Source organism: Trifolium pratense, linkage group LG3, assembly GCF_020283565.1.
Source record: "Trifolium pratense cultivar HEN17-A07 linkage group LG3, ARS_RC_1.1, whole genome shotgun sequence".
Lineage (NCBI taxonomy): Eukaryota > Viridiplantae > Streptophyta > Magnoliopsida > Fabales > Fabaceae > Trifolium > Trifolium pratense.
The window spans coordinates 2774355-2911855 of record NC_060061.1 but is presented as its reverse complement, the minus strand read 5'-3'; the positions used below and the strand labels follow the sequence as shown (position 1 = coordinate 2911855).

At 34.8% G+C, this 137501-nt stretch overlaps 21 protein-coding genes and 2 pseudogenes across 36 annotated transcripts; 14 read left to right on the top strand and 9 right to left on the bottom strand.

The window, feature by feature from the left end:
• The first annotated feature begins 1680 nt into the window (after positions 1-1680).
• On the top strand, positions 1681-4470 carry LOC123913445 (histone H1-II-like). The gene is made up of 3 exons (XM_045964193.1): positions 1681-2790; positions 3744-3803; positions 3898-4470. Exons 1-3 carry the CDS (start codon positions 1918-1920, stop codon positions 4234-4236), a joined length of 1272 nt encoding a protein of 423 aa, XP_045820149.1. The 5' UTR covers positions 1681-1917; the 3' UTR covers positions 4237-4470.
• A 17820-nt stretch (positions 4471-22290) lies between these two features.
• On the top strand, positions 22291-31049 carry LOC123916597 (probable serine/threonine-protein kinase SIS8). 5 transcript variants are annotated; one of them, XM_045968091.1, is made up of 13 exons: positions 22291-23968; positions 25944-26381; positions 26601-26704; positions 26838-28078; positions 28212-28252; positions 28594-28662; positions 28840-28940; positions 29456-29534; positions 29618-29716; positions 29833-29901; positions 30014-30063; positions 30152-30328; positions 30568-31049. In XM_045968091.1, exons 1-13 carry the CDS (start codon positions 23498-23500, stop codon positions 30704-30706), a joined length of 3078 nt encoding a protein of 1025 aa, XP_045824047.1. In that variant the 5' UTR covers positions 22291-23497; the 3' UTR covers positions 30707-31049. The 5 variants fall into 5 exon arrangements, 4 of the variants coding, with proteins under 4 accessions (XP_045824047.1, XP_045824048.1, XP_045824049.1 ...); XM_045968092.1 differs by having other exon boundaries at positions 22546-23968; positions 30495-31049; XM_045968094.1 differs by having other exon boundaries at positions 23832-23968; positions 25919-26381.
• A 332-nt stretch (positions 31050-31381) lies between these two features.
• On the top strand, positions 31382-32732 carry LOC123916601 (peptidyl-prolyl cis-trans isomerase FKBP17-2, chloroplastic-like). The gene is made up of 3 exons (XM_045968104.1): positions 31382-31996; positions 32140-32184; positions 32290-32732. The coding sequence occupies exons 1-3, from the start codon at positions 31626-31628 to the stop codon at positions 32642-32644; spliced, it is 771 nt and encodes a 256-aa protein (XP_045824060.1). The 5' UTR covers positions 31382-31625; the 3' UTR covers positions 32645-32732.
• A 1713-nt stretch (positions 32733-34445) lies between these two features.
• LOC123916600 (uncharacterized protein C594.04c) lies at positions 34446-37435 on the top strand. 2 transcript variants are annotated; one of them, XM_045968103.1, is made up of 10 exons: positions 34446-34817; positions 34901-34970; positions 35084-35151; positions 35268-35329; positions 35412-35493; positions 35605-35838; positions 35927-36055; positions 36143-36204; positions 36283-36399; positions 37102-37435. In XM_045968103.1, coding segments are annotated over exons 1-10 (876 nt in total). In that variant the 5' UTR covers positions 34446-34766; the 3' UTR covers positions 37103-37435. The 2 variants fall into 2 exon arrangements, with proteins under 2 accessions (XP_045824059.1, XP_045824058.1); XM_045968102.1 differs by having other exon boundaries at positions 37096-37435.
• LOC123916598 (pentatricopeptide repeat-containing protein At1g64100-like) lies at positions 37192-41893 on the bottom strand. Of its 6 annotated transcripts, none has more exons than XM_045968099.1 (5): positions 41323-41893; positions 40101-41205; positions 39392-39647; positions 39099-39197; positions 38456-38988 (listed from the first exon to the last, which is right to left on the bottom strand). In XM_045968099.1, the coding sequence occupies exons 1-3, from the start codon at positions 41738-41740 to the stop codon at positions 39617-39619; spliced, it is 1554 nt and encodes a 517-aa protein (XP_045824055.1). In that variant the 5' UTR covers positions 41741-41893; the 3' UTR covers positions 38456-38988; positions 39099-39197; positions 39392-39616. The 6 variants fall into 6 exon arrangements, with proteins under 6 accessions (XP_045824052.1, XP_045824054.1, XP_045824053.1 ...); XM_045968101.1 differs by having other exon boundaries at positions 38457-38988; positions 40101-41556; positions 41721-41772; XM_045968098.1 differs by having other exon boundaries at positions 38443-38988; positions 39392-39631; positions 40101-41893.
• Positions 41894-44173: 2280 nt separating this feature from the next.
• Positions 44174-52234, bottom strand: LOC123913932 (golgin candidate 2). Of its 3 annotated transcripts, none has more exons than XM_045964861.1 (11): positions 52082-52234; positions 51945-52047; positions 50715-51818; positions 50336-50446; positions 50129-50188; positions 49152-49209; positions 47791-47843; positions 47508-47597; positions 45620-45745; positions 45257-45304; positions 44174-45180 (listed from the first exon to the last, which is right to left on the bottom strand). In XM_045964861.1, exons 2-11 carry the CDS (start codon positions 51996-51998, stop codon positions 44803-44805), a joined length of 2082 nt encoding a protein of 693 aa, XP_045820817.1. In that variant the 5' UTR covers positions 51999-52047; positions 52082-52234; the 3' UTR covers positions 44174-44802. The 3 variants fall into 3 exon arrangements, with proteins under 3 accessions (XP_045820817.1, XP_045820816.1, XP_045820818.1); XM_045964860.1 differs by having other exon boundaries at positions 51945-52041; XM_045964862.1 differs by having other exon boundaries at positions 44174-45177; positions 51945-52041; positions 52082-52233.
• Positions 52235-53791: 1557 nt separating this feature from the next.
• On the bottom strand, positions 53792-56996 carry LOC123918060 (ras-related protein RABA6b-like). Its single transcript, XM_045969997.1, has 2 exons — positions 56633-56996; positions 53792-54398 (listed from the first exon to the last, which is right to left on the bottom strand). Exons 1-2 carry the CDS (start codon positions 56836-56838, stop codon positions 53960-53962), a joined length of 645 nt encoding a protein of 214 aa, XP_045825953.1. The 5' UTR covers positions 56839-56996; the 3' UTR covers positions 53792-53959.
• A 1876-nt stretch (positions 56997-58872) lies between these two features.
• LOC123916309 (signal peptide peptidase-like 1) lies at positions 58873-61856 on the bottom strand. The gene is made up of 3 exons (XM_045967744.1): positions 61632-61856; positions 60299-60380; positions 58873-60222 (listed from the first exon to the last, which is right to left on the bottom strand). Exons 1-3 carry the CDS (start codon positions 61854-61856, stop codon positions 60164-60166), a joined length of 366 nt encoding a protein of 121 aa, XP_045823700.1. The 3' UTR covers positions 58873-60163.
• Positions 61857-62651: 795 nt separating this feature from the next.
• Positions 62652-63314, bottom strand: LOC123916308 (probable calcium-binding protein CML27). Its single transcript, XM_045967743.1, has one exon. It carries the CDS (start codon positions 63312-63314, stop codon positions 62832-62834), a length of 483 nt encoding a protein of 160 aa, XP_045823699.1. The 3' UTR covers positions 62652-62831.
• A 3909-nt stretch (positions 63315-67223) lies between these two features.
• Positions 67224-70101, top strand: LOC123913893 (annotated as a pseudogene).
• Positions 69713-72391, top strand: LOC123913894 (annotated as a pseudogene).
• A 3608-nt stretch (positions 72392-75999) lies between these two features.
• On the bottom strand, positions 76000-79460 carry LOC123913791 (WUSCHEL-related homeobox 1). 2 transcript variants are annotated; one of them, XM_045964641.1, is made up of 4 exons: positions 78514-79460; positions 78042-78395; positions 77711-77799; positions 76000-76791 (listed from the first exon to the last, which is right to left on the bottom strand). In XM_045964641.1, exons 1-4 carry the CDS (start codon positions 78704-78706, stop codon positions 76225-76227), a joined length of 1203 nt encoding a protein of 400 aa, XP_045820597.1. In that variant the 5' UTR covers positions 78707-79460; the 3' UTR covers positions 76000-76224. The 2 variants fall into 2 exon arrangements, with proteins under 2 accessions (XP_045820597.1, XP_045820598.1); XM_045964642.1 differs by having other exon boundaries at positions 78042-78386; positions 78514-79307.
• Positions 79461-83950: 4490 nt separating this feature from the next.
• LOC123913790 (tubulin beta chain-like) lies at positions 83951-86491 on the top strand. The gene is made up of 3 exons (XM_045964639.1): positions 83951-84868; positions 84977-85246; positions 85337-86491. The coding sequence occupies exons 1-3, from the start codon at positions 84472-84474 to the stop codon at positions 86017-86019; spliced, it is 1350 nt and encodes a 449-aa protein (XP_045820595.1). The 5' UTR covers positions 83951-84471; the 3' UTR covers positions 86020-86491.
• Positions 84118-89982, bottom strand: LOC123913792 (ADP,ATP carrier protein ER-ANT1). 3 transcript variants are annotated; one of them, XM_045964644.1, is made up of 4 exons: positions 89650-89982; positions 87698-88356; positions 87281-87519; positions 84118-86432 (listed from the first exon to the last, which is right to left on the bottom strand). In XM_045964644.1, exons 1-4 carry the CDS (start codon positions 89858-89860, stop codon positions 86408-86410), a joined length of 1134 nt encoding a protein of 377 aa, XP_045820600.1. In that variant the 5' UTR covers positions 89861-89982; the 3' UTR covers positions 84118-86407. The 3 variants fall into 3 exon arrangements, with proteins under 3 accessions (XP_045820600.1, XP_045820599.1, XP_045820601.1); XM_045964643.1 differs by lacking the exon at positions 84118-86432 and having other exon boundaries at positions 86802-87519; positions 89650-89978; XM_045964645.1 differs by lacking the exon at positions 84118-86432 and having other exon boundaries at positions 86802-87519; positions 87698-88364; positions 89650-89787.
• A 1898-nt stretch (positions 89983-91880) lies between these two features.
• Positions 91881-98484, top strand: LOC123917684 (translocon at the outer membrane of chloroplasts 64). The gene is made up of 13 exons (XM_045969472.1): positions 91881-92335; positions 92428-92580; positions 92697-92821; positions 93453-93578; positions 93941-94123; positions 94272-94416; positions 94670-94838; positions 95493-95627; positions 95884-96084; positions 96693-96820; positions 96895-96946; positions 97385-97454; positions 97950-98484. Exons 1-13 carry the CDS (start codon positions 92091-92093, stop codon positions 98030-98032), a joined length of 1815 nt encoding a protein of 604 aa, XP_045825428.1. The 5' UTR covers positions 91881-92090; the 3' UTR covers positions 98033-98484.
• A 742-nt stretch (positions 98485-99226) lies between these two features.
• LOC123917110 (eukaryotic translation initiation factor 3 subunit G-A) lies at positions 99227-100716 on the top strand. Its single transcript, XM_045968739.1, has 2 exons — positions 99227-99803; positions 99991-100716. The coding sequence occupies exons 1-2, from the start codon at positions 99467-99469 to the stop codon at positions 100518-100520; spliced, it is 867 nt and encodes a 288-aa protein (XP_045824695.1). The 5' UTR covers positions 99227-99466; the 3' UTR covers positions 100521-100716.
• A 2354-nt stretch (positions 100717-103070) lies between these two features.
• LOC123913548 (homologous recombination OB-fold protein) lies at positions 103071-106743 on the bottom strand. Its single transcript, XM_045964328.1, has 7 exons — positions 106686-106743; positions 105801-106088; positions 105545-105669; positions 105356-105457; positions 105193-105258; positions 104897-104966; positions 103071-104741 (listed from the first exon to the last, which is right to left on the bottom strand). Exons 1-7 carry the CDS (start codon positions 106741-106743, stop codon positions 104230-104232), a joined length of 1221 nt encoding a protein of 406 aa, XP_045820284.1. The 3' UTR covers positions 103071-104229.
• Positions 106744-107914: 1171 nt separating this feature from the next.
• Positions 107915-108579, top strand: LOC123916793 (protein C2-DOMAIN ABA-RELATED 4). The gene is made up of 2 exons (XM_045968333.1): positions 107915-108133; positions 108232-108579. Exons 1-2 carry the CDS (start codon positions 107927-107929, stop codon positions 108520-108522), a joined length of 498 nt encoding a protein of 165 aa, XP_045824289.1. The 5' UTR covers positions 107915-107926; the 3' UTR covers positions 108523-108579.
• Positions 108580-110002: 1423 nt separating this feature from the next.
• LOC123916186 (probable auxin efflux carrier component 1c) lies at positions 110003-112875 on the top strand. Its single transcript, XM_045967573.1, has 6 exons — positions 110003-111104; positions 111206-111416; positions 111633-111718; positions 111848-112005; positions 112350-112426; positions 112616-112875. The coding sequence occupies exons 1-6, from the start codon at positions 110006-110008 to the stop codon at positions 112680-112682; spliced, it is 1698 nt and encodes a 565-aa protein (XP_045823529.1). The 5' UTR covers positions 110003-110005; the 3' UTR covers positions 112683-112875.
• A 2470-nt stretch (positions 112876-115345) lies between these two features.
• Positions 115346-119871, top strand: LOC123914041 (phosphoethanolamine N-methyltransferase-like). Its single transcript, XM_045965014.1, has 12 exons — positions 115346-115617; positions 115727-115848; positions 116399-116536; positions 116665-116802; positions 117282-117425; positions 117728-117838; positions 117939-118080; positions 118525-118805; positions 119012-119173; positions 119281-119331; positions 119425-119499; positions 119590-119871. The coding sequence occupies exons 1-12, from the start codon at positions 115590-115592 to the stop codon at positions 119686-119688; spliced, it is 1491 nt and encodes a 496-aa protein (XP_045820970.1). The 5' UTR covers positions 115346-115589; the 3' UTR covers positions 119689-119871.
• Positions 119872-121628: 1757 nt separating this feature from the next.
• Positions 121629-125734, top strand: LOC123918051 (protection of telomeres protein 1b-like). The gene is made up of 10 exons (XM_045969986.1): positions 121629-121988; positions 122098-122234; positions 122369-122570; positions 123356-123417; positions 123598-123683; positions 124141-124425; positions 124523-124620; positions 124718-124782; positions 124908-125063; positions 125214-125734. The coding sequence occupies exons 1-10, from the start codon at positions 121871-121873 to the stop codon at positions 125433-125435; spliced, it is 1431 nt and encodes a 476-aa protein (XP_045825942.1). The 5' UTR covers positions 121629-121870; the 3' UTR covers positions 125436-125734.
• A 3043-nt stretch (positions 125735-128777) lies between these two features.
• LOC123913904 (ERAD-associated E3 ubiquitin-protein ligase component HRD3A) lies at positions 128778-133260 on the bottom strand. The gene is made up of 6 exons (XM_045964813.1): positions 132490-133260; positions 131912-132403; positions 131492-131707; positions 130211-130534; positions 129856-130098; positions 128778-129366 (listed from the first exon to the last, which is right to left on the bottom strand). The coding sequence occupies exons 1-6, from the start codon at positions 133021-133023 to the stop codon at positions 129145-129147; spliced, it is 2031 nt and encodes a 676-aa protein (XP_045820769.1). The 5' UTR covers positions 133024-133260; the 3' UTR covers positions 128778-129144.
• Positions 133261-135443: 2183 nt separating this feature from the next.
• On the top strand, positions 135444-136758 carry LOC123917770 (ABC transporter I family member 17). Its single transcript, XM_045969593.1, has 3 exons — positions 135444-135606; positions 135706-136208; positions 136304-136758. Exons 1-3 carry the CDS (start codon positions 135588-135590, stop codon positions 136556-136558), a joined length of 777 nt encoding a protein of 258 aa, XP_045825549.1. The 5' UTR covers positions 135444-135587; the 3' UTR covers positions 136559-136758.
• Positions 136759-137501: the final 743 nt, after the last annotated feature.

Sequence of the window (137501 nt, the reverse complement as noted above, 5' to 3'; positions counted from 1 at the left end):
GAAACGGTTTTGTCAATGAGAGAATGTTCAGATAATGTAAATGGAGAGATGCAAAGAAGACAAAGAGATTTAGTGGTGGTGACCGGTAGGGCCGGTTTTGGGTCAGGGCAAGCAGGACCCGAGCCTAGGGCCTCCAAAAAATTGGGGCCTCAATTTTTTTTTGGGTCCATCATGCTAAAAGCGGTTAAGTATTTATACTGAGATCTTGCTTATAGTAGATGAAGATAGCACAGTTGGTTGGCATCTCTATTTTATTGGAAGAATTAGGATGGAACAGGTTCAACTTCTAGCAGTAGCATGTTGGAATTTTTTTTGTTTGTTTTATTTAAATAGATTAGGTTTCAACTTTCAACAAATGACAATCGATACCACCATAAAAATTGTAAATTAAACAAATTCAAAAATTATTTCCTTTTACAAAGTGATGATTTTTTTTATAAATAAAATCACTTTATTTATATTAAAAAAACTACATTTTGTTATTTTCTTTGAAAAATTTCTTTGAAAAGAAAGAATTAATTTATAAAATTAAATTATAATTTTGATTAAAAAACACTATGTGTCAGTTCAGGGACGGACTTATGTTGATCACTATGTGGGTCTTGGCCCCCACTAAGTTTAAATAATTGTTCATGAATATACATGACCATATAGTGATACCAGATTACTTTATTTAATACATTTAGTTTCATTAACCTTGCATATAGATAAATAAAAAACATAACAACTGGGCTCTGTATCTCTCACCATCTTGATGGTGTTGGTTTTATTGTCGTTAGTATGTTAATAATGTAATAGTATATTATAGTAAAAATTAAAAGCTTAGTATTGCAAAAAGAAAAAAAAATTAAAAGCTTAGAATTAGAAGAGATTAGCAATTTGTACCAACAAAAAAAAAAGAAGGGATTAAAATTATAAAAATAGATTTAAATGTGTCTTTTATGTCATTTTGGTCTTTAAATGTGTTTTTAGGTAATTATTTAGTCTTTAAATGTATTTTTTGTTGGTCAATTTAGTCTATATAATGGTGTAAAAGAATATATACATTGCCCCCACTACTTAAAATGTCTGCGTCCGTCCTTGTGTCAGTTGTGTTTTTGTTGTCATTGAAGAAGAAAAACAAATGCGAGGAAGGGTTTGGGAGAGATAATTGTAGAGAAAAAAATAAGAAAACAATGAGAAAGACAGAGAAGGAAAAAATTTACTACTACTTGGATTTGGATAAATTACTTTTTTTAGTATTTTTGAACAGTGTTATACTTTAGGTGTTGTATTTGTGTTAAATTTTCTTGTATAAATAACTTTTTTCATTACCACGCACGCATATCATCTTTCACATATATAAAGTGGTTAATATTTTGTTTGTCAAGTTATTTTTTTCTTACGAAGTATGGTTCTTGTGTATTAAAACTTGATATATTTTTGACTATTTTGATTAGTTATTGAATTTTAACAAACTAATAATTTGAGAGCAGAAGGAGTACTACAATATGAAGCAATTTTAACAAACCAGTAGAGACTATTTTGATTACAGATTAGTGAAAGGTTATGAAGGAAGTTACGACAAAATGAAGGGGGCTGAATATGCTACACAGACAGACCACAGTACCGAGTACAGTAGAGAGAGTAGCATGCCATGCATGATGAAATGAATGAGAAAGAAAGGATGTTGTTTAAGACAACCTTTGTGATTGTTTAAGACCTTTGACCCCACACAACTTGATTCACACTCACTCAACAACATACGGGTCCCCCACACAGACAGATAGACACGCACTTTACTCTCTTACACATCCATCCATCGCTTTCCTTTCTCTTCCTCCATCCCGTTACTCTCTCTAATCCATCCATCCATCCACTACTGGAGTGGAGTGAGTGATAAATTCCCCAATTCTCTCGAATCTACCATATCCATCCATGGATTCCTCTTCAACTTGTTCTTCCTTTGATCTTCTTCCACCAGCGCCTCCTCCTCAATTCACCAGCCTCCTCCAACAACAACAACCACATCATCCTCCTTATGCTGAGATGATATACAAAGCAATAGAAGCACTGAAAGAGAAAGATGGATCAAGCAAAAGAGCAATTGGAAAGTACATAGAACATGTCTACAAACAAGTTCTTCCACCACAACAACAACATGCTACCTTGTTGACACAACACCTCAACCACTTGAAATATGCAGGTCTTCTCATCATGATCAAAAAATCATACAAACTACCTTCCTCACTTCCACCACCTCCAACTCTCATCACCAGATCTACTGCTCAATCACATCTCCCTTTCACTCCCTTAATAACAACCCAACAAAGACCCCGTGGTCGTCCCCCTAAGCCCAAACCCCAACAACAACAACAACAAAATAATGTCCTCTTCGTTTCTCTCGACACTACTACTACTACTACTGCTACTGTACCTCCTCCTACAACAACAACAACTACCGTGGATCCAGTCAGAAGAAGAGGCCGCGGACGTCCTCCTGGGACCTTCAGATCTAAGACGCTCAAGAGTCCCGGTCGTCCTCCTAAGCCTAAATCTGTCTCTAATGCTGGCTTCAAACGACGTCCGGGCCGCCCTCCTAAGATTCAATCTCAACAACCAACTGTCATTCCTTTTGCTGCTTCTATTCTTCCAGACCACCACCAACCCACACTATCATCTGCTAGATCTACCAGGCCCAGAGGCAGGCCCAACAAGTATGCAGATGATGATGCACCGGTTGTTGCCCCTGCGACTAAGGCCGTAGCTAGGCCCAACAATTCCTCCCGAAGGCCCGTTGGACGCCCAAAGGTCATATAACTTCCAATTTAAGTTACTAGTGTAAATAAATTTGTTTTGCTGTTAAACATTCTTTCACTTGATTTGACTTCGCTTATTTTGGTACTATAGTTAGTTTGGAACAGGTTTTGAACATTTATTCAAGTGATTAGTAAATGATTCATTATTTAAAGTAAGACTATTTAAATAAACTTATCCACATTGACTTTTGGAAACATTTGTCTTAATTACAAATGGAGGAGGAGGAGGAGGATAAACAAATACTCCAGCAGATACGGCATGTTTGTTTCATACATAGTACAGTAAACAACCAATTCTGAAAATTTAATCTGTTCAATTTTAGTATACTATTACTAAGCTAGCTGACTGACAGGGTAAAGAATACTAAATTGCACTCTTTTCTATCAACTACTCCATCAGTCCATAATTATAACCACCCTTTGACAAAAAACATTGTTCTTAAATATAAGTTCTCTGTCAAATTCGTAGCTGCATTCATTTTTTTCTTTTTGCAAATATACACATTATTTATACTACCAATTTTTCTTAATATATGTGAAATATGCTATGTGTGTGCGTTTATAATTAGGCCCAAAGGAGCAAACAAAATAAAATTGCTGTACATATATTTGTATGATTTTTGAACTAGGAAGGACAAATGCAACATTCAGACCTGAGTTACTTGGACTGTGCCATTTTATTAAAGAAACTTGTTTTAATAAACTTTCTCACTATATAACTTTCCTCTCTAAGAGTTAATAAAAGAAACAATTGTCCGGAAAATATACCTTCAAACATTTGTCATTTTTTCATACAAACTTGCCTCTTTTGGTTCTTTAAGCATGGACACGCCGTGTTAACATTCTCCATTTATGAAACTTTTTCTAATTTGCATATTCCATTGCACCATTTTAATGAAACTTTTTCTAATTTGCATATTCCATTGCACCATTTTAATGAAACAGGGATCAAAAGCTGCAAAAAAGCTTAATGATGAAGATCTAAGAAAGAAACTTGAACACTTTGTAAGTTGAAATTAACAATCTACTATTTGATTGCTCGTTATATCTTTCAAATTAAAAAATGATATATTTCATGCATCTATTCTTTAATTTACAGCAATCGAAGATTAAGGAATCTCTTGATGTGCTTAAGCCATATTTTGATAAAGAAAGTCCAGTCACTGCAGTTGCAGCAATCCAAGAGTTGGAAATGCTGGCAACTTTGGACCTTAAAGCACCATTAAGAGATGAAACACAGCAACAGCAACCACAGCCATTTTCGGAACAGGAACAGCCACAGCCGGAACAGCCACAGCCTGAACAACAGCTACCACCTCAGCAACTGCATCCCCAGCTAGTGACGCAGGCACAGATTTATGAACAGCAATATCTCCAGATGCCATTTCAGCCACAGGTGCAGCAACTTTTTCAGCCACATACTTTAGCACCGAGCTAGGAAGATTTACACGGGCCTCAATTTACTTGTAAAAAATCTGTAAAGCTAGTACTAGTAGAAAGTAGAAGCACTGATTTTATAATAACCTAATGACTGTGTTCCTTTGGATTTGTTTTATGCTCCTTTAGATTAATTGACCCCGGTAATAATATTTAGAGACTAGAGTACTGATGATGATTATGTTATTATTCAAGTTATATTAATTTAGTATTAGACCGATGCTTTCATTGGATATTTTATCCTTGCAATAAACTCTGGTAATAATTTTATGATTCTCGCCCATGGAAAAGTTATTTTAATGTTGTTATCCAAATGTTATGGACCTCTTAGATGGATGCCACATGTATAAAATACAATTGGTGAATATGTGCATGGAAGAAAACTTATTATACATCAACACAGTTTCAATGACATTAGATTTCATAGTAAGAGTGACAGACATGTTTCAGATGTTTCTTATGAGACAGTAATAGCAGCTGAGATGGAAAATTGTATTGCCTCTTTTATTTGATTCCTCTGGTTATTGAAAACAATTCTGATAGAAAGTATGTAAGTGCATTTTTTGCTAGGAAGAGGAGTTAGCTATAAATTCATTTTTTTTTTTTGACAAAGTTCATGCCACGACGATCTGTTTTGTTGATGCATTCTTGTTGAAGTTGAAAAAGAGACAAACTATAAGTCACTTTGGTACATGACACACGTATTAATTAAAAAATGTAGTTAATTTTATATATGAAAAATAAATTGTGGATTACTTTATAATATTGTTCTATGAGAAAAGTGAATTACAAAAGCAGAGAAATGATACAATAATAAATAGTTAGTGTATGATAGGAAAAACAAAATTTATATATTTTTTATAGAAAGACCTATACCGTGGGATAGAGCTAGTAGTAATTATTTTTTAAATTAATTTAGAGGTTAGAAATTTTACTTTTAAGGTAAATAAGTGGGACGACCGGAGTTCGAACTCCGGTCTTCCATATATATAATGCAATGGTCTGCTAACTAAATTAAACTCACGGGATGAGCTAGTGGTAATTTTATCAAAGTATATTATTATTATAAATGGCACAACTAACTACCAAAAATTCGTAAAAATAAAAACTCAACCCAAAAATAACAGAGATGGTGCAACTATAAAGTAAAAAAAGTGACATTCATTTGGGCACATAAGAGACAAAATGAGTACTCCCTCCATTTCGATTATAAATCACTTTAAGAAAAAAAAAATTGTTTAAAATTATAGGGAAGAGATTCTCTCCCGTGATTCTTTTTTTAAGTGAAATCTCCCCCCTTTATGTTTTTCATCATTTATAATTTTAATTATTACAAAATTAAATCAATGGATGGATGGACACAATTGAGGATATCCAGTGAAAAGTGCACTAGAGACAACCCTCACCCAAAATTATAAGTCGCTTTTTATAATACCAATAAAAAATACTATTATTTTTTCTCCTATACCTCATTAATTTTTCTTCTTTAAATTCTTTAATTTATCTATTTTATATCATTAGTGAAAGATAATTTTATAAAATAACTTCTCTTCTTAATTTCTATAAAATGGTCAAAACAACTTGTAATTTAAAATGGAGGTAGTATCATTCAATTGATTCACTCTTTGTCTATTACTCCATGCCGTTTTAAATAATTGACTTTTAGCTGTATTTGTCTTACAATAGATTAAAAAAAAAAAGAAGAGTAATATGTACTTATAAGACACATTTAAGCACTCAAATGAGGGATACATGATACTTCACTGTAGTCTGTAGATGCTTTGAAGAAATAAAATTGTACGAAAAATTATGTTTAATTACACTGTATGGCCTCACCATTTTATACGTGATTTTGCTCATTTTAGACAAATAAAAAAATGTAGGTTTTTTTTAAAGCATAAAAATATAGTTAATTTTACAAAAAAGTTATTCATTAATATATAGCGTGCAAAAGTGAAAAGAAAATATTCAGAAGAAAAAAAAGTAGTAATAAATAATAAGTCATACGATAGAAAAAACAATACTACCATAAATTGAAACTTTACATCATCCAATGAATTTTTTTTTTTTTACGAAATATTCTTATAGCTAGCATATAGTAATTTCAATATAAAATAAAACCAAAGGGTTTATGCCAAAAAGTGAAGTTGATGCTAGTGAAGCACTTGAGTTGTTGTGCACCAGCTCAACTTAAGACCGGTTTATTTTGAAACTTGTAATTGCAGAAAAGAAATTACTATTCCAACACTATTTTTATATTAAAATCCAATTACTAAATCAAACAACATAATCTAATAATTTATTTTCAACTGTCAAATATTATTGGTATTAGTCTTTCATAGAGTATGACAAAGACTAAATTAATAAAGCTAGAAATCAAATGAGTAGTAAGTTATCAAAATATAAAAAATTAATTGATTAATTGATAAAATGAATAATACTCCCTCCATTATTAATTATAATCAAAAGTTAACTTTTTAGATTATTCAATAACGGATGAACCTAGTTTATAATATGAACCAAATACATTAATTATTTAATGAATTTAAAAAATAAATTTTTGTTTATAATTAAAAATGAATGGAGTATACTATAGCCCCATGCAGAGTAAAAGATGAATTTGCTAATTTAGTCACAAAAAAGCATTTATGACATCAATGAAAAAGTTGGCTTAAGGACAAGCAGCAGCGACGTCCATTATCTATCCTTGGCCACTAACTCCTCTGGGACCTTGACCTATTCAAACTCATTTATTTTGCTATTTATTGCCTTTTTGTATTTAATATAGCATCATTAATGTGTTATCTACTGGATTTTTGTTCTTTATTTAAATTTAAATTCAATGTTTTTGTGTCTGACTTTTTCCTTTTTTTTAATGTAAAATGGAAACATAATTGTGTGAACGGAGGAGTCTTTGTGAGTTGTTGCAAATAAGTTTGACTTTGTTCTATTTTTTCTTTTTCATTTATTGTAATTTACTGTATATGAGAGATAAATATAAGAACAAATGAGTGGAATTTACCTAGGAAAATATTAACGTGTGTCTTAAGGGTACATGTTAAAGATATAAATGTGGAAATATTTTTTTAAAAATTGTATATTCAACTTGTTAAACATTTACTAATGTTTTTCATCATTAAATATTATATTTATGTGTCTTATCATGTGTCTTTAGATCACATGTTAACATAATTCATTTACTAATTCAACGCTTTAACTTTGTTGCATATTTAAACTCGACCTCAATTTGAAATCTTTATTTAAATAGATGAGGCACATAACATCTCTAAGCACTCTTGTTTAGGAGATGATCGTATCCGAACTCAAGTCTTTGCATTAATATGTTACAACTCAAGTTAACATGTTAGTAGATTCTTGATCTTAACTGTTGATCAGAACAGGTAGAAGGCCAGCTGGAAGTCCGTTGAGCAGGTGGTAGGTAGTAATCCGAGCAGATGGTCCACGGAGGGGGGGGTTGTACCTGCAGGTGCTCCGATGCCAAAGTCAGACAAGGAATAGAGAGCAAAAGAGATACTAGAGAGAAGTTAGAGAGAGAGAGAGTAATTGTGATAATGAATAGTGTTCTACCTTGCTCTCCCAAGAGGGAGAGTATTTATAGCCCCCAGCTCTGGGCCAAAGGTCCTCTTAGTGGGCCGGACTAGCCAAGGCCCATTAAGAGGGACTGCCAAGATGTTACCCTTAGATAGTGGGTAGAGTAGTAATTTTACCCTATCTTGGTGGAGAGGTTGTGCCATGCTGACATGGAGGTGGTTGGGCAAGCCATGTGGACTTTGTGAGGGTCTAGGTGGACTAGCATTAGTCTAGTCCAGAACAGGAGCCCCCCAAGTCGTTGCTCCTAGGCATAGGAGTGATGACTTTAGATGTGTGCCCAAGTGCAGAAGGAAATCTCCTTGCAACCTCTCTTGAACAAAAGTGGACGAGGAAGCTGCTCGTCGAAGCCTTGCTCGTAGCAAGCATCTGCAATGTTTTGCTCGAAGTAGTTTTTCGAGGATATTTAGTATTCTGCTCGTATCTACTACGAGGAGATAACTACGAGAGGGATTTGTTGCTCGTATTTATGACGAGGAGATAATTTCAATGTTTTGAAAACCGGACCGGACCGGCCGGTCCGACCGGTTCGACCACGAACCGGTGCCCTCGGCGGTCCGGTCGACTAGCAAGAACCGCTAGTCAGTGAAACCGGTCAAAAACCGGTGTGAACCGGTATGAACCGGTGTGAACCGGTGTGAACCGGTGAACCGGTGAACCGGAAAACCGGCCGGTTTTTCTCTCACTTAAAAAAAAAAAAAAAAAAACTGATTTTTTAATTAAAAAAAACGATGGATTGAAATTGAAAGGTTAAAAAATCAAAAATCTTTCCTTTCCAACCATAGACTCAAACACGTGAAAAAATTATATGAACGGTTCAATATAAACGGTTCAATAACGGTTGAACCGATCCGACCGGTTGACCCTTGAACCAGTTGTCACAACGGTTCGACCTCCGGTCCGGTTCTTAAAACATTGGATAATTTATAAGAAGGAATTGTTGCTCGTTGCTATGACGAAGAAGTTAGCAACGAGGAGGTTTTCTGTAAAGCGCAGCCTTTTGCTTGAGGACTTGCTCGAGTGAAATTCGAGCATCCTTTTTCATTGGGGATGTGAAAGGGTGCATTTACTGCTTTGATTTTTACGAGGGAGTGTAAGGACCATTGGATCAAAGCGTCTCTTCACTTTCCTGGCTTGGTCTATATAATAGAGGAGAGTGAATTTCATTTTTACTTTTCACTCTCTCTCTTCCATTGTGAATCTCTCTGAAGTTTCAACTTACTAGTCAAATCGCTCTTCAGATTTTCTTCATATTCAAGGTATTTCTTTCAAATTTTGTCCTTTAGATCCATTTTTTGTTGTTCTTGCCCAGTTTTGGGCATTTTTACATGAAGATTGTATGAATTTATGAACATTAAGATGAATGTGCCGGGCACCATATGAATTTAGTGCCGAGGAGCTTTCCTCCCCTTTAAAATTTTAGGTTAGACGACTAGCGACGGGGAGCCTATCTCCCCGTTTCAAACTTTAGATAGTTTATTTGAGTGACGGGGAGCCTATCTCCCCGTTTCAAACTTTAGGTAGTTTGAATATGCCGGAGAGCTTGTCTCCCCTTTTTCAACTTAGAACATTTTTTCATGAACTTTGTTGTTTAAATTTCAACCGGGGAGCTTACTTCCCCGTCTTTAATTTAGAAGTTTTGAGGAAATTTCGTTATACAACCTTAGTGCCGGGGAGCTTACCTCCCCGTTTTTGCCTGCCTTACCCTCCTCGGTTTGCTTTTGATTGCCATTTGAAAAGGGCTTTGGTCGGGGACAGCGTCCTCGTCCTATCTTGCGCCCTTTCACTTGAATTGCGGTGAAAGGGTGGATTTGGTCATCGAATTCACTTTGTTTTTACTGCATTTCAGGTTTTAAAATGTCAGAATCCGAGGAGGTTGTGGAAAGCCAGGGTGCGGAGAAGTATACGCTGGTCGACTGTATAACTGATCCTGCATTGGATTGGGTTGCTCCTGAGCCCCGGGGAATAGCTTCGGCGCTTACTCCCAAGGATCCTAGATTATATACCACGGTCGAGCAGAAGAGAGCGAACGAGCCCCAACACTGGTCGATCCGTTTACCCGGGGAGGATGAACGGGTGTGCTCGTCTTTTGCCGGGCATGATTTCGCTATGTATGAGTTCGTCTTCAAGGAGATGGGGCTTAGGCTGCCGTTCAGCCCTTTTGCGGCCAGTGTTCTTAAAGCCTTGCAAGTGGCTCCGTCACAGCTGCACCCGAACTCTTGGTCATTTATAATGGCGTTCGAGCACCTCTGCGTATATAAAGGTGTTCGTCCCAGCCTTCCCCTCTTTTTTAGGATCTTCAAGATTCAGCGCAAACCGACGAAGGAAGTAGGACGAGCACCTCGTCAAAATTGGGTTTCGTTGAAGCATCACGAGGATGTTAAACTCTTTAAGATGTTTGTGGATTCCGTTAAGGATTTCAAGGAGAGGTACTATGTCGTCCGACCAGAGTCTCCATCTGCCCGGGAGAGTTTACTGGAGCTGGAGGAAGATAGGGACGAGCAAGGTGTTGCTCGTAAGGATGTCGGCGGGCAAGTTATAGTTCGGGCAGTTCCTAAGTTCCCGTTAAGCTGGTCGTACACCCACTTCCAGAAGGAGCCTAAGGAATATACAACCGGGGACGCCGATTTGTCTCCCGAGGACATGGCTGCTTTCGAGGATTTGAAGGCCTTTGTGGCCGGTTTTACTCCCGGGGTCTGGACGACTCGTAAGGGAGTTACAATAAGAGATGAACACGGGGTGCCTAAGGCCTCTCCTCGTCTTATTAATACTAGGACCCTCCTCAAGTGCAGAAATGCCGGGGAGGTCAAATTGTGTTTGGGTATTGTTTCCTTTCTTTTTAACTTAGAAAAATTTCTGTTATTATTGTATGTATTCTTCGTCTTTTACTAACTTGCTCGTCACTTGTTTGCAGACGAAATGGAAACTATTGCCGAGCGCATGTTGAAGGCCAAGCAGGATGAGAAGGCGAGCAGGTCTGGCCGAGGAAAAAAGAAAATTGTTGCCAGAGCTTCCCAGGAGGTGAGGCCGGGGACCCCTTCCGTGCAGGTTATTGGGACCTCGGGGGGTGGTTCGGGCACCCCTACATCAGCTCCCCGGCCTCCTCCAGCGAAAAGGATAAGAGAAGAAGATCCCCCGGTTGAGGAGTCGGGCATGGGTGCATGCAGCAAGTTTCCTGTTCCTCGGTGCTTTACCGTGGACAGATTTTTTGAGAAGTATCCTCCGGAGGTCTTTGAAGCTGAAAGGGCTGCTATTCTCAACCAAGAGCCTGAGGTCCGTAAGGAGCAGCATGCTCGTGACATGGCTGCTGTGGTGCGAATGATCTCGAGCTCCCTAGTCCTCGGTGACGAGCGGGAATCCTTAGTCGAGCAGCTGAACACTGCCCAGGCCAGGCACGAGCGGGCCAAAGGTCGGATCAACCAGCTCAAAATTGTTGTGGACGACCTCAAGGAGAAGCAAAAACGCTGGGGTGACCAGCTGGATGAGCACCGTAAAAGGGGAGAGGAGTTGGATGCTGCTCGGGCTGAAATTGAAAGGCTTAATGCTGCCATAGCGCCGGGCGAGAACGAGCACAAGGCTGCCGAGGGGTTGACCACCCGAGCAGACTTGGTCAAGGTGATTGCTCAGCTGTCCCATGACTTTGTAGAGGGCACTGAGTACGCTTTTGAGAATGCCGTGCAGCAAATCAAGTGCCTTAATCCTGACGTGGAATTGGTGACCCGGGGAATGCATGTGAACGGGCAGGTCAAGGATGGGCAGATTGTTATCCCGGCTGGTCTGGTCGACTCTGATGAAGAGGAGGAAGATGCTGCGGTGGCGTTCGAGGAAGATCATGGAGACGAGCAGGGTGATGGGCACGAGCAGGATGATAGGTGCGAGGAATAGATGTCCCCGGCATTTCCATTGTAATTTATTTTGTCTTTTTGAATTTTGGGGCCTTTGAGCCATGGTTTGTAATATTTGGAACAAGTGGGCTTTTGTCCCCGTCTTTTATTTTTATGACAATTTCGGGCAGGCGCCCGTTTTATTTATCTATGTTTGTTTATAACTGCTCGTCTATACCTGCTTGCATGTATGTTTACATTTTCTGCTCGCGTGTATGTTCCCTCATTTTTTAACTTAGAAAATTTTACGAAATTTTGTTGTTTAAAATTTCAACCGGGGAGGTCTGGTCCCTACTTTAACTTAGCCAAATTTTATGCTAATTTCTTGCTCAAAATCTGAGCCGGGGAGCTTGTCCCCATTTTAAACTTTAACGAAATTTTGCTGTTAAAACTTTCGTGCCGGGGAGTTTACCTCCCCGTTATTGAGGTGCTCGTCTGGGCATGCTGGTATGCTTATTCGAGCAAGTTGGTGTGCTAAGTTTTGCCTGTTTATTTTTATGCCTGTTTTGTATGCTTATCATATTTTTGCATGTAAAAATGCTGCGCTCGTTGTTACTTTGCCGGGGAGGTTTCCCCTGCTTGATACTGAGCATGTTTTATTAAGGGTAGTCTCCTCTGTTTTGACTTAAACAGTTTAGGGAACTGTATAAGCACTTAGAGTTGTTTCTAAGTTACGCGAATACGAGCACGCTAGTGTAACTTTCTTCGCAACCTGAACCTCCCATCGCGAGCTGGGTGCTAGGTCGTGGCGCTGGGACGATGGGCTCGTTTCGAGAGTTATCCTCGTCTAGCAGGAGTTCTATTTCCCTTATGGTGAATTAGTTCCCCTACTATGGTTTTAGATGAGCACGTGCGCCATGGTGCCCTCCGTTGTTTAAGGTGCTCGATTCATTGTGTTCTGAAGTGCGAGCAGCCTTTTTTGGTGTGGCAATAACTTAGCTGTAATATTGTTTCAATTTCTGGGCATTCCAAGGTCGAGGAAGTTTCTTTCCTCGAAGGTCCTCGAGATAGTATGCCCCATTTTCTGTTTTGTCAATGACGCGGTATGGTCCTTCCCAATTGGGTGCAAGTTTGCCGTCCTGGGAGTCTGCATTGCGTCTTAGGACGAGGCTGCCCACCTCGAATTCTCTTTTGATGACTTTGGTGTCATGACGGGCAGCTATTTTCTGCTTCAGGGTGGCCTCTTTTAAGGAAGCTCCCGTTCGGATTTCTTCGACGAGGTCAAGCTCCTCCCGAAGTGCTTCGTCATTTTGCTCTTCGTCTAGAGGTTGCTCAGTCCGACGAGAAGGTTCCCCAATCTCTACGGGGATAACTGCCTCCGTTCCATATACCATTCGGAAGGGGGTCTCTCCGGTTGTGGAGTGTGGGGTTGTTCGATAGGCCCAGAGTACATTGTCAAGCTCTTCGACCCATTTCTTTTTGTTTTGGTCGAGTCTTCTTCGTAACCCTCTCAGGATTACTCTGTTGGCTGCTTCAGCTTGCCCGTTGGTTTGGGGGTGCTCGACCGATGTGAAGTGCTGCTTGGTGCCCAGGGCAACAAGGAATGCTTGAAAATCTTTGTCTGTAAACTGTGTTCCGTTGTCTGTGACTACCACTTGTGGTATTCCGAATCTAGCTAGCACATTTCTTTTGAAGAAGCGCAGGATTCTGAGTGATGTGATGTCGGAGAGGGGTTCGGCTTCCACTCACTTTGTGAAGTAGTCCACTGCTACTATTAAGTAGCGATTTTGATAAAGTCCTTTAGTAAAAGGACCAAGTAAGTCCATACCCCACCAGGCGAAGGGCCAGGGGGAAGACAAAGATTTTAGTTCTCGAGGGGGAGCTAAGTGCATATCCCCATGCCTTTGGCATTTGTCACATTTTTTAACGTGGTCTTTGGCGTCCTGTTGCATAGTAGGCCAATAGTACCCTGCTCGTAGAGCTTTCCTGGCAAGTGACCTTCCTCCCAGGTGTTGGGCGTTAATGCCCTCATGGACTTCGCGCAGGATGTAATCTGCTGTGTCCTCGTCCACACATTTTAGGAGAGGAATGGAGAATCCTCTCCTGTATAATTTTCCATCAAGGATGACATAGGAGCAGGCTCTTCGTCTGACTATAGCTGCTTGTTTCTGGTCGTCAGGGAGAGTTCCGTGCTCGAGGAAGTTGTATACTGAAGTCATCCAGCAGTCTTTGTTGCCAATGACGTTTATGTCCACACCCTTGCTTGGTTTTTCTATGCTTGGACGAGGGAGTATCTCTTGGATGACAGATTTGTTTCCGCCCTTCCTTTTTGTGCTTGCCAGCTTGGACAGGATATCTGCCCTTTTGTTATGCTCGCGGGGAACATGTAATATTTCAACAGAGTTGAACTTGGTGATCTTTTCTTTTACTAGCACTAGGTATTCAGAGAGGTTATCATTCTTGGTCTGGTACTCTCCTAGCACCTGTGAAGCGACTAGTTGTGAATCTGTGTAGATTTTTATCTCCTTGGCCTGCAGGTCCTCGGCCAAACGTAGTCCAGCGAGGAATGCTTCATATTCTGCTTGGTTGTTTGAAGTTGGGAAGGATAGTGCTAGGGACACCTCGATTAGTAAGCCATTCTCATTTTCAAGAATGATACCTGCACCTGCTCCTGTGGCGCTTGATGCTCCATCCACAAAGATTGTCCATTTATCTGCTCCGTCCACTGTAGGGGAGGAGCTCGTCATCTCTGCGACGAAGTCAGCTAGGACTTGGGCTTTTAGAGCTTTTCTGCTCTCGTAACGAATGTCGAATTCTGAAAGTCCGAGGGACCATTTGAGCATCCTGCCCGCCATATCTGGTCGGCCAAGCAAAGACTTGATTGGTTGGTCTGTTCGGACCACAATTGTATGGGCCAAGAAATAATGTCTTAGTCTCCTCGCAGCATAAACTAGTGCAAGGGCTATTTTTTCAATTTGTTGGTACCTTAGTTCAGGACCCTGCAAGGCTTTACTCGTAAAGTATACTGGTTTCTGCCCTTCGTTTGTCTCACGAATAAGAGCTGCACTTACAGCCTCTGAGGCGACGGAAAGGTACAGGTATAATACCTCCTCGTCATTTGGTCGTGAGAGGACAGGTGGCTCTGATAATGCCTTTTTCAGATGTTGGAGAGCTTGCTCGCATTCATCTGTCCATTCGAAGACTGCTTCTTTCTTTAGTAGTTTGAAAAAGGGAAGTGCATGTTGTGCTGATTTGGATACAAATCTGGAAAGCGATGTTAGCATTCCATTAAGAGTTTGTATGGATTTCTTATCGCTCGGAGTGGGGAGCTCGGCAAAAGCTCTGCACTTGTCAGGGTTGGCTTCAATTCCTCGCTCGATTAGGTAAAACCCCAGGAATTTTCCTGCTCGGACCCCGAAGGTGCACTTCTCTGGATTGAATCTCATGTTGTATTTCCTGGCCTGCTCGAACACCTTTCGAAGGTGCACGACATGGTCGAGTTCCTCGGGGGATTTTACGATCATGTCGTCCATGTATACTTCGAGCATGTCTCCTATTTGTCCTCGGAAGACTTTGTTCATCATTCGCTGGTATGTAGCTCCTGCATTTTTGAGACCGAAAGGCATTACGTTGTAGTAATAGTTGCCCGACTCGGTCATGAAAGCTGTTTTTTCTCTATCTGCTACTGCCATTGGAATTTGGTTATAACCTGAATAAGCATCCATAAAAGACAATAATTTAAAGCCAGAAGAATTATCAACAAGTCTATCAATGCAAGGTAAGGGATAAGAGTCTTTAGGGCAAGCCCTGTTAAGATCGGTATAGTCGCAACACATCCTCCACTTTCCATTAGATTTTTTGACGAGTACAACGTTGGACAGCCAGGTTGTATACCTGGCCTCCGAAATAAAATTCGCCTCTAAGAGGTCTTTTACACATTTTTCTGCAGCCTCCGATTTCTCAGGAGACTGCCTACGCCTACGTTGTACAATAGGAAGTGCAGCGGGATCAATAGTCAGCTGGTGACATGCTATGTTGGGGTCCAAGCCGGGCATCTCGGAAGCGTGCCAGGCGAACAGATCAGCATTTTCCTTCAAGCAGGCTTCAAGTTGCTTCCTAGCAAGCTCGGGGAGCCCGGTCCCAATCTTCACTGCCCTGCTCGGGTCTTCTCCGAAGGGCATCAGCTCGAACTCCCCGTCTAGAACTGGACGACGGTGCTCTTGGCTTGCCTCGTCGTCTTCCTTCTTCTCTTTGCGGAGCTTCTTCTCATCTTTGTTTTCCTGTTTGGAAAAGCGGCTGTCGAGGTCGATGAAGCTGATTTCTGGCAAGGGCAGGGAAGTTGTTGCCTTGGACTTCTTGGACTCGGGGAGCTGCCCGATATATTCATTTCCTTTGGAGGAGGCATTGAAGACTCTCCTTGCAGCTTCAATGTCTCCATGCAGTGTCGCAACTTGGCCTTTATGAGTATAATACTTCACCTTGAGGTGGGCAGTTGAAGGGACAGCCATTAAGTCAGCAATAGCTGTCCGGCCCAGGATGCACTGGTAGAGAGAAGGGCAGTCTACTACCAGGAATTTCACTTTGATAGTTTTTGCAGTTTCTTCAGAGCCAACGGTGACTAGCAGGTCTACATAGCCCCATGGCTTAGTTGTTGCTCCATTAAATCCGGAGAGATCAGATCCAAAATAAGGAGTGAGGTAGGTTTCATCTAGTTGCAGAGTCTTGAAAAGTTGGGAATACATGATATCACAGGAGCTTCCTTGGTCGACCAGTACCCTGCGGACGTCCATATTTGCCATGTCCACTCTGATGAGCAGGGGTATCTGGGAGTTTGCAGTTCCACCGGGCAGCTCTTCCATATAGAAGGCTATGGGCTTTGATTGCCCTTTCGGTTTATCCAAAGTTGCACTCAGGTTGGAGGAGCCATCTATCAATTCTTCAAATTTTCTCTTGATGGATCCCACAGTCTGTTTGTCAAAACCTCCACCAGAGATAACCATAGCGTGGGCAAGTGCGTCCCATTTGCTCAGCGTGGGAGCAACATAGGTGTCGTCCAAGTAGTCAGGGACAAAGAAGTCTTCAGTTCTGGAGATGGCAAGGGCAACTGGCTTGTGCCCGGATTTCTCTGGTGCAGCTTCTTCAGTGTTGCTGGTCTCAGCAGCTTCTGCCCGGGGAGCATTGCCCCTCTTCACGTATTGTTTGATTTGCCCATTTCTAATCAAAATTTCAATTGCGTCCTTCAATTGGATGCAGTCGTCAGTCAGATGGCCGTAGCCTTTGTGGTACTTGCAGTATTTGTTCTTGTCTTGGCCAGGCTTTGAGGGTTGTTGTCTTGGAAATTTAATTCCTGCTTTAGTGAACTCAGCTGAGTTGCACTCTTTCCAAATTTCTTCCCGAGTTTTACTAAGGGGAGTATAGTTGCTGAAAGTGCTGGGAGGTCCACGGGGTTCTCTGGGCCTTTTGCCTCTTCGTTTTCCTCCTCCTCGGCTGGACTGTTCAGCATTTGAATGAGAAGCAGGCTGGTTGTTTCCTGCTCGCCCATAGCGGGCAGCATCTGCAGCTTGTTGTTCCTCGTATTGGATGTAGGCTTGAGATTTAAGGAGGAGGTCGCTAAAGGTGCGTGGTTTTTCAATTCCCACGGCTCTTGCAAAGTCACTGTTTGGCCTAAGGCCCCTTTGTAGCAGATATTTCTTCATGTCATCAGTTGTTTCTACCTGGACGGCTTCCTTGTTGAACCTCTCTATGAAACTACGGAGAGATTCATTATCAGCTTGGAAGATTGCGTCCAGGACTGCTTCAGTCTTTGGCTGCTTGCGGGAAGCAGTGAAGTGCCTGCAGAATTGGTCGGTCAGATCGATCCATGAGATAACGGAGCGAGGAGCTAGGCTGTGGTACCAGGCCATAACTCCCTTTCTTAGTGTGGTTGGGAAGATTCTGCATCTAATTGCTCCGCTGACCCTTAAGAAGTTCAGGGTAGCATTGACTGATGCGATGTGTTCATCTGGGTCAGTAAGTCCATCATAAGCTGGGAGAGGGGGTGGTCGCTCACATCCCTTTGGAACGGGTGCTTGAAGGATGTCGTGAGATAAAGGGCAGCGGGGATCCTCCTCGTCACTCTCTTGTGAGTTTAGGGGAGGTGAGCCTTCACGATCAGGAGTTGGGCTCCTAGAGAATTGGTCAGTGTGATGGCTGCGGCTTACTGGTTGCCCTTGTTTGGTCATCAAGCTGAGTCCCTGGGGAGAATGACGACGAGGAGGTGTTCGGTCCACAATTTTTCCTTTTTTCACATTTGGAGAAGATATACCCTCGCGGGGAGGGGAGACATGGTCTCTTTTCCTGCCAGGTTGCTCAATCCTCTCCAGGGCAGGTCGTCGTTGTCTGACAGTTTCCTGACGAGGAGGGGATTGAGAAGTAGGAGTTCTCCTCGGGGGAGAGTTGTTCCTTGAGAGTCGCTGATTCCTTTCCAAGCGATCGAGTCTCAGATTCTGCTCGTCCATTCGGCGATTCTGGCCTTGGAGAGCTTCGGTGGTTTGCTTCAGGGCAGCAATGAGTGTTGCTAGTTCAGCATTGGTAACTGAAGCAGCGGACAAGTCGGTCTCTGCTGATTTGCCCTGCTCGGACTGGGGGCGCTTCCCTGCCTGTTTCTCAATCAGGACGACCAAGTCGCCATCCTCAGAAGTCCAGGAAGTTTCCTGCCCGTCTCTAGGGTCTGACTCGGGGAGGGCCTGGAGGTCAGTGATGAGAACAGGAGACAGGCGGGGAGAAGATGGAGGAGCAGCGTCCTCAACGTCATTGTTGAAATGAGATGAACTGGCCATGATGAAAAAGTGATTGATTGGTTTTGTTCTTTGGTTTTCTTGCTCGAAACAAAGAAGGGGAGAACTCAGGTCCCCACAGTCGGCGCCACTGATCTTAACTGTTGATCAGAACAGGTAGAAGGCCAGCTGGAAGTCCGTTGAGCAGGTGGTAGGTAGTAATCCGAGCAGATGGTCCACGGAGGGGGGGGTTGTACCTGCAGGTGCTCCGATGCCAAAGTCAGACAAGGAATAGAGAGCAAAAGAGATACTAGAGAGAAGTTAGAGAGAGAGAGTAATTGTGATAATGAATAGTGTTCTACCTTGCTCTCCCAAGAGGGAGAGTATTTATAGCCCCCAGCTCTGGGCCAAAGGTCCTCTTAGTGGGCTGGACTAGCCAAGACCCATTAAGAGGGACTGCCAAGATGTTACCCTTAGATAGTGGGTAGAGTAGTAATTTTACCCTATCTTGGTGGGGAGGTTGTGCCATGCTGACATGGAGGTGGTTGGGCAAGTCATGTGGACTTTGTGAGGGTCTAGGTGGACTAGCATTAGTCTAGTTCAGAACAATTCTGAAATGTACTAAAATATATTTTTGCTCACCGACTTAAAATGTTCTGAAATGTAAGCAATCTAGAAACATGAAAATATATTGTTAGTAGACACATACTTGAGTCGTAACATGTTATGACCAAATATTTACAACCCAATTAAGTATATGTATGTTGTTAAAAAAAAACTAAAAAAATATAGTGGGCTTTAAAAATTGCTTTCACTTAAAATGTTAATTGGATGATGTTTTTTCTCCTCTTAATGGAATTTCAAGTTGTTTTTATTTTTTGTACTGTAATGTTATTTTGGTGTTGTAATGTTATTTTAGATAAATAATTTTTATCGGTACTATGATGTTATTTTGGAAATCCAAGTTCTTTTTTTGGATATTTAAAATTGTAAGATACTATAATGTTATTTTGTATAAACAATTCTTATTGGTACTACAATGTTATTTTGGAACTTTAAGTTTTTCTTTTAATGTTTAAAATTGTTTGGTACTAAAATGTTATGTTGTAAACCGCACTAACCGAACCAATTCAAACCGCATGCATTTTTATCTCGCGGTTAGGATAACATTTATGCTCAAAATTGAACCAAACCGCACCGCGAAGTCAGCTAGCTTCACTGTTTTGAGCTCAACCTTGTCATATGAAACGAGAGAGAACGAGATTCGAAAGAAAATAGTATGAGGTTTCAGATTTTGCAGTTTTAATCTGGCATTATAGAAAACGAGAGAAAAAAAAAATCAAGATTAGGTTAAAAATGAAACCATACAATCAGATGAAAAAACTTGAATATTTGGAGTCTTCTTACATTGCATAGATGTGCCACCCATGAATTTAGACATGTTATTTTTTGCTTTTATATATAAATATATAATAATTATAGGAGTATATTGTAGTCATCTTTAGTCATATTAATTTTATCCAACTTTTGTCAAAAAAATAAAAATTCATGCCGATCTACATAGATAACCCCAATTGATTATTCCAATAATATTTTAATTTTATTAATTATCAACACAACATTGTGTTTTTCTCAAAAAAACACAACATTGTACTTTAATTTTTGGTTGTTTTAACTCTTGTGGTTTTGGAGGCATTAGGTGCTTAAACTAGTGTATATTATATAGACTTTTTGTTTAGTGAATTTTGGCACATCTGGTGTCAAAGTCACTCTTTAATATAATTTGCTTTTCCAAAAATATAGTTATTAATATTTCGATAATCATCATATTTTGTTTAACAAACTTACCTATTTTTTCTTCAATAATGTTTTTTTTTTCTCATCATTCTATTTTCTCTTCGTATACTGTATTATATATTACTATCTCTATCATTTAAATAAAGATGAAAACATATGCAAAAACTTATCAACATGTTATTATAATAATATTTAAAGTTTTTTATATTTTTTTAAGGGTATAATTTTTCGAAACACATAAGTTTTTTTTTTTATGCAAAGAAACACATAAGTTAGACTATATCATTTGTTGAAGCTTTAATTATTTGGAGTATTGTAAGAATTAATTTAAGATGGCTTGGTATGCAAAGATGTTGTGGCCAATAGAATAGAATAGAATCAATGGTCAACAAAAAAGAAGCAAAAAATTATGAATATTAAATTAATAAATTATTGCACCTTTTTTCTTTCTTCTTTTTCCCACTCAAGTCATTGATTTATCCTTAGAATAAAAAATAGAAGATGGTAACCAAAAAAAATAAATAGAAGATAAGTTAGTGTTTGTCAAATAATAATAATAATAATAAAAGAAGATAAGTTAGTGCACTTTTTGCTGCCCTTTGCTGGCGGCCTTGTTCTCTGAATCTTATCTCCTCCACCTTCCCCCTTCTCTTCCTCTTTTCCCTCACAAGTATATTTATTTTTTAAAAAATTGAAAATCACATTTTTATAATTAAAAAGGCATAAACAACATGTATTTTATTTAAGCTCAATGCCAACAAAAAAATGATTAAAAACAGTTAAGCTAGTCCCATAAAAAGATAGTAGTAGCTATATACTTATATAGTCCAATATACAATAACATTTTTTTTACCAACTGTAATTTTTGTTAACATTTTCCAACACTTAACGCCCGTTTGATATGATGGAAAAAAAATGGAAGGAAAAAAAAATTCGCAAATCAATGAATAAAAGAAGCAATATGAAATTTTGAAATATATCATTTTATGCAGCATTTGGAGAATGAATCCTCGCAAGTGGAATTTTTTTTTTTTTGAGAAAATAACGTAGTACATAGACCATTGAATTATAAATAAAGGATAATATTTAAAGTTAAAAAAAATGGAAAAAAGTTAACCGATGGTTGAGATGTATAAATTGAGAGAATCCATTCTATAGCACCTGCAACCATCTTGAGAAAAGAAGAAGCAATTATGATACTGTTATTCGCGAGCAAAATCAAAGTCAAATCATTGTACTAATATTCTCTCCGTCCCAAATTATAAGGAAAAAATTCCATTTTTTTCCAAAATTATAAGCGAAAAAAAAAACATTTTTAAGATTTTTTGTTTGTTTATTCTCATAAAATTAAATTAAAATTGCATTTAATTTTATCTCTTTCCCCTTTTATCAATAAACAACCAATAAAAATTGTTTTTACATCTTCCCATGCAATTTATTTTAAGGAAAACTCAAAAAAAAATATTTTTTTTTAATAAGTGTGATTTTGTTTTCCTTATAATTTAAGACGGAGGAAGTACATACTGTTTTTTAAAAAATCATTTTGAAGAAGAAACCAATTTTTCTTTGAATTAAGTACAATATTTATGCCAATAAAAAAAAAGTACAATATTTATGGGTCATGCCAAAAACATTAATTTTAATAAGTAAACTTAAAATATATAAAATTCAGGTTTTATTTAACTAACATGTACTACATGTACAAGACATGTTTTTTTACTGTATATAAATTTATTTCCACAATTAGATTAATATGTGACATTATATCTCATTTGATTCAATATCGTCACTTATTAATCCAAATAAATTATTGTCAGAAAAAAAAAGCCAAACAAATTTGTGTATAATAAAAGATTTGTTTCACTTGTGATCCTATAGATTTGGCATGATATCTCCATGCATATTGTCTGGCAAGTGTAAGTGAGTTAAACCCACATCATTTAGTAAAAAAATAGAGGTTGAACATTTTATAAGTGAGATAACTTAAAAAATTCAATGCCTTAAAATTTTGTGTAAAAATGTGATGTTCAAGTGACTTATATAATTGCGCTGAATCCAATTCTGGAGAGTACCTGCACATGCATTGTTACAATTATTTTTGGGTCTAATGTCCTATTACGATGTTAAATGTACTATTAACAAATTATGATATACTCCAGTATTTTGGGGATACTAGTTTTGAATTGGTTGTGGTTAGTGATATGTAGATGAAAAGTAAGAATTATTAGTGAAATGGTATTGAAAAGAAAGGTAGTGTAGTACTGTATTGTATAGGTTGAGATTGATATTTGGAGAGGAGAGTGGTATGCACATGAAATGAAAGTGAGTTGAGTTTTTAATTGCCACTTCCACTCTAAAGTCCTTTGTCCTCTCTCTCTACTTAGAATCACTAAGGACAAAGATTGGGTTTTCTTGATATAGAAAAAGGTAAACCTCAAAGGGACCATTTTAGTTTTCCCAACTTGTTCATTCATTGGAGAAGTTCACCACAAGCACTCCAACTAATAATCATCTCATTCATTCCTTCCTTCCATTCCATCTTCTCTCAATAGAGAGTTAACTCAACTTCACAAAAAGAAGAACAAACCAACTTGCTTCTTCTTTCTTTGTTGTCCTTGTGGTTGGTTTGCCACCATCATCATCATCATCAATTATTAATAATTTTTTGGGAGTGTGAAAAATGAAATCTTTGATTTGTGTCTGGCTAGGCTGACTCAGTGGGTCATATTTGTTTTTGCGGTGTGGCTGTGGCCCCTACAATCCTCCCACTTGCTTCTTCTTTGCTGTCTTCTTAGCTTCACCTTAGCTGCCTTTAATCTTATGTTGTCTCTCTTAAACATCTCTCTCTCTCTCTTGTTCTTGTCTCTCCCATTTTTGTCACTCTTTCTTCTCTTTCCATTTAAAGATCCATTCTTTCTCCCATATATACTTCCTCACCCATTCTTCTGTTTTTGTTTCCTAAAATTGTGATTTTTTCTCTCTACAAAACCTTGATTCTATTTCTGTGTCTGCTGATTAGGATACTTGCTTCCTTTCAATTCAACAACCATCCTCGTCACCTTGTTGATTCTCAAACGTGTAAAGTTTGTTCTTTTATCTATATTTGATTCCATTGTTTTGGTTTTGGGATTTAGGAGCTTTTTGCCAAAAAGGGATTCTTCATACCAATACTACTGTACTAAGGTTGTTCTGAGACTGAGATTCATGCTTGGTCTTAGAACACTATGGAGAGGTTTACACTTCTTTAGCATTCAGTACTATAATAAGTTGAAAAGAGATGAAGAACATTCTTAAGAAGCTTCATATAATGTCTAATAATCAATCAGAAGATGCACAATCAGAAAGAAGCAACAAGTCAAATGATGGCTCATCTTCATCTCCTACTACCCGAAAGAAGCTTTCAAATTGGTTGCAATCGGTTTCTTCTAATAGGCAGAGTCCTAGCAGTCCTCCATCGCCACACCTGGCAAGAGGAGAAAGAGTAGAGCTATCTGATTCAGTGACTTTTGGTGGTGGTGGTGGTGGTGGTGGTTTGGATATGGTGGTGTGTGATTCAACCAAGCGTGATTCGGGGTCTAGCAGTTCAAGGGATCCTGAAGTGGAAGAAGAATATCAGATTCAGCTTGCTTTAGAGCTGAGTGCAAAGGAGGATCCTGAGGCTGTACAGATTGAAGCTGTTAAGCAGATCAGTTTGGGATCTTGTGACCCTGATAATACACCAGCTGAAGTTGTTGCATATAGATACTGGGTAAGTCAAGTCATTTTATTAGTCCGTTGACTTACACGTTACAAGGTTGAATGAAGTCACATTCTTTTATTGTTGTTATGCTTGTGATGTGATGTTTGCGCTGCAACAAAATACGTAATTATTATTGTGCATACACTATTACAATTAGAGATGTACACGTCTTACAGAATTTGAAAAGAATTATTATGATGTAGAGATGGGGCTTGGTTTGCATAATCTGAATTATGGAGTTGTAATTAAGTGCAAAGATCCTGAGGCTTAAGTTGCAGCTGAGCTGCATTGCACACTTGTCTTATAGGATTGTATGACATGTTTCCTGACGTTAATATGATGTAGAATTATGAAACCTAGTTGACATATTTGGTATGAAAATTTGGGAAAATCTCATCCAAGTTAAGGTTGCATTTAAGTAGTTGGACAAACATGTGCTTCATTTTTACATATTATGTCATTTTTACCCCCGCTCGCGCCAAGCGCTATGGGCTTGAGGCGCGGATATGAATGGTGGAGGGCCCGATCAGAAACCTGATTGCAGGCGGCCCGACGAAGTGGCCCAGCGAATCGTGGATAGGCTCTGATACCATCTTAGAAATGAGTATTGGGCCTAACTCATCCTTACAAAACCGGCTTTTAAGGTGAGGATTGCCTCTAGTATATAAACACTTAGTCAGGCCATATCGCAACCGATGTGGGACTTCTTAACAAAGACCATATCATTCCGTAAGTCTTAATTTTTAAGTAATTTGGTTCCATCTTACAAAATAACAGGAAACTAGAGAGTGTGTGTGTGTGTGTGTGTGAGAGAGAGAGAGAGAGAGAGAGAGAGATAAAAAAGTGTCCATAGGATTGGAGTGGGGTGGATGAAATGCAAGGACCACTTTAGATGCAATTTGTGACAGAAAAGTATGACCTGAGCCAAGGAAAATCATTCAGCACAATTACAAATTTGCATTATTAAGAATGTTATGGTGGATAAGTGGACACACAAAGCATGATATAATTAGGAACAAAAGCATTAGAGACAAAGTTGGGGTAGCACTTATTTGAAAAATTTGGCTGGTTTTTGCATTAGGTGGTTTCGACGGATGGAGAATACCAGTAGAAGTCCCAGTAATGAAGTTAGATCAAATGGAGGACATTCCAATAGTAAGAAATAGAAAGAGATCAAGGAAAGTTATATGGAAAACTTTTTTTTTTATTGAAGAAGCTAAATTAGCCCACCCAAATTGACACAAGAGAGAATCGAACCTGAGACCTTAAGGAGGAGCACACTCTCACAGGTCCCAAGCCTTTATGGTTTATCATCAGATACGGTTTATGCTGTGGCAATATGATGTTGTTTGATCCATGTAGCTGACCTTATCTAGTGTTATAGGATTTTGTTATTTTGCTGTAAATGTTAGGACTCTATACATCTCCTTAAATGTAGTTTTACATCAAGGGTTCGTGCGAGATTTAGTGACTTTGCTTTGATAAAATGACAAGTATAATATTTTTTCAGAAAATGAATCTTAATTATTCATCTTTGAATTAGTCAGAAGACATATTTAACTTCTAATCTTGGTCAAACATATTGTTAGATTATGATGCAATGCAGCTAGCTATGCTTTGTTGGGATGGTTTCCTCAAATTCTATCGTTTTTAGGATTACCCAAAATGATCTTTTAACCTTGTTATAATTTGGTTATGGGAATGGGACTGGTCATCTTGGTTTTTCTCTTCGTGGAAATATAACAACAACAACAATCAAAGTCTTTTTTCACTAGATGATGTTGGCTATATAGATCAAAACGATGCCATAATGTTTTTCATGGATCAACTAGTCTTATATGTGTGGCTAAAACGTTTATTGAACAGTTTCGGCATAAAATGACTTGTTTATGTGACTTGGTTACTTAGTTCTAGTCTGTCCTACTTTATATTATTTTTCTAACTTATCTCATATCGTAGACTTATACATGATGCTTCATCACAGAATTACAATGCTCTTGGCTATGATGACAAGATCTCAGACGGTTTCTATGATCTGTATGGTGTCTTAACCGATTCAACCTCGACAAGAATGCCTTCTCTGGTAGATTTGCAAGGAACACCAACTGCAAATGATGTAAAATGGGAAGCAGTCTTGGTCAATAGGGTTGCCGATTCCAATTTGTTGAAACTTGAGCAAAAGGCCTTGGAGCTTGCAGTGGAATCAAGAGAAGATTTTGAAATAGTTGTAGATAGAAATTTGGTGCACAATCTGGCAATACTAGTGGCTGAATATATGGGTGGATCAGTTGAAGATCCTGAAAGCATGTCAAGAGCATGGAGGAGTCTTAGTTACAGTCTAAAAGCAACCCTTGGTAGCATGGTTTTGCCACTTGGATCATTGACCATTGGATTGGCTCGGCATCGTGCATTGTTATTTAAGGTATTTGCTGTGTCGTATTTTTTTCTTTTCTGATTTGCATTTTTTATTTATCTATAATAATAAATACAAATTTGGTTTAGACAATAAGAGTCTTAGACAATATCATGACATATAGCAATCATGACCACTATATTCTATGAGGTTTTTGTTACACACTTTCAGAAAAACTTCCATGATTCTTGTAATAACATTATATTTCTATTTATTAAATGTATGTAGGTATTAGCTGATAGTTTGGGCATCCCTTGTCGGTTGGTGAAAGGAATGCAATATACAGGTTCAGATGATGTGGCAATGAACTTTGTCAAGATTGACGAGGGCAGGTAAGTCTGTTAAAGTTGTATCTTGGCGGTATAGGCAAGTAGGCAAATTATTTTGTTTATGTATAGTTCTCTTCTCATGGACATTGAAGCAAATTTTTTATGCACATGTCAATAGCTTTACTTGATATTTCAGGGAGTACATTGTTGACCTCATGGCAGCTCCTGGAACTCTTATTCCATCTGATGCAACTGGTTCACATATTGAGTATGATGATTCTTCTTTTATAGCCAGTCCTTCATCAAGAGACCTTGATTCATCTAACATTGCATCGTTCAGCACCGGGGTTGGAAGTTCATCTGAAGAAACTTCAGAGTTTGCGAATTTTGATAAAGGAAATAGATACAAACATTTTGCCTATGCAGAGAAGGAATCGGATGTTAGTAGCCCCCCCACTGGCAAGGAAGAATCAAAGAAACCACTAAACGAATTCAAAAATATCCCTAACGTAGAAAAAATCAAGGCGAGGGAATCTGTTAGCAGACCTAATAATTATCCATATACGCACGGAAGATCTCCTTCTTGGACAGAAGGGATCAGTTCCCCGGCAGCACATCGAATGAAAGTCAAAGATGTTTCCCAATATATGATTGATGCTGCCAAGGAAAACCCTAACTTGGCTCAAAAACTTCATGATGTTTTACTCGAAAGTGGCGTTGTTGCTCCCCCAAACTTGTTTTCTGAAATTTATCATCAGCAGTCAGGTTCCCAAAATGAGGCCAATTCTCCAACTGAAGAAAAAGATGAATATAAACAGGGAAGTGCACAGAAAGAAGATACGGTTAGCGATAATCTAGGTCCTCGATTTTTGCCTCCGTTGCCTCCCCACCGGATGCATCCCAAAGCAACTCCTAGCAATCAGCTGGAGCATTCTAAGCCTGTAGAAGGTTTGGGAATTGGCCTTTCTCTTGATACACGAGAAGCTGCTGGACAGCACATACATTCCGAGGCAGAGGCAACACAAGTAAAGTATGGGAAAAATGTCCCGGTTGCTGCTGCTGCAGCGGCCGCAGCTGCTGTTGTTGCATCTTCAATGGTAGTTGCTGTGGCAAAGTCAAACACTGATTCAAATTTTGAGATTCCTGTAGCGGCAGCTGCTACAGCTACTGCTGCAGCTGTTGTAGCAACCACTGCTGCTGTCAATAAACAGTATGAGCAGGGGAGTCGAAGTGACGGAGATACTGATGGTTCTGGTAATGAGCCAAAAGGTAGCGGTGATGGAAAGTATAATGCTTTAGGAGCGAACTCAGAAGGCGAGCAAAAATCTGATAGATCAGTAGGCAATGATAGCACGAAATCTGATTCTGCACTAGATGATGTTGCCGAGTATGACATTCCATGGGAGGAAATCGCGATGGGTGAGCGTATCGGACTTGGTATGAACTTCTCATTTATATAAGACTTGTATACATACATTATTATATTATATGGTGCTACTTTGTATATGAGCACTTGTCTTTTATCTGATGCTATGTAGAAAAATTAATTGCAACTGTGTTTGGTGTGCAGGATCATATGGAGAAGTGTACCGTGGTGAATGGCATGGAACTGTGAGTTTCTTTACTTCATAAACCGTTTTAATTGTGATATTTATCATCCTTCATAAGTTGTTTATCTTTCTTTTATTTATTTAGTTTCTTTGTGAAATGTTAACTGTAAAGCCTTCATTGCTGCAGTTGCACATTTTTTTCATGCAAGTAAAAGTATGCAAAATATTATAAGATATACTTTTGTTACCTGAATTTGTTCCAATTATTCTTACAATTGAGGTTCATTTTAGCTCCACAAAATATTCATCAATTGTATTCCCATATTTAGTGCCGCCTCAGTCAACCATGTCTCGTTTATTTCACTTGTACTTTTAGGGTAATTTCATGTTTCTGCTTTGTAGGAAGTTGCTGTAAAAAAGTTTCTACTTCAAGATATCTCTGGGGAATCACTTGAAGAATTCAAAAGTGAGGTAAAAGCCACCTCAACTTCCCCACAGTTTTCTTCTTTTAGATTTATACTCCTAGTTGATTATCGAAATTGATTCCATTGAGAACAAATATTACAGCCAGGTAAGAAGACAAATGTAGGCTTTAACGCTTTTGTAAGATATAAGTGCTTATTTCATTTATGATATAAATTGCAATAGGTCCAAATAATGAGAAGACTGAGGCATCCAAATGTTGTTCTCTTCATGGGGGCTATAACTCGACCACCAAATCTTTCAATCGTTACTGAATTTCTTCCTAGGTAACTTGCAATCCCTCATTTGCTGATTCTGGAAGTTGATATTTGCTAGCACGTGCTAAACGGAGTATTTAATGAAATAGACAAAATAGTTATGAATTTCTTGTTGTGGCCTGACAAACTTGTTCTTCATTGAACCTCAACTTTTTACGCTCACTAGATTAATAAAAAAAAAACTCAGGTGTTGTCAGGTACCAGAGAATTAAATGGAATAGAGAGAACAATTGAATTAAGAAAATAAGAATGAATAGGAGATAATCTCTCCTCCAAGGGTTTCCCTTCACAATAAAATCACTACTCTATTCACAATGTTTACAATATTCAAATGATACCTCTAACCCCACAATTCCCCTATTTATACAAATACTTGTCTAACTAAACAAATAACTAATCAATTCTCCCCATTCCAACACCTAACAGGTATTTACTATTGTTTTCGGTTAATAAATTTGTGGAGGACATTTTGCATTATTGTTTGACTCTATGAATACTGAGATGTAGATAATCATATTTTGCAGAGGGAGTCTGTATAGATTAATTCATCGACCTAACAATCAATTAGATGAGCGAAGGCGGTTGAGGATGGCCCTGGATACTGTAGGGTTTTGTTGTCTTTTAATCAATGAAGCTTCTTCATTTACCAAACAATAGTAACCGGTGAATCTATTTTGACTATACAGGCTCGAGGAATGAACTATTTGCACAACAGCACTCCAGTTATAGTGCATCGTGATTTGAAGTCTCCAAACCTCCTCGTTGACAAAAATTGGGTTGTAAAGGTGCTCATTGAGTTGAATCTTGTGATTAATTTATGTTCCTTGATAGCATATATGCATGGTGATTATACTATTTGACTTGTTCATGTGATATGACTTTTTTTTTACTGGTTTAATAGGTATGTGATTTCGGCTTGTCTCGAATGAAGTACAGTACGTTCCTTTCTTCTAGATCAACTGCGGGAACAGTAAGCTATCGTAATTTTTATTTCCTTATTAGTCTGTCCCTATCAATTCATTCATTCCTTCATCCTCCTTATTGAATGTTAGTTACATAGTTATGTATAATATATTTTTCAGGCTGAGTGGATGGCTCCAGAAGTGTTGAGAAATGAACTTTCAGATGAAAAGTAAGCTTGTATCTTATTTTATATTTGTTATTTTAATACCATAAAATGAATGATTGACCAACACACTGCGATTCATTTTCTTTTCTAGGTGTGATGTTTTTAGCTACGGGGTCATATTGTGGGAGCTCTCTACTCTGCGACAACCCTGGGGCGGAATGAATCCCATGCAAGTTGTTGGTGCTGTCGGTTTCCAGCATCGTCGTCTGGACATTCCAGATGATGTGGACCCTACCATTGCAAATATTATCAGACAATGTTGGCAGACGTAAGTGTAATCATTTTTAATTATTCTATTTTTCTTCGATTTTGAACGAATTTATGATTCAAATGTTTCTTTTCAATTCATATAGATGCAGAACATTTTAATTTTTATATGATCTTTTTTATAAGCTATAAACATGTTTTTCTTTTGGTGCATGTAATGGAACTAGCATACACATGTTCTGTGAAAGTATTTGTTTCTACAATATAATGTGACTAGATATGCTATTTGTTGCATTATAGAGATCCAAAGTTGAGGCCCACTTTTGCTGAAATCATGGCATTACTGAAGCCATTGCAGAAGCCAATTACTAGTTCTCAAGCGCAGAGAGCAAGTGCTCACAACACATCATCGCGAGTTGCTGAAAATCCTGCAGAATAGAAGACAATTATACAGCTAACGAAACTTTTTATTTTACTGCTAAAAAAAGTGAGGGCAATTTGTAAATTAATTTCTGTTACTGATTGGTTCAAGACCATCAGCTAACGTTCATTCTTATTCATGGTTTTCACACCTGTCTTTTTTCTCCGTTTGTTTCCTTTCTCTTTTGTAATCTACAACGCAGCCATTGTTAGGTTGTTCCATTCCGTTTGTACAAAATTCTTTTGCAAAAATGTTGTAATCAGCATCTAAATTTTGTTGTCCATAAATAGTTATTAAAAGTTGCAGTTGTAGCTTCAACAGAAAAAAGGATTAAATGTAAGTGAAAATTGCTTGCTGGCTATTCTCTTGCGCTTTATTTATTTATTTCCTTTCTTTTTTGTATTTCATTTGTTGTATGTATTATGTAACTTCAACTAGAAAGGCACAAAAATATGTTTGAATTGGCGGTGAGTTTGGCAAAATCATGGTGTGTCACTGATTTTGGCAAAAGCTACTAGCTTGTTGGATATATGGTTGGGTCCATACTCTCACGTCCCAAACAAAATTGCCGTGATATTGTAAAGCTATAATTTGTTGCTTTGAGTTGATGTTCCGTGTGACCATGATCTATCAAAAACCAAACGTGCACATATATATATATAGTTTGGAGTTTCAACAAAATCACTTTGCCAATGTGATTTTGTGAAACTCACTGCAATTTCTGAAATGCATTTTGTAGTAATAATTTATGTGTAGTAACAGCTAATGTTGTTGAATTGCATAAACTTTCACATGTGCAATGCAACAAAAGGCTAAGATGGAACAATTAAGTGGATGCCATCAAAATAAGGATAAGGTGGGGACTATTCCTTCATTGCAGCCAATAACTTGTAAGATATTTCTCTTTGGTATCTAAACCAAACTTATTATCCTAAACATGGCTACTATCTTTGGTTCCCCAATTTTCTCACTCCCTCTTACCAGAACCAGTCATCACATTGCTTCTTCATCACAAACACCTCCACCACAACAACCTCCTCCTCAGCCCTCAGGTTCATCTCCACAGTCAACAACAAATTTTAATGAAGATCAAACAGTGCAATTCTCTGCCAAAGCACAGCAACAGAATCCCATCAAACCAGTTGTTTCATCAACTAACGTTGATTCCACAGATTGGATAGCCACTTCCCTGACCAGACGATTCGGCCTTGGAGCTGGTCTTGCATGGGTTGGTTTTCTTGCATTCGGTGTTGTCTCAGAACAAATTAAGACTCGCCTTGAAGTTTCTCAGCAAGAAGCTAATACAAGGTCTCTCTCTCTCTCTCTCTCTCTCTCTATGTTCCCAATTTTTTGTTACTAAAAAGATTTTCTGATGTCTTATTACATTATATATGAATGGTTAAATATTAGTTAGTGATAACTGATAATTAAAGATATTTTTGTATTCATAGGAATGTTGAGGAGGAGAAAGAGGTGATTCTGCCTAATGGCATAAGGTTGGTTAATTATTTCACATTCTAATGAAAATATTTGCAAATTAAATATTGTTTATATGCCTCATTTTTGTGATACATTACACAATCTGTATATATATAATATAGGTACTATGAATTGAAAATTGGTGGTGGCGATACGCCAAGGCGAGGTGATTTAATTGTGATTGATATTATGGGAAAAGTTGAAAGCACAGGAGAAGTGTTCGTGAACACATTTGAAGGGGAGAAGAAATCATTGGCACTAGTAATAGGGTCAAGGCCATATAGTAAAGGACTATGTGAAGGTATTGAATATGTACTAAAAACTATGAAGGCTGGAGGGAAGAGGAAAGTAATAGTGCCTCCTGAATTGGGATTTAGAGAGAATGGTGCTGATTTAGGTTCTGGTGTACAAATTCCTCCACATGCAACACTTGAATACATTGTACAGGTTGATAAAGTCTCTATTGCACCAGCTTGATTCATCATTTTTGATTAAATGTAACAATACATTGATTAATGCAGGGTGCTTTTGATTTATCATATAAAAAAGAAATATTCTCATGTCATCATTTTCTATGGATGGAGTGAAAATATACTACTTGTAAATTATAGTATTATGAAGACTAACGTGCAGTTCTTAAACTTTCCTATATTAATTAATTTCATGTCATTACTTGCTTGATACACTTTAAACTTCACCATATCTTGTGCATGTTAAATTTTAGTTGACATTCAAATGATTTTGGAAAGTGTGAAAAAGGAAAGTTCAATTTTTGTGGATCATTGAATGGATGGGACAAAGTTGAAAATTGGAAATCTTGGCCTGGTCTAATTATCTTAGCCATATGAATTTGAATATTTAAAGTGTGTATATAGATTTTATTTTTTTTGTACAATGTTTTTTTTTAACTTTTTTTTTGTTACAAATTTAAAGTGGATAGTTTTTTATTTTTTGAAAGTAAAAAATAATACTGAATTTTTGTTTTTGATAAAGTATAGTGAATTTTTGTTATTAATTGATATTTTAATCACTCATATTTTATTATGTAAGTGAATATTATTAGAATCAGAAATACACAAATAGGAAAAGAAAAAGAGACGGTTAGAGTTTCAATAGAATATCATTGCATTGGTTGTATAAAAAAATTACTAGAGAATATATAATAAAAGCTAATAGACTTTAAACTAACAGACCCAATAACGTAGACTATTATTTTATTATTTAACAAATACTCCTCCGGACACATTTATAAGCAAATTTGACTTTTTTGATACATTGAAAAATGAATGTATATAATCTAGATTATAGATCACATACATTCATTTTTCAATATACCAAAAAAGTCAAATTTTCTTATAAATGTTGGAGTATAATATCAACAATTAATTTAATTTACTCATTTTAGATTATTATATTCACTTTAGAGGAGTCTTGTGTGTCATACAACTTACACGACACTTTCCAATAGTAATATAAGTCCTAATTAAAGTGTAGCTATTGTTAGATAGTATAATTTATCTCCTTAACATGTGACTTAAGGGCACAAGTTAACATTCTCCTAATTTATTTATTCTTTGCTTGAAAGGAGGCCAAAGGAATAGCTATATTAATTATGAGTTGGTTGTGTCGTTCAAAGAAAGAGAGAAAGAAAAAAAAAAAACTGATTGATTCTTGTAAAAAACTTACGACTACTCTATCCTTAAATTAATTTTTAAGTTTATCTGATTTATATATTATTATTTTTTTATATTTACAAATATTACATAAATAAGTGTGAAAAATATAAAGATTCAATTGAATTTGTACCAAAAATTTGAAAGATTGCGTTGAATAATCCTCCTCCAGATCACTCTCACGCGCATTATTGAATGAAAATATGCAAATGAGGTTGCTTCTGCATTAAATCAAATAGAACTAAATAGACGAAATATTAGTCGGTTCAATGGTGATTGATGCTAACTTGGTAGGGAGAACAACGGTTCGATCCCCGCAACTATATTTGGGAGAAAACTTGAACCACTCGATGCCAGAACTCGTCCCAAACTCTAGACTATTAGGTCCACTTCCCTTAGGAAAGATAAGGTGAAAGAAAAAAAATTAGAACCAAATAGAACGGCGCAAGTGGAGTTTATTTAATTTTATATTTATAATCTAGTTCAACCGTTAATTTTTATCAAAAATTATAAATTCAATCGGCTAGTTTACTGAGAAAAACTAAAAAGTTATTTCCTAAGTTATTCGCTATATAAGCTAACTAATAAGAATCCTCCGGTATTTTTTTTTTGTTTATAAGAGGAAAGAAATTTAGGGTGGCTGGCAGAAGTTTCCAGTTTGATTAAACAAAACGACTGACTGACTGGTCGTGTGGTGTTGTGCAGTCTATCGTCTTCCAATCTCAACCGCACATTCATTTATTTATGACATATAGCAAGAAAGCAAAACCAAAAGACTCTCTTCTTCTTCTTCTTCTTCTTCTTCTTCTTTTTCCATTTTTTCAATTTGTATTCGATTCTATATAATAATACACAATTTGATAACTAGATTTCTTGATAAAGCTAACTGCAAACTGCAAAGTAAGAAAGCAAAGAATAATAATAATATGGGCACTGTGATTGACTCTCATTTCTTAGCCCTCACTGCCATAGTCACCGTAAAGTACTAATAATCCCTTCTTTTTATTATTTATTTATTAATTAATTCTCTTAATTCCAATGAAATTGTTTTTGTTTTCAGATTGCATATCAGCTTCTGTTTTTCATCATCACTGCACTCCTCAAATTCGATAAGGTCACTGATTTTGCTGGTATGTATGTTCTTCCGACTGACTGCTGTTTTTCCTTCTTCTTTTCTACGTAACTAAATAACTTAGCTGTGTAAACAAACAAACAATTCTTCTTGTTTTGTTTTGTTTTGTAGGAAGTACAAATTTCGTTATAATCGCTATATTGACCTTAGTGCTCAAAGCCTCTTATCACTTTCGACAGGTACTTACTTACTTACTTATAGTTACTAACTAACATCACATTCATTCATTCATTCATTCATTTTCGAATGAATCCACTCACTCATTATTATTATTATTATTAATAACTAACTACAGGTAATCCTCACTCTCTTTGTGGTATTATGGGGTCTCCGCCTTGCCTTTTTTCTCTTACTCAGGTACGTAGGTACCAACCAACAACTATAAATCAATCAAAATCAATCCATCATTTTCATTTCTCAATCAACATCCCCTTTTCAGGATTTTACAATGGGGCGAGGATAGACGCTTTGATCAAATGCGCAATAATTTGCCTAAATTGGCCGTCTTCTGGACATTTCAGGTTTCTTATGTCTCTGTGTGTGTGTGTGTGTGTTACTTACTGTTATCTTTTCATTCATGTCTTGTACAGTACTAGTAGTATTAGTATTTAATAATTCAATTCTTTTTGCAGGCTGTCTGGGTTTGGGCCGTCAGTTTACCTGTTACCGTGGTTAATGCAACCAATAAAAATCCTTTTCTACAGGCTGTCGATTTAATAGGGTGGCTTATGTGGGCTGTTGGTTTTATGATTGAAGCTGCGGCAGATCAACAAAAATTGAGTTTCAAAAAGTCCTCCGAAAATAGAGGGAAGTGGTGCAATGCTGGACTTTGGAAATATTCTCGCCATCCTAACTATTTTGGCGAGGTTAGTAAGCACTCTTATTATTATTATTTATAACACCTGTTTCACTTGTGTAAAATATTAATCAAACTTTATGAAATGCTTAACTCAGATATTGCTTTGGTGGGGAATTTTTGTGGCATCTACGCCTATACTCGACAAAGCTGAATGGCTGGTAATCATTGGACCAATCTTTCTAACACTGCTGCTTCTTTTCATCAGTGGCATTCCACTGCTTGAGGTTTGCTTCTTACCTCTCATTTGCTCAAAATTGTGATGTAATTTCGTTCGTCACTCTTCTGATCACAAATTTGCATAATGGAGGCAGGAATCAGCAGATAAGAAGTTTGGCAACGTGGATGGATATAGGGTATACAAACAAAGAACCAGGTAAATTTATCTCCATGGTATTACATATTTCAGTGTATCATTAAGGTGAGAAACAACTAAGCCAAATCTTTGTTTCAGCCCTTTAATCCCATTGCCACCACCAATCTATGGAAAGTTACCTGCATGGTTCAAATCAGTTTTTCTCTTTGAATTTCCACTCTACAATCGTAATTTGCCACAAGAAGAACAAAACTGGTGAGAGGCAATTTTAATTTTACTTGCATAACTTTTTTTTATCTGCAAAACTATTCTATTATGTCATTTTAGGCTTCAGGGGCATGGGTATTTTGTATTTATCTCAACCAATATTTGACATTGTGCAAACGACTTATCAAGTAACATGTATTGAAAGAAAAGGAGTAACTCTTGAGATTTTCACTTTTGATTTGTGACTGTTCTATGTATTAATACAGTCATTAAGATCAAGATAACAATATTTTAAAGCGTGATAGTTATTCTATCCTAGTGTCACAGACTGTGTAAAACATGTGAGTTGATTTACTACAACCCACATCAATGGTGAGGAGAGAACCTTACAATTATGCAGCATTCTTTTTCTTGAACACAGCAAGTCATCTAGCCTTTATGCTTACTTTCTAGTACTTTCCTACTCCCCGCTACAGTGATAATAAGATTTGAAAAGGAAATTCTTAAAAATAAGTCATCTAGCCTTAATGCTTAGTTACTTTCCTACTCCCCACTAAATTTGGTTCATAACCTTGTATGTCTATAAACTATCTGACTACCACAAATATGGAACTGTGGTGGAGGGGTCAGATTTTATTGTCTTCAAATGCCAAATGATCTTGAAATGCTTTAAAACTCCCTTCTCAATTCTCATATATAGGTCTCAATAAATGGTAATATTAACTTATTTACTGTCTGCTTAAGGTGTAGAACAAGCAGTGGGAAAAATCAGTGATGCCTCGAAAATTGGGTAGCACGCCGTTCTCTTGCATCACACTAAAGTTAGAGTCGCCATCATTGTCTGCTGCCGTTAGGGATGATCTTTGGGTTTTTTTTCAAGGGCTTGTAATGTTGCAACTTGCAACTTTTCTTCTCGTTTTTATCCCTTTAATTTGGTTGTTCTCTTGTCTTTCATTTATACACAAGTACTATTGTCTGTGCAGGTAGTAATAGATCATTTTTTCTGTTATCTTAATTCTTCTACTGCAATTATCATTTTGGACCTGCATTGGCAGATATTTAACACAAATGTTTCTCACGTGAATTTTTTATTCTTTTGCAATATTAAATTTTGAATATAATTTAGATATATAAATTGATAGAATGCTTATGAGCATATGCTGAGATAACCTGTCCTTGAGGTCATTTTTTTTGGCTATGAATTTGGTGAGTTTAGGTTTAGGGAGACGTTACGGTTAAGTATATTACAGTTACAATTATTACAATCTTGCATTCTTACTGTGTATTGTTGAATGTGAGATAGTGTCTTGCGGCTACTTCTAGACAAAAAGTACAATTATTATTTATAGTCCGAAAGTATATTTTTGAAAGGAAAATGATCATTGGTACGAATCCACAAAAAAGAAACATGCGATAGTGTTTCCGCAAAGCATGGACTTTATATTTTATTTTTTTTATTTCTTTAAAATAGAAACACACTATGTTCTGTCTTTTCTTGCGTAAGTTACTCGTACTATTTAGCAATTCTCGTTTTCAAAAGTGTGCACTAAGACCGTACAATTTAATAGAGAATCTAAAGTGTAAACACTACTATAAATTTACTGATTTTTCCGGAACCATAAATCTGAACCAATGTTGAGGATGAGAAAAACAGACCCCTTACACAAAAGAGATGATTGAACGGCTTGGTGAAAAATGATTTATTTTTTTCAGGTACTCGGCCAAACATTACTGAAAGAAGGCGGACTAATACTAGCTTTTTCCATGAATCTTAAAGTTCCTGAAAAAAATATGACAATATTTTTTTAAAGAATCATGGTGTAAAAGCGACTAGGATCCTCTCATGTTGAAAAAGAGAGAAAGAAATATTAGTTAAGAGTTGAGATTTAAAACTTGAGAAAACATGTGAAAAAATTGAGAGAATCCTTTTCTGTGTAAAAGACAGGCAGAACTAGAATTGAGAAAACCATGAATGAACTTTTCTATTCTTCCATGAAGCCAGATACCTCCAGTTCTGATTAGGCAGTCAAAGAATAATGGTAACATATCATACGACGCTACAGAAAAATGTAAATAACCTGTACAGCCTACAAAATCCAATCAGTATGAAAAGCAAGTGTGAATCAGTGAATTAGATGCGATTTTATGTCTACCAAAAGTGTTATTGAGAACTCAAATTACAGAACTGGAGTTACATTCACAAGTCGCAACGGATCTATTTATTATTTTAATCAGTACACACCATTGTCCTGAGCATGCTATACAAACAAAATAAACAAATACCTACAAATAAATGAATGAATATTCTATGTTAACTCCTGGGTCCTCTCACAAGTTCACAGAACCTCAAAGCTATTCTTCCTCCGGAGTATATCATTTTATTTACTAGAAAAGCATTAAAAACGAATCAAATTTATTACCTGCTTCTCAATAATCCTTTTTTATGGTTTATTTGGGTTGTTTTTACATTATAAGCATTGTTTTGTTTTGTTGCCGGGATTCCAAGCAGCTACTATGCTGGACGTTTCTAGTTAGTCGAACTCCAAATCTGCTGCTCAATGCTCACATATCTCGGGCAAAGTCAAAGAGGCAATGCACTGAATCTTCACAAGCTCCAGGGATGAGAAATCAAGTAATCTGGTAAATGAAGAAGAACAAGATTGTAAATATTACTGGTAAAAAACTCAGAATCCTCAGAACAAAGTTACAAAGCAACCACTACTCTCTTATGACAGTTCTATTTCTACCTACGCTTTCCTTGGTGATGGGAGTGCATTTCTCCAGAGAATACGACGGATCACAGGATTTTAGCTCAAAAGGTGAAGCTTTCTCAGAATAAAGTGAGCCTACAAGTAAATAGCACATCACATGCATCATAACAAATCTAATCCTCAGGTTTTACTTTTTATGAATGAAACGTGTAAAAAACATGAGACCATCTAATTGAAAGCAATCAAATGCAGTATTTACTAGCTTAGAGGAAAGGAAAAATGCAGGGTAGAGTAAAGGTCATGAGAATAATGGAAGCAGAGAAGGCTACCAGATTGAAGGCCAGAACTGGCAGGGAAGAATACAGTGTAACTCTGGTTGATGCTTGACTCCAATCAACCACTGACCACATAAAATCCAATATTTGACATTGGAAAGTCTATATTCTGCTTGCATAACTGTTTCGACCTTCACAGTCTAGATTGGCCCACACATGCAAATCTTGACTCGCACTGGTTGTCGTATGAAAATAGAACATAAATGACAAGTTCATCCATCACAAACTCCCTCCCTGTCCACGCATCAACCTGTCAGGGTTTCTCAATGTTAAAAAAGGTTGCTACTTAGATGATAAACCAGAGAAAACACAACAATTTTTGCAACAGGTCAGATTGCAAAAAGGACCTAAGAGTTAATCCAAGAGCAGAAGAAAAAAGAGAACCACCTACTTGTTAAAAATGCATATAGTAGGTATGCATTACAAAGGAAGAACAATAATAGTCTTACAAAATTAGAAAAGAAAAATTAAACCAAAGGCAGCAGCAATGACTTGTAACAAAGTATATGCATAAATGCATCAAGACACATTTATAAATATTGTTATTTAATTTTAATCCAACTTATCTGACACAAGAAACACGCATTTTCTAAGCATTTATGGAGTGCGAAAGTTAATAGACAAAAGAAGCATAATCTAAAATGGAACTAAAGAACTGTTGGGAAATAAATAAATAAAATAAAATGGAACTAAAGTATCTGACCTTTTTTCAACATTAACTAGACCTCTGGCAATCATTTCTTGACAAAGTTTCTCTGCCTTATCAGTCTCATTTTTCTCTAGCAGTGCACCAATAATTGTTTCAAAAGTTACAGCATCAGGGGGGCAATCATTGTCATCCATTTTGGAAAGTAAGACCATAGCTTCATCCAAAGAGTCATCTTTGCAAAATGCATTGATCATAATAGTATATGTTCGTACATTTGGAGGACAGCCATGCATCAAAAGATGTTGAATAGCATCTTCTGCAATCTTCAACTTTTCACTTTTGCACAAATTATCAACAATCGCACAGTTTGTGTAAAAATCAGGCCAAATTCCTTGAACAGTCTTCCGAAATAAAGAGATTGCCTCATCAAAAGGTCGAGTTTTGCAAAAAGCATCTAACAATATATTGTAAGTGATAACGTCAGGGGATTGACCACTATCACGCATTTCACCAAGAAGATCTTGCACGTCTGATATTCTTCCCGAATTGCACAAGCCATCAATAAGAGAATTGTAAGTAGCAATAGAAGGGACTAAATTTTTATGACATATCTCTTTAAAGAGAACCATGGCTTCATCAACCATTTCAGCCTTACAATAACCGTTAATCAAGACATTATAATTCAAGACATCAGGTTCCAAACCTCTTTTGACCATTCTATTGAATAGTTCTTTTGCATCATTAACATTTTTTCTTAAACAATACCCATCCATCATAGCATTGTAAGTAACAACGTCAGGTTTCTCGCCTCTTTTCATCATCATCACAAGCACACCTTGTGCTTCTAAGATCCTTCCTTGTTTACATAATGCATCAATCAATATGTTAAAGGTATAATCGTCCGGATCAATTTTTTCCCGCACCATTTTGGTTAGTAATTGATTTACATCTTGCCATCGACCCAGACTACAACAACCATCAATTAGAGAGTTGTATGTGACAACATCAAGTAAAATTCCCCTGTCAGCAATTCGAGAAGACAAACTAAGTGCATCGGTGACAAGTCCATCTTTGCACAGTCCATCAATGAGTGCACTAAACATTACTAGATTGGGTTGAATGGATTGTTCCTCCATCTCTTGTAGCAAATGAAGGGCAGCTGTAATTTGGCGATTTTTGCATAACCCATTGATTAAAGTCCCATATGTAAATTGATCAAAAAGATAACCTTGGGCTAATAGGTTTTGATAAAAGTTTAAAGCTTTAAAGATCATACCATTGACACAAAAACCATTGATAATTGTATTGAAAGTGACCAAATTAGGTTGATAGCCAGTCTTGAGAATGGTACCCAATAATGAAAAAGCTAAAGTCATGTGAGATTGATGACAGTAACAATTGATCAAGATGGTGAAAGTAGCAATTGAAGGGGAGATATCTCCTCCCCTAAATTGAAGTTGAGTAAAGAGTGAAATAGCAGTGGGATAATGTCCCATCCTGACAATAGCACCTAAAAGTTTGTCAAAATGAGAAATGGGTGGTGGAGGAAGAGCACGAATCATGCGATTGAAACAAGTAACGGCATCATCTACATTATTGTTAAAGCCACAAGATAATAATTTCTTCGCATAATGGCGTCGGAAATGACCATACAAATTGGGAATGGCGGCATACCTTCGAATTGGATTTAGCATCCTCAATTTGCAAAATCAACACAACCTTTCTTCTTCTTCTTCCTCTTGTCGCTCCTAATACTGTACACTGGTTTTTCTCCCTTTAAATTACAATTAAAATATAATAATAATAATAATGTCATGTAAATACTAAAATGCAGTATGTATTTTTTTTTTTTTGGTACAAGCAGTATGTATTATTATTGCTAGGGTTTAAGTCTCCAGTTCCTGGATGTGCTCCTGCTTTGTGGCAATTTTTTTTTAGGGGGGTGTATTTAATTAGGATTTCAATGGATTTTAAAAGACTTTTTATGATGACAAAATCTTGTGGTATTCAATTAGGATTTTAAAAGACTTTAAAAAAGTCTAGTGGTATTCAATTAGGATTTTAAAAGACTTTAAAAAAGTCCGGTGGTATTCAATCAAGACTCTTTACAACTTACAAAAAGTTTTGTGGTATTCAAAAGTATTCTAATTTCGATGGATTGTTTAAAAAATAGGATTTTAATGGACTTTTTAGTGAATTTTGAGCTACAAAAAGTCTTTCCTCATATCATGAGATTTCGATGAATTTTTTTTTTTTTTATTTCTTTCACCTTCCCTCATTTTTCTATTTCGTGTTTCCTGATTATTTTCTCCCTACCTCTCTATCACGTTTCCTCTTCATGGTTGTCATGTTACCATAGATAGTGTCACCTTTTTTGCTTCCACCACTACCACCATTACTCTTTTTCCCCTTTTTTGTTCCTTCTTTGTTGTTTCCTTTGCTTATTCCCAAAATCGCTCTCTTCTTCTTCCTGCTCCTGCTCCTGATCCCGCAAGCATTACACAGTGACTGTGTAATCAAACCAAAATGAGATCAAATTAGAATCAAATTCTCATCATCAATAAAAAAAACTATTAAATACCCATTGTGAATCATGTTTATGTCTTCTTCCACCGTCAAAACAGGGAGTACCGATAGAGAACCTCCATGGCTCTATCTTTGATAATAAAAAAATCACTACTGATAACAAAAAAGAGAAAAATTTAGGATTTTTTAAAACAAAATTGCTGCATTTAATTTAAAATTCAATGTCTTTTAAAATCCAATAAATCCATAAAGTCTTCCAAATCCTATAAAATCTTACCATATAAATCCATTGAAATTCAAATTAAAAATCTTATTAGTCTTTTAAAATCATAAAAGTTATTAAAATCATGCACAATCTTTTAAAATCCACAAGACTTTTTTATGCAAAAAATGTCTTTCAAAATCCTAATCCAATACACCCCCTTAGTGTATTTCATAACTAATTAGAATTCGAGTTTAAGATGCTAGTGTAATGAAAGTTTACACGGACATCCAATAAAAAATAACTATTCTTTCATGTCATATAAGTGGTTTCAAAATAATCATACATGAGTGGAATATTGTGGTAGAAACATAAAATATTATTGATTATTTTGTAATGTGTAACATTCTTTTTACTCTTTATGCTTATATCCTTTAATCTCTTAGAATTCTCACCCCAATAGACATCTTAAAAAATATTTTATAATTTAAACTATTTGATATAAAACGCGTCTAATCTTTGAACACTTCAAAGTAAAAAATTGTATGTATATGTACGATGTTTACGTAAAATTTTGTGCCTGAGAAATATTTCATTTTATTAAAAAGTGAGAGTAAACAATAGCTTTACTTTAATTTGTTTTTTATTTAAAAAAATAATCTACAATAATTGAAACTAGCTCAACCTACAATGATTTAGTTGGTGAGGATTCACGATTCAGTTCAAGCTTATAGTTTTCTCTAGTTTTGGTGAGTTTGTGGGACTTAACTCAGTTGATCTTTTTTATTAACAAAAATTAATTGAGGATATCAAAAGTGTTTTAAAAATTAACAATACAAATGTAATATGCTTTAGCAACCTTGATTTAACTATTTTTCATGTGAAGATAAATAAATAAATAATAATAATAAAAAAAAAACATAGTTGATAGAAGAACTTGATACTCCGCCACTCCGGAGCTTACAACACAGATTGTACATCTACTACTATTATGAGGGTAAACAATTGTACATCGTCTTCTCACAATATTAAGGAATTAATGTAAGATTTTGATATAGTAACATTTAAATATGCATAGAAAAGTTAATTGTGTTTGAATCTGCAGTGATAAAAATTGATTTTGTAAAATGCTGAAAATAAAATAATTTATATTTAGATATATTATTGTAAAAGTGACTGATAAGTCCAAATAATGAGTTCTTGTCCTTTGATCGAGGCAGCACTGATTAATGGAGATTATTGTCTTTTGAGTTCTTGTCTTTTGATCTAGTATTTATCCACATGATATAACATCACACGAATATAAATTGAAAAAATCCAAGGGTAGTGAAACAATTAGACTTGGATGATGTTATGGAAAAAGTCATAATGATGTTATGAAAAAAGTCAAAGATTCCAATGCACTACAAAAATGAATGAATCTTATTTAATAATTGTATATATACCAAAAATGAATTCCTTTTTCTTTACAAATTCAAAAGAAAATAATCATGAAACTGCAAGATGCATCTTTGATCAACGATTATTAATGCTATATGCTAAGGTCGAAACATTGCACTCACAACACAAGTATGTCCCTCCAAGCCGGTGACTAGAGAGGTTCATTATGCAGTTGCATCGATGCATCCGTTGCCATAATGTACATACCAAATATTACTTTCAGTTCCAACGAACGCTTATCATATGATAAGCATTCAAAATTCAAACCCAGATCACCCCTTCTTCAATAAAAATATAGCAGGACATTGCTCATCTCTGATGGAGTCCCTTGTTCTCGAGTCATGTTCCACACAAGTCAGAGAACATGTTCCACAAAGTCAGAGAATGAATAGGAAGGTACACAGTCCTTTATTTTCCTTCATCATTATTAAATTTTTCTGGTTATGGTTAAGTACTTTGCAACATTTCTCCGTGTCCACTGTGAATGCTTGATGTACTCCAGAGTAACAAATTATATCCAATGCACTGAAGACAACTTAAAAGCCAAGGAAATGACAAGCTAATGAGCTATAATATATCACAACACAGTCATACTCCTCCAGTGTTATTGATGTTCTCCAATGAGATCACGGCACCAGATCTACCCTCATCCGATGGGCTAGAATGTGACATCAGAATATAAAGCACCCACAAATGAAGGCAAACAAGGTAAATGAAAGCCCACAATTTTGCCGTCGAGTTCCGTTTCAAAACAAGTGCACCAGCCACAAAAATGTAATCTAATTGATGAAGCAAGGACCCCAGCTGTTTCTTGCCAGAGTGAATTCTGGCTTTTAGCATAGGCTTAAATTTTGAATTAGAGAGCTCCCACGACCCAGATTCTATGTCACTTGATGATGAGGCGGGATTCATAGCATTTGAGCCTGAAACTGACATATTCTCATCCAGCAACCTTGACACTGCCTGCTGAATTGATTATGATAATTAAAAAACCAAGTATGTCGTGATTTCGAGAATCAATATGGTCTCGGAAAAAGTATACCTCAATTCTAAATATAAGACTTGCCTTCTCAGAAGACAGTGATTCAACCTGTTGACAAACAGAATAAACTTTTTAAACACAAAGGGGTCTGAAGCATGCCAGTAAGTCCCAATTCTGTATTTCTATGAATTTGTGTAAAAAAATTGTGCTTGCATTTTAAACCTGCTGGATTCTGAAAACCAGATCCGGTTAATTTTGTTGTCATTCTTGTTTTATATCCCAAGAAAGATTTTATACAAACTGCCAATGTGTTCAATAGCTTGCTAGGACTGACCAGACTGGCTGGTCGGGACTGAATTAAAACAGTGAAATCTTGAGTATTTGCAAAAATATTACAGCCGACTGGATGTATGAAAGATTCACCTTGGATTGTTTCTGTATTAAATGATCAGTCATTTGATGAAGCCTTCGCTTGAGCTCAACTTCAACTTCAGTTGGCTCTTCTATCTCTTTCCTTGTCATTTCAATGTCAGCTTCCAGCTTCCTTGCCTGTAACGTACAAAGTGTATTAAATAACTGCATAGCAAATAGAAATCTTATTGACTTTAACACGCCCAATGCAAAACTTAATGAAGTTGGATATGTTACACAGCATGTACTAGCAATATATAAAGAAAATTTTCAACTTAATGAGTCATAATTATATAGGGTCAAGTGGTGAGCCTTTACAATTGATTTTAATATGATGATTCATGCTCCATTCAATTATGGTCAAGAGGTGAAGTCTAGAGTGAGGTGCCTCACCCTTGAAGTACTGTTTTTTCTTTTGAATGACAAATGTTAGTATGTTACTCTATGTTAGTGTTATGTTTTGGATTGTGTTAGAAGTTAGAACCCTCAAGTTCTTCATCACTCAGCTCCTTAATTCCCCAACCACCAAGCCTCACCCTTGAAGTTCTTGAATATTGGTTTTGCAAATTTTTGCATTCGGTTGAAATTTTGTACATTTTTAAATAGCTCCACTGAAGACAAGCTTCTGCATTTCAAATAATATGCACAAGGTGTATGCTTTCACCATCTGAATTTCTGGCCTGCTTTGAGGATCTTTCTTCCTAGTTTTTGAGGAACATCACCCACTAAAGCATCCCCACAAGCTTTAATTTCACTTTTCTAGAGCCAGTTCACTCTTAGCAACTATTGCAACTAGCAGTAAGCTTTTTTTTTTCCCTGACACTGGATATCTGTTAAGAAGTCTCACATTAGATGTGAGATGGCTTGTGTATGGGTTTATAAAGTAGAGGAAATCCTCACCTTACAAGCTGGTTTTGTAGGGTTGAGTTAGGCCCAACTCCCTATTCTAAGATGGTATCGGAGCCTCTCCAAGATCCGTTGGGCCACCTGTTATCAGGTTTCCACTATCAAGCCACCCACCATTTATATCCATGCACCAAGCCCAATAGTGCTGGGCGTGAGGGGCTGTGTTAAGAAGTCTCACATCGGATGTGACTGGCCTGTGTATGGGTTTATAAAGTAGAGGAAATCCTCACCTTACAAGCCAATTTTGTAGGATTGAGTTAGGCCCAATACCAATTCTAAGAATATATTCCTTGGATTTGGCAAGAATCCCATTTTAACCTGAGTGATGCCATCCTTGACTGTGCATTGTTTGCCTCTGGCACTACCACACCAGATGGAGGCAGACTTAGGGTTTACACTTCTACAATATTTTCTTTTAAAAAAACTATCAAAGGGGCATATTAGTAAATATTTAGACAAACTTACATTCGAGATGCCTTTATATTTCACAGCCGTTAAATATTTTACTATTAAATCTAATGGACAATAATGGTTCTTCACCAGTGAGGCACTTTTATCATGCCTCGCCTTGTACGAGCCATGGCTAGGGAAAACATTTTTGTTTTAAGTGAAGTCAAAAGTGGACACCGACTGGCAACTGGGGATAAATAACACAGCATATGGTTGGAGCATGAAAAAGCACACAGAACATGCAAAAAAAAATCCAATAATTGGAATTCCATATATTCCAGAAACTGGAACACACAAGACTAATTAATTAATGAGAAGACTCACTTTGATCCTTCAAAGACTTCGTTATATTTCTAAAATATACTTTTGAAGCTAGAATAAGCAAAATATCCCATTTAATACAAAGAAAGAAAAGAGACACAAAATTTATAGATAGAAAATTCTAGTCTAACTACTAAGAAAAATGAAATTCATTGCATCTGAATAGCTCTTCATGGTCATGGAAAAGAAGTGATTGGTTTCTCGTTAAAACTCAACTGTTTACCTTTTCCAGCAACTGTGCAACTTTATCATTAATAAAAGAGTGCTCTGCCTCAAGAATTTCTCGTTCAAACTCAACTCCTTTTGAAGCTAGCTACAACATCAGCATAGATAAACATATGTCAAGATAATCCTACTTAAAGAAAGTAATCATATGAATTTTAAAAGGGAATATATGACCTAACAAAAAGAAAATACCAGACTCCCTCTTAAAATCCCCAGCATAGGAAAAAGTAAACAAAAGAATCCAATATTAATATACCAGTTTCAGCAAAGGATAAACTTACCTGATTTCGTAAAGTTCCAGTTTGATGAGGATTCCTCGTGCTCCTTCTGAGTTCTGCAAAAGTTAAAAGATCAACATATTAACAGACCAGCTCATTAAAACATAATCTTGATTACTAGTGCTCAGCGCCCTAAATTACCCATTTGCAATGCTGCATAACGATTATTAAATGGCCACTGGTGAATGATAAAGCAAAGCTACTATTGCTCAGGATCTACAGAAAGAAAGATATTTCCAGAACATATTCCTCGTCAAAGATAATCTCAAACATCAACAAGGGAAATCCTAGTTAATGTATGTGCTTAAGCAGTCCTCGCCTCTTGAGCTAGCTTATAGAGTAGAATTCAGCCCAACCCAAATTATAATATCCAAGGCTATCCTGGATTTGTCATTGGGTCACCTATTGTTCATGAGGTGTGTTGAGATCCCAAAGGTCAAAGTAGTCTGTGTAAAGCTTGAGCAATCCTTGCCACTTGAGCTAGCTTTTGGGGTGAGTTAGACCTAACCCTAACTAACAACAGTTTGTTTAAAACCTAAATGGCGTGAGTCCTTTAACTACATGCTAATCGCCTATTTTGTTCAAACATTTAACAGCTAAAAGTTCAAATCATGAATATCTGTCGTTCTCTTGGGTAATTAAATGTACTCAAAGTAATTGTTGTGCATATGCTCGTTATGCTGTTCAACAAGCTTCAAAATTATCTTTGTAGGCCTATACTAACCTTTTGCCATTTTTATTAAGAGCTTGTAGACTAATACTTAAGGTTTGGAAATATGTTCAAGCTGTCCCGTTAGGGTAGCTCAGTTGGTAGTTACTAGGGATATTATTGGAAGGCCGGTGTTTGAACTCTGGATTCCCTGCTTCTCCACACTTATAGTGCGTGAGTCTAGCCACTAGGCTACAGGACCAAAATATAAAAGAAAGAAAATATGTTCAAAGAAACTATCAATGGTTGAAATGAAATATACGGGCCTGTTTACTTTGAGTAAAAGTCTTCAGTTTTCATTTTATGTTTTCTCTTTTAATTATAAAACGGCCACCTGTCGTCAAATATGTGTACATGAAGCAAGTAATAAACATTTTTCTTTTCTAAATTTCCTGTACAAATTATTGTCAAAAAAAAAATCCTGTACAAATCTTTGAAAACATGAACAGAATGAAAACAGTGTGCAGACTATTAATAAAAAGAAAAAATAAGAAATGAAAGCAAAAGACTTTTTCTCAAAGAAAATGGGCCCCAATGTTACAGAGAATGAATTTATGACTTTGCTAAGAGGCAGTATGTTACATGGAACGAATTTATGGCTTTACAAGCATTATGTTACAGAAAACTAACTGATGACTTTGCTAAGAGGCGGTACCTTCATGAACAGACTCTTTCAATGCAATTTGTTGTCTGAGTTCTGCAACTTGTTTGACCTGATACAAAAACATTTCATAAGTAACACATAATAATTTAATACTTTTACCCTAGATATGAGGATGAGGGGCACTCACGGATCCTGGTGACCCGATCAACCCGATGACCCAAACCAATCCATCCAAACACGTTCAAGTTTGGGTCCAACCAGCTCAGATTCGAAGTGGTTTGGTTCGGGTAACAAGTTGATGATCCCAAACCCGTAAACCCAAACTATTCAAAATAAATGTGCATTTTGTTTTAATATAATGTACAACTTTTATGTGTTGATCTGGAGGTGTTTCAGATAACTTTAACTAAGTATTAAAATTTGAAATTGTAGAATTTAGTATAGTGTTTGAATTTTTATGAGATAAAATGTCATTTAATTTTATATTTTTTTGGGAATTTTTGTTAAAAAAGTATGTTTCATGAACTGATGACCCGACCAAAACCAACCCGCTCATTATATTATCGAGTTGGGTCAGGTAACAGGTTTGGCAAAAACCAACCCATGAACACCCCTTGGTTAATTCAGTTCCAATATAAGGGTCTCATTCTAATCCTTTAATAAGCTACATTTTTAATCAAATCAAAATATCTTTAGGGAGCTGATAAGTCAATTCAAGTGAACTTAAACTTTTAGTTCCGGCAGTATTTAGGAGAATTTTTCAGACAGTATCAAAGTCGGTAATGCAGATAAGACCTTCGGTTAATTGGCACTTATGAGTTATCAGCTTTCATTGTGATGCCAATTAGGTCATATTATGTTACTATTTTTAAGAAATCATAAATTCCTCACATAATTAGGAGTAATGTCCAAAACTTTGTGATAAGTAGTGACAAGTCTATTAATAATTTCAAATTTTTATAAATTCTACAGCCAAAAAATCTTGTATTCTATGATGGGAAGGAAGTAATCTAATAATCTAAAAATACCTCTACTTCAAGGTTCCACTGTACAGCTGCGAGGGATCTTGCAAGATCAGCATTAACGGTCTACAACAAATCCATACATTAATCAATGACAAGCTTATCTAAATATATGCAAAACTAGAACATGATGAAAAAACGTATTTACAAAGTGTGCTGTTAGGTAAGCTATACACTACAAACAACTGGCTTAAAAACATTAAAGCAACACACCTCCAGTTTAGCTAAACGCATAAGAATTTCCATTCTAGTATTATTATGTTTTTGCTTTTCTAACTCAACAGCTTCCATTGTTTCCATCATAGTACTCTGAAGCTGCGAAGCCTGTGGGACAGAGCAAAAGAGGATTAAATATCTAACCAACATGTCAAAAACGTCAAATGCCACCCAAAACAGGCATTTGGACAACAATTAATTTCAAAGTGATGCCAGCTCAATAGTGTAGAAGCTTTTACCAGATCACCGAGAATATCAAGCAGGAAAATAAATTTGATAAATCTGTACTAGACGCGGTGTTGAGATAAGCGGTATAACACAACAAAACTTAGAGCAAACAAAAACATATCAGTTTAAAGAAGTGTCATAACATTACCTCTTGTGCTTGTTGTTTAGCTCGCTCCTCAAGTATTTTCTCTAGACTTTGTTTCTCACCCTCTAATTTGGCCACCATATCCTCCTTTTCCTTGATAGCATTTATTGCTTTAGCTGCTGCTCTCTCAGCTAGGATCCTTTCTCTCTTCTTTCTCCTTTCTTCCCTCTCATGTTCACTTTCAGAATCAGATGTTGAACCGGACTCTGTATCTGAATCAGAACTTCCACCACTTGCCATGGAAGAACCCCTTTTCAAAGCATTGGATGTTAAATTGTCAGACACTGAATTAAGCTCCTCCTGCCTCCCTTTTATCACACTATTCAGACGACTGCCGACATCTACTGGTATTGCCTCAGGAGTGATACTTTTGTTGTCTTCTTGCAAAGATTCAGGTGGAGAAAAGTCCCTATAATTAAATCGCTGCTCACGACCTTCCATTTCGTTATCATCGGTCACAGCCGCAGGCTTATCAAAACTGCTACTACTAGCATATTCTTGTCCTCTTGTCCATTTAACATCAGTTTCCAAATCTACATTGGAGTGTCTATCGGTGGAACCGGAAGAGGTAGATTCCTTGCCATCATCACTAGTGTTTTTGGTGGCACTCAATTTAGTTCCTTTGAGAGAGTCTAACCTCTGCAAAGACCTTGAACCAGTGTTGCCACCACTTTTATGATTCCTCTTCATATCAGAAACTGATAAACTTTTGTGCTTTCTACTACTACTATTTTGCCTTAAAAGACGAGGTGCAGCAGGTAGACCATTACCGTAATTACCAGCAACAGAAGCAGAAGCAGAAGGTGTAGTAGGGTGAGTAGGTGAACTAAGTAGTTGAGTCCAATCACCATCCGTGATGGTAGGGTTAGATTTGGGGGCAGTTGGTATTGCAGTTTTGAGGACGGAGGAGGAGGAGGAGAAATTAGGATGATCACTGCGCAGTTTTCCATGATAATCATTATCGGGGAGTTTCTTCTTCAATTGATCTTTGAGAGGCAGCACACCACCGCTCCCTGGTTTGGAAGGAGGAGCATCAATATTTGCTAGTTCTTCTGACGGAAGACTTTCGTTGTTCTTGCGAAGTGATTCAGCGGCTTGTTGATCGATCTGATGAAATTGATGATGAAGAAAATTAGGGAGAGGAAATTGAAATTGAAAAATGCAAATTCGACATGGAATAATTAATTAATGAAGAAAATGGGAGGAGGCATTGGTGTATGTAGATTGACTTGCCTGATGGAGAATGTTCTCGGCAGCTTTGAGTTTGGAGGAGATCCAATTCGCCATGGATGATGGTTTCAACGAGAGAGTGAGAGATCTGAGAGAGAGAGAGAGAGAGAGAGAGAGAGAGAGAGAGAGAGAGAGAGAGATCTGAGACCAAGATTTTCTTCTGTTAGATAGACAGATTCATTCATTCATTCATTCATAATGAATCGAAAGAAGATGAAGATGATGATGAAGAGTGAATTAGTGAGTCTTGACACGAAACGTGTTTCTTGGGACAATTAGTCGTACTGTTTTAAATTTTAATTAATTAATTAATTAATCAGGTCATTCCCATGAAAGAAAGAAAGAAAGAAAGAAAGAAAGAAGTTAATTTGCCCCGACAAACAACACCTACCAAACCAACTAACTAACGGGTCTCGGATTAGGTTCGATGGGCTTTCTGAGCCCAATAAGATGGAGTAATGTTCAATTTAAGCCCATTGGCATGAACCATGACCAACAGGATTCTTTCTTTCTTTCTTTTACTCTCTTTGCTTTGCACTCTCTTGCTAGTTGATATTCTTTTTGAGAAATGAGTTATACCTCTAATTCACACATTGTTTCCTATTTCTTAACACGTAAACTGATGATGATTCCACTAAATTACTGCACCATGTGTCTTCCGCAGGTCTAGAGTAGCACAACTCAAGCAAAACCTTCTTTTCGGCAATACGTGTCCCATATATATAGTGAGAGATATCTATTTTTATCCACATTCTTTACTATGTGATGATTTATGTTTAAAAACTTTAAATGACACTCACTTTAAAACAAATACTAGTATAATATATACAATAAATGAACAAGAGGCCTAAAAATATTAAGCAAAAGTAAAAAAAATAACATGATTGATTTGATGGCATGGTACACGTAGACACAAAGCTTGTCTTAGAATCATGGGTGCAAAGTAAAATATTGAGGGGTGCAAATAGACATAAAGTAGAATATTACTTGTAATTTTCACAAGCACCTGTGATCTTGTGGTTTTTTTGGTTCTGCAAAACCATGGAAACATTTTCATGATTATGTATAAAGTCCATGTTTTAACTTGTTAAAATCATGGTAAATCATTTTCGTGAGCATAGTTCAGTTGGTAAAAACATTTATGATCAAAGAAGTTTGAATTCGGGTGAATCCACTTATTCAACTTTTGGGTTTTGAGATTTGAAACCAAACAAGTGCCTTGATGTATTTGTTCACATTTTAGTTGTGGTAGAAATGCAAGACAAAGGGGTCCAAAGCAACCAGCAGAACTCTCATCTCATCAACCTTGCCCAAGGGGACTTGTGATTTCCTAGTTAGTAGTTAGTACAGTATTTGTTTTAGCATACAATCCAGATATTTTCTGGATTAACTAGCTAGATAGATAGATAATGTTGTCACCTTTGAAAAGGGGTGGGTTACATTTCCTAATAACAAATTTAAGCTGTTTTAAATTAGCCTGATCTACACTACACTCTCCCTCTGGATATTTTTGTAAGCTAAGGTAAAAAAAGAAAAACCAAACACAAGGAATCACTTTGCTGATTGAACCAGCACGTGAATAAATTTACCACTATAACACAAGACAATGACATATATTATGGCTCAATGCTCTATGCAGTAGCCACTAGCCGCCGCCGGTAAACAGAACATAAATAACAGAAAACACTAGCCACTTTTTATTTGAAATTCAGGTAATTAAAAAACAACCTTATTCGGTTAATTAATTAGCAGCATTTTTTATAAACAAACAGTAGTAAGTACCTCCATGAGCTAGCTATAGTAGCATGTGATTTCAAAATCCATATATATAAACATCCTAGCATCATATATATATATATATAGTCCTCATTTAAATATCATTGGGGTAAGAAAATCATGGCCACAATCTGTAATAATTTACTAATAAGGAAACGCCAATCAAAACCTTAATGAAAAATTGGATAATTAAGTACTAGTAAATGTAACACTAAAAGATTCTTGCAAAATCTCGATCATGATCACGAACAACAAGGAGCCTGTTTAGTTGCGGTGACTTCATCATCATGATCAGCTATATGAATCTCCTTCCCATTCAAAAGATTAATCGGTTTCTCATCCATTTTGGCTTCCAAACTTCTCTGGTTTGTGATTTCAAGTATCTTTGTGATCATTTGTAAGAACACTTGTTCAACGTTTAGATTCTTCAAAGCAGAGGTTTCCATAAAAAACAACCCTTCTGTCTCTGCAAACTCTTTAGCTTCTTCTTCCTCTACTTCTCTTGATTCACCAAGATCACATTTGTTACCAACCAGAATAACTACCATGTCTTCCCCACCAAACTCCCTTAGTTCCCCTAACCATCTGCCTACACTTTTGTAACTCGATCGCCTCGTTATGTCATACACCAATAATGCTCCCAAGGCTCCTCTATAATACGAACTTGTGATTGCTCTAAACCTGTAACACATTTCATTAATCAATATATATAGTATGATTAATCTATAAGACATTGAAAATATGTACCACTAGCAAGGTTTTGTTCTGAAAATTGAAAATGTACGTAGTAGTAGTAGTAGTACAGATTTTTATATTGGATCAATGTAGCACATCCTTACAAAATTAACTAAATAAGTTAATGGCGTACGTACTATTTATAATTAGACAGTATCACTAAAGACTCTATTCAATGTGGGACTTGGTTTCTTCCAATTAAATATTACTATTAGTATGTAAGCAGTTTTCTTTATATTAGTATTAGTATGATTAGAAACATGAAATTGTTTGATTATATGCTCTTTCTAGTCTAGTATAAACTGAACAACGCTGTGTTATGGACCCGCCACGCCCAAATAGTTACGCTATTTATTTAATAAGATAATGCCCCTGGGGCACTATTTAGCATTTGCCATAAGATATATAGATTGCATTACATTACATGGTGGAAAATTGAAAGAGAAAACTTAATTTCTACACTTAAACAACCACCTGCAAGAGTGAGTCCTACTCTTTGAACTCACATATTTTTCATTTGCATCATTATAACATACTCCTCATTATAACATACTCTCTTCCGGTCCTTTTTATAAGAAACATTTTGAAAAAATTACATAGACCAAGGAAGCACATTTAACATAGTTATTTTCATTTAATACTTTGTGAAATTGAACATTTAAAACATTTAAAAATTGGTCAAAGTTTTTTATAAAAATGACCAAATTTTTTTCCAAAGTGTTTCTTATAAAAAAAAACCGCAGGAGTATTCATTAGTCAACTCAACCGAGAATTATCAGCTTTTTCTCCTATATATTATATATAGGAGTATGATGAAAGTGTAAGGAAAAGAAAAGGTAAATTGTACATGCGCATGTAACCCAATTAATTAAAGGTAAAAATAGTGTAATTCTTTTTATGGGATAGTAAAGAAAAAGTTTTTCTAAATAGGCGACAATGTCAATATTTAAAAATTAGTATCCTAAAAAAGGTTCATAGAAATCACTCGGATCGATTGAATTCCAATGATGAACAGTGTCAATTTTATAAAAAGAAAAGTCATAGTATACAAGAAAGAAGCACAAAATAAAAAGGAGGAAATTACGGCGTGTTAGGTTCCATTTCCATTCCAATTCCAATAAAGATTAAAGCAACTCACTTAGTATAGTAGTAGTACCCTTGGATTAGAGTAGAGGGAAGACAAACACATCTTAAAATCTTGATTTGAACAATATAATCATTTTAAGCAGTATTACACTATTATTATTACATTCCGTGAACAAGTTTTTTTGTGTCACATAACAAAAGGAAAGGAATGCAATTCAATTAAAGACATGAATGAATGATAATATGGGAGTCCCCACACGCTGAATGAATTTGTAGTTTATCCTTTTGGTACTAATTTGGTTCCACACCACTTAATTAAACCAACCAACCAACACTCAATTGTCATTTAGAAAAGCCACCAACACTTTTATAAATAAATAAATAAATTGTCAAATTTAAGATATCATCATCACGGATCAACGTCCTGTGCACTTTCATATTTACTATTTATTTATGAATAACAATGATAAAATATTAATTGTTCCTCTCATGCTATCTAATGAACAACAAGACTTGATCAATAAAATCTAATACTACTAAACAATAAAGAGCAAACACCAGATCCAAACTTGGCTCTGGCAATTAGCTAACAAAACTACATACTATAAATACAGGAAGAAAGAAAGAAAGAAATAAAAGCCAATTCAAAAATAATAAGTCACGCATGACATGAAGAAAAGTTGAATTCACAATTTCATATTCTTCCATTCCAGGTTACGCAAACCCACTGGACCCCACTTTCATATTAATAATAATAATAATTCAAACACCATTTGGAAACAAAAATATCTAATTAACTTTTCATTCAAACAAACAAAACAAAACAAGAACTATGTATGACAATTTGATTAATTGTATAATGATCGATCTCATCAACCTTAATAAGAATATATGTAACTGAATTATTATATTCTCATGATTTGCAAACTTATAAACATGTTTTACTCATGCAAAGGCCTATGAATTTCGTTCATCATTAATTAATTCAAGCAAAAAAGACATATATAGTATATGATCAAAACATTAATATAAAAAGAACAAGAAAGAGTGGTTGTTTTGTTTGATCGATCGGAAGAGGTGAAAAAGAGACTGACCTTTCTTGGCCGGCAGTGTCCCATATTTGAGCTTTGATGAGTTTGTCTTTAACCCTGATGTTTCTGTAAGCAAATTCAACTCCTATAGTTGGTTTAGAATCCAACCTGAATTCATCTTTTGAAAATCTTGATAGCATATTTGTTTTCCCTACTCCAGAGTCTCCGATCAGTACTGCCTTGAACAGATAATCACACTCTTCATCCATTCAAACTAACACAAAAAATGGTTCTTATGCAGCAGCAGGGAAGGAAGGAAGGAAGGAAGGAAAGAAGAAACTAAAAACAGGGCTCAATGTGGTGGTGGTGCTGATCTTATTTATATATAGTATATTACTACATTCTTAACTACAAGATGGATTATAATTAAAAGGAATGAGATGTTAATTAGGAATATTGTCTAAATATTTTTTTAAGATTTTATATTTAAATATATTTTAGATTTATATTTCAGTTTATAATATTTTGGATTTGTTAATAATTTATATGATTACTTTGTTATTTAAAATATATAATTTGTTTTTATGTAACTTGGTATAGTGATGAGAGGTTTTGGTAGTACGTTATAGATTATAATTTCAATCGCTAGTTGTAAAACAAAAAAAAACTCTATATATAAAATCATATACCTATGAATAATAATAAGATGTGTCAAAAAAATAGTAATAATAAGAAAAGAGAATCATACCAAATTTCGCAATACCAAATATATATATTAAAAAAAAACAATATGAAAAATATGCCTAAATATGAAAAACAATAGTGTTAGTACAATGGTAATAAGAAGATGGATTATAATTAAAAGGAATGAGACACTACACATAAACAATTTATTTATATTAATAGTGTTTTTTGGAGGGTGTTGAGTGTTTTTACATGTGAAATGAAACCACATAGATAAAGACATGATGAATATATACATATGAGTGTGGTTTATTACCATCTATCAAGAAAGAAAAATATATAAAAATTTAGAAAAAATTAATTCAGTAGAAGAGCCAAAACCATCTTCAAAGAAGGTCCAATGGCATTGTTCCACTTGTCCTATCCTTACCTTTTACAAGGTTTTCATGCTCATGTGGCATTCTAGGATTGGCTTTTCACTATACTGTCACAAGTCACAACAGTGAACATAATTGGTTTTGGCTCTATCTTAGATCATGGCCGTCTCAAACGCAAAGTTGATTAAAAAAATTATACAAGCGGTAATTATTCCAAATTATCTCAGCTTTGGAAAGATATAGATAGATTCCATATGTCATCATCTATGTTTGTGGTCGGCTGTCACTGTAATTATACAATTAGCAATAAGGATCTAAGAGGTAATTATCGGATATGATTTTGTCACATTAAGTGGTGTATGGTGAACAAGTTACTGATATCGTTATAACGAATACGAATTTTACTAATATTGAAAATCATTTGATATATCTTTGAGACCCATCAAAATTAACAGTATTTAATAAAAACTCATAAACTATTAATTTTGATGGTCTTAAGAGATTTATTTTGATGTATCTAAAACACCACTCATGAATTTATATTAATCATCTATCTCACCATTAAAACTCACTAGGATTATACCCGTACTATCTCACCGTTGACTAATCGGACTTAATTACTTAACAGATATGTGGTAAAGAGAATACACAATATTTTTTTGATAATTATTGTCTATAATTTGTTTTACAAATACAGTAGAAACTCTTTAAATTCAAAACCACAGAAACTCTTTAAATTAATACTGAGTAAATTAATAATCTCTCTAAAATAATAAATTTGTCCGGTCCCAACTTGGGCCAATATAAAAAATTGAAAAATTCGATAAAATAATAAGATAATAATTTTTCGAGAGATCTCTTTATAATTTTCAGTCCCAAGAAAATCATAAATTAATAATTCATAGAAACTAAAAAAAATATATTACACTCTATTGAAATATGATTCAATAGTTGTCTGGTTTCCTTAAAGTTCAAAAGCCCTTATTGATTTCCAAAGCATATGAACACAGTAGTTACTAATTTACGTTGAGTCTCAAGGTTCACTGCAACGTAATTTTAAAAGGCATAGACTAATTTGCCTTTTTGTTTGGTATGTACAGTATAATTACTTAAAAACTCTTTAAATTAATAATTATTAATTTATCGATAAATTAATAACTCTCTAAATTAATAAATTTTTCCAATCCTGACATTATTAATTTAAAGAGTTCCTAATGAATAATAAAGAAAATACACAATTTCTTATTAAAAAATACACAATTTTTGTTCTTTGAGATAGAGCCGTTAAAACGGACGATTACATCTAAAGTACACCAATCAGAGGCCGTAAACAACAAAGGTAAACATGGCTCCAAAGCGAAGGATTTCAGCAAGTCGTCGTCAATGATCACTCTTCAATATATTCCTGGAAATGATTCTGTAAGGTACCCTGTCGCAATAGAGTTTCCAGTACTTGCCATACCTGCAGTACAAATTTTCAACTACATATACATGCTTCTGACCCACAACCATGAAATTTGATAATTCATGTGGAAAATTTCAAGTAAGACATACATACAAATCACCTGAAAAATTGTAAGAGATACTTAATTTGCAATGAACAATTTTCACAATCTATGTCAATCTTGCATATACAAAAGTTTCCACATTATCTATAATTCAAACTCAATCCATTAAAGGATATCCTGAACTTCCAACAATGCAAACACCATTAAAAAGTCCAAGGACCGTGAAAATGACCCCTATATAAAACTCATTCATAAGTTGAAAGGCTGACATATAGATTAAAAAGTAGATTAAATTAAAGGACTAAAATTCTGGAACTTGAAATGTTGTGATTGGAAAAAAATTAACATAAATCTCACCATGCAAAGACATAAAATACCAATTTGAAATAGGTCCAATATTTGTTTAACATAATTTTATTTGATCATGTTTATCAGTCAACTTTGCTGCAAAGCCTATAAAACCATGCTTGTAGCTATAAACACATTGACTCATGTACTCCTAAATTAGTGCATTATGAATATTAATCTAATCTTAACTTGTTTATCTTTTCTTTTACAATCAATATAACCTTCACTTGTTAGGCTCTTCCTTTAGAAGAACATACCTTCATCACAAATTAGCTTGAAAATTGTTTCCAGATATGCAGAACAATAACAAAAAACTCACCTTCAAGCACTGCAAAGTGAATCCAATATATAGACATTTGATGTCTCTACAATATAATCTTTAAATGAAAGTAATAAGAGACACTTGTAATAGATTACTTATCAAGACTGAAATACATTGATTTATCTTTAAATATCAAATAACTGGTAAAAGGATTAGAATAAAAATAAAAAGTTGCAGACCAAAACTTTAAGCAACAGTTAGCACCGCAAAATCCAAACTACTAACTCCCAACATCAAGGATTAATTGTCGCCAAAAAACACACCAATCTCTTGATCCAAATCATCAAAAGCACACCACTAATAGAGTTAGCACACAAATGCACATGTAAGGATCAAATACTATGGAAAGCCTCCATCATTCAACTGAAACAGGTACACTAAAAACAAACTCCAAGCTGCACCAGAGGCACCAACCTGCAACACCAAAACCCAGATCCTGATCAATTGCAGACCTGCAACAACACCCTAAAGGAAAAACTGATTTTAATACCACTGAATGTCTGAATCCAACTATCACTCGATAAGGGTCCAAGTAGTGGATCAGCTCCTGATGTTTTCACTTTTGACAATATCTGACAAGGGTCCAAGTAAACAGATTTTGACAAACAAATTGCATGTATCAAATGGTTCAGTGCCTCAGCGTACAGAGTACAGACTCAACATAAACCATATATATATATATATATATATATGGGGAGGGATCAAATTACACCAGTGTAACATTTGAGTAATGTTATACACCGCTCAATAACGCTTCAACGAATACAAATTTTACAAAATCCACCGTTGGATTGAAAGCTTATATCGTCTAGATCATCTATGTTAAATTTTATAGAATTCTAAAATCGTTTGATATGTTTTTTAGATAGATCAAAATTAATGGTTTATGCGTTTTTATTGAATACCGTTAATCTTGATCTATCTAAAAAACATATCAAACGATTTTAGAATTTTGTAAAATTTAACATGGATGATCTATACGATATAAGCTTTCAATCCGACGGTCGATTTTGTAAAATTTGTATTCGTTAAGCGTTATTGAGCGGTGTAACATTACTCAAATATTACACCGGTGTAATTTGATCCCTCCCCTATATATATATATATATATATATATATATATATATATATATATATATATATATATATATATATATATATATATATATCAAAGATATTCTCCCCTAATGAATCAGAAAAAAATGTTCCACAATTTCAATTCAATCCTCCAACGAAAACTTGGTTAACACCACAATCAAATCCGCCAATTTTTTTATTGATATATGAACCTAGAAGGAATACAAAACCCAGCTTTACACGAGGAGCAGGAGTTACACACAAGGCCCATCAACATCATAATAGCTAATATATATATGCAGTAATAAGAAATAACTAATAAAAGAGAGGAGAGGATACTGAGGAAATAGTTTGACATAGATAATGGACGGATGAATGAATTTCCAGATCTCATAAAACAAAAATTCAAAATTTGGACTTATTTATCCCTACAAAATAATGTACTCAGTCTCAGATATAATACAGGATTTCAGTATGAACATATAGAGAGAAATATGTCAAGTTGCTATTGTTCTTATAAACTGGAAAGAGAAATAAATAATTAAAAATTAAAGTTATGTAGATTAAGCAATAACTGTGACTACTTTCATTAATCTGTTCTATAAACAACTTTTTCCATATTATAAACAAAATATGACAATTGAAAGTAATAACAAAAGTTATAGAATAAATTATTAATTGGAATATGGAAGTATAGATGACAATATAACTTATACAATGACAAAAAATTGAAAAAACAGAATTACCAGATAAAGGAGTGCAGGTTGAGGTGAGTGAGTCAAGACACCAGCAGCCAAAGCAGTTATCAGACCAATGGCATATCCAGGCAGCGCATACCATATGTATTTGTGCCCCTTTGAAGAATGTAACTCGGTGAGATTTATTGTATCCCTGCTCTTGCGATAATCAAAGCAGAGGACCCAACCAGGAACATGCCCGGGATAGCCTGCAAAAAGATAAGCAAAAATCATGAAAAACCAAACACACAAGTTTAAAAGAAACAAGACTATCAAAATTTATTGAAATCAGGGTTAGCTTAAGTTTGACACATAACTATAATGTTGTTTAAAGCTTTAAGCCAAGGTATTTGATAGTGTATAAGCAAACACATGTGAAAATTTTGATCATTTGAATCATAATCAAGTGATACATAAAGATATATGCAGTCGGGAGAAATTTGGAAGCCAGAAGCAAACTAAATTTGGTTATATTGAGTTTTCTACCAGAAGTTGGTTCTCTTAAATACTACATAAACTTTAATAGATTCTAATCACAATATCCAAAGCCAAGAAAACAAAGAAACACATTTTTTCATTGAAAACAACCAATTTTGAAGAGTTACAAACCAAATAAAATATTGAAATGAATCCACCTCTCTTCTTCATTGTTTTTATTGACTTGAGACTTTGACTTAACAGGCTCATATTCATTCATTCATTGAAAAATTAAATGGTAGAGACAATGATATAAGTAGTGTGAAATTGAAATGGGGGTTTTAAAACTATTGCTTGAAACAATAGTTTATGAGTGAAAGTTTGCAGAAACATTATATCAAACACGTGGGGGATGCAAAAATATTCCAAAGCTAATCACAAATGTAATCCAAGCTTGTAAGATGTATTGATTGATTATCTTTCTTTCCTACCCAAAAAAAAAAAAAAACTGATTATCTTAATTCAATCGTTAACACCACGGGAATGGCTAACAACAAAATCACCAAAAACGTAACACAGGAATCAGCAAGCATAATATGAATTAACAAGAAGTAAAACGGCAATTATTATTATTATTATTTATATAGAGTGGAAACAAGAAACAGCTAAAGAGAATTAACACAAACGCAGATAGATATCTGTTAGTACTAGTAAATTTTGAAAAATCCAAAATGCCTGCCTAATTGCCTATTGCTGTACTACTACTACTACTACTAGTTTCCATTTCCATTATTAATTGGCACTGTTATTGGTCGTCATCATCTGTTTGAATTCATCAAAGTTAACGTTGCTGTCACCGTCAGAATCAACAGATTTGATCATGTTGTGGCATTCTTCAACGGAACACTTCATTCCGAGGCTATTCAACACCTGGAAGAGCTCCGTCGCGGAGATGAGGCCATTCTTGTCCTTGTCGTACAGATCGAATGCCTCGCGTAGCTCTGAAGCGTCTCCGTCAACGGAGCCGGCGCGGCAGAAGGAAGCAAACTCAGAGAGGTTAATGAAACCGTCGTGATCAGTGTCAAGGTCTTCCATGACGCGCTGAAGTTGGTCCTTGGGTACGCCGGATCCGAGAGAACGGAGGATGTTGTCTAACTCGGTGACGGAGATCTTGCCATCGCCGTTTGCATCAAAGCGAGAGAATATTTGTTTCAATTCGTCGATGTCTTCAAGATGAACGGAGGAGGGTTTGGTGACGGTTGGATCGGTTGCCATTGAAATTTGATAAAGAGAAATAAATAAATAAAGCGAAAATTGATGGTGAATGAATGAATGAATGAATGAAAGAAACGGTGTTGTTGTTAGGACTATAAATACTTGTTCGATTATACGCGTGGGGGCTTTCGAGTGGCCCCTACTTTTTATTTTATTTCATTCATTTTTGGTACCATTTGGATTTCATTTGATTTTTTTTTGGGGACCAAATTTTATTTTATTTGATTTTTATAATTTTTTTTTTTTGACAATTTTGGGACCAAATGTTGTTTGATATTTAACTAGTATTAATATTCGTGAATGAGATTCACCAAAAAAAACATATTCGTAAATGAGATATCAAGCTTTGCCTTGGTTTATTCTTCCAATTTTTTCTTTTATTTAAATTTAAATTAGCTCATTAATAATTTTATGGTTTGTTTTTACAATAATAATTGTATTTTTATTTAATAGGTAATTTATTTTTTTCAAATATGTGGAAAATGACCGTTTCATAATTGTAATTAATCATGATTTAAATATTATGAACTATGATTTTTAGTGTTTAAATATTAATTAATCATGTAAATTGTGTTCAAATATACGCAATATTAAGCAATTATAATTGATATATTAAAATATATACACATAAAAATCGAGCTAATGAAATTAAAATGTGTTAATGAGCTACAACTACTTTAATATGTGTTAGCTATATACTAGTACATTTGCCGAGGGAAGCAAAGTTCATACCAACTCACATTAATCTTAGTAAAAGATGTTTTGGATGTGCTCGGTTCCAGGTTAATACCGCATAAAAAGGATTTTGATTATAGTTTTCCTTGCAATGGTTAAAACGTTGTGTGACTCGAAGGACATAAAACTTCTTGATCATGCCAAAAATATTGTCGGCAGAAATTAAAATAGAGAAGAAAGTTGTTAGCACTGGGTGGAGAAGTTCCAGATGAAAGTGGATTGATGTAGTTGCGTGTAGTTCACTTTTTTTTTTTTGGAGGCTCTTGAATGAAACCCAAACAATGAGGAGGGGATAGGAGGGAAGACACTCATTTGTAGATCGGAGACCAGAGGTCTTTTTAGGAGGCTCGGGTGAGAGGGGGTTGAGGCATGGAAATGTCATTGTGTAAGTGTCAATTGAATGACAATGACATGGATGAGTGCTAAAGCGAAAAGTTTGTTTTCTTTCGATAAAAACAATCTATTAGATAAGCCACATGCCCCCAAGATGAAAGAGGATTAGTAGCATTCTCTTGATCTCAAATTCTGAGGTTATGTCAAGGTTTTTTTTCTTTTTTTCCTTGAGAGTCTTCGATACCAACATTCTCTTAAAGAAGACCAAACTTTCATACCAAAAAATCAAAGAGTGCCATGCGAAGAAAAAAATGTACAGTAGTGCAACTTGACTCCATCAACTACGTGTTCCTTTGTTGTACACGTTGAAGTTATCTTTTATTGTATATGATGATGATGTGTTTTGTTTCTATCGTCGAGACTATACATGACATTTGATGTTAAAGACGAGCTCTTTCTTTCATCACCTCATTGTTCTACCAAATTACTGATTATCTTTTTAATCTTCAACCTTATTTACTTTATTAAAATAATCATGTCATAATTATTAAGAAATTAATTATGTCATGAAAATGTTTTCCCATAATAATGTTTGTCCCATAATCCTCTATTTTTATGTTCCACCCATAATCCTCTATTTTAAAATAAATAAATAAACAAAATTGTCCCGCAATATTTCAATTTCAATATGCATGAAACAATTTCAATATGGAATGAGTCATACGCGCTGCTGTTGGTCAATAATACGTGAATTCTCAATCACGACTTTGTGTGTTCTAGATTAAAAAGAATAAGAATAATTGTACGTAGCACTTTAGATTAGTATACTACTCTTTTTTTAATAGTAATTTGGATATTAAGTGTCAAATTATTAGAGACACACACACGAGGAAGAATGATATATAAAAAACTAATCATAAGTTTAACATTTCGGTACACATATTACGTGGATATGTATCGATATACGACTTAATTTGATGATTGTGATTAATCCGCAAATAATATTTAATATAAAAAGAATCAATAAATATTATTTATAAATTGATTAGAATCATTCACCTTAACAAATATACCCGTATATATTTATATTAAAGAATTTTAATGACTATAATTATCTAAATTAATTATACTAATACTATAATAGTAGTTGAGAAATAGGAAGGTGGGTTGACGAGTGAAGGCAGATGGAGTTGCAAGAAATTACAAACAAATTGTTTGTTTATGGTGATGTGTGTGTGCATCTATCTATTAATCTATCTACGTTGTTTGTGATATTTTGGGGACGAATGGACACGGTTGCAGTACACGCGGCCAAATACACGGCCTCAACGCGGAGTTCCTTTCATTCATGATTAGGGCAAGTTATACTTCAAATTAATTCAATAATAATAATCAAATTAATCGAATGGTGTTTTCAAAACATATTTTATTTTTCAGAAAATTACACTCATCTTTTCGAGTTTTCTTTAAATATCATAAACACTCAGCTAGTTTAAAAATACTCAGAAGTGAAAAACTAATTATTAATTATTTTCGCTATGTGTGTGCATTGCTATCTGTTTACAAATTCGTACATGATTTTTGTGTTCGAGACCAAGTCAGAAACGAAATATTATATCCGTTATGCTTCAGCTTGAGTGGCTACAAAAACTGCCCACGTTTTTAGATCTTTGCTGAGTATGAACTCGGCGAGAGTTGCAGGTGGTGTTCCACCGATGCCGTTGCAGAAGAGAGATCCGCCACAATCTCATGTGGTGCAATGGCCGTGTCCTGAGGCGTCGAAGTTGCAGTCGTGACGTCCCCATAAACGAGATGTGGGACTTGGAGGGAATAGGCTTTGTTTGGTTGTAGGGCCTAGCGAAGCCACCTCGTGCGAGAATGGGCTTTCCTGCGCCTGGTTGGATTCCTGAGCACACTAGGTGGGTACATTCGTTGTAAAATATTACTTTTGTTGCTGATACCTCCAGTACTGTTTTTTTTTTATATAAGCAAAAAATGAATTATAAGGAGTAAAAGAGGTACTCAGACCCTTACAATTCAAAATAAGTAACCCTTAACAATATTGTAAACAATCTAAGAGATTACTACACCAATTGGAATAAACAAGAGAAAAATTACAACCGGCTCTCCCTATAAACCAAAGTCAAGATATAAACTTAAAAATTGGATTAAGTATACAAATTTCAATAAAACATTTTTTATTTAAATCATTCATATTTTTCTTTATGAAATACCCCGGATGTATAAAGTGCAAAATGTAAATTTTTTGGCAGAGCTAGAGATCGATCATAAATGTATATATGGTGTGTCCCGTAAATGTAGGTTAATCGATAACTATCAATGAATATTATTGGAGCAATCAAGGTTTGAAGTTTAGATTCTCTATTTTTCGACGATTAAAGTGTTGTCCAGTTATTAGGGCATTACTAGTATACTAATACCCAACTTATTTTTAAAATAGAAAAACTTTTCATTGTATCCAAGTGATATGAAATAATTGTTGGTTGATGCTGCCAGCCTTGAATGACTGAATTTTACAATGATGTTTTCTCTTCCCCCTCCCATGAATCTTTTATACCCCCAATATTCCAATTTTGCCCTTACAAAAAAATTCGGTTCGCAGAAACCGAATTTTTTCTAGTGCAAATTCAGAGTAAATTTCGGTTTTTAGAAACCAAAATTTGTTTTCAAGGCAAAAAAAAATTTCGGTTTCTACGAACCGAAGTTTTTTCAAGGGCAAAATTGGAAATTCAGGGGGATAAATGATTCATGGGGGTGGGGAGAGAAAAGATCTTTTACAATTGGTTAGATCCGGCCCAATGTTTACAGGTGAGGTGAGCGAAATTGTAAACGAAAAATATTCATTCATTCATTCATTCATTGCGAGAGAGAGAGAGAGAGAGAGAGAGAGAGAGAGAGAGAGAGAGAGAGAGAGCTGGCTGATAGATATAGGTCAGCAAGCAAGGTAAACTCTGAAAATCCCTAAATCTCCTTTCTTATTCTTCCACTCATTCATTCACTCACATCGTAACCAATGGGTAACAACAAAAAGAAAACGAGTCTAAAGAAGAGTCGAAGAAGTCGATTACAGAGGATCAAAGAATCGATTTTTCAAGAATCATTCTTCAAACTATTTCAAAAATTCCGCACCCCATTGTTGTTGGCACTGCTAGGGATCGTTCTTCTTCCAATCTTATATTTTGTTACTTTTGAGCCGCAACAGCAAGAGATTTGTTTTCAGTATTTTAAGACTAAGCTTTTGAAAGCTGGATTAGTCGACCATATTGTTGTTTCCAACAAAGGTGTTGCCAACATATATGTAAGGGACTATCCCAAAAATCACACAGTTCCCGCTGCTGCTGCTGCTACTGCAAATGTATCTGATGCTGGCCATAGCCATAGCCGACATAAATATTATTTCAATATCGGAAGTGTCGATTCCTTTGAAAGGAATTTAGAGAAAGCACAAAACGCATTAGGGATCGACCATCATGATTTTGTACCTGTTACCTATACTTCTGAAACGGATTGGTATGAGGAGTTCTTGACATTTTTTCCAATCCTTTTGCCTGTGGGCTTTCTCTTGTTTATGGCACTTGATAAGGGTGGCGTTCGTGGAATTTTTAACATCAGAAAAGCACATCTCATAAAACTAGATAAAGATTCCAAAAACAAGGTTCGTAGTAGTAGTAGTGACTTATTCTTCTGTATTATTTGTTTTTAACAGCATTTAGTTGTGTTTGTGGTGTGTTGATGTTCAATGAATTATAACTTCAGCCTTCATATGTTCATTTAAGTGAATATTTTTCTTATTTTGAAAATTCATTTTGTTAGGTCTATTTTAAAGATGTTGCTGGCTGTGATGAGGCAAAACATGAAATTATGGAGTTTGTGCATTTCCTCAAAAATCCTAAGAAATACCATGACCTTGGTGCCAAAATTCCAAAAGGTGCTCTTCTGGTGGGTCCTCCGGGCACAGGAAAAACCCTTTTGGCAAAAGCAACTGCAGGGGAGGCTGGTGTGCCATTTCTCTCTATGTCTGGTTCTGATTTCTTGGAACTGTTTGTCGGCGTTGGCGTCTCTAGGGTGAAAAACTTATTTTATGAAGCAAGGAAGAGTGCTCCCAGTATAGTATTTATTGATGAGATCGATGCAATTGGTCAGACAAGGGGTGGTGGTTCCTCTTCTAGAAATGATGAGCGTGAGAGTACTTTAAATCAATTGTTGGTGGAGATGGATGGCTTTGGAACCACTGCTGGAGTAGTTGTGCTGGCAGGTACAAATAGACCTGATATATTAGACAAAGCCCTACTTAGGCCTGGCCGTTTTGACCGCCAGATAACAGTTGATAAACCCGACATCAAAGGCCGTGACCAGATATTTCAGATTTACTTGAAAACAATCAAACTTGACCGCGTGCCTTCATATTATTCACAGAGACTTGCAGCCCTTACTCCAGGATTTTCTGGAGCAGACATTGCTAATGTTTGCAATGAAGCTGCTCTGTTTGCTGCAAGGACTGAAGAAGCACAAGTCACAATGGATCATTTTGAGGCAGCTATTGATAGGATCATTGGTGGTTTGGAGAAGAAGAACAAGGTAATAAGTAAGCTGCAAAGGCGTACTGTTGCTTACCATGAAGCAGGCCATGCTGTTGCAGGTTGGTTCTTGGAACATACTGAGCCATTGTTGAAAGTAACTATCGTTCCTCGTGGAACAGCAGCACTTGGGTTTGCCCAGTATGTTCCAAACGAGAACCTTCTCATGACAAAAGAGCAGCTTTTTGATATGACTTGTATGACCCTTGGTGGTCGGGCTGCCGAGAAGGTTCTCATTGGGGCAATCTCTACGGGAGCACAAGATGACTTGGAGAAAGTCACCAAGATGACATATGATCAAGTAGCTGTCTATGGTTTCAGCGAAAAAGTGGGTCTTCTCTCTTTCCCCCAAAGGGAGGACTCGTTTGAGACGTCCAAACCATACAGCAGCGAAACTGGTGCAATAATTGATAATGAAGTGCGAGAATGGGTGAACAAGGCTTATGAACGTACCATACAACTTATAGAGGAACACAAAGAGAAAGTAGCTCAAATTGCAGAGTTGCTGCTCGAAAAAGAAGTACTTCACCAAGATGACTTGCTCCGAGTCTTGGGCGTGCGGCCCTTCAAGAGTGCTGAACTCTCTAATTATGATCAGTTTAAGCTAGGGTTTCAAGATGAGGGGAAGTTGTAGAAACAACAATCGATGGATCCGAGGAGGGTGGTAGGTCTTGTTCACTTTAGAGCTTGAGGTCGTTCCCACATAGTTGAGTAGGTTTATGTTTATTACTACTGTACATGAAGGTGATGTATAGCCTGGTCCCGTTAATGTTGGTAACCATCATGGTCCTATTGACGCCAGCCATAGATTTCACATTAAACAAATGCAATGGTTATGATTGGGAGTTGTTTCCCACCAATTGTAAGACCAAAAAACCTTGCAACTATGGATTTTTTCTCTCTATGATTTAGCTGGTATAGTTAAGGAGCCTAAAGCTGCACATTTGACAATGTTTTATAATGGACAAGTTATTGTATTGGATGGTTTTCCTGCATAATTGTGCACAGTGTTGTTTAACCTTTGGTTTGGGTGCGCAGTTCTAAATTTGATTGGAATTTGCTGATGTTATTATTATACATTTTAGCATAAATTACGTTTAGGTTATAATTTGTTGATTGGATTTTAAATTTATTCTTCCCTTCAATTTCTCTTATGATAAAGTATGTCTATCATATGGTGTGAAGAGATTGTGCAGTGATCCATATATTAAGGATGATGTTTATGAAATTACACAAGCACCTAGGCTGTGGCAACTGTTAGCATGGTACATGTAAATGGATTATTTTTTCCATATTTTCAAATTATACATTTGTACGATATATTTCTATATTGGATCTATACTATATAGTTGGGCAGAAGTAGATGGAGGCTAAGTTCATGCAGCAACTGCAAACATTTAGTTCTGCAGAAGTAGATGATTCTATGTTCATGCGATTATTGGCGTGTCAACTAATGATGTCTTCAACTTTGTTGCTTCTTAGATTTCTTTTTATCTTATTTAGATCTGTTTTGGAAAGACTTGAAGGTTTTTCAAGAAATATGTAAATTGCAAATACTATTTCTATAAAGGAGTGCAGCAATTAACATATTAATATGCATCTCATTATAGTAGTTTTTATTAGGAAGAGATATGTTATTCATGCCATATCCTGTTAGAAGTTGGTTTGAGAATATGCTTTTGGAGGAAGCAAATGCCAATTTATCAATCGCTTTTTGCTATTAGTGGATGTTTGCCAAAGCTTGCTCCATCTTTATATTTTGTGTTCTTTCACTTCTTTGTTAATCTGACTCACTTTCTCTTTTTGGAACACCTTAAACATAATTTGTCAAGTGAATAATTCTAAATGCTAGGATTGTTTCTCAACATTTCAACTACAGTTCTGTGTTGTTGAATGTTGATCCTTGAAAAGTTTATCTGCTTCCGTTTTCTTCAATATCATTAGTGTTAATTAATCATCACAGATTTCCATTACTAACTTATTGGATGTTGCTACAGGAAACATCTTCTGCTCAGTACATATTGCAGCAGTACATATCTGCTTCTGGAGGGGTGAAGCTTCAGGATTCCATTTACAATGCTTATGCAATGGGAAAGGTGAGGATGATTGCTTCCGAGTTTGAGACAGCTAACAAGCTCGTGCGAACTCGGAACCCCTCTAATGCTGCACAATCTGGTGAGTTTGTCTTGTGGCAAATGAAGCCAGACATGTGTATGTGGAGCTTTCTCTTGGTGGAAGCAAGGTTCATGCAGGTTGCAATGGGAAATTTGTGTGGCGTCACACACCTTGGCTTTGTCCACATGCAGCCAAAGGACCAGCCAGGCCTTTGAGACATGCTCTTCAGGTTTCATTTCTTTATCTGTTAGAATTTGTTAAAGATAGTTGCAAGTTGGTCAAGATTTCTTAACTTAGTTAAGATCGCTATATAAAAGTCTATCATATACTTATTGTAATAAACTTTTCTCATTCTATCAATTCCAAATAATTAATCTTTCTCTTTATTGAACTCTAATATGCTTCTCAGCATTATTACTCGTAATCTTGCCTGCCACTCTATAATTTAGACTTGTTTTTGTTTGTAGGGACTTGATCCGAGGACAACTGCAACCATGTTTATCAATGCAAGATGTATTGGAGAGAAGAAGATTAACGGAGAAGACTGTTTCATTCTCAAAATATGTTCAGATCCTTCCACATTAAAAGCTAGAAGTGAAGGTTCTGCAGAGATCATCAGACATGTTTTGCTTGGCCACTTTAGTCAGAAAACAGGACTTCTTGTTCACTTAGAAGATTCCCATTTGACTCGTATTCAGAACAATGGAGGTGATGCTGTTTATTGGGAGACCACAATCAATTCATTTCTTGATGATTATAGGTCTGTTGAAGGGATTATGAATGCTCATTCAGGTCGTTCACAAGTAACACTTTTCAAGTTTGGAGAAACAAGCCATGAGCCACACTAAAACTAGGATGGAAGAAGCATGGATAATGGAGGAAGTGGCGTTCAATATCCCTGGCCTTTCTGTGGACGGTTTCATTCCTCCAGCTGAGCTAAGGTTTGCTTCTGTGACTGAAGCCCGTGCGTTTCCTCTTGGTCAGAAAATGAAGAGTGATGTTGCAGTAGCTGCAGAACATGCCAAAGTTCCTCAAGGACCTCAACGATACGAAAACCACATGCAGGCAATGTGAATAACTATGTAGCACCAACACTTAAGGTTGAACATGTGTCTGGTGTCCTACATGTGTCGGTGTTCAACACCGATACGACACTGGCATATGTGGTTATGCATAGATAAAGCTATTACAGAAATTGAAGAATACATTTTTTATGACTTTTAAATTGAAATGCAATATTCTTAATGATGTTTATAGAATATGTTGTCGTGAAAGTTTCCATTTCATTGTTTTTTATCTCTGGAGGAGAGAATGGTGCTAAATTGGAAATCCATTTTTTATATAAAGGGAAAGTTATTGCTTGAAAATGACCACCTATTCAAGGTATTTATAAGGAGTGTCGATGATGGTTGGGTACATTGAACAAGCTACTTCACAATATTTTGTTTGGTCACTTTTCTCTGTCAATGCCAACTGGTCTTCAACATATTTAATTAGAATTGTCATAGAATTCCAATTGTAATATTGGGTGAAACTTAGCTGTTCAAAATTTTAATTTTGCCGACATTGGAGGCATTCTACAGCCATACAACAATTAATTCCAACTATATGGTACTCCAGGAAAGGTCCTCCAAGCAAGTACCAAAGACTGAAATCTTAAATCAAATGTAGAATGGTTATGCTACATAAATTGATGTTTTATAAACTTCAACTTTCATGTTTATCACTGGTTTTTCGTATTTTGAATGACATGCTATATAGTCCACCTGTATAGCACCGCATGATACTTTGTTTTGATTTTGCTGAGTTGAAGTGGTCTATCTTCAGTTTTATTTTGATTTTATTGAGTTAAACTGATTTGTTTTGTTTGGTTGAGTTCAAATCATTTTGTTTTTGTTGAGTTAATGCGATGTTGCTGAGTTGAATTGTAAGTGTTCTAACTGTTAGACTTAGGGTTCCTTTTCAAGAACTGCAAGACCTTGGTGCTGGTACTATAATCTCTTGTGGATTCTGTTATTTGCATATCTGTGCATGACATTTTTTTCAACTTGAACTGTTACTCATCATTTGTACTTCAAAGTATTTGTTTTGTAAGATAATCGGTGCGCGCTTCTGTTATGTGTGCGGCGTCTGTTGTGGGTCCTATCTGTTGCGAGCTGTTCGGTCCTGTATTGGAGTTGTGTCTGCTGTGCGTGTCTTCTGCTGTTGATCTGGACTGCTTCAGTTCATATGCTGGTTCTGTTTTGGGTTTCCATGGGGTGGTAGTTTTTATACTGTGTTTTTTTTTTCCGTTTGGGGGTAGGAGTTTTGGTGTAGGCTGTTTGTTTTTCACTTTGTGGATTTTGCTGGTTTTGTTTCCCTCTTTTCCTTCTGTGTGTGGCTACACATATGCTTGTAATCCAAATTAGTGCAATTGTGAAATAAAATTCTCCTTCTCTCAATTACTCTCTCTTTTCTTCTTTCTTAACAAAGTGTGTGTATGTGTGATAAGCTCAAGTTGAGTTGAGCCTATAGTGTAAGACTGTTCTTGAGTGCAAATTGCACCTATTGTGTTTTTGTGTCCTTAGTGTATGTATACCTACTCTAACAATCTAGAGTCCGGCCGCAAGGTAAGTAAAGTCTAATAAAAAGTTGTTTTCATCAAGAATCAAACTCGGGTTCTCCCGAATAATTCGTCTTAGAAAGTGCTCATTAACGGCTTAAATCTGAATTGTTAGATGTTAGTTTTGTTTGTGCAGCTACGTGGAGTAGATGATATAGGGACTAAGAGAGTACCAAATAGTAGGTAGGTAGGTAAGTGACCTATATATTTAATCTCCACCCGTGATGAGTATGTTTATATTGAGTATTCCTCTGGCTTTGCATACGCCACGACAGTTTGTGATTGGTTAATAGCAACAAATCTACCAAGATCAAATCTTCCTCCACATAAAGCAGCTTTCATTTCATTTTTTTACCTTAAAAGAGTTCACCGAATAAAACAAACAACCCATTCTGTTATTTCACAAGTAGTCACCATTTGCTAACATGCTTTCGCTGTTTCACAATTCTCATCACGTAATATAGGCAAAAAAAAAAGAAGATATTTTTGTGTGTTTGTTGAAATAAGTTTCATAGGAACATGTAAAAACACTTTTTATTAGTTATTGATTATGTGGAAAAGAAGAAAGAGAGTAAATTAAGTAAAAGTTTATCTTAAAAATGATAAAAGTTATTTTTTTTTGCTTATAATTTGAGACATGAAAAAATAATTTTTTTTGCTTATAATATGGGACGGAGGGAGTATTTCAATCCAACAACATCATTAATTATTATTTTATAAATTGCTACTAACATTTTCACCCATCCATCATAAATCTATAGTTGGAGAGGAGCTACTGTCAATTCAGATAGTCCCTAATAAACAAATTAAAATTAACATAATATGACACAAAAATATTTTGATTTCACAATAATATATAGTATAATGAAATCCGATCATGACGTTCGACCTAACAATTTAAACATATTTTTGTCGGTCGAGCTAAGACTTGTGTACTGGTTTCACAATAATATAACATAAACAAAACAAATATTTTTTATGAAAATAAAGAAAATATTCAAATACTCACTATTAGTATTAATTGTTTGAATTATGGTCCCCCACTCACGGCTTCAGTAGCTGCATTGGGAATATTTTTGCATTCTTTCTTATATTATTTTTTAACCCTGATGATGCTTGACGCCTCTTGTGCGACACGTCCTAGTCTAAGCCCTCTTAAGGGTTTTGAAAGGTGGATCATTCCCTAGTTAATTAATGTAGTAAGTAACAAATTCCCTATACCATAAGTATATGTACTCCAAGGAGCTTTTCCAAGGACCTAGATTATCTAGATAGATGATCAATCATTCCTCAGTTTTAACATGCAACAAAGTTTAAAAAGTAAAAATAATCAATCAATATCTTGATTATTTAAAAACCTGATTTTGAAATCTCTTAAAAGTTTGTAGCCCTATTACTCCATCTAATACAATAATGTTATTTGTAGTAATAGCATCTACCAATGTTTTTGTATAAACTTCAACAAATAGGGCTACAAATTACCGCTACTTTCAAGAGTAGTTCTATGGTGGAGTAAATTTTCCTTCCAAACGTACACACAATTAACAATATAGTGCTTAATTAATTCAGATAGATAAGATGAACGGGATTTTTATAGTTTAATTAAGGTCATGAATTTGATCTCTGTCTTGGACACACAACAACATTAAAATTCTTAGGAAGGCCATCCATTTAGGTTCCACAAAACAAAACTTGAGAAATTAATTAGTCTTTCCAAAAAAAAGTTGAAGCTTATACTATACTATACTATACTATACTAGTAGTATGTATGAGACAGCAGTTTGTGGAACGAATGAATTCACGGATTTAGTTTGAATTCAGCCGTTCTGTTCCCTTTTGGTGCATTGATGTGATTTGTTAATGTCATCATAAATTGGACTACAGAATTCGCTAGACCAAAACATTGATTGCATTGCAATACACATATAGCATCATAGCACAGCATTATAGAACAGCAGCATTTTATTTTTATAATTTTCCAAGTATGCAGCAAAAGAACAAAACAATTCTCCCACCCATGTTCGTTTCGTTCGTAGTTACTTCAACATCATCATCTACGTCCGTCTGTCTGTCTGTCACATCTTATTCCTATTTCAGATACTAGTACTACTACTATATATATATCTCAATATCAAATTCCCTTATGTACATTCTTCATTTAATTATGTCATCATCCTTTCCCATTCTTCATATATCAGGAGGAGGAGTAACATGTGTATACTTAAACATCAACTTACTTAAATAAGGTCTATATAGTATATATATATTAAACACACATAATATATATTTTTAAATACTACTACTAGTCTATAATATATAGTATTTGATTCAACCAACATAGTCCAAATGCATTTTAAGGAAAATACCCCATTCAAATTCAGTGTCCTATTACATCACCAATTTCTTGAAACATAACATCAATAACAATAAAAACAGTGCTATTTTCTAACAAAATCCAACACCTAATGAAGAAGAGTGTCATTTGACATGCATAGCAAAGTTATACTATTTTCTAATATATTATATATCAGTTCTTCAACGGAAGAAATTCAATGAACTGGTTGGGTGCATTCATTGCTGAAGCTGATATTTCTGTCTCTTTGTTATTATCATCACTGCATAATCCACCATTCCTTATTGGGAAAAGTTGAAGGGTTTGATGATGAGACTCCAAAGAATGATCATCCTGCAGGTGATGATGAGTATTGTTGCTTAAATGGATATTAAAAGCATTTTGTGTTTGAGGTGAAATGAATAAGCTGAGATCATGATGGGTCTTGATCATGAGTTTTGGGTCCATAAGCCTAGTTGTTACTGTGGCAGTGGTGGCCATGCTAGCTGTTGTTGTTGATGATGTAGTGGTAGTAGTAGTAGTAGTAGTAGTAGTAGGGGTGGTGGTGTAATTAGAAGAATTTAGCTGTGTAGTGTTAATGAGGGTAGGACAAGTAGTTAACTGCATCATATGCCACGTGGCATTCCTTTCCATAAAGTTTCTTCTTTGTTGTAATTCTGCTGCCTCATCGAATTGGACCCATCCATCTGTTCTAGTGTACTCATCTGCTTTTCCTGCTACCCTTTGAATTGAAACAGATTCCTGAACAATTTTTAATTAAATAAATAAAGGCATTATTATTAATTTATTTATGAAGGAAAGAAAGAACCATACATACATACATACATACATACATAGGTGAGTGAAAAATGAACCATAGGTTAAAAAGAAAAGAAAAAAAAAGGGAGGGCATGCACAGATTTGAAATGGGCATGCACACAAAGTATTGTATATTAAAATACTAAATAAATAAAAAAGGTAGATGTTGGTGTATGTGAAGTCAAATTAAAGCAGGAGGTGAAGGTGAGGGTTGTCTTCTTTTGGGTCATGGATGAATATATGGGTGGTCTCTCAATTCTATAGAAAGAAAGAAAGAAAGAAAGAAAGAAGAATATATTGTTGTAAAATGAAGGAGAGTGCCTAAAAGCTAATACTGACTTACTTGAATATGCACAAGCCCCAAAAGCCCAGCCAAGTTTCATTACAGCAGCCCCGACAGAAAGGAAGGAATTCAGCTTTTAGGACCTTTTCATTTCCCAACAAAATTACTACTACTACTACAAAACTTTTCTTTTCTTACCTTACTACAGTACTACCTACTAGGGTGAGGATGAGGGTGAGGGGTGAGGGTCCTTTACCCTATGACTATGCATTTATACCTTTCTTAATTATGTGTTTCAAACATCTATAACAAGATACTAGTATTAGTATTTCTCAAAAGTAATCATGTCCAAATAATCGGTGCTTAGTGAGTGAGTGTATGAGGATCTTTTTTCTCATTATTATTATTATTATTAAAGACTTTTTATTTACTGAATTATTAAGTGAATGTCCTATGTTGAAAAAGATAAAAAGGGGTTTGTTTGGTTTAGTCCATGATTGAATGAATGAATGAAATCATGTGATACAAAGACAAAGATGATACTAGTAATATATATATATAATAATAAAGAGAATGGACCTCTGCAAGAGGAAGAGTACTAGTACTGGAATTTGAAGAGGGTAGCCAGTTTTTGGTGTGTTCAACTTCAAACACTGTCCTACTTGCGCCTGTAGACAAAAAGAAAAACAAAAAAGAATATAACTTTACATCTCAACCTACAACAATACGAATGAATGAGAAAAAATATAAAGTAACCCATGTCATATGTGTACTAAAAAGGATATTCCTCTAACAAACAAACACAAAATTAATAATTACAATTACAACAAAAAAATAAGGTATATATCTTCTCTTCATTAATTAATTATATATATACAAACTAAGATTAAGGGTTAATTAATTACAGTACCTAATAAGTCTTTCTTTTCAAGAGTAGCATCAAACTGATGATCAGCAGCAGCTGATTCCATTTGACGGCGTCTTTTCTGCCTTTCTCTAGCTTTGTGATTCTGAAACCAATAGAAAACATTCTTGCCTTCAATTTTTCCAAACCTTCTAAGCTGTGCTGTGATTTGTTGGATTTGTTCAGCAGATGGTGTTCTTGTTCCTCTTCTATACAACTCTTCAAGTGCTCTTAACTGTTCTGGTGTTGGATTCCATCTTGAACTCACTACAACTCCTCCTCCTCCTCCTCCTGCTGCTGCTGCTTGACTATTATTCAACTCTGATGATCTCTTGCTCTGATCTCCTCCCACTGATATTGCTAAAACATTTCACACTTTTAGACACTTTTCACATATAATAATAATAATAATTAATCCACATCACATGCATAAAAAAAGAAGAAGAGAGAATAGCATATATATATATAATATATGTACCCTGAAGATTGTGATACTGTGAAAAGAAATCATTTGCGCCGCCATGAATGCGGTTTAAGGAAGGAGTTGTAGTTGAAGTGTTGTTGTTAGGAGAAGTGACTGGTCTTGGGATGAGGGGCCTGAGTTTCCTTCCATTGAATGGATAATCAGACATGTTGAAGTCACTACCTTCATTGTAACCAACCATCCACATATTGGAGAAAATGAATGAATGCTAGCTCTAGCTAGGGTTTTTGTTACTAAATAAATAAATAAAAGGCTTATAAATGAGTCACAAACAACTTAGTAGCTATATTATATATTGTGTTGAAAATTATAATGAAAGTATGAAATGAAAGACATATACTAATAAATAAATAATTTTGAAGAAGAAAAGTGGGAATGGTTTGTTAGATATAGAAATCTTTTTGGTTGTGAGTGTGGTTATGGTAATTTGAAATGACAGAATGGAGTTGAAGTTGAGAGAAAAAGGGAAAAGAAGTGATGTGAATTAAAATGGTTAGACCTAGCTAGCTAGTTGAAAATGAAAAGGGTGCTTATATATGGCATATATAGGTTCATTGATTGATGCTCTATCACTATGAGAGTAGTATATGGTAAGTAAGTAAGTAATAACCAAAACATTATTATTGTTAATTAATTTGTTGAGGAGTGTGTCTGTGACATTGAGAGATGGGGATTGATCACTCAACTGATTTTTTAGCTTATACTAGCTCACTCACATGATAAATAACAAAATGCAAATTGAGAGAGAGAGAGAGAATGGGAAGAATGAGAATGAGAGAATATGGTATTGTTTGTGTTGGATGAATATGGGACAAAAGATGAGATGAGGTTGACTAGGCTTTGAAGGAGAGAGAGAGAGAGAGAGAGAGAGAGAGAGAGAGAGAGAGAGAGAGAGAGAAGCTATAGCGTGGAATTCTGGGAGATTATTGGGAGTAGAGAATGAAAAACGACGTGACGATCATGAGGGTTATCATGAGCCTCATCACACATTTATTGTTCTCTTCACGTCTCGTGCCTTTCACACTAATTCTCAATCCGAACTGCCCCTCTCTCTCTGTTCCCCAATTCACCCTTTCCTTTGTCTATTTTCCTGTCAATTTATTATTTACTCATCTACGTACGGATACTTCTTCATTTTTCACCTCTACTCTCTACTCTCTACTCTACCATGCACATCTACTACTATGTATTCATCCCATCTTACTGTATATTTAGTAGTATATATCTTCTTTCTCAACAAAATATTTCTACACATGATGGTTAGGTCTTCCGCTCACACCGTTATCACTTGTGTCATATTATAGAGTTCCACATAGATATTGTAGAGGTCGAACAACTTGATCATTATGTTAAGTCTATGTTTGGAATCATGCTATCCATTATAATTTTTTAAAAGCTACACTTTGTAACTTTTAGAAAATCATAGTGGTTCACTATGATTCTAGCATACGTACCCATCGTGATACCAAATATACACTAAGTAGTAATCACTAATTTGACAACAGAGCCGGTCGACCAAGTATATCCAACATATGTAGAGGCCTAAAGCAAACTTTTTAGTAGGGCCTAAAATAAACACAATACTTGTAAAAAATAAATAAAAAATGTTAAATTTTAAAAAGTCCAAGGATTGAACTAAGACCCTCATTCTAGCCAATTAAGATAAATATCTATAAAATTTTATCATATTATATTATTTAGAATTAAATTGAACTCTTTAAAATCTTTTATTTTTTGGACTCAAAATGGAGGTTTGAATTCTTGGTTCAGACTATTTGACATTTGAATCGATCCTGTTTAACAGTCTTGTTTGACGGTGATTCAAATATTATTAATTTGTTGATAAGTGATATAGTATGGAATCAGATTTCCTGGAGTTATAGTAGGGTGCTTTAACTGATATGGGTTGTTTGATCTCTAATCGGCGGCTGAGATTGTTTTGCCTTATAAAACATTATTTGAAATCTGAACCGTTCGATCTCAAACATATGGCCAGGATTGGTTATAGCGTGCCAATAGTTGACAGCAGCAAATCCTGCTTGATACATTATATAGACTAATTTTTCATAATATTAGATATAAATTAAGAGGAAGACCATATTATTTGACATGATTAAAAATGTGTTATTTAAATAATAAAACAAGCTGGCTGGTGTGCTTTTTTGGGGCATGGGCTAAGATCCTTTTGCATTTGAAATCGTAAATTTAATTTGAGGGGTGGTGGAGATAGAAAAATAGAAAAATGACTGTTACCTCATTTAGAATGTTGTCTCCATGGTCCAGAGTCATTTATTGAATTAAATTGAGGATGGACATATATAGGAGGGTAGTTAAGTAATAAACAAAACTGTCCATGTCCTATCTCTGCCTCAATGTGGATTTATCTATCTATCTATCTCTCTCTTTGTTTGCCTCATAGGTATAACCCCTTGGTCATTATTATGATGGAATGACTCAATTCTCGAGCTAGTGTGAAACTCTGCCAACGCTGGGTGGCTGATAATATAGTAGTAGAATTTGAAAGCTATTATTGATTAATTATTTCTTAGCTTTTTGTTGGGTAGAGGGCCTACTACCTGCAAATTCTGAATCCCTACTATTTGTATGTCTCTTATTTATTATGAAAAATGTGCATGCAATGCAATGCAATGCAATGCAAAATATGTAATAAGATAAGTAAGTACTAGTACTACCAAACCAACCATGCAATTGCAAATTAAACTACAGAGAGAGCATTGTATTGTTATCTACTCTGTGCTGTGCCTGTGACCCACCCCCTCTAATATTGATTGAGCATATCTCTCTCTCTCTCTCTCTCCCTCCCTATACACCATACTGCACTGCCCATAAAATCCCTAATCAGTATTGTCATTTCTGTTCTTATGGCTATAGCAAAACCAAAAATCACCTACACAGGCAATAGGCCCATAGCTATAGTGGTCAAATATATAATATTGCTAGCTTAGCTAGCTAGGTTATATATGGCCCCATTCAACTTTTCATCCTTTTTAGGCTTCAGCTGCTTGCAATTAGTCAATGGTGATGGTGTGAGTGAGGCATATACTACTTATTTGTATATATGTTATGTTATATGTATATATGTATAGCATATAGGATATATAGGATGGGAATGTTTTATTCTCCACCAACATGTCGTCCTTTAGTAAATTTAAACAATAATAAAAACAAACTTCATAACTAACATATATATCTATTTCATCAATTAAGCCAATTAGTACTCATCAAATTCTTTATTCTAGCTACATGTACACTAGTAATCTATAGAATATACCCGTGACTGAGTCTTTAATTTGATCATCACATATATCTACTTATTTCCGGAGTTATGCACATTAATTAGTTTTTTATTTTAGAGTACATGATGATGTATTGGGAAAAGGGTAGGAATACTATACAAGGTTTCAGTGTAGAAAGATGAAAAGCAAAATTACATATCTGCTTTTTGCATATAGATAGATAGATATATTTGGAATCAAAGAAGAAAGCATATGGGGAATTAACAAAATCAGCTTTTGATTCCTTTGTAATTAGAGTTGAGAGATTCGATTTTAAAAGTTAAGCCAATTTTGATGATAAACACTAGTACATGTACAGTATATATATGTCCAGAGGTACACGCATAATTGCATTGTTTTCATAAAAAAAATAAAATGGATCAGGTGACACTGGTCTTAGTCTAAGTTGAGAATTTGTGTATTTCCCAAAGATCAGATCATGCATAGTGGAGACGCTCAATCTTTGCAACGACAAAACATGATGGAAGCAATCACACTCCAAGGGACAAGACTTCAGAACGGACAGCTTCACACTTTTCCCCTACAAAGGAAAAACACCTATAAAATTATATTATTTTTTTAACTAATCCTATTTTTTGTCACCACAGTTACTCAGAATCACCTAAATCGTCTATGAAACTTTTGTAAAAAGAAATCACGGTGATTCACTATAATTTTAATATATCCACCGTGATATCAAATATAGACTAATACGATTTTGTAGTCATTATTTTTATTGAATATTTCTACGATACACGCATGAAAATCAACAACGGTTTTAAGTACATTTGGTCTTTGAACCAATAGCTAAATCATTTTTGGGATATCTTATATTCTATTTGATGTCATTATACACTTAATTCAACACAAAATATAACTAAATCATTTTTATTTATTTTCATTTAAAAAATTGTAAACTAAATATCATTGACTAAAAGCCTCATCAATATAATATTTTAAAATTTTATTGTTTGCTACTACCCTCCACTCCAATCCTTTATTTTAATATTTTGAAATCTCAAAGTTCCAAAAGTCAATTAACTCTGGATGCACAATGTCTATGGCGCCCGGCGCAATACTTGTTGCATATTCTTGGTTTCGTCCTTTAGTATGATGTATCTTAATAACATATTAAATAATTTTGGATATGTCTGAAGTTTTACATAAATGATTTCTATGATATAAACTTTCAATCCAACGGTGGATTATATAAAATTTATATCGGTTAAAATATTATTGAGAGACGTAACATTTGGTGTCAAATTAGTTGTTGTTTCAAAATAAAGGTTTGAGGTTTTTGAAGCCAACACACAAACTAAGGGATTATAAAGAATTCTCTTGGCAATAAATACAAGGGTTGAGATTGAATCATCACCTCGGGAAACATTAGATTAAATTGGCTCTCTTGGTCACGAAAAGAAATTCATAATAAGGGTAGAGTTAGGATTTAAAGGCCAATTCTTGTAACCCTTTGGAATTTTTTTGTAAACATTTACTCTATTTGATTAGTGGAATGGAGGGTTGCTCTCTCCCGCACACTTAGGTCATTTTTGGACCGAACTAGGTAAACAATTTTCGTGTGTGTTGTTTTTCCATGTTCTTGCTGTTTTATCTTTTGCATGATTGCTTTCGAAGTATCTCCGCTCCTTCATGGGCACCCATGGTATTCTTGGAAACAGGTCTAATTCAAATGGATGAGCAAGATCCTAGTCTGGAATTTCATCTTACCATTTCCATAGGAAGATTAGGACTTACCTTAATTCCTCTCATGCAATGGTGTAGCGTGTTGTATTTAACCTACTTATGTTAAAAGAGATATTTTTACCCTCACCCATTTTTATGTTTGTGTCCTCGCAAGTGTTAATCCTTCAAGAAATTATGTATGACATTTTTTATAACATCTTTTTTTAATATATAGGCTTGTTCAAACTTCAAACAATCAATGATATGATTATTTTTTTGTTAATTATTATTACTATTATTATTTCTGGCGTTATCTGTGAATCGAACGTGGAATAGTTCAAGCTTTTCTCCCCCTAACTCTTAACTACAATTAGCATTCCCAAACCCCCACCAAAATCCAGTTTCCTCTCACCATCCCTTTCTTTTTAACTCTTCCATCAATATTTCCTAATAGTCGGTAGTATTATAATTATTAGTCACCTTGGAATGAATGGACAAGAGAAACGCCGTTTAGGCCTTCCAAGTGGCATCACCCTTGGTATTGTCAAAAGAGATGATGATGTTATTATTATATACATAAACAAAAAACAAAGGAAAGAAAATATGTTACAAGAGAAAATCGAAAAATAAACTTAATAATAACTTATTATCAAGTGATTTTGAAGTCAGTGATGTTTGCACATACTATATTATAAAATAAAGTTATGAGAATTGGTGTTTTTTAGCAGTGTAGAAAGGCCGGCGGTGTTGCAAGCAGATACTTACAGGTGGCAGTCATTCATTCATTCAACTCAGCCTTTGCTTCATTCCATCTTGCAGCAATCCTCCACCGTGTGATCTCATCCTCATCCTCCACTATAAATATGCAATCAAACCAACCTTTGCTTCTTCCATGTCCAAGCCAGAGGGAGAGTAGTTGACAGTTGAAAAAGCGTTTGGTTTCCATTTTGCCTCTGCTAAGTTAGTGCTGAAAATGCGTGAGATTCTTCATATTCAAGGAGGACAGTGTGGAAACCAAATAGGAACGAAGTTCTGGGAAGCGGTGTGCGATGAGCACGGGATTGACCCCATAGGACAATACATAGGGAACTCCAAACTTCAACAACTCGAAAGAGTGAATGTTTATTACAACGAGGGATCCAGCGGTCGATACGTGCCTCGAGCAGTGCTAATGGACCTTGAGCCTGGCACCATGGATGCCGTCCGGACCGGTCCTTATGGACAGATCTTTCGTCCTGACAACTTTGTATACGGCCAATCCGGTGCTGGAAACAATTTCGCCAAGGGTCATTACACTGAGGGTGCTGAGCTCATTGACTTTGTCCTTGATGTTGTCAGGAAGGAAGTTGAGAATTGTGATTGCTTGCAAGGTAACCAAACATCTTTGGATGAACACAATACTCTACTATTTCATTAAAATTTAAAAGAATATTCAAATTTTAACAAAAGATGTTGGTTTTTGTGATTGGTAAATATAGGATTTCAAGTGTGCCACTCCTTGGGAGGAGGAACAGGTTCTGGAATGGGAACCTTGCTCATTTCAAAGATCAGAGAGGAATATCCTGATCGAATGATGCTCACTTTCTCTGTCTTTCCTTCACCAAAGGTGTCAGACACTGTTGTTGAACCTTACAATGCAACACTTTCTGTTCACCAATTGGTGGAGAATGCCGATGAGTGTATGGTCCTTGATAATGAAGCACTCTATGACATCTGCTTCAGAACTCTGAAACTCACCACACCAAGTTGTAAGTATAATTAAATGAGAACCTCATGCTATATTATATATGAACTCTTTTTATTCTTCAATATGATTTACCAAATTAATTTGTTTCCAGTTGGAGATTTGAATCATTTGATATCAGCAACAATGAGTGGAGTAACTTGTTGCTTAAGATTCCCGGGTCAGCTGAATTCAGACCTACGGAAGCTAGCAGTGAACTTGATTCCGTTTCCACGACTTCACTTCTTCATGGTGGGTTTTGCTCCTTTGACATCTCGAGGATCGCAAAATTACCGTGCACTTACTGTGCCAGAACTTACACAACAAATGTGGGATGCCAAGAACATGATGTGTGCGGCAGATCCACGCCATGGCCGTTATTTAACAGCCTCAGCGGTATTCAGAGGGAAAATGAGCACAAAAGAAGTCGATGAACAGGTGCTGAATGTCCAGAACAAGAACTCTTCTTACTTTGTTGAGTGGATTCCCAATAATGTTAAGTCCAGCGTCTGTGATGTCCCGCCGACAGGCCTTTCCATGGCCTCGACTTTTGTTGGTAATTCCACATCTATACAACAGATGTTTAGGAGAGTGAGTGAACAGTTCTCTGCCATGTTCAGAAGGAAAGCTTTCTTGCATTGGTATACTGGAGAAGGAATGGATGAGATGGAATTTACTGAAGCAGAAAGCAATATGAATGACCTTGTAGCGGAATATCAACAATACCAAGATGCCCCTGTTGACGATGATGGCGATGATTACCAAGAAGAAGAAGAAGAAGAGGGTGATCAAATTTGAAGATGATCTTCTACAGACTTGAACGCACAATGCAAGGAATGTTTTTTTTGGATAATAATCTATTCAAGTTCTTTGGTTTTCTAAATGTATGGTCAAGTTTGTGGTTTGTTGTGGTTGTAGCTGGTGGTGGTTCTACTTGTTTTAGTACTAGATTTGTTGTACTGGATTGGGATATTTAGTTTCCTTCTTGGCTTGTTTTTGGTATCTGTTTTGAGAGCTACTTTTATCTTCCCCGTGTTTCTAAAAATCACACCCTGTCGGGAAGAATACAAACTGTGTTTTGGGCAAAAAACTGTGTTTTTCTGGAAGTGTACTTTTGAAATATATTTGGGATGGAAAAAGAAGCTCATTTGTTTTAGACTTTAGTTCAACATGTACTGTGGACTAATTACATAATCCAGCAGTAGTTTATTCTGTTCAAGTGTTTGCAGCATGATTCATAAATTTAAAAATATATCAGTCCTTTTGTTAACTTCTTTCTTACAAGAATAATAATACACATAATAACCATGTCATTTCATATGGCAAATTTAATTAACGTTGAAAAAGTTTTCATGTATGTTCTAATTTACAATCTTGCAACAAAAAAAAAAGTTATAATTTGCGGACCTCAGTAAGTTGGAGTTTCCTCTAAAAGTAAAGTGGCATGTCAAATTGAGTACAATATCAAAAAAGGAAAGCAGATGAAACTACCTCAAATCCTAATATGAGATGTCATGCTATTCAAATTCTAGATATAGTATCTGCATGTAATAACTAAATAATTGAAATCTGGCCATGAATGTTGTAAATTAAAAACCTCATATGAACAGCATTCACTGGAACAGACAAGTTAACTGCATTTGCAGTCTTAAATATGTTTCAGTTGCATATCGTTGTGTATCAATAAGGCACAAAACTCTATAAACTTTTAACAAATTGGCTATCATATTAACAAAAGGGAGAATGAAATCTAAGGACCTAAAATCAGGTTTATCGTGTTCAAAGGTCTGGCTCAAGTTCAGTTTTCATAGAGCAAATACCTTTGGCTGCTATCACATCCAAAAGTATGTTTGTTGTTTGTGCTTCTTTAGACCAAACTTTTGAAATGAAGAGCCATAATACTCATTCTATTTTCTAAATGATAACTATGCTTTTTAGGTCCAAAAATTCATTTCTCCCTTGAAAATTCCACCATGATTCAGTTATTTATTTTAGAACTCTTTGATTCGTTTCATTACAGTGATTTTGTCTAGATGAGATACGGTTTAGCAGATCGTACCCAGCAAGCACCCCAGCTCCTGCCATTCCAAGAAGCATATTTGCAGTGACTCCTCGAAATAGAGCTAAGAAACCCTCTTGTCCAACAATCTCACGGAACGCATGCATTGCACTATAATACTTGTTCTGGTGTCCGGAGGTTAGCATCATACGCCGGCGCAATGTGTCAAAAGGGTATGCACAGACACCGGATACGGTTGTAATGCTCCAACCTAACAAGAAACTAGCAAAGAAGTTCCCCTGCAGAAAATAAATCATAAGACTCACATTCTAATGCAAAGGTATAAATGAACAGAACCAATGCTCTTATCTGAATTCATCAAAGTGCTCGACTATTAACCAGATTTTCCCATTGGCAGTAAAAAGATAGATCTCTATTATAATTATAATAATTATAAATGTATGAACGATTGCTTACCTCAAAAGGCCCAACTAAAACAATAGGCTTCATGGTGTCATAGATCCCAAAGTACATCCCTCGATACAAGGTGATCCCCAATATTGAAACCCCAAATCCTCTGTACAAGCCGGCAATTCCATCTGTGGATAAGGTTTTACGATAAACGTCAATTAGTCCTCCTTTAAAGTGACGGTGAGCAGTAAGATCAGTGGCCAACCTAGTACGTGCGTAGTCCAAATGGTACAAAAGCAGTGAAGTAGTAGCTCCAGCAGCACTGCCTGAAGCGACATTTCCAGCAAAGCACATAAAGTAGCCGTGTTTGTCTTTGGAATATCCAAAGATGGTTTTGAAGTAACCTTTGAATGCAAAATTGAAAGCCTGTGTGGGGAAATATCTTATAACATTGGCCTGATGACCTCTCCAAAAGGCAATGAGACCCTCTTCTCGAAAGACCCTCTTAAAGGTATTAGAGAGACCCAGGTATGGTGTTTTGAGGTGTCCTCTTTTAATCATTTCAGTTTGGTTTTGTAATAAAAGTTTGACTCTCTCAATGGGTGCCACTGCAGTCTTGGATATGATTGCTGCTGCACCTCCCATTAAAAAGTCCTTTGAAAATCTATCATATTGATCAGGTGATTTTACCATTTTTTGTTTGTTTGTTTCTCGTATCGCTAATCCTGAATTCCTGATAGATAGATGTAAGTAATAAAACGTTGATTAAACAATACTATAGAATACTACGTTTTAACACAGATGAATTCATCTAAACAGAAACCATCATCATCATCACGAATCACGATATCAGAAATCAGAAATAGTATTAATTGAGAGGAAAGGAAGAGTACATATAGGGGTGTGCATGGTTTGGAAACCACACCACACCACACCTAATTTTTGGTTTTGGTTTAGATCCAAAACCATTTCATGACAAACCGGTTATTTTATAAAACCAATTTGGATATGGTTCATAACCAGTTTGAAACCAATTCATAACCGGTTTGTAATAAAAATCGGATTATTCACTTGAACCAATTTTAAACCGGTTTTTTTTACTCAAACAAATTTTAAACCGGTTTTTTTACTCAAACCAATTTTAAAACTTTTTTTTTTTACTCAAATTAATTTTAAAACTGATTTTTTTAAGAAAAAAGTTTATACTTCTTCATAGGCGTTGTCATGAATTAGTGTGTGGGTCGCATATATATTACTTTCTCTCCCATTTGTTTAGTTGTTTCTCACACAAGGCATAACAGAGCAGAGAGAGTGTTGGAAAGTTGCAAAAGAAAGAGAAAGTAGTAGTGCAAGAAAAGCAAGAGAAAAAGCAATGAGGCAAAACAGCTAAAGAAGAAGTAAGAAGAATGATGTGAAATTTAACAAAGAAGAAGAATATATTATTCAATAAGCTAATAAATATAATGAATATATTATTCAGATGTCTCGGAAGCGCCATGAGTATTCATTTCAACACTGTCAAATAGACAATCATAATAAGCTAATGAATATAATGAATATATTATTCAATAAGCTAATAATCTAATGAATATATTATTCAACAGATTCAACAAGTTATTCAACGGATTATCAACAGATTATTCAATAAGCTATTCAACAGATTCAAGACACCTTTAGATTAATTATAGGAATGAGAACCTTTAGACATAAATGCACACAATGGCAGAACACAAACTGATTGTATATTGAGCACGAAAAATCACCTACTTGAGTGTAAGTCCATTTAAAGGCTTCTAAGGGAAATCATCGCATATAAACTATAATGATCAGAAACAGTAATTGCAGCAGCAGAAGAATGCATCATCTATGGTTATTTACCATCAAGTTCATATACCTTTTCTATTTTGCTGCATCTCAGAACAATAGCAATACACAAGAACTACTTAATTATAGAACTATTCAACAGATTCAACAAGTTATTCAACAGAAATCAACATTAGATTATTAGATTCACTCACCGATTAAGCTGATTTTGCGATTTAAGCTGATTTTGCGATTTAAGCTGATTGGATTGTCGTCATGGTGAGTGGTTGTGCGACGGAGGACGAGGTGGATTCGCCGGTGGGAGTGGGTTTGACGGAGGAGGAGAGTGGGTTTGACGGAGGAGGATTCGCCGGTGGGAGTGGGTTTGACGGAGGGGATACTTACCGTGATATGATTGGATTGCATTGGCGAGAGGATGGAAAAAGTTTGACAATGAAGAAAGAAGGAATTCCTAGGGATCTTTTGCGTCACAAAAATTCCGAGGGTTATGTTAAGGAAAAAAACAAAGTGTTAAATAAGTTTTGGAAAATCATTTTTTTTCATCAATCTAAAAAGTAAATTTTTTTTATAATAATGTCCAGAAAAAATATTTAGTTATTTGATTTTGACAATTATCTCACGCTCTCATTATATCTGTCCTCTCTCCCCTCTCACTTTATTGTTTTTGTTGAAAAAGGAAGAAAAAAATGGTTGTCTAAAAAATTGTCAATTTTTTGTTGTAAAAATAACACCACTCTTTTGTTATTTAGCGGTATTACTATTAGTTAGCATTGATAAATTAAAAATGAAATTTGAGCATATAAAAATCAATTTAATAATAATATATGAAAGATATATTAACATTAATAAATTTATACTTGTTTCGTAAAAAAATAATAATAATAATAAATTTATACTCATGGCATAACTCGATTAGTAGGAACATGACAATTTATGCAAAGAAATCATATTCAAACCTCAAACATTACACTTATTCTTGCCAAATTGAACTCTAAATTTTGTATTCCTAAACTAAAATTTAGGATGGGATAATATTTCAATCCAAAAGTTTTATAAAAATATTTATATTTATTTATCTCCACAAATACAGCAAAGTTCGAATTCGAAACTGAGTCTAACAATTTGAATTGTCTTAAAAAAAATTAGGATATCAGAGTGGAAAATACATACACAAACACTTTCGTTTTGAAAAAATGATGACAAACACTAGTAACTAAAATTTAAATAAGACTAAATCCCAAAAAAAAATTAAATAAAAATATCAAATACTACTTAAATGAAATGACAAAGTTTTATAAAAATTAATAACTAAGATTTTGAGTTCGGTTATTGGTGTTTCAGACAACTTTAAAATTGTTGGGAATAATTTACTGTCTATCTTGATCTCACAGGGCTAGAGAAATTAGTTTATGTAGCTATCAAGGATACAATTAGTCTAATGTTGAGGAGTTTGAAAATTATGATATAGGTCATGGATTCGATCACCAGCTCATTGTATATAGAGGTGAGAATATGCTAGACCGAGCTAGGCTTTGTCAAGTCTGAGTCTGACTTGTCAAAAAATCGAAGGTCTGAATTTGGCTTGTGGCTTATCATAGGCTTAATTTTTAAGCCTGAGACTGACCTTCTGAAAGTCTGATGTGACATGTTAGTCTGTTTAAAAGTTTATTTCATAAGAATATATTTAAATAAATAATTATATTTATTTTAAAATATACTTATGAACTAATAAATCAATGTTCCTTTTAGTATTTAACATGATATTTTAGAGAAATTGATTATATATTTCATCATATTTTAATTATAGTTTATAATAGTATATACTCCCTCCGTCCCATATTATAAGCAAAAAAAATCACTTTTTCATGTCCCAAATTATAAGCAAAAAAAACTAACTTTTATTATTTTTAAGATAAACTTTTACTTAATTTACTCTCTCTCTTCTTTTCCCCATAATCAATAACCAAGTTTTTACATATTTCCATGAAACTTATTTCAACAAACACACAAAAAGTCAAACTTAAAATTATCATATTTTACTTTTCTTAATAAGTGTGAAAATATTTTTTTTGCCTATATTATGGGACGTAGAGTGTATATATATATAAACTTAAACTTGATAGTTTTTTAATTTAATCAAACTATAAATTTTAATATATAAATAATAAGTGTAGTAAACAAATTATTTAAATTAATTTAAATGGATCGGCCTAATAGGCCTCAAAGACTTTTTTTAGCTAAATATACTTATAAAGTATTCTTAAAAAATTAAGTTTAACTTGACATGAATCTATGTAGGTTAGGCCATAAATCTCTGTAGATCGGTCCGATCTATTTTCACCTCTAATTATAAATCATAAAAAAAAAAATTATTTTCTCGAGAAAAAAATCCGATGAATGTATTTATTTGTTTTTTTATATTAAAATAATATAATAAAAACTGGAAGGTTTTTTAGAAGGAGATAGAGTAGAGATTAGATAGACTATAGATAGAGAGAAGAAGTTGAGGCGGCGGGTGAGGAGGAGAGGATTGAGGGCCGAGTTGTTGTTGTTGTTATTAGTTCTATTCTATTCTACTTACGAGTTAAGACTAATAATAATAATCACAACACACAAGTAGTGAGTGAGTGAGTGAATGAATTCAAAATCAAAATCATCAAAATCAATGGGTTCTCAATCTCCTCATCATCACAATATATGGGTTGTATTGGGTCTGGGTTTAGCAGGAGGAATTTATTTATTAACAAGAAAGCTTAAACAATCTATCAAAGAGGATTTCGGCGCTTTCATTCAAAAGCTTCAGTTGCTTCCTCCTCCACCTCCTGCTCCTCCCAAAGCACCTCATCCACTCACATCCCTCACTTTTGCAATTTCCGACTTGTAAGTAAATATATCTTTCTTTCTTATTATTATTTGTTTCTTTGAATGAATTATTATTATTCTCAATTATAATCAATCAATCAACAATACAGATTTGACGTAGAGGGACATGTGTCGACGTTTGGTCATCCGGAGTGGGCTAGGACGCACGAACCTGCTTCTTCTACATCTCCAGCTGTTTCTACTCTTATTCAATCCGGTGCAACCTGTATTGGAACTACCGTTATTGACAACTTCGCTTATGGGTATATATATATATATATAAACCCTACCTAGGGTTTACTCACTTTCCTTCTATTTTATCATCATCACAAACAAAATTGTAATAATAATAATAATTGCTTGTCATTCATTTTTTCAGCATCAGTGGCCAAAATAAGCATTTTGGAACACCTACCAATCCCGCTGTCCCTGCTCGTGTACCCGGCGGTTCCTCTAGTGGCGCTGCCGTCGCTGTTGCTGCTAATTTTGTTGATTTCTCCTTGGGTCAGCTTCTCATTTACTCTCAATTTTCTGTTCAAGTATCTATACTCCATCATACAAATGGTTGGTAGCAAGTTAGAATATGTTGGATCAGCGGTCTTACAAAATAAGATAAGATTATATCTAGGAATCAAACTATTACATACAAAGTCATGAATGATACCTCTTAGTGTACACAACTTGGTAGAGAAGACAAATATGGAGGCTAATCCAATAATTAGAGATAAAGTCACACCAACAAAAACTATATAACCTGAACCATGAAGAGAAATTTAGATTAAAATGATCTATCATCAGACATGATTCTTGATGACATATTATGACGTCGTTCAATCTGTGTTGTTGACACTACCTAGTTGGAAAACACTTTTGTTGTTGGTTGTATAACTCAAATGTTTAGAATGTATTTTAAAATCCAGACATTTAAATTTAAATGTTTAATGAATTGATTTTGGGAAATAGGTTTTCAAAAGCTGTCTTGGGATGCTGCACAATATTTATTTCTTTAGAATAAGGTAGTCAAAATATGAAATTACATGTTGTGCCTGGACAAATATTATTTTCTGGTTAGATGTCACTAATATGCTGACTTGTGACTATGTGTCTGATATGATTGCATCATTGTGCATTATAGGCGTTGATACTTCTGGAGGGGTCAGAGTACCTGCTGGATTCTGTGGGATACTTGGATTTCGACCCTCACATGGTGCTGTTTCTCATGTGGGAATCATACCCATTTCAACAAGTCTGGACACTGTTGGTATGTATGATTGATTCAATCAATTTTTCTGGTTTGATTTAGGTGGCTGCTTTATTTATTCTGAATGATTAGTATATTTGCATGGTATAAAAATCAGGTCAACTTTGGATTTGATTACTTTTTAGGGACTTCTTTAGATGCTTTCTTTGATAATATTTTGATTATGAATATTTGAACACAAAATGATAAAATAAGCTAATCCACACCAACAAGAGGATTAAGCAGATGTTTTCTTACAGCCGATTTGTTTAAACTTTCTTCATACAGTTGCTGCCACTCCTTTTCTTTTATAAACGAATTTTGCGCTCCTACCATTTTTTGCAGTTTTCAAACTCATCTTACCTCTGAAATGCTCTTTTTAGGTTGGTTTGCAAAGGATCCTGATATACTGCGTCGAGTTGGGCATATACTTTTACAAGCACCATTTCTAATGCAACGCAGTCCCCGGCAAATTGTTATAGCCGATGACTGTTTTCAACAACTAAATGTTCCTCTTGACAGGAGTTCTCAAGTGGTGATCAAAGCCACTGAGAAGCTTTTTGGAAGTATGTTCTTTAATATACTCCTTATCAGTTTCGTTTGCATTGGATGCTCTTGCCTCAGTTTGTGTTTTGGCGGTTGTTTTTTGGATAACTTGTGCTTGTTCTTACTATTGCATTCTGTTCATTTTTATTCAATATCAATTATCTTCAGAGCAAGTATTGAAGCATATAAATCTTGAGGACTATATAAGTTCTAAAGTTCCCAGCTTGAAGGCATATTCCAACCAAAAATTAAATGGTGAACTGAAATCTTCTTCGTTAAAATTGCTTGCCAGTATTATGCAATTTCTACAAAGGTTAGTTGTAAATATCATTATAATTTGCAACTTTTATGGTTAACTTTGAATGGAAACTGCGATTTTTGTCATTTGGTAGAATTGTTTTACGTTCAACAATTTTGTTGTGTTTTGATCTATCCATGGGTTTATCATGTCATAACTTCTCCTGTTAATTAAGTATTCCTCGTTATGGGTTTATTTGATTTATACTTGTTGTGTATTATGACCGTCTGCGGAAGCCTTGAATAATAGTGTTTTTTGCCACGTGCAGACATGAATTTGGAAATAAGCATGATGAGTGGATGAGCATAGTAAAACCTGATCTTCATCCAGCTGTTTCAGCACAATTGCAGGAAAAATTTGACGTATCTGAAGTTGAGATTGAAAACTCTAAATCTGTTAGAACTGAGATGCGTGCTGCTTTAAATTCACTTTTGAAGGTAATCATTTTACTCTCCTCCCTATTTAATCTTAAATCCTTTTGATTCAAAGTCAATCTCCATGATGCCTCATTCCAATTTTAGCTACATTTTTTAAACGTTATATTTTACCAGTGGTTTATCCTTCTTGCTTTCTTAAAAAACAAAAGAGCACATTCACAATAGTAGTGGGTGGATTTTAATGTGATTGTTGGAGAGCTAAAAGCTGTGCTGAATTTTAACAAACTTATATGGAGACATTGTTAATTTCTATTGTATGGAGTAACAAACTACCAATAATTTGTGTTTCCTACTTTATAAGAAATTAACTAAGAATACAGACTTTGCCAAAAAAAAAAAACCAAGAATACAGACAAGCAAAGTGTGTTGTGGGAGGAATATTCGTGTTTGTGTAAGAGTTGAAATTTATGCTGAAATTTTCAAACTTACGGTGAATGTACATTGGTATTAAATTAGAAGAAACCTTTCTATATATAAGTTACTCTGAATAATCAAAGAATACTGCTAGCCTGCAGAAAATTCTTTCAAGTTTGAAAGTGAATATTTTTTAATATGCTAATTCTTGTAAAGTGTTTGTTTTTGTATTTTAGTAGTCTCTATCTGATAAGGGAAACATAATTGTTGCGAGTTTTAATACATTTTAACCTTCTTAAGGACGAAGGAATTTTGGTGATCCCTACTGTGGTTGATCCTCCTCCAAAACTAGGTGGAAAGGAGATCCTATCTCAGGATTATCAGAGCCGTGCATTGAGCCTGCTAAGTATCGCTAGCATATCAGGTTGCTGTCAGGTAAAGATTTCATTTCACCTTCATGAAAGTTGCTTAATGTTATCTGTTTTTGTTTATATTTGTGACTGTTCGTCTGTATCCTCAGAATTTGTTATTTGACAAAAACTTGTTTCCTCAGTCAAATATCATTGGCTCTCTGTTTGATTTTCATCAGTGATAGAACTTAACTTACCACTATGCACCTAATGGGTAAAATCTCTGGTAATTGTGGTTGTAATAAATTTGTTGTTGATATTATCCTAATTTATCCTTTCAGGTTACAATACCATTGGGATTTTATGACAAGTATCCTGTTTCAGTGTCCTTGATAGCCCGACACGGTGGTGATCGCTTTTTGCTTGACACACTAAAGGCCATGTATACAATTTTCCAAGAGCAAGCTGATATTGCTGCCACGAGTAAATCATCAAAAAATGTTGTCAGCAAGGAACAAGCTGCTGAGATTGCCAAAGAAAAGGTATCGCTGTTATATATTTATTGCAATTGTGCAGTATAACTGGCATGGTTATAGTTCTAAATCACCAGTTACATTTATGCCTATACTGTTATAATTATAAAACCGTAACTATCTTTAATTTACAGTCCATGAACTTCTCAGCGTGACTCTTGAGATTAGGGGTTGAGTTTATTTTTCCAATTTTCATGTGACTGTGTACTACAGCTACGGTTGATTTGCATTGTTACAACATTCATTTGGTACGAGTATATACAAAAAAGCCAAGCATCTATGTTCTCTCTTTTGTTCTCCCACCATTCCTGCATAGAGAAATTTACTTTGCAAGCAGCTAAAACATTCTGATCATGGTGTGCTTTTACTTTTTCTGGAGGACAAACCATGCATTCTGGTTAATATTGCATTTTGTGTCTTCCATAAGTTTCTCTATGTCAAATCACTCAAATGTAGGTTGATGCTTTTTATGAGGTGTTATAATTTAGACATTCCACTGTTATTTAAGTTGGCCTTTTTATTAAGATGCATCTGATAGTTTTGCTAGTCAATTCTCAGTTCCTTTTGTGCCTGTTCACCTCGCTCACTATTTTAGGGTTCATCATTTAATGGTTCAGGGAAATCAAGCCTACAAAGATAAGCAGTGGCAGAAAGCCATTGGATTTTACACTGAAGCTATCAAACTCTGCAGCGATAACGCAACATACTACAGTAACAGGGCTCAAGCGTACCTAGAACTTGGCAGGTAGTGTATCATTCTTTTACTATTTCTCTTCGAGTTTCCTGCAACTCTAATGAATTTGTTTTCTGTTAATCCAGTTATCTCCAAGCTGAGGCAGATTGTACAAAAGCAATAGGTCTTGACAAAAAGGTGACTTTTATCTTCAAAGAGCTTTCTCCTTGAAAGTTTATGGCATTGTTTTGATTGATGGCTTTGTCATTTTAGACTATAAACAAATATTGTCATCATTCCAAATATATGTATGTGTGATGAAAATGAAGACTTGGTAATAATGGCTTTGTCATTTTAGACTATGACAAAATATTGTCATCATTCCAAATATATGTGTGATGAAAACGAAGACTTGGTAATAATTGAATTACTATTCAGTTGTAAAACAAGGAGAAATGAGACCAAGAAAGATTTATCGATATGCAGGGAAAAAATATTTCGTGCTATTTTCAATACGTACTCTTCAAACAAAGTTCAATTAAATAGTTCATATACCTGAGTATTATATGTTTTCTTGTATGAGTTAGCCGTGAGCATTTTTCAGCAACGTCCTCTCTTCATTTTTGTTTTAAACAGAATGTGAAGGCCTACTTTCGTAGAGGTACAGCTAGAGAGATGCTAGGCTACTACAAAGAAGCAATTGATGGTAAGATCTTTTATTCTCAAATTTGTTTACATATTCTCATTTCTTCTAGAAAAATGAAGAGGTTCTCAAAGTTGAGAACCGATCTGTAGCCATTAATAGCATGATTAGCCATTAGCCACACTTTTCTTTTTTGGTAACGTTCATCTGGTTCGAAAATTATCTAAAAAAATATAAGATTTAACTTGACTCTCACTTATTGGGGTTAATTTTAGCCATTGCCCATATTTAGCTGATTTCTGTTTGTGGGCTTCTAGTATTTATTCTTTCTTTAAATTTGTTATGGGAACTCAACCATCAAGTTTTGCTGATGATTGGACGACTGTCCAAAATTCAAATGTTTGAATTATTTGGGATGAAATTTTGTGTTTACCGTCACAAATTAGACAACTGCATATTAACAGGGTTTACATTCTTTTTTCCTCATAAGTGTTCTCATTATCATATGAAGATTTTAGAATTTCAAAAGCATAAACTAATGAAAGATTTGGCATACAGATTTTAAATATGCCGTTGTACTTGAGCCAACCAACAAAAGGGCTGCTTTATCTGCTGAAAGGTTGAGGAAACTATTTCAGTAGATAAATAATTGGGAATACAAGATTTGAGAGCTGAATAACTGGTCTTGGTTGGGTGATGCATGATGCTGGTTTTTATGCCCCGAGACGATCGGTGAGTTTATTGTTACAATAATCATACAGGAGTGATCTGACTCGTGGTTTCTGCATGATATTGATTCTTTTGTCATTCGTGGTTCGGCAATTTATACCTGGAAACCAGATTGAATCTCAATTTTGCTTAGGTAAATATTAGGATTGTAATATCAGTCAAGTCAGGCAACTGGTCATGGGAATAGCTCAGGATTTATCTGTGCTTTTTTTTTTTTTCCTTCTTAAAAATACATTGTACTTCACGGGATCTTTGCTCATGTACTTTCATTTGTTAGTGCTTTTTGTTGTTTGTTACTGACTTTAAGAGGCAAGATGTACTCTGAATTTACTACATCCAAAAGTAAATCATGTTAACGGATAGATATATTTGGTGAATTTTAATTTACGAATTTATTTTATCTACAACATTTCGTAATAATTATTGGTTGCTACCATCAAAGTTAATTATCCCCAAAACAAGTGAATTTGTCTTTATGCATGATAGCTCACGACTTTCTGTATTGGTAGTATTATGAGGGCTGAATAATTGGCCTTTTTTTCATGACACACATGATACATGATAACCAAAACTTTCTCCCCAAGACTATTTCAGTAGAAAATGAATTTTAATGTAAGAATTTTTTTTTTTAAAAAAAAAACTATCTGATAACCATTTGTTTTCTTAAACTAAATTAATTAAAATTTGCTTGATGCCAATTTGTTTGTATTTTTTTTCGTTTTGAGCGGGAGGTTACACCAGGAAGTTGTTTTTAACGACTTAAGTTGCAGTTGTGGATGTTATGGTTTTTGTCTTTTAATGTTTTGTTTGTAAATTTGAAGAATAGAGGGATTTAAGGACAAAAAAAAACTGAAAGGATATGTGTGTGGATAGTATCCTCGACCTTGAATGGATAGATGTAATTACAGTGCCCTGTTCACATGGTACTCTATCATTTTTTTATATACATGTAAGATAATTACATTTGATTAAAAGGAAAAAATAAGTAACAAGTTGTGCTGCTAATATTTTTTTAATGACATAATCAATCCGTTTAAACACTACATCTAGAGACTTAAGAGACATCAAATTATTATGCACGGGTCTTTGAACTCTTTTGTTAGTTAGTGCAGAAGAATGGGGGTGGTGGGGGGTGTAGAAAAGCTGTTCCATAAAAGGGTAAATATGGGCCAAATAATGAAGCCCAAATACGAAATCCAATCCTCGTATTTGTTTCCATTCCAGTAGCAGAAGAACATGTTCTGTTCTGTTTCATTTCGATTATTATTATTATTATCCGTGTGTGTCAAAGAAACAGCTATCTATCTATCTAGTTGTTTTTCTAGGGTTTTTTGTGTCTTGTGGAAATGGCGCATCTAAGCGAACCGGCGAAGCTAAGGTGGGGAGAATTGGAGGAAGACGACGGTGAGGATCTTGATTTCCTTTTACCGCCACGTCAGGTGATTGGTCCTGATGAAAATGGAATCAAAAGGGTTATTGAATACAAGTTCGATGATGACGGTAATAAGGTTAAGATCACAACAACCACTCGCACCCGCAAACTCGCCAACGCTCGTGTCAGCAAACGCGCCATCGAACGCCGTTCCTGGCCTAAATTCGGCGACGCCGTTCAAGAAGATGTCGGTGCACGCCTCACTATGGTCTCAACTGAAGAGATCCTTCTCGAACGCCCCAAAGCTATTGGTTATTTATTACATTACATTACTCTCTCTTTTTGTTTTCTATATTATTATTATTATTATTATTATTATTATCTCTGAGGCTAGCTAGGCATAACCAATTACTACTACAAATACAATACAATGATTTCAATATTAAACAAACAAACAATCTCAACATTAGTAATTAATTGGTGTTACTCTGTCTACAGGTTCCAACAAGGAGGATTCAAGCAATATCGACCCACTGGCTCATCAAAAAGGTGCCGTTCTTATGGTATGCAGGACTTGTGGTAAGAAGGGTGACCATTGGACTTCAAGGTGTCCCTATAAGGATCTTGCACAACCTGCTGAGGGTTTTGTTGATAAACCTCCAGCAGCAGATGGTGCTGCTGCGGCTGCTGCCGGGGGTAAGGGTGCATATGTACCTCCTAGCCTAAGAGCTGGTGCGGAGAGGACTACTGGTTCCGACATGAGGCGAAGGAATGATGAGAATTCTGTTCGGGTAACCAACCTCTCAGAAGACACAAGGGAACCTGATTTGCTTGAGCTGTTCCGCCCTTTTGGTACTGTCAGCAGGGTCTATGTTGCTATTGATCAAAAGACTGGCATGAGTAGGGGATTCGGCTTTGTCAACTTTGTAAGCAGGGAAGATGCTCAGAGGGCTATTAACAAACTCAATGGATATGGCTACGACAATCTCATCCTGAGAGTTGAATGGGCCACCCCAAGAACAACCTAACAAGTATTTGGTGCTTTTGAATTTTGCCTCCTTTTCTCTCTGAAGGTCTATCAGTTTTTGTAATCTGATTTTTGAACTATCTACTTCCTTTGTGTTGGTGTATTATTATTTTTATTTAGAAGAATATGTTTACTCAAGATATAACTTGTTGGTTATTGATGATAATAATTAGTATTATGAGGTTGTTTACATTGTCCGCAGGTTGCCACTCTTCTCTTTTTATACTTGCAATGAAAAATGTATGTGAAAATGTTTTTGATATTTGTCTGCCTAAAGGTGTTAGTTATGTTTGTCAATTTTTTTCTTCAAAATCATACATTTCCCCTTATTGGTTTACTGTGTGTGTATGTATTTGAGTCAAATGATAGTTATTATTTGTTCTCTTTGCTGACATAGTTGTTATTTGCTTGGTAATTTTAGTTAACCATGAGATGCTGTGATTGTTGCATGTTTCTTTATCAGAGTGTAATTAAATAAAGCGTACAGATTTGCCCATATCATATGAAAAAAGAATTTAAGAGTTAAGACTGTTACACAGGTTAGGACTGACATAGTTTGGGTTGGTCTGCTTAATTTTAGAATCCGAAAGTAGTTCTATGGTTGGAGATGCTCTAACCATTCACACCACCTGCATGACATTTAATTGTCATTGTTTGTTCATTCATTCCCCTTATTGAATTAGTTCCTTTTGATATATTCTCTACTTGTTATATGGATGTTGCGGTGATATCGATTCGTACTTGAATTTTAACAATTACCAACAATATAGTGACTATAGGACTTTCTGAACAAGGTCTCAATTTCATCTGGATCCACTGCCGCCTCCCTCAGAACAATAATTGGCTAAAATCTTGCACCACCAAAAGATTGCATTTTCATCTAAAATTTTAAAGCTTTGACTCACCTCTTTTATGTTTTTCATTTAACTCAGTTTTAGTCTATATAAGATTACTAACGATTTACACTTAGTTTCAACATTCTTGTGTTTTATTTGTTCAATTTATTGTCGTATATTTGTTGATGTTTGTTATCTGTTTTTGCAACCCGGAGAGTTTTATTTACTAGTACATATTGCTTTGTTATTATTCTTATGTTATTGCATTGGTGTTTCCCGTAAATGTTTACTCTTGACGTCAAAATAGAAAAATAAAAAGAGTGGAAAACTTACCATACTGTGAATTTTACTCTTGTTTGAGCATATTGTAAAAAGATTGTGTATCATAATGTCCTCCATTAAAGTATGCCAGCTATTTGATGGGAGCTTTGGTTAGGGAAGTGTAAAATAGTTGTCGATGGCTGAACTTAGTTTGTATTTGCACTTGCGTTGGATTTGTATATGAAAATGGAGATTTGATGTTTTTTTTTTGTTGGTATAATTTATTATTGAGTTAATCCTATAAGCTATATTGTCCTTTCGTTTGAGGCTTAACTTTTAACCCCGTGAAATTGATTAATTAATTAAGAGGTTACATAAGCCCTGCATGTTGAGATAGTAATTGGATTCGTAAAAACATGAGTTAGAATTGATTCTACGTCGAAAAAGAACTGTTGTGTTATGTTTCTGCAAATTTTAACAGGTTGAACTGGCGCATGCATAGCATGAACTGGTGCATAATCCCTTCTGACATGGAAAAATGAACCTTTGGGGCATGGATGCACCGGTGCGTTGAACGGGTGCATAGATGCCCTGACTGGACTGTGATTGGTCAAACAATGGTGGAATTGTCTTTTTATGTAGGCTTAAATATGAAAATGATCACTGTAATTATGCTTTGTTTTGAATTTAGCCCCTTCAAAAAAAAAAATTGATTTTAGTCTTTGCAAATTCTCAAAACTTTTAAAAAGGTCCCTGAGTTGAATTTTTTCTGACATGTCAAATTTATGATGATTTGGGAGATGCTAAGTAGACTTTTTTTGCTGATGTGGATATTTTAATTAATATTTTCATTTAACTTTTCACATTAAACGATTAAAATTAATTTTTTATTTTTCGTAAAAACAAAATTAATAAAAGAAATAGAAGTTAAAGGAATGGAAAACGCCATTTTCACTATATTTGTTCTTCATCTATCCTCTTCCTCGGTCTCCATAATTGTCCTCCTCGTGGTACCTGAATATCATCTTCTACCTATGGAACTGAAGAAGCTTGATTCAGTATTTTCGGAGTTTTCTTTTTTGTGTGTTTTGGATCAAAGTGATTTTGAAGGAGGAAAATGTTTTTTGGAATTTGAATTGTGAAATTTGTTGCGGTGTTATGTAGAAGGAACTTGAAGAATACGAAGAAAACTGATTTTTCCCTTTCAATTTTATTAGCAGATTTAAATTCTAGTATTTAACTAATTTTGTTTTTATAAAAAATAAAAAATTAATTTCAATGTGAAAAGTTAAATGAAAATGTTAATTAAAATATCCACGTCACCATAAAAGTATAGTCAGCATCTGCCAAATCATCATAAATTTGATATGTCAACAAAAAATTCAATTCAGGGACCTTTTTAAAAGTTTTGAGAATTTGCAGGGACTAAAATCAAACTTTTTTTTTGCAGGGGTTAAAATCAAAACAAGGCATAATTGCACGGCCATTTTCATATTTAAACCTTTTTATGTATCAAGTTTTACTATCAAACACTATTCAAGGAAATAAAGCCTAGACTTACAAAGATAAGCGATGGCAGAAAGGCATTAGATTTTATACTGGAGCAGTGAACATCATAATCTATAGCAATAAGGCAAAGTATTACAGTAATCGGGTCAAACGTATCTTAGAACTTGGCAGGTAGTGTTTGATTCTTTTGCTACTTTTCTCTTAAGAGAGTCTTGCAAACATAAAAAAATAATTGCAAAAATAAAAACATTTATCTATCTAACCTTAATTATGCATCATTCTTATACCTGTCGCAACTTCAAATAGATCATGTATTAATTCTCTTACTCTAAAAATATATAAAAAAGGGGTTTGTGCACCAATATCTGCCATGATTTATGCTCTCAGTTCGATTCAATTAATTTCAAGCTAAGGCAGATTATTAAAAGGCAATAAATCTTGACAATGATGACTGCTGTATTCAAAAACCATCTACCTGTGAAAAGTTTATGGCATTGCTGTTACTGATGGTTATTTCATTGTAGAGTTGTCTTCATTCTATTCTAAATATGCATGTTTGATGAAAATGAAGGCTTTGTATGAAAGTACTTGTTAAGTTCTAAGATAAAAATTATTATAAAAAATTAACAAATACATCTTGAGTTGTATAACTGAATGCAACAGTTTTCATTCATTCTAATGGGAATAATAGGATAATGAGAAAAAGATAGGTTTTTAGATATTCATGAGAGAATACATAGTAAAATATTTCTATTGTTTAGTCTGCATTATCCATACAAAGTTCCATTAAAATAGTCCAGATTCAAGCTTATTGTATACTATATCTCCAAACATGAAACAAGAAAATTGAAATGTCTAACTACAATCCTAAAACTCAATTTTAAATCTGCTTCCAAACTAACCTGACAGATATTTACAAAACACACCATTAAAATGCTAAAAGTTGCAGCACCGAAATACATGTAAACTATGCATGTCTCAATCATCTAATATTTTGCTTATCAAAAAAACTAACATAACATTGTAATACTAACAACTAACATTGCTTATAAAAATAAAAATAAAAAATCTAATATTTTGCTTCGACAAATAGAGATTATCGTCTCAGTCAAATGCCAACAGCTCGTCCAGCTGACCCAGCTGTTCATCTGTCCATTGTGGAATTGAACTTTTTGAATTCACAATCTCCTTCTGCCTTTCCAAGCAATTTTCCATACCAGTTTCTTGATCAACAGAAACAGATATATGTGCCGAGTTTGTTGTAGAACTACTGGCTTGACAAATCCCCACCAGATTGTCTCCTTCACCCAATTTAAGATGGTTTTGTTGGTCTTCCATCTCACTTTCGAGCTCGTCGCTACAAGTTGCTTCAACAGGTCCAGCACCATCCTGTCTCGGCGATAAGTTTTCTCTATCCAAAACAGTTATTTGGTTCCGACCAACTACATTAACAGAGTGACTGCTACTTAAAACCAAAGCTTCATCCCTTTGTTTACCATTACCTGCTACTTCTCTAAACCTTGAATCAAGTATAAGATTATTCAGGATTCCTTCAGTTCTTTCTTGTGGCAGAGAGAATGCACTGCTTGGCTGCACCCATGACTTTTCAGGTGTTTCTGTTTGTAAATAATAAAGGCAACTAATGAGCAATATGATCTCAGTATAGTCGTTGAATGGGACGATTTCCATTCCTCAAGTGAAGGCAATAATATCTATCAATCAAAAGGAACATGAGTCATATTACTGCTATGACTGCTTTTTAAATATCTACCTGCATTGCTAGTAGGCGTAGTTAGTTCCGCTGAGATGTGTTTTGATGGTCCACTGTCCTTTGAAAAGACCTGTATAATAAATAAGCACACGAAATAAATACCTGCCAATGGAACTCATTCATCAACCAATTTAAGATTCTAATTAGAAAAGCAAATAATACAGACTACATTCAGTGCAACTGATTTAAGATTTACTTGCAAACATACTGAAAAAAATGTCTCTTCTTGCTAGCTAGATAATTAAGTTGAAAATTGATTGAAATGTGTAAGCAGAACAGAGAAAATAACCCCATACCTTGACTATGTTGCTCAGTGTTATATTTAGGTAACAAGTTGAGCCATTAGGAGAAAACACAGCGACCTGCGTATTTGTTTTGTTCATTATTATTATTATAAGGAAAAAGATATCAAAAGAAAACTTGATGAACAAAGAAAATAAACCAAGTAAGAGAAGGGACCTTTTGGAGAACTAAAACAGAACCAACAGTTATATCCTTTCCAAATTCTACTTTGGTGAAGACTTTGCGATGGATACTAGCACCAATAGTGGCAGTAGGATCCTGAAATTCAAACTATTAACACCAAAATGCAATGCAGCAAATCAATCAAATTTAACTGAAATGAATAGAACAGTACTACCACACCACCTTTAGGGTAACAGTCATGTCGCCAAAACCGTTGGGAGTGCATGATTTGATAACAGCGACGATTCCAGGAACTCTTCCTTGGCCGTTCAAATTCTTATTGATCGAGCTCAAATGCGTAATAGATGCTAATATATCCAGTATGTATATAAGAAAAAGACAACGAACATCAGCAGCAGCAGCAGCAGCAGTTGAATTGAACACGATTGGGGCGGGAATTAACTAATTAACTAACTAACTAACTAACTAACTAACTAACCTTGAGAAGATGAAAGAAATTGAACTGCAGAAACCCATGGATCGGAGTTGAAATCGAGATCAGTGTCGTGGGGATTTTGGAGGACGCGCCTTACGAATTCTTGAGTGGGTAGGGTGTTGGATGATCCTAGGGTTCTACGTTGCATCATGGCGGCTTGAACAGCACCGGCTGGACCGGGAATCAAAGGAGGAGAATTGGAGGTGCGGTGGTTGCAAGGGCGGAGGAAGTTGGAGAGATCAGAATCACCGTCGTCAAGAGATACGTTTTGTTCCAATTCCATTTTTGGCCCTAAAAATTGAAATTGAAATCAATATTACGCTCGCGCGGGAAGGAATGAAATGAATGATGCTTTTCTTAATTTCGGTTGGGCTGGGCTGGGCCGAACCGCATATCCCTAACTAAAGCCCTCAACTTATGACTGTTGATGTTTTCTCTTCGGGCCCCCGTGTTTCTTTTATACCCCCAAATATTCCAATTTTGCCCTTGATAAAAACTTCGGTTCGCAGAAACCGAATTTTTTTTAGTACAAATTCGGAGTAAAATTCGGTTTTTATAAACCGAAATTTGTTTTCAAGGCAAAAAAAAACTTCGGTTTCTATAAACCGAAGTTTTTTGCAAGGGTAAAATTGGAAATTCAGGGGGTATAAAAGAAACACGGGGGCCCGAAGAGAAAATATCACGACTGTTTGCTCTTCAAACAAACAAAAACAAAATATTGTTTAAAGATGAGGCCAATTTATTTATTTTAATATTCGGAAACATATATTCTTGAACCATTAAATTATACACACTAAGTTTTGTGGCACACTCATCCAAAGTTCCTTGTTCGATCTAAATCAAGGCTCACTCATGACTTTAATTTGACTCCCATCACCGACCACCAACCTAAACCATCTATCGAAACTTGACATGATTTCCATATGCTACGCCGAGCATGACTCATATTATTACCAACAAGGCTAGAATTAAAAAGAGATGATCAAGAAAGAAAAATATCTAGCTTATAAAAAATTTAGCCGCCAATGAATCCGATCTAGTAAAGAAATTCCACACTTGTTTCACCGCCATTGCCGTGTTGAAAACTCAATTGTGGAATCCTAACTCTCCATCTTGGTTCGAACACACCATTTTATCCCAAGATTGTATGCATTTTATCCCATGACACATTCAACTTTTTTTTACCCGGATTGAGACGCCTTACACAAGAATTTTACGTGCTATTTAAAGAAAAAAAATACAATAACTCATCCTTAAACTCAATTTTTGTGACACATATACGAAGTGGTCATTTTTATTGTTATATTTACTTGGTTTATATAATAATATTTAAATAAAATTATAGTTATAAAGAATAAATTTGTTTTCTTATTCGTCCAAATAAAGTTTTAAGCACTATTTATTTATTTATTTATTTAGCCAAACAATACAAAATTTATCCTGAACAACTTGTGACTCATTTCTCTGTTTTTTATAGGCATCCAATTAAGATGGGTTAATTAATGATAGAAAATGTTTTTGACAAACTAAGAGCGCGATTGACGGGGGAGATGAAAAAGAGGGTGAGACAAACACGTTGATGGTATAGCATGCAATTGTGAAAAAGTGAATCAATCGTTACCTCTCATTCATTCTCCTTCAATTCTTAGTTAATTTTGCACTACAAAACAAAACCTTTGTTTCTCAGCTTGTCTCTCATTCATTTATTTATTCATTCTCATCAATTCTGTGCGTGCCTCGCAATCAACTCTCACGCACATACTCTCTCTTCCCCCAACCATCCTCCTCATGCATGCAGGAATATTAATTAATTAATTCAAACGTTTAACCGCAACCTATCTTTCAATATTGTGGTGAGTTAGTTCATTCCTTCAAATATTTTCCAATTCTGGATGTTTGCTTTTGTTCATTATTAGTAATTAATCATGACATTTTTGTTGTTGTTGTTGTTTCTATTTCTATTTTTTGTAGCATAAGAGAAAAAATAATAATTAGATTTGGATAAATTATTAATTAATTAATTAAAGGGAGAGGGAGGGAGATATTATTATTATTATCATCATAATAATTGATGGGAGGTTAATTAGCAAAATTAAGAACGGAGAGGGAGATCATTGTCAACATCATCGATGGACGGCCTTCTCGGACTTCTAAGGATTCACATCAAGCGTGGCGTCAACCTTGCTGTTCGTGATGTCAATACAAGCGATCCATATGTGGTGGTTAAGATGGGAAGCCAGAAACTCAAGACTCGTGTCATTAGAAAGGATATCAATCCTGAATGGAATGAAGACCTTACACTCTCAGTAACAGAACCCGTTCTTCCATTCATGCTGGTACGTACGTAATTACTTTTAGCATTTTTTTTTTTTTAGTATTTCATCAATTAATTATTACTGATGATGTTTATATATGTATGCATCGATCGATCCAGACTGTGTATGATCATGACACATTTACCGCAGATGACAAAATGGGAGATGCTGAATTCGACCTCACACCATATGTAGAGGCCTTAAAGATGAACATAGAAGACATCCCCAACGGTACTATAATCACCAGAATACAACCGTGCAGGACTAACTGCTTAGCAGAGGAGAGTTGCATCACTTACACCGATGGCAAAATTATCCAAGATGCTATTCTTAGATTGCGACACGTTGAATGTGGGGAAGTTGAAATTCAATTGGAATGGATCAATCTTCCCGGTACTAAGGGTTTCTAATCATTAATTATTTCTTCTCTATTTCGTTAATTATTAATTAGTATTTGTTACTTCCTACACCTAAAGACTGCAACTTAATTGGTTGCATTTTCTTTGCAGAATAAAACATTTTTTGTATTGCCCATTTTTATTTGATTTTAGGGGCATTAATGTTAATTAGTAAGGTTCAATATGTATTTTTCCCTTATTCATCATTCCTCCCATCTCTCCTATATATCATTTGTTTGTTACTAGCTTGTAATTTCCTTGTTTCAACTCATACTTCATTTGTACGTACGCAATGTACTTTGTTGGTGAGCCCGTTATAGCTAGCTAGCCACTACATGATAATAACTATATATCAATGTATCATATTGTTTACTGAATATAATTAAAGGAAACTTTATATTGCTAATGTATTTCCTCTGTATTTTCAAAATTTTCAGTGAGCCCTATTTATTTGAGCCTCAACAACAGTCATTAACCAAGTAGTTTTGTAGTGATCAATACCATATATATAGGTGAGTAAATAATTAAGTGTAAGAATAAACTGTGAGCATAACATTGTTAGTTAATTATAGTAACCTTATAATTTGATCTTTAAATTATCACACTCTATCGGATCCCGATTTGCTGAAGTGGAAATAGCACATTGTATTAATCAATATCGATCATTGATTTTACATCAGACGGTTTATATTACATAATCTCTGAAATAATCAAAATCAATGATTGAAATCGAACGATTGATGTTGTAATTGCTCAACGCAGTACAATAAATTTGTTTCCCACTCTCTCCAATATGAGTCCATTTCTTTCCATTCATTCCAATTCTTTAATAGACCTCTGCCATGTAGCAATAATTAATTTCAAAAGGCCCAAATTAAGATTATGTAAAACAATTTATTTTCCGAACAAAATAAAAATATGACTTATCTGCAGCCTGCAGGGAAAAAGAGAGACGCACCGAGGGAAAAATGCCTAAATATATTTTTTATTCTTATAAATATCTCAAATTTTATTTTTAATTTTTATAAAAAGTTAACAACTTTTCGTCCTTACATATTTTCTATGTTGATTTATGGAGTTTCTCTCCCTTTTCAAGTAAACAAAATTCTTTAAAAAATGATTAATTTTGTCCTTTTTACCATTCAAGTGGTATTTTAAAAACCATTTTCTAACTTTTGTTTGTTATGTTGCATGTATTTTGTTCAATTAATGAGCATTTGACTAGAATCTCAATGAAAATATAAACTTTAAATTAAATGTGTTTGGTGAATAAAATATTTCCAATATAGTAGTAGCAGTAAATAGCAAAAAACAATTTTAGATTAATTTTATGATTTTTCTTATGAAAAGAAGGGAAAAAAAAAAGTGGAGAGTTTACATAAAGACATGTTTGTACTATATATAATACAACTCATTAGGGAAAAATTAAAGATTGGATCCAATAAGAGCAAAAGTGAGGTGTTGCTTGCAAAAGCTTAGAGAAAATAAAACATCAATGAAAATGATAACGTTAACAGATTTGTACCATGTGGTGACAGCAATGGTACCACTTTACGTGGCTATGATATTAGCATATGGTTCAGTGAAATGGTGGAAAATATTTTCTCCCAATCAATGCTCTGGCATCAACCGCTTCGTTGCTCTGTTTGCGGTTCCTTTACTTTCATTCAATTTCATTGCCTCTAACAATCCTTACAAAATGAACCTTCGCTTCATCGCCGCAGACACACTTCAAAAGATCATCGTTTTACTTGCTCTCACTATTTGGACCAACATGAGCAAAAAAGGTTGTTTAGATTGGACAATAACACTCTTCTCTGTTTCAACACTCCCAAACACTTTGGTGATGGGAATCCCTCTTTTGAAAGGCATGTACGGTGAATTTTCAGAGAGCTTGATGGTACAAATTGTGGTCCTTCAGTGTATAATTTGGTACACATTTATGTCATTCCTGTTTGAGTACAAAGGAGCAAAAATGATCATCTCAAAACAGTTTCCAGACACTGCTACTTCTGGTACTATTGTTTCCATTCATGTTGATTCTGATGTCATGTCTTTGGATGGAAGGCAGTGTTTGGAAACACAAGTTGAAATAAAACAAGATGGGAAGCTTCATGTTACAGTCAGGAAATCAGATGCTTCGAGATCCGATATAGGGTCTCGTTCTCAATCTCACATAATAAATACAACATCTCGAGCTTCCAATGATCTGACAAATGCAGAGATATACTCCTCTTTGCATTCATCTACAAATCCAACTTCGAGAGTGTCGTCGAGTTTCAACCATACAGATTTCTATTCCATGATGGGTGGTAGTAGCCATAATTCAAATTACTCAAGTGCTTCTGATTTGAAAGAAACAATTGAGACTGAGATTTCTAATTACGATCATTCAACGAAGAAATACCTTATGCCTAACCCTGAAATGTTCTCTCCCGAGAATGAGAGGACTCGAACTCAAATAGCACAAAAAACAGATGATCTTCATATGTTTGTTTGGAGCTCAAGTGCTTCTGACGTGTCTGGTTCTCATCATGAATATGGAGGAACAAGAACTGGAGTTGAAGTTCATCAAGATAAAAAAATAAATAAATGTATATCATATTTTAGTTTGTTTATGTGATTGGTTAATTAATATATAATATTAGTAAGTATTGATTATGATTATTATCATTGTTATTATTATTATTATCAGTGGAAGGTGAAGAGGAGTACGTAGAATTGGGGTATGAAAAGAGAGGGGAAATGAATGAAAGTGAGGAAGGTGGAAAGGTGAACCCAAAAGCGATTCCACCAGCAAGTGTAATGACAAGGTTGATATTGACAATGGTGTGGAGAAAACTCATTAGAAACCCAAGCACATATTCTAGCATCATCGGCTTAACTTGGTCACTCGTTTCATTCAGGTATGCTACATATCCCAACATTTACAAAAATTTAATGAAGGATTAAATATATTTTTGTTCTCTCTAAAAATACCAACTCTTTTTTAATGTTTCTATTTTTTTTTTTCTTTCAAATTTTATATATATATATATAAACTTTAAAGGGATTGCACAAATATTTAACCTGTTAATTAATTATTGATAAAGATAGTAATGTTTAGTGGGGTTACGTGACAGGTGGAATATTGAAATGCCTACTATCATAGCAAAGTCTATTTCCATATTATCAGATGCAGGGCTTGGCATGTCCATGTTCAGTCTTGGTTAGTACTATATATATTCCTTGGGGTATGAGTATTGAGTGGGTATAATAAGTATTAACAAGCTATAATAAAGCTTTTTTATGATGATGATGATGATGATGATGTGGAATACTATATGAATATTGACAGGTTTGTTCATGGGTTTGCAACCGAGGATGATAGCATGTGGAAATCGTGTAGCAGCTTTTTCTATGGCCATTAGATTCCTTATCGGTCCAATTGTCATGGCAATTTCTTCCATTGTTGTTGGTCTCAAAGGAACCCTCTTGCATGTTGCCATTGTTCAAGTATTTTATCATTTGCTCTCCTCCCACTCCTTTTAACACGTACAACATTTTAAATTATTGTAGTTGACTTCCTCCAATCTCCTCTAATTTATCATAAATGTTAATAATGTTGTCATGCATGTGACTGCAAGCTAGATCATATAATGCTCTGCAACAACTTATTATATATATATAACATTAATTGGGATGTTATGAAGAAATTTAAATGAGTTAATATAAGAAAATATGACATACCCAAGTTTAATTGTGTTTGTGAATTAATGTACAACAAAAATTTGAAACCATATATAGTTGACAACTTGCTTCAATTTTTAAAATTGAAATTTGTTTGTCAAAAAATACAGGCGGCTCTTCCACAAGGAATTGTCCCATTTGTCTTCGCCAAGGAATACAATGTACATCCTCATATTCTAAGCACAGGGTAAGTAGTATTTTATGTTCAATTTTTATATTTTAGATTTTAAAGTACTTGCTCTTTGTAAAGTAAAACATTTTCAAAATGAAACTTTGATTCACACAACGTCCGGTTTTTTGATCAATCAATTCAAATATTCAATTGATTTCTTCATTTAATTTCATTCATTAATGGGGTTCATTGCATTAAATGCAGGGTAATTTTTGGGATGTTTGTTGCATTGCCCACAACTCTCGTCTATTACATCTTGTTGGGGCTATAAATGGATATCAAAATACTACTAGTATATGGTTGAATGTTGATACCATGTGGTATTCATGCAATTTCTTTTTTTTTAATGGCATTCATGCAAACTTGTTTAATTGTGGCTTCTAGAGCTAGAGCTAGAGCTAGATCAATAGAAAAATAATGTTGGGTGAAATACAAGAAAAACATCACCATTGTTGAAGAAGAATCAGCTGATTAGTTTTTTTTTTATATAAATTTATTTTTCTTGCATACTAAAAATTTAAAATCATGCCTATAGTTAGTAAAGTAATATTCTCTCCGGTTACTATTATAAGCAAAATATTATTTTTTAGATTCATTGAAAAAGTAATGTATTTGGTCTAATTAGGTTTATGGGTTTTTTCATTTATATGATGCTCAACATCAACTCTTCCGACCAATGCGAGACTTAACTCACAGTTATATTTATTAAAGTGACGAATCGAATTCAGATCGGAATGAGAGAGAGATTGTAGGGTAATGTATGCGTGAGACCACATGAGTAAAGGAAGACTTATAACAATTAATTTGTTTTACATATACCAAAAAAATACATCTTTTTGGATACACTGATTCCTTCCAAATCCCGGAGAGTTGATTCACCTCACCATTTCTTCTCGTCTCCAATATTGTCTCACCATCTTCTTCATGAACACTAAAATCTATAAGTATTAATTAAACATAAATGAATTGTATCATTAAATAAACGCCAAGTTGTTAAATCTATAAGTTTAACAATCATAAACAAAGCCATCATAGTTTGTCAGTGTTGTGTTTCCGGATATATGAATATGAGAATGTGTTCAATTTTAGGAATCAAAGAAAGGAAGAAGCGTTGAGGGTAACACGAATGACGAGAACACATACGGCATGACGACATGAACACGGATGACGAGACGACGATAACGTAGACACAACGAGATGGTGGTAACCGACAAGACACGACGAAATGATTTTGTGGAGACGTTAGACGTGAATGAATCATTCTTCTTCTTCTATTTTTTTTAATTAAAATACACAAATATTGATTTCTATGTGAGAATTGAGTAACCGGACATATTTAAAAATAGATGATACCCGTACTATTTTTTTCTATGTAAAACTCTTTCTAACTTATTTACAGAGCTGGGTATGCGGGCTAACTTATAGGCTTTTAAGACCTGTTTAGCCTATTTAAAAAGACTATATAGAGATTTTTATGTAACACAGACTTTTAAATAGGATACAAGGTCAGACCAAACTTTAAAAAGATTTGGAAGTACTAACCTTTAAAAAAAAAAAACATATTTGATCTGTGAAATGAATTTTTTATTGTTACAATAGCGCATTGTAATAGTTATAGACCAATTAAATTTAAATTGAGTGAAAATTGTAGGTATATGTGGCTCATTCAATTTGATACTGCAAAAATAAATAAAAAAAATTTATTTTTTTTGTCAATTACTATATTGATTAGCACGACTCATTAGATTTTGAGGTATTTTTATTTGAGCACAAATCCAAGAAATAATTACTTAGGCACATATACATGTGCAAAAAAAAAATAAAAAATGATTGAATGATGTGATAATTAAAATTTTGTTTTAATTTTTTATCATTTTTGAGTTTGTACCTAAATACTTTTTTCTTGGGTTTGTGCCCAAATAGATGCTAATCATCCTACTACATGTGGTTGTTGTCAAAAAAACAAAAGAATCCTGACCCTTTCATAAATTCATAAATTTTTTATAATAAAAAATGGGATTTGCACCAAAAAGAAAAGTATGATGTGACTGCAAAACCACGTGTCGAATAACCATTGGTACAATGGGATCCTGCTAGATTCCGTTCAAGAATCATTTGTTTCTTTCCTTCGTCTCGTATCGCCTCATACTTAACATCGCAATGTAAAAGAATCTTTCTTACTCATATATTTTCTACAAAATAATGCAGTATTACACTTGATACTCTAATAATAACATCATAAATATATAAAAGTTGAGATTTGAATTTGAGATATTTAATTTATTTTATATTTATGTTGAAATTTCTAGCTATTACTATTAGGTTATCGGATATAAAATATATATACAAAAAATTATTCTATTAAAATATGGATCATACTAAATATTGTGATCAGACATTTGTTAAATATACTTAAAAAAAAATTAAGAATAAAGTTGATACTTTTTTTGAACAAGAGAATAAAGTTGATACTACTAGAAAGTTAGAAACATAACTTTTTATATTTCTAACTCATTAAATTTATAAGTTTCAAGATAAAAATTATTCCGGAGTATTTATTATTAGTATGTTTAACTAGTGTCCGAATGCATCTTTTAACATTTTCTTTTAAGTATAATTACAAAACAATATTACTCAATCGATTTTATATATAAGAAAAAATTTGCTTTTCATATGCATTGTAAAATTAATGTATCTAAACAATATTATAGTTTAGATACATTAATTTTACAATATACTGTATCCGACAAATAAACATTTTTTTATATATAGAACTAGATGAATATATATATATATATATATTTTTTTGGTACAGAACTAGATGAATATTAAACACCATAAATAATAATAATAATAATAATAATAATAAATAATTTTTGTCGTTTTATATGATAAGATTTGATATTGGTATGTAAAATATCATACTAGTTTAATTAATTAATTAATTAATTATAAGAAGGGAATGGTGTGTATAAATGGAGGTTGTGGTTGGAAGTAGGAAGCAAGAGGCAGAGGAGAGTGATTAATGCAGCAGAGAGGAAGAGGCTTTAACCGAAGATCAAGGAGTTTCTCAAGGTCTCGCCTCGCTATCGAAGGCACTTAAACAAACAAACAAACAAACTTGTTTATTTTTATTATTATCATTCCTTTTCATTCTTCTTCTTCTTCTTCTTCTCCCATGGCTGCTTCACCACCACCATCATCAGGTCATTCTCTTTCTTCTTCTTCTTTTTCCTCATCTCATGATAATAATTCATTCCTAATACTATTTCAATTTTCAACTTTGCATTGAATGAATTCGATTGGATTTTGCAGGTACTATGGATGAGCGTGAGGTTCAGAAATCTTACTGGATTCAGCATTGTGCCGATCTGTCAGTCGAGGCAATGATGCTCGACTCCAAAGCTTCCGATCTCGACAAGGAAGAAAGACCTGAGGTCGCCTCCTTCCTTTTTCAGATTTACGCTTTTTCATTTTCTGAATACATACTAGTAATCGTCTCTCTCTCTCTCTCTCTCGTGTTAATAGTAACAGATCCTCTCTCTATCTCTCTCATCGATGCTCCTTACTTTACTTACTCACTATCACTAATAATAATTTCAACTCTAATTCTTTGATCTGCTTCTTAAACTTTGTCACTTTGTAATTTTGTTATTTCATATTAATTGTTGTAGATTTTATGTCTATAGTATGATCTACAATCCTTCAATTTAGTTGTAGATTTTGTCTGTAATTTATCCAACTAATTTTACTCAATAATATACATGTACTCATCTAATTCATAATGTAATCAAAATCACAAGTATGACGAGATAATTTTCTTTGACAAAGAGACGTCCAATTTCACCCACATGTTTTAATAAAAGAGGCCTTTGAATTTCTTTACGTACCTTTTTCATTATCTCTGTCCGGTTACTTTTTTTTTTAGTTTTTTATTTTTATAGCAGGACAATGCTTTTGTACTCATTTATTTTTTATTTACAATAGGTTCTTTCCCTACTACCATCATATGAAGGAAAATCAGTTATTGAGCTTGGAGCTGGTATTGGAAGATTTACTGGAGAGTTGGCCCAAAAATCTGGTCAATTGCTTGCTGTGGACTTCATTGAGAGTGCAATAAAGAAGGTCATTGCATTGTCTTACCATTATGAGAAATGACATATTTGATGCACGCATGTGTCCACGTGCACGCGCACACACACCCACAACACCCTCATTGTGAACTAACCTGAATCCCTCATAATGTTCTGCAGAACGAAAGCATTAACGGACACTACAAAAATGTCAAGTTTTTGTGTGCTGATGTCACATCTCCAAACATGCATGTTCCTGAAGGATCTGTTGATGTGATTTTCTCAAACTGGTTACTAATGTATCTTTCAGATAATGAGGTCAGTTTTGTTTATTTTAGACCCCCCATACAAAAATTTCACAAGTTTATTTTCAATTCAGGCCTTTTGGAAAGTCAACAGGATGTATGAACTGTGGAGTAATGGCTCATGGTTCCAACTGACAGTGAACATGCTGTAAATATAAAATCAACTTTGTTGTTTTTCTACGTATCGTCTATTGGTACTTTGTGCTATCCATAAATTCAAAAACTTGTTAAGTAACTAAGCAAGGATAAATTTAATTTCCTTTGCAAAGAAATATTATAGTATCATCAGAGAATTTGTTTAATCCCAGTTATTGGGGAAAACTGTGTAGTATTCCCTCTACCCTTTGCTAAGGCTTTGGGTGGTACTGACCAAAACACAAGCTATCATCGATGGTCATGCTTTTGATTTGGAAAACAAAAAACTCATTTAAAGAAACATGAATTTTGTGGCTTCATATAATTAACCTTTTTATTTTCCCCTCGGTGCTTTAGGTTGAGAATTTAGCAGAAAGAATGATGAAATGGTTAAAAGATGATGGGTATATATTCTTCCGAGAATCTTGTTTCCATCAATCTGGAGATTCAAAGAGAAATTACAATCCTACTCACTACAGGGAACCCAGATTTTACACAAAGGTTTGTTCGTTGTAGTTAACTCTCTCCCATAGGTTGTGCCAGATTATTGTTTGATTAAAAAGAGATTGACATCAACTTTGGGCTCATCGTAGTGTATGATCTCTATTTTATGGAAATGATTAAATAAATAAGCTTCAAAACTATTTGAACCTAACTAATAGGAGTGTTTTGTGATGGTAGAGATATGCAAAACCAAATGTCAAATATGTTAATGTTGAGCACTAATTGGATTGTATTTTATAAGACAAATAATACCCCGTTGGTTTGGTATCTTTGATCAGTCATCTACTTTGTTCATGCAGGTATTTAAACAATGCCACATGAGTGATAATTCTGGGGATTCCTTTGAACTTTCTCTTGTGGGCTGTAAATGTATTGGAGCTTATGTTCGAAACAAAAAGAATCAAAACCAGGTAACATAGCAGGGTTCCATTTCGTGTAATTACTATTGTGAAATTAGCTTATCCAATTGACTGACGTATGCATGTATACAATAATATTTATATGATGCAGATTTGCTGGATATGGCAAAAAGTTAGATCACATGATGATAGGGGATTCCAAAAGTTCTTAGATAAAGTTGAATATAGCGAGAAGAGTATTTTACGATATGAGCGTGTGTATGGTCAAGGCTTTATAAGCACCGGAGGACTTGGTATGCCTTCATATTTTCCTTTCTCCACTTAAATTTGATATAAATTCAATAATCAACATATCTACCTTCTGGAATGCCTGATTTTGATGCTCATCGTTCAAGAATTGAACACAAGGATGAATGTTCTTCCAAATAGATAAGAATAAAACATAACAAATTTGTCATGTAATTCTTTAGAACATGGCTTCTAACAGCATGAACAAATATCTCCACATTGTTTTTGGCCTCCTCAAAAAATTATGCCAAGATTCACTACTGTTTGTCACTTAATATAGTTCTAATTATGATATGTTGCTCTTAGACTGCTGATTGTATGATGCCATATTTGGAATTCTTTTATTTTTTTCATTTGAAGAATCTATCATCCTGATCAAGGGATTAAGTTCTTTGGTTTCAACATATTGTTTGTGTTTCTAACTTATGAGTTGCTTAACGCTTGGGCAGAAACGACAAAGGAACTAGTAGCTAAGCTTGAACTAAATCCTGGCCAGAAAGTACTGGATGTTGGTTGTGGTGTTGGCGGGGGTGATTTCTACATGGCTGAAAATTTTGATGTTGAGGTTGTCGGTGTTGACCTCTCCATAAATATGATTTCCCGTGCTATTGAACGTGCTATTGGATTGAAATACACTGTTGAATTTGATTGTGCTGATTGCTCTAAAAAAACATATACTGAGAAAACGTATGATGTAATCTACACTCGTGATGCCATGTTATACATCAAAGTAAGGATTTTTCCTTTTCACCCTTAATTAAATTTGTTAATTTAGTAGGAGTTAAGCTTTAGAGCATTGAATCTATCGATAGCTTTATCCTCATAGCATAGGTGTGTATGTCTGTAATTTGTAGTTCATTTAATATATTTTGTTTTATTTGATATTCTTGAAGATCTTGACATTTATTTTCTGCAATTTACTCTGGATTAATGCAGGACAAACCAACATTATTCAGATCATTTTACAAGTGGTTGAAACCTGGAGGTCAACTTCTAATTACTGATTACTGTAAAAGTGCTGGAAGTCCATCATCAGAATTTGCCGAGTACATTAAGGAAGGAGGATACTATATCCATGACTTGAAAGAATACGAGCAGGTCCGTTCATTGCTTGATTCTCTTTCACACATTTGGTTTCAGCTGACACCACTTGAGTTTAATTTGCTTTTGCATGACAATCTCCTTGTTTTCTAAATCATCTGCAGATGCTGGAGAACGCTGGATTTGATGTCATTGTTGAGGATCGAACTGATCAGGTTTGTTTGACTCCGTGGGCTAGTTTTCTTGGCATTTGCATTTTCTAGTCTTCCTGAATTTCTTATAACTTTGTTGTTACTTGTGGGGTTTAGTTTGTGAGAACACTACAGCAGGAGCTACTTGCTCTTGAGAGCCAGAAGGACGAATTTATCCGTGACTTCAGCAATGTGGGTTTTTCATTATGTTTAGATGACTTTTATAATACTTTATTTTGAGGTTTGTGCTTCCCTTAATTTAAAACCTTTAATTGCTTGCAGGATGACTACAATGAAATTGTGGATAGATGGAAGGCGAAACAGATCAGGGGGGAACGTGGGGAGCAGAAGTGGGGTTTGTTCATTGCTAAGAAAAAATGATTCGCTTTAGTCGCATCATATATATCATGTTTTAGTGTGCTAGTTATGTTATATTTAGTCCCGTGTGAAATTATGTTTTCCAAATAGTGGTTTGAATAACTATGATTTATCAGATGTATGTTGAACAAAAATTATGTTTTGAATGCTCTTCTTCAGTATCCTGTTTTTCTTTGATTTGACATATTTGTTAAGTTTGCCAGTAATGATTGTTATCATTTGGAACTTTTGAGAAGGAAATGCTTCCCTAATCTTATTTTCCTTCTCCTTGTTGAGAAACTAGTAACTATTAAGATATGAATATGATTGATAGGGTCAGTATAAAACATTAAAATGGACCAAGGAAAAGATTGGTTCATGGTGATTAAATTTAACTGGCCCACACTTCAAATAATATATCATCTCCATGTGATTCTGCCTAATATCATTTCCACCGTTTCAATGTGATTTTGCTTGATATCATTCCAGTAAAGTCGTACCTCAGTTGCAGAGATTAGTTTTCACTTCAATGCGGTAGGACGAACTTGCAACTGATCTCCTTCCTGGTTTTTCCACTGGGATTCTGGGAAGACCATAATTGAAAATGGGACCATGCAAATGGAAATTGGAGATTTCAAAAGAAAACCTCAATAGTTTCAACTTAAAAAACTTTGGCAAATTTGCAAACCATTTATGAGATATTCGAGTTCGATTTTCACATGTTTAATGTTTGTTAGAGACTTAGAGCATCCACAATGGAGCACTCCATTTTTTAGTACTTAAATGGTCCCACATGGACATATCATCAATTTATTATTTTTTTAATAATAGTACCTAATAGGTACTCAACCCCTTCAATGGAGCATTTCTTAAAAAGTTCTAAAATGAGTCTCATCAATAACTTCAAATCATTACAATATATTTAATTATCTATTTTATAATATAAATTTATTGAATTAATGATAAAATTACAAAATTAGTATGAACTATTTTTTTTATAGTTCGAAAAAATAATTAAAATTCGAAATTTAATTTAAAATAATATTGTCAAATTTTAAGAAATACATGATTAAAAAATAATTTAAAATAATTAATAAAATGGTAATTTTGAGAGGAGTAGAATCCTTCAATTTGTTTTTGATTTATATGATAGAAGTATTTATTTTTTTTCCAACGGTAAAAAGAAACAAACATTGACTACCAGCGTCTATATATCGTTGACATTAAATTTTTATGCTAATTTAAAAATTGTGATTTTTTTATTTTTTGAATATATTAAATAAAGTGGGTCCCATAAAAAGAAGAGATAGAGAGTTCTTATATTAGAATTGATACCTATTAAATACTAAAATGTGTTGTGCTCCAATGGTAATACCTAATAAGTACCATGAGTACCTAATAGATACTACACCATTGGAAATGTCTTAGTGAAGAAGAGCATTCTATTATCGTTGGTTGACACTCACGGTGGTGGGAGGGAGGAAAGAGAATAAAAAAAAGAAAAAATTTAATGAGATGACTTACACGATGATTCAATAAATAATAATTATTTTTTCATGTTAGTGAAGTGCAGTGGGGTGACATGACAAAAAACATGATTGATATTGGTTGACGGCGTAAAATTTTACATTGTCCGAACATATTTATTTTTCTCTAAAAAAAATTATCGATAAAAGTAAGATATAAGGTTTGATCCGTTAAAAAGTAAGTACTGACAGAACAAAACAAACACAACACATGACAGAACAACACAGAACAAATTTTTATGATATTGAACAATTTTTTATTTTATATGATATTTGGTGAACAAAATGATATTTTGATATTTTAGACAAGTTGTACATGCTGAATTTAATTATTAATTTATAGTTTTTTCAATTTATTTATGAATTATTCTTAGTTTAGTGTAGACGTAGTTATCAAAACAAGGTCATAGAAGGAAAATCATAAAGTAGACCATTCTCTTCTCTAGACTTTCTGGACCCCACTGTTTTTAAAGTCTCTCTTCTCTTCCCTTATAAAAATAAAACGGAGGAGTATAAATAATAATAAATCAACACAAAAATCCATCCAAATACAACAACGAAATCCATTTTCACAATCTGACTGACTAGCTGCCATTTGCAAGGTCGCCGTCGTCGTGGTTTCAAGGTGGGTGGGTGGGTGGGTGGTTGTAACTCTCTTCGACGCTTTGCTCTTTGAAACAATGCCAAGAAGAAGAAGGTTAGTAAAATTAGAACAAGGTGCTACATATCTTGGTAGTACGGTTGACATCATAGCCGTCGTCAATGATGTTGGCCTCCCCAAGAAAACTCAGGGAACTGGTAATTTGACCTTCATAAGATTTTTTATTTTTTTATTTTTTATTTCATGGGTTTAGGGTTTACGGTACATCATGTATGTTTTTCAATCAATACTACTTTCTGCCTGCAGATTACTGCTGTACCATAAGAGTGATTGATGAAACAAAATATCAAACTGGAACGTCTATCAACATTTTTCTCCGAACTACAGAAGCTTTCCCCCGTTTTGCATCTGCTGGAGATATAATTCAGCTCTGTAATGTCATGGTACACCATAAACTAGCTTTTTACATTTATCACGCATTGCATCCTTCCAAGGACATTCAAATCAACTCTATACTTTCTGTTCATTTTGCCTTTCTCTCCTTTTAAGATTTTTTTTTTGTTCTGTCTTTTTGCAGGTTTCATCATTTAACAACGAAATAAATGTTACTTCCTACAGAAAATATTCCTATTTTGCCTTATTTAAAGGGAGGGATGGTGTTGATTTTGACCCTTATCAACAATATTCACCAGTTGATTCAACAGTTACCAACATAGAAGTCGACATAAATCGCATAGTTGATCTTAGAAATTGGTTGGCCAATTTTCAGATTCCTCAAGGTATTCTAGGATTGTAGATTTTTATCTAACTTGAATTCATTTTCTTTAATTTCTTTATTCCAATTTAAACTTATATTTAAATGCATACATACACACAGTTGCATGCTCTTTGTGGTAGAAGAACTCATATAGTGTATAATTATGTGTTTGTACCATCTTGTTACTTACTATTCTTGTGCATACGACGTGTTTATACTTTTACAAGACAGAAACATTGCCTATAGCAGCTAAGCCAATCCGATAGGTGCAACTGATATAGAACAGGGAAATTAGGAAAGAATTTGTATTGCTATTTATTCTCTGGTCAAAGCAACCAGAGATGAATACACTGCAGAAGGTGAATTATTTTATTTAGAGTCATATTTTCTCTCATAACAAGAAACTAGTCTATTCCTAACCAACTCTTCTAATTGCTCTACTTTCATATTTATATGAGATGGTTACAATGTAATTAGTTCCCCCCTCGTAACCCTTCCTATTGTGACCCCTCACATAGACTCTTCATTATTGAGTTTTTATCAGAATCCTTTGTATGAATAAGGATTCAGGGGGATCGTATGATTCTTATCATGCTTTGAATTGAAGCCTTGTTTGCTTCTGGCAGGAGTAAGTTGTTGTTTGCTAAAAAAAATAGCTTGGATTTAATTGCAGCTTTAAGATGATGTCTTAAGAAACCAATGTATTTCTTAGGAGTTTTGGGTTATGTAGTTTTGTAGTTTTTGATTTATTGGTGGCTTCTTCATATTCTTTTGATGTGTGAATATTGTTTTTTATATGTTGTGTAGTTTCAAGTGATTTTCCTATGTTAAGAGAAATCAAAGAAGGTAACTTAAATCTGGCATGCAAGGTAATTCAATTGAAGCTAGTATTAATTTTGTAACATGAATCTTTAGATCTTTGGATAAATATTTTTAAGTAAAATATGCAAACTATATATAACTTTTACTTTTAGTTCTTACCTTTCCAAGGTTCTGATTCTGATCCTTCATGCTTCCTTTTTTTGTTTGTTTTTGTTTTACACCTTAAGATACTTCATTGCTGGAAGGCTGCAAGTCAATGGTTTGTTTATGTGTGGGATGGTACAGATACCCCACCAAATGTCATAAATGCAATGTAAGTTGATATAAAATAAAGTTTATATTGTCAGTTCAATACCTTCCCCCCTAAATGCATCTGGCGGGTTAGGATAAAATTGTATTGAAATTTTTTGCTAGAAATCTCTAATCATTAAATAAGAAGTGATGCTTTTTAGTATTCTGTAGATCATAATGCTTTTTGAAGGCAAGTTACTTAACATAGGCATAAGTGTCATAATGCTCGTGGTGTTTTATTGACCTCTATACCTACAAAATAATTAATACTTCTATTTTCTATTTATGCATATCATAACCCCTCCTTTGGTTTGTACTGTGCTGCTATGGCCATATCTATCCTGAAATTGGAGTACTGTTTTTTCTTCAGTTTTGAGCCTTCTTGCCGTAAATTTTTCACCATATGTGTGTGTGCAGTATATATAATATTTATGTTAGCATGCTAAAAGGAATTTGATATATTTGTTTATGAATTGCAGGCCAAATGATGAAATTAATTCTTCACTTCCATTAGAGTTGGAACCGTCTTTGCCAAGAGATATATTACGTACTTTTCCTAGGGTTGGATCTATATTGAGGATTAAATTTGAACTAACTGTAGAGACAAATCTTCTCTCAATTCTTAACATTGATAAATGGGTCAAGTTTGTCTATTTAACTCTCAAAGTTGATCCAGCGTCAAGACTATGGCACGGCGATTTTACCACACAATCAAAGATTCGATATACACCATCTCATGATTGTCTTATTACAGAACGTCAAAGGTGATTACTAAATTAGTGAAGTCTTAATATATGGTTTAGATAGATTAGGTCACTGAACCAATGTCATTTTATGTTCGTTATGTTTGTGTTGAATTAGGTTGTATAATGATCGGTTATTGTTGAGATCGGGAAACATTTTTATTGGCACGATTCCTCAGTCTATCAGCAATTTAGTCGAGGTTTTTAGTATGACAAGTAATTATTCATTCGTTACACTTGTACTAGACTCTTATATAATGACTCAAATTTTATCTTTCCTTATGGGATACCCAACTTTATTTTATTCTTACAGGGATTCATCACGGTCACGATTATAGAGATCATTCTACTTTAATGTGTGTGCTCAATCATTTGAAGGTACTAAATTGTTTTTCCTTTACTCGTGACCATACTTTTTAACATCCAACTATGCAATGATCAATACCGTGTCTTATCAAAACACTGTTGTTTTTTTGCTAAGTAAATTCATTCATTTATTTAAGGTGCCGAAAACATTCAAGTGTGTTGTTCGAGTGGTAGCAATCCAGCCATCTCAAATTAAAAATTTATATTCTCGTGCTGAAAAGAAGTATAGGATGAGACTCACCCTAGAAGATCCAACAACAAGAATTCATGCATTTGTCTTTGATAAAGATGGGGTAAGAACAAATTTTAACTTATCAATTGTAAAATGTTTGGCACCATTACCCGGGACATTATATTTCTAAGTTTATGATTGGCCTAATTGTTTATCTGTTAATTTATCAACCATATTTTGTGTGGCTGATTTGTTATTATATCCATGACAGGAAACTCTTTTTGATGGTTATCCTACCATTGCAAATTTGAAAACAAAGTTAAACAAATTACTTGGAATAATGGAATGCGAAGACAATGATAATGATGTAACATATACCCCAAGAAATCCACCATGGGTAAGTGTTTGTATCAAATCATATGATTCCAAAATTGATCAACGAGGGAGTATAATATTTGGCATATATGACACTACCCTGGTGGGTGACGCATGATTTACCCTAATGTGATGTTGAATAGAAACCTCTTTCTTTGCATACTGCACTAACTGACTCAGTCTGCCTCCCTTTTAGAAGATATGAGAATATGAGATGAGATAACGTCTTGGGATGTATAAACATTGGTGCACTAGAAGATGCATCTATGCCAGTGGAGAGTGGAGATAGGATATGTATACAATATTCACAAATTCTTTTTTTTTTTTTTTTTTTTTTTTTTTTAAGGTTGTGTTTTTACTAGATTTTGAATGCTTGCATGTGAAGATATGATGTGTGTGTATGTGGTTTGAAATCTCCATTCCTCTCTTCTACTCCCTCCGGTCCTTTTTATAAGAAACACTTTGGAATTTTTATTTGGTCCTTTTTATAAGAAACACTTTGACACAGTTCCATTTGTACCCTTATTAAATACAATCAAATAATTCATTATAATGCTAGTGCATTAATTAGAGAAGTTTATTTCTCATGCTAGTCAAAGGTTAGTTTTGGAATATAACATAAAATGTTAGAATCATTAATGAGAAAATTTACCTTCCTTGGTCTGTGTGATTTTGTCAAAGTGTTTCTTATAATAAGGACCGGAGGGAGTATTAAAAAAGTAAACCAAACAATTAAAAATTAAAATAATTTCACCGATCGTTAGTAGTTGGTCCAATGTTAACCGAATTCACTTGGTAGGGAGGACCACAGTTGGATCCCCCGTAACTGTGATCAGGAGGGGGCTGAAATCACTTGATGTCAGAATTGACCCCAGAACTAGATTAGACTGTCCAGTGGATCGGATATTGTTGGTGAAAACCAAAAAAACATTAAAATTAAAATAATTTCTCTTTTTTTTCATCATCAACAAATGGATCTTTGGAAATGCGAAATTTTGATTTTGTTTATAGTTTATATGTTCATATTGAAACTTATTTGGTAGTATTTTTCCTTACCGAGTTTATAGTTTATATTTTTTCCTTCCAATTTTATCTGTTATTTTTAAAAAACTTAAATATAAATTAAAGATATCTTTTGTTTTTGTTAAGAAGCTAAATAATACAATTCCAATGAAGTAAAAAAAAAGATGTAATTCATTGGGAAAAATACAAAAAGTTTAAGTATAGATGTAATTAATTCCCCCGTTCAAGAAAAAAACATTACAAAAAATTAACAAATTCAATCTAAAGGATTGAACCACGTAAATGGTACACAAAGTTCTTTTTCTTTGTTTTCAACCACCATCAAATCGATAATCTTAACTTTATAAAGAGTAAACTCAATAATAAAATCTTACGAGAGAAAAATCTATCATTCTTTTCTTTCCAAAAAAGTCAGTAACACGCCATTCAAATTGTCATCAAATACTTGTGTGTCTCCTTGTTAAATAAATAACTACTACCAAATTAAAAACCATGAAAACAACATCAATAGAAAAAGTCGTATCAATTTCTAACCACTCTCCAAAGATTACAGAAATATTACATTCAAAAAATAAATGGCTAGTTATTTCATTAAATACACACCCTCCCGAGCAAAGTAGAAAATCCAATTGTTACACCTCGCCTCACCAAATTATCCTTTGTTGTTAGCTTATTTTGAAATAACGGTCACATAAAGATAGAGACTTTTAGCGGAAGTGTACTATTCCAAATAACTTCATTTTGACCTGGCATGATCACTTGATCCTTCTTTGTTGATAAACACCTTTGACAGAATAACTTTCAAAAGGATCTAGCTGCCACCCCATCCCAACCTAGTCCTGCTACTGTAAAATTTTATGTAAGGTCAACTAAAAAAGAAGTCTATTGAATCTTATACAAAGAACGTATTTTTCCCATTTCCTAAGCAAAAAATCTTTTGTGCCCTCTCCACCCCCACCTTCCAAACCCCATCCCAACCTACTCATTCCTACTACTGTATTATTTTACGTAAAGACATTTCAAAAAGAAATCTACTAACTCCAATACAAAGAGAAACCCCCTCCACACATCTATTCTTCTAAAAGAACGTCTTTTTTTTTTTTTATATTTATAAAATAGCTTAACCGTTAAATTTATCGGGCATTATAAATTCAATCAGACTATTTTTTTGTCAAACGGAATATAAATTGAAATATTATTTTTCTTAATATACATCTAACATTATTTTTTAGGTTTTGAAATTGTTTGGGGTATTCTTCAGATCCGATGACTTAAAACATGAAATTGGTTTGCATTGATATGAACAATAAATTCAAATCATATTATATTATAGTTAGGTAAATTTTCTTTTTTAATTTGAGTCATGGTACAAACAAACCCGGTCATATTTTGAATTAAATTAATTTATACGTTATAACTTGAACTAGTAAAAAAACTTGAATTTATTTTTACTTAATTCATTTTATCAATTATTATCGTAATAAAAAATCATTAAATCTGTCCACAAGTTCTAACTCAACTGATAATAAATATTGAAATTGTTATAGGTTGGATGTCATGACATTTTTTATTTCTTCTATCCAAAAACAAAAAAACTCATTAAATTTATTATCCAACTTCATTTTATTTTGTCTTAAAAAAAAAAAACTTCATTTTATTTTATTTTTTGCTTGGTTTGTTTTAGTTTAAAAAACATACTTTTTTTTTTTTTTTTGATAAGCGTTTAAAAAACATACTTAAAAAGTTGTAAATTCCACCCCGAACTATTCTTTCTATACCCTGAGCTCACTAGACACTTCGAGGGAAGGAAGACATCTCACCGTTTTGTAGCGGTCTGCCCTACCTTTTGCCTGCTTTTGGATCGTCCACAACCTTAATTTTAAGATGTTTTCTCTTCCAACCCCTGTGTTTCTTTTATGCCCCATTGAATTTCCAATTTTGTCCTTGCAAAAAACTTCGGTTTCTAGAAACCGGATTTTTTTTGTGTTGAAAAAAATTTTGGTTTTTAAAAACCGAAATTTCCTCTGAATTTGCACTAGAAGAAATTCGGTTTCTGCGAACCGAATTTTTCTGCAAGGATAAAATTGGAATATTGAGGGTATAAAAGAATCACGAGGGTCGGAAGAGAAAACATCTAATTTCAATCTTCGATGTGTATTACAAATACAGTTGTGAGGAGCAATGTGTTGAATCTTTCTCTGATCATTGACAATATCAATATACCAAATATCCAAATAAGATGCTTCCATCATACATTTTTCTGGTGCACGAGTGCCACTTCAATGGCCTTACCAAGATTCAGAAGATGCAATATAAAACCTTGATTAGTTTCTTCGAATGAAAAGCAAAATTGGGGTAAATACTAGAGTACCAAATTATCCAACTGCATATCGTTTCTCAATTGCAGGATATGCCTGATCATTTCTCTATCACAAAGTCCAAGCAAAAGCAAGTCCACTTCATTTTTAACAGGGACGACACAATGAAAATATTATAATGTACTAGTTCTCTGTAAACTACATCAATTAATCCCATACAAAAATCTTAGACAACAGTGGATGCATCTTTTCTTTTAGCTCTCATCTATTGGGTTAAGAGATCAGGTGTCGAGGTGTGTTCCTGTTCCTACCTCACAAATAAAAGGAATATCTACAAATCCACTTATAACCACCGCTATAAGTTCTCTGTGGTACAATTTGGCCTATAAAGTCGTCGCTACCTAAAAAGAAAGAAAGAAAACTCGACGCTATAAAATATATTGCACAAGAAATTGGACCCATCTGAAACAGTCTCTGTACCATGAATTACATGGGTGCAGGCACACCAAGTTCATTAGGGCGATTTGGCTGAGCGACCTCTCCAGCTACAACAACAGCTTGCCTCCGTTGCCTCTCGCGTAGATACAGCACAGTTAGGAGGCATGCAAAGAGGGTTAGAATCGTAGCATTTCCCTCCTCCAAAAGCACGTTCTCTACCCAAGCTTCCAATTTTGGATAGACATCTGGCAAAGAATCAATTATGTGGACCTAATAAAAAAAATAAAGACATCACAATCAGGCTCCAGAAGTGTGAAAGCTGAAATATTATTTAGAAAGAATAACACAAAAGAAAAAGAGTCATTTTCTTTCACTCCAAGTGTTGATACAAATATTGGGTTGTGTTAAAACGCGTGAAATTATTTCAGTATTTTTACAGTTTATACAATATTAAATTCTTCACCAGATATGTGATTTACTGTCCCAATACATTGGGGAAAATGTTGTGACATATTCATGCAGCAAAAATATAAGCTATGCTAAAGAAACGCAAACTGCTTGATTAGCAATTTAAATAGATCATTAAGTTAATTGAGACAAAATATCATGACGTAATTTGTGACCTAAATGAACATAAACTATAGCAGGTAACTGAGACAGCATAACAAGAAAAGTATAATTATAGATTTAAACATTGTCAACTTCCACTAATTGGTTGTTTCTATGCAGTATTGCAGCAGGGAAACCAAAGAAACTCACCAATAAACTGTCAGCATGGTTCTTCCGAACCCACAAGCTTGTAAGAGCCAGTGTGACCGGCAACTTAGCTGCCGGGTCGTGCTCTAGAGCTTCATCATAGTAACGTTTGGCTAGATGAAGGTCAAGGGGAAGTCCTTGGCCATGCTCATGCATGTATCCGAGATTGAACATAGCTTGTGCATTAGATTGTGATTTGGCATGCATGTAAGCCTCCGCAGCTCGGTCATAATCCCTGGCAGTTCCCTGACATAAGAGAAAGGGAAACACAAAAAAGTGAAGTTGTATGCAAAGGGTGCACCATGGCTTAAATTGAATGGTCAAAGCACACTGCTTAATTCGTTCCAAACTCACATACCCGACCATAGTAATATGCATCTCCAATTAGTAAAGCAGCATGTTCATTACCCTGCTCAGAAGCTTGCCACCACAAAGAATGTGCCCGCTGATGCCTTTCTGCATCAGTGCAAAATCCAGATTCACCCATGCACATGCTTCGTTCTCCATATTTGTCAAGAATCCAAGCAGCATTACTCTGTGCCACCTCATAGCCCATCTCAGCCATTCTTGAATACAACATATAAGCCTTGCCAACATCACCTTTTAAGTATGCTTCTAGTGCCCATCTGGACAAAGAACTCCATGGACCTCGTTCTGCAACTAACTTGTATAGGGCAGTAGCCTAAGATCACAAACTTACTATTGTTAGCACATAATTTTTTGGGCAGAGACTTGTTTTATGATATAATAATCATTAAGGAGTGAAAAACATGATTCATAAATTTAATTCAGGGAGAGTACTCTAGATTCAATAATGGCCATCATAATTATATCCTATCCTAATGAAAACAAAGACAATATAACCGTGAATACTGAATAAATGAAAATGCGGATATATTATTTCAGAAAGTAAGAAAATTACAGTAGAAATCCTACTGCCACGGAGCTATGCTCCTCCATCAATAAATTACTAATTTCCAAAAGATGCCTCTCCATTGCCCAATACCTAATCTACTTATAACCATGACCCATATTTCTTGTATGTAACTACCCTCTTCATTGCATTCGCTCTCTGCCAGCTCATACACTCACTCTCCTCCCTTCTGATGTAAGCTTTCCCGGCCGTTTCCTATTGGGTCCTGGCCCAATGTAAATTATCTTGGGTCCAATCAGTACAGTATGCATATAATATCAAATGGTGCTAACTGTAGAGTGTGGATACAAGCAAAAAAAAAAAGGCATCTGTAGCTCATTTTCTCCTTTCAGGACCACTAGAGTGTATATTTGGTATCAGCAAAATTATTTCTGGTCTTGCTCATTTGGGTGCTTTATATTTCTTCTGGTATAAACCTTTTAGATGCTAGGCTTTTGGTTTGGGCAACTGGTCAATTGGCTTTGAAGTTCATCTTCAGATTTGGGTCTAACAATATTCTAATTCTAATGATTCTATATTTTAGAATTATTAGGGTAGAATGAAATACACAAATCTTGCAATTCCAGTAATAGCTCAACAAATAGTTGGATGATCAGCAAAAAATGTAGTCATCTCACAAACATTATATAATACAAGTACAGTGACATTAGCTAATTCACCCTTATGTCTTGTAAAATATATTATATAAATGAGGAATTAACTCACCAATGGAATGTTCTTCTTGAACCCAACACCAAGATGAAAAATCTTTGCAAGCTGGTAGAAAGCCTTCGGTTGACCGTGATTGGCAGCCACTATAAAGAACTTACATGCCAACTTCACATCTCTTTTGACTCCAATTCCCTTGAGATACATGACACCCAGGTTATAATGGCCACCAACCTCTTCGTTATCAGCAGCCTTTTCAAAATACTCTTTTGCCTGTAATTCACAAAAGATACCGTAAATTAAGCAGGCGCATGCATGCATGCATAGATACAGACATAGCATTAAATGATCAAATGTGTCCCCTTTTCATTCCCCAAATAATTTGAGTCTCTATTCCATAGAGTCCAAAAGGTTCAAGTAACATGAATGTTATTATTATGTATATAAAGACAAAATGGCAAAGATGATCGATCATACTTTAGTGTAATTCTTGCTGTCGACTCCGTAGCCTTTGACATACAAATAACCAATCCCATTATAAGCAGAGTAGAGGTGGTGTTTAGATGCAAGAGTAAGCCATTCAAAGGCTTTAGTGTAGTTTCTCTCAACACCAGCTCCCCTGGCATATATCTCTCCGAGAAGTTCCATAGAACGAGGCTCACCCTTGTCGACTGCCTTCAAGAACCAAGAGAGTGCCTTGGAATGGTCACGCCTCAATCCACGAAGGCCGAAGTAGTAAAAGAGACCGACTTTGTACATTGCAGCTGCATTCCCTTTCTGTGCCTGATATTCGAGAATCTGAAAGTCGTCGTCCTCTTCCCCTTTAGACTTTCTGAGTGCCTCTTTGTTCTCTTCAGCTCCATTGTGTAGCCTAACGGGTTCAATGACAGGAGAATCTTTGGAAATAAGAAAACTATTTACAGCAACTTCAGCCAATTCAGCATAAAGCTTAACCGATTTATCAAACATCTGCGCAAGCATTCCATTCCATCCATTAGAGTTTACTTACAATAGCAAATTACTAGAAAATAGAAATAGAAATAGAACTGACTCACATCTTGACGAGTGTAGAGATAGGCGAGAGCCATTTTGGATTGCATATTGCCACCCTCAGAAGCAAAGTGATGATAAACAAATGCTTTCTGTTTGCTCCTCTCTCGAAAAAGACCCATTCCCCACAAAAACCCTAAAACTGATTGTGCAGCAGGGTAGCCAGATTCGGCAGCCGCCTCAATCTCACCGGAGCCCTCTTCCATTAGACGGGAGTCCCCAGTGATTAGTTTGGAGACGGAGGAGTAGTAGAGAAGCTCAGTATCTGATTGGGGTTGGGGGTCTGTAGGGGAGGGTTCGAAGATTTGGCGCCATGATCCAGGGTCAAGATCCTCTTCGGACTTGTGGGAATCAGAGTCGCCGAACTCGTCCCACTCGGCGGAGGAATCGGAATCAGGAGGGACATCGTCTTTGAAATCTTCCTGGGAGAGGACAAGAACATAGGGGCGTGCGGCGACGGAGAGGGTGAGGAAGGAGATACTACTTAGAAGAAGAAGAAATGATATACTAAATAATAAGTTGGCGGTGGGAATTGGCATTATTATTATTATTATTGCTGTCTTGTGTTGTGTTGTTGAAAATCACAATTCATTCACAGAAACAACATTTGAGAGATTAGAGAGAGTGAATGAATGTTAGTTGAAATGAATGTGAGAACGAACGAACGAACGAACGAACGAACGAAGGAGATTGATTAGTATTATGATATGATGATATGACTGACACGCAGCTTTGCGTTATTTACACCAATACAAACCATCCAACTCATCATCTTTGTCTCGTCAACAATATGACATGGAAAATTATAATTATCCCAATTACCTCTATTCTATTTTAATGGTATGTATGTATGACATGAAAATATTATTACTGAAAAATGATGAAAACATTTTATGACTCTTGGTTTAATCTAAGTTACATATTTATTTTTTATTTTAATTGAATTTATTTCAATTATACCATGAGGATGTTGATTAATTTTTATGTTTCCAAACAACAATAATATTATCGTTAAAATTTTAAATAATTTTTACATATTAATTTACTATACATCACTTGTAGAGATGATTCATATTAAAATCTAGTTTCGTGCTAGGGCATATGTTACGAATTTTGTCTAATTAATTTGTGATCAAGTTTAAAAAATAAATTAGATGTATGATAAAACATTTTTTTTAAATATGGAATAAATAAATACTCCTTCCGGTTACTATTATAAGAAAAAAACATTTTTGAAGGTTGAAAAAGTAATGTACTTGACAATAATATAGACTAGATACATTACTTTTTTTTAACCAAACAAACTTAATGCATTTAATTAATTATTAAAAGTTCAATACATGAAGGAATAATCTCAAATCTATGAAAACTAATCTAATAACTGCCCGCCCTAACTAAAGTGTGAGCAACCGAATTCACTTTTCTCATAATAAACTAAATTTCAAAGTTGACACATGATAACATAACAAGAATAATTTCATTAACGATTGAAAAAAACTCTGAGTTGTCTTACCGCTTGGTACGAATAGCATCAACCAACACTTAAGAGTCACTTTCAAATTGAGAATCATTCGAGAGACATTACTTTTTTATAATATTAAGTATGTATTAATCAATTATATTATCAATTATGAATATATACACACACTGATAAAAAAAAAAAAAAAAAACTAAGCAAGTGGAGTATTAAGGAATGGGTAAATGATCATTTACCCCCCTGCAAAATAAGCAAATTTTCGTTTACCCCCTATGCAGATTTTTTTCCTGTTTACCCCCCCGCAAAAAATAGATTCTCTCATTTTACCCCCTGGGTGTACAACAGGACATGTGACTGTGCAAATCTGCTGACGTGGCTTGTACACGTGGAAAAAATCATTTTTATTTATTTTTTATATTCCACGTCAGAAATTTTTTTTTTATAAAAAAAAAAAAAACGAATTTTCTTTTTTTTTTTTCCCAAAATTTGTTTCCTACAAAAAAATTTAAAAATTTCCTACAAAAAAAAAAAATTCTTTTGTCCTACAAACAAATTTAAAAATATTTACAACAACTAAAAAATGTCCTCCCAAATTAAAAAAATAAATTTTCTTATTTTACTCCGAAAATAAAGATTTACTCCGAAATAAAGTTTATTTCAAAATAAAAATTTTAAAGATTTATTTTTAAATTTTCTTGAATTAAAAAAAACATAATCTTTATTTTTTAAAAACAAAACTTTATTTTTTTGTTAATCTCTTTGAATTAAAAAAAAATAGAAAAAGAAATTTTATTGTGTTTTCCTCTTGTACCAAAACCATTTGCCCTAGAACTAGAAAAATAGAAAGAAGCAGAAGACAATAACGAAGTAGAAGACGACGAAGAATACGATCATGACGGTGGAAGAAAACGATTCCGGCGAAGATTCTGTTGTTTTTTTAATTCAAAAAGGTTTGGAAATAAATCTTTAAAATCTTTATTTTGGGAGCAAAATAAGAAAATTAGTTTTTTTATTTTAGGAAAAAAAATTATTTGTAGGAAATTTTTTAAAAATTTTGCAGTAAAAAAATTTTATTTGTAGGATTTATTTTATTTTGGAAAAAAAATAAATAAAAAAATTTGTTTTTTTTAATTTTGTAGGAAAAAAAATTAATTTTTTTGTAGGATTTTTTTATTTTGGAAAAAAATAAATAAGAACTTTTCTTTAAAATTTTGTAGGAAAAAAATTTTAATTTTTTTTTTTGAAAAAAATATTATCTGACGTGGAATTTTAAAATAAATATAAATGTTTTTTTCCATGTGTACAAGTCACGTCAGCAAAATTGCACAGTCACTTGTCCTGCTGTCCACACAGGGGGCAAAATGAGGGAATCAATTTTTTGCAGGGGGGTAAACAAAAAAAAAATCTACATAGGGGGGTAAACGAAAATTTGCTTATTTTGCAGGGGGGTAAATGATCATTTACCCTTAAGGAATATTGCAGGGGAGGAGTGATCTAGTACAAGAATCAGACACGACCGGGTCAGGCTGTTTCTGGCTCTCTTTCTCATAAAAAATTCATATTCGCTTCTTAATTATATATATATCCATCTATCTTATCTTCATCCTCATTCATTCTCTCCCAATTATGTCTTCTGCTGTTTTAGGTAAAAAAAAAAAAAAACAAAAGAGTTCATTCAATCACAAACACCTTCATTTTGACTTGATTTATTTCAACATGACTGATTTTATTAATTTTTGTACAGAGCACTTGTTGGATGTGGATGAACAGCAGCAGGAGCAACACAAATTCAAGATTAAAAATCTGAGAAAAGAATCCGATGATGGGAAAATTCACATACTGAAAGGAATCACCGTTGACATCCCAAAGGGTGTGATTGTTGGGATCATAGGCCCTAGTGGTAGCGGCAAGTCAACTCTCTTGAGGGCTTTGAATCGCCTCTGGGAGCCACCTTCCTCCTCCATATTCCTCGATGCCCAAGATATCTGCCACCTTGACGTCCTTTCCCTCCGCCGCAAGGTTGCAATGCTCTTTCAGCTCCCTGCTCTCTTTGAAGGGACAGTTGCCGAGAATGTGAGGTATGGTCCACAACTTAGAGGAATAAAGTTAACAGATGATGAGGTGCGCAAGTTGCTCATAATGGCAGACCTTGATGCTGCTTCTTTCATGGATAAGTCTGGTTCTGACCTCTCTGTGGGTCAGGCTCAAAGAGTTGCACTTGCTAGAACTCTAGCTAACTCACCTGAGGTATGTATGTATGCTGCTATTCTAGAATTATAGGATTAATACTACTTATTATATGTTCCTTCCTACAGTACTAATGAATTATTATTATGATCAAGGTTTTGCTGCTGGATGAGCCTACTAGTGCATTAGATCCAATATCCACAGAAAACATTGAAGGTGCCTTGATGAAGTTGAACAAGAATCAGGGTATGACACTCATCATGGTTTCCCATAGCATCAAACAAATCCAGAGGATGGCTGACGTTGTGTGTTTGCTTGTTGATGGTGAAATTGTTGAAGTTCTTAAGCCTAATCAACTCTCTCAAGCTAAGCATCCCATGGCAAGGAGGTTTCTTGAACTCAGTTCTTAACCTCTCTTGTCTTGTCCCAATATATATCCTATCTACTGCTATTGCTATTGCTATTGTGTTGTGTTCACTTGTTGGGTTTTGAGTATATAGTATATCACTACTGTCCATGTTGAAGACAACAATTCTTAGTTCCACTTCTCCACTTGCTGCTTTATCATGTTAAACTCACCCTCATAAATAGTATTACTCCAATTAATCAACTTTCTTTCTTTCTTTATGTATGTATGTATGTTGCTTTCAAGGCAGATTTGATAGACAATTGGCAAGTGTATAACAAGTGTAAATAATCATTTTCAAGTACTAGTATCAAATCAGTAAGGATTTTAGAACTAACCCAAGGCACCACATATATCATCCAATGGTGATTAATCATATCAATCATCAAGCAAAGACTATAATTGAACAAGGGCCTTTTATAATTAAAGCGTAAAGACTATAATATTTTAATTTAATTGAACATTTTTTGTTAACATGTTAAGCTATACTGGTTGTCTTGTCGACACTTGCTTGGAGAATTTTTTATAAGAGGCTGCCGACTAAGGAAAACTTTATTAAGACTTGATTAAGAGAGGAGTTTCGCTAAATTCTTCTGTTGGAGGTTGTGGAGGTATAGAAACGGAAGATCATTTATTTTTTAATTGTCCAATGATGGGAGCGGTGTGGAGGGAGTTAGTGAGATGGGTAGGGATACCGGTTGTCCTGGTGGAAGGCAGACCGACTCATTTATCTATTTGGAAAAATATGGTGATAGGCAATTCTAAAACTAGGGACAGATTTGGAGTAATTTGGTTCTCTACTATTTCGTTAATTTGGAAAGCAAGAATTGATATTATTTTCAATAAGCAGGTCTGGACTGGGAAAACTGTTGGAGGAAATTAAAATTCTTTCTTGGAGAATTCTTAGAGTGCGCTTTAAATTCCTAGCGGTTGAATCCATTTGCCTG

Coding starts and splice junctions, on each gene's coding strand:
- LOC123914041 (XM_045965014.1), top strand. CDS start 115,590: ATGGCTGCTTCACCACCACCATCATCAG. Junction 118,806..119,011: donor ATGCCATGTTATACATCAAA/GTAAGGATTTTT, acceptor GGATTAATGCAG/GACAAACCAACATTATTCAG. Junction 119,332..119,424: donor TTGAGGATCGAACTGATCAG/GTTTGTTTGACT, acceptor TGTGGGGTTTAG/TTTGTGAGAACACTACAGCA.
- LOC123916793 (XM_045968333.1), top strand. CDS start 107,927: ATGGACGGCCTTCTCGGACTTCTAAGGATTCACATCAAGCGTGGCGTC. Junction 108,134..108,231: donor CCGTTCTTCCATTCATGCTG/GTACGTACGTAA, acceptor CGATCGATCCAG/ACTGTGTATGATCATGACAC.
- LOC123917110 (XM_045968739.1), top strand. CDS start 99,467: ATGGCGCATCTAAGCGAACCGGCGAAGCTAAGGTGGGGAGAATTGGAG. Junction 99,804..99,990: donor CGAACGCCCCAAAGCTATTG/GTTATTTATTAC, acceptor CTCTGTCTACAG/GTTCCAACAAGGAGGATTCA.
- LOC123916597 (XM_045968091.1), top strand. CDS start 23,498: ATGAAGAACATTCTTAAGAAGCTTCATATAATGTCTAATAATCAATCA. Junction 26,705..26,837: donor GTCAAGATTGACGAGGGCAG/GTAAGTCTGTTA, acceptor TTGATATTTCAG/GGAGTACATTGTTGACCTCA. Junction 29,717..29,832: donor ACAAAAATTGGGTTGTAAAG/GTGCTCATTGAG, acceptor CTGGTTTAATAG/GTATGTGATTTCGGCTTGTC.
- LOC123913791 (XM_045964641.1), bottom strand. CDS start 78,706: ATGTGGATGGTTGGTTACAATGAAGGTAGTGACTTCAACATGTCTGAT. Junction 78,396..78,513: donor ACAGTATCACAATCTTCAGG/GTACATATATTA, acceptor GAAATGTTTTAG/CAATATCAGTGGGAGGAGAT. Junction 77,800..78,041: donor TGAAAAGAAAGACTTATTAG/GTACTGTAATTA, acceptor TTTTGTCTACAG/GCGCAAGTAGGACAGTGTTT.
- LOC123916308 (XM_045967743.1), bottom strand. CDS start 63,314: ATGGCAACCGATCCAACCGTCACCAAACCCTCCTCCGTTCATCTTGAA.
- LOC123916601 (XM_045968104.1), top strand. CDS start 31,626: ATGGCTACTATCTTTGGTTCCCCAATTTTCTCACTCCCTCTTACCAGA. Junction 31,997..32,139: donor CAGCAAGAAGCTAATACAAG/GTCTCTCTCTCT, acceptor TTGTATTCATAG/GAATGTTGAGGAGGAGAAAG. Junction 32,185..32,289: donor ATTCTGCCTAATGGCATAAG/GTTGGTTAATTA, acceptor TATATAATATAG/GTACTATGAATTGAAAATTG.
- LOC123918060 (XM_045969997.1), bottom strand. CDS start 56,838: ATGGATGAAGAGTGTGATTATCTGTTCAAGGCAGTACTGATCGGAGAC. Junction 54,399..56,632: donor GACACTGCCGGCCAAGAAAG/GTCAGTCTCTTT, acceptor AATGTGTTACAG/GTTTAGAGCAATCACAAGTT.
- LOC123918051 (XM_045969986.1), top strand. CDS start 121,871: ATGCCAAGAAGAAGAAGGTTAGTAAAATTAGAACAAGGTGCTACATAT. Junction 123,684..124,140: donor CCAAATGTCATAAATGCAAT/GTAAGTTGATAT, acceptor TATGAATTGCAG/GCCAAATGATGAAATTAATT. Junction 124,783..124,907: donor GTGTGCTCAATCATTTGAAG/GTACTAAATTGT, acceptor CATTTATTTAAG/GTGCCGAAAACATTCAAGTG.
- LOC123913548 (XM_045964328.1), bottom strand. CDS start 106,743: ATGAGTCATGCTCGGCGTAGCATATGGAAATCATGTCAAGTTTCGATA. Junction 105,259..105,355: donor CTGTTTTAGTTCTCCAAAAG/GTCCCTTCTCTT, acceptor ACAAATACGCAG/GTCGCTGTGTTTTCTCCTAA. Junction 104,967..105,192: donor CACTGAGCAACATAGTCAAG/GTATGGGGTTAT, acceptor TTTATTATACAG/GTCTTTTCAAAGGACAGTGG.
- LOC123913932 (XM_045964861.1), bottom strand. CDS start 51,998: ATGGCGAATTGGATCTCCTCCAAACTCAAAGCTGCCGAGAACATTCTC. Junction 51,819..51,944: donor CCGAGAACATTCTCCATCAG/GCAAGTCAATCT, acceptor CAATTTCATCAG/ATCGATCAACAAGCCGCTGA. Junction 47,844..49,151: donor GAAAGAGTCTGTTCATGAAG/GTACCGCCTCTT, acceptor TAACTTTTGCAG/AACTCAGAAGGAGCACGAGG.
- LOC123913904 (XM_045964813.1), bottom strand. CDS start 133,023: ATGCCAATTCCCACCGCCAACTTATTATTTAGTATATCATTTCTTCTT. Junction 130,535..131,491: donor TCAAGAAGAACATTCCATTG/GTGAGTTAATTC, acceptor TTGTGATCTTAG/GCTACTGCCCTATACAAGTT. Junction 129,367..129,855: donor ACCATGCTGACAGTTTATTG/GTGAGTTTCTTT, acceptor TTTTTTTATTAG/GTCCACATAATTGATTCTTT.
- LOC123913790 (XM_045964639.1), top strand. CDS start 84,472: ATGCGTGAGATTCTTCATATTCAAGGAGGACAGTGTGGAAACCAAATA. Junction 84,869..84,976: donor GAATTGTGATTGCTTGCAAG/GTAACCAAACAT, acceptor TGGTAAATATAG/GATTTCAAGTGTGCCACTCC. Junction 85,247..85,336: donor GAAACTCACCACACCAAGTT/GTAAGTATAATT, acceptor ATTTGTTTCCAG/TTGGAGATTTGAATCATTTG.
- LOC123917770 (XM_045969593.1), top strand. Junction 136,209..136,303: donor CTCTAGCTAACTCACCTGAG/GTATGTATGTAT, acceptor ATTATGATCAAG/GTTTTGCTGCTGGATGAGCC.
- LOC123916598 (XM_045968096.1), bottom strand. CDS start 41,740: ATGCTAAATCCAATTCGAAGGTATGCCGCCATTCCCAATTTGTATGGT. Junction 39,648..40,100: donor CTAGTTAATGTTGAAAAAAG/GTCAGATACTTT, acceptor AAACCCTGACAG/GTTGATGCGTGGACAGGGAG.
- LOC123913445 (XM_045964193.1), top strand. CDS start 1,918: ATGGATTCCTCTTCAACTTGTTCTTCCTTTGATCTTCTTCCACCAGCG. Junction 2,791..3,743: donor GGCCCGTTGGACGCCCAAAG/GTCATATAACTT, acceptor TTAATGAAACAG/GGATCAAAAGCTGCAAAAAA. Junction 3,804..3,897: donor GAAAGAAACTTGAACACTTT/GTAAGTTGAAAT, acceptor TTTAATTTACAG/CAATCGAAGATTAAGGAATC.
- LOC123913792 (XM_045964643.1), bottom strand. CDS start 89,860: ATGCAATCCAATCATATCACGGTAAGTATCCCCTCCGTCAAACCCACT. Junction 88,357..89,649: donor TCGCAAAATCAGCTTAATCG/GTGAGTGAATCT, acceptor TCAGGAATTCAG/GATTAGCGATACGAGAAACA. Junction 87,520..87,697: donor TTTTAGTTGGGCCTTTTGAG/GTAAGCAATCGT, acceptor TATTTTCTGCAG/GGGAACTTCTTTGCTAGTTT.
- LOC123917684 (XM_045969472.1), top strand. CDS start 92,091: ATGAATTCAAAATCAAAATCATCAAAATCAATGGGTTCTCAATCTCCT. Junction 92,822..93,452: donor TTTTGTTGATTTCTCCTTGG/GTCAGCTTCTCA, acceptor TGTGCATTATAG/GCGTTGATACTTCTGGAGGG. Junction 96,947..97,384: donor CAATAGGTCTTGACAAAAAG/GTGACTTTTATC, acceptor TGTTTTAAACAG/AATGTGAAGGCCTACTTTCG.
- LOC123916186 (XM_045967573.1), top strand. CDS start 110,006: ATGAAAATGATAACGTTAACAGATTTGTACCATGTGGTGACAGCAATG. Junction 111,719..111,847: donor CATGTCCATGTTCAGTCTTG/GTTAGTACTATA, acceptor GAATATTGACAG/GTTTGTTCATGGGTTTGCAA. Junction 112,006..112,349: donor TGCATGTTGCCATTGTTCAA/GTATTTTATCAT, acceptor CAAAAAATACAG/GCGGCTCTTCCACAAGGAAT.
- LOC123916600 (XM_045968102.1), top strand. CDS start 34,767: ATGGGCACTGTGATTGACTCTCATTTCTTAGCCCTCACTGCCATAGTC. Junction 35,330..35,411: donor GCCTTTTTTCTCTTACTCAG/GTACGTAGGTAC, acceptor TCCCCTTTTCAG/GATTTTACAATGGGGCGAGG. Junction 36,400..37,095: donor CCACAAGAAGAACAAAACTG/GTGAGAGGCAAT, acceptor TGTCTGCTTAAG/GTGTAGAACAAGCAGTGGGA.
- LOC123916309 (XM_045967744.1), bottom strand. CDS start 61,856: ATGATTTTTGCTTATCTTTTTGCAGGCTATCCCGGGCATGTTCCTGGT. Junction 60,381..61,631: donor AACCTGCACTCCTTTATCTG/GTAATTCTGTTT, acceptor GACCCTTGTCAG/ATATTGTCAAAAGTGAAAAC. Junction 60,223..60,298: donor TTGGATTCAGACATTCAGTG/GTATTAAAATCA, acceptor TTGGTGTTGCAG/GTTGGTGCCTCTGGTGCAGC.